Here is a 144,179-nt window from a genome sequence, read left to right as displayed (position 1 = left end):
CCCGAGGCATGGGATATGCATCAAACTTAGATATTTCGTTTAATTTCCGAAAATCGTTACAAAATCGTAACGTCCCGTCTGGCTTGGGAATTAAGACTATAGGACTGGCCCACTCACTTTTATACTCCTCAATGACGTCTAGCCGCAGCATGAGCTGCACTTCCTCCGAGATGGCTTTTCGCCGAGCCTCGGGCGCCCGGTATGGCTTTAACCGGACTTTTGCCTGAGGCTCAGTGACAATGTCATGTTGGATTACGGAAGTGCGTCCAGGGAGGTCTGAGAACACATCCGTGTTCCGACTAACGAACTCCCTGGTTTACTGAGCCTGTTTAGAGGAGAGGCTGTCAGCAATTTTTATTGTGGCAACCGCTTTCTTTGTATCAGACAGAGGAGCCGAAACCTCTTGTCCTAGAAAGCCCGGCCAAGGGCTGTCTTCTATACAGGTTTCCCTATCCTTCCAAGATTTTAGTAAATTAACATGGTAAACCTGCTCCGGTTTTTGCCTCCCTGGCTGATGTACTTTGCAATTTACCTCTCCAATTTTTTCATGTACCTCGTAGGGCCCCTGCCACCTGGCTAGGAACTTTCTGTCCACGGTCGGCACCAGAACCAAAACCCGATCACCTGGGTTAAAGATCCGGACACGGGCCTGCCGATTATAGAGCCGTCTCTGGGCTCGCTAAGCGGCCTCCATATGCTCCCCGACAAGAGGCAAAACGGTCTCTATCCGCTGTTGCATCTTGGTAACATATTCAAGGACGCTTTTATGCGGAGCTGGTTGTTGTTCCCATGCCTCTTTGGCTACATCCAACAAACCACGAGGATGTCTGCCATATAGCAATTCGAAGGGCGAGAACCCAGTAGAGGCCTGAGGCACCTCTCGCACTGCGAACATGATATAGGGCAGAAGAAGGTCCCAATCCTTTCCATCTTTGGATACCACCCTTTTTAACATGGTTTTTAGAGTTTTGTTAAACCTTTCAACCAGTCCGTCCATTTGTGGATGGTACACGGACATCCGTAACTGTTTAATACGTAGTAAATTACAGAGTTCCCTCATGACCTTGGACATAAAAGGGGTCACCTGGTCAGTCAGAACCTCTTTAGGTAACCCGACTCGGGAGAACATTTCCATTAGCTCTTTAGCTATAAGTCTCGCCGATGTATGTAGCAGTGGCACTGCCTCCGGGTACCAAGTGGCGTAATCAAGGACAACCAAGATGTGTTGATGTCCCCTAGCAGACTTCAGTACTGGGCCTACTAGGTCCGTAGCGATTCTCTCAAACGGTACCTCGATGATCAGGAGAGGCACCAAGGGACTGCGAAAAAGGTGCTGGGGGCTAGTTGCCTGGCAGGTCGGACAAGACTTACATAACTCGTCCACCTCCTTAAACACACTGGGCCAGTAAAACCGTAGCAGTATCCGGTCCTGTGTGTTCTGCATTCCCAGATGACCCCCAAGAACATGCTGGTGGGCTAACTCTAACATAAGTTTGCAATAAGCCTGGGGCACCACGAACTGTTCAATGGATTCACCTCACAGCTGATTTACCCGATACAACATATCCTGATGAACCACAAAACAGGGGAACAGCAACTCTGCCCCTGGTTGTTGTGGTTCACCATCTACTATTAATACATTTTCCCAGGCTCGGGATAGGGTTGGGTCCCGATGCTGGGTGGTACCAAAATTATCCCCGGAGACATTGAGGTCTGCCAGCTCAGGACCCGATGGCAAGTCCTCCATGTCTCCCACCATCACACTTAGCGGGGTTGTCTCCCCCTCTACCACCGAAGTGGCGGTCACCCCTACCGCTGGCCCTTCGGACTCAGGTTCCCAGGGTTCTGGTCTCCCCCCTGAGCCAGGCCATTCTGCTAAGGTTACCCCTGTCTCATGGGTATCAGTCACTCTCGTAACCGGCCACAGTGTCGGGAAGCCCGGCTAGTCTCTCCCTATTATAAGTTCATAGTGTAGGTTGGTTGTGACAGCCACCTCGTGGGTCCACCTGCCGGAAACCGTGGACAGAGACACCACAGCAGTAGGATAGTCTTTTAAGTCCCCATGAATACACATGACTCCGACCTTACGGCCGGTGTACTCAGCGGAGCGTACCAGGGAAGCCCTTACCAGGGTCACCAGACTCCCTGAGTCTAACAGAGCCTCCACTGGAGGGTCTTCCAGCTCCACCTGGCACAGGTGGTTCAGAGACTTCGGAGCACCCATGGCACACAGTTTCCTGGCATATAGTGATTGACAGAAGCTATAGTTCATGTCCATGGGTTCCCCCTGCTGTGGGCAGTCCGCTCGAACATGGCCAGGCTCCCGACACCGCCAGCAGACCATCAGAGTGGGGTCCACAGGGGCCACATCCCAGGCAGGTTTGGTGGGCACCAGTCGCTGGGTCTGGGGCGGAGGGACACGGGATGAGAGTGCCCCCCTCCAAAAAGAACCCCCCTGTAAGTTCCGGGTAGCCTCATAGCGCTCCACCAGGTCGACCATCTCCAACGCATTACCTGGAGAGACCAGGCCAATCCATTGCTGGAGAGGGGGTGGCAGAGCCCTCCAGAACCTGTCTGCTAGCAACCGGTCCAGCATAGCAGTGGGGCTCAGCACGTCAGGTTGTAGCCACTTTTGCAACAGGTTGAGCAGGTTATAATACTGGGGTAGAACAGAAATTATATGTGAACTGGGTATCTTAAAACGTAGCATTATTTAAAATAGGTATAACACCACTAGGTGAGAACAACAAAATAACAAACAACTCCACTGTTTATAGATCACAATCTTGTGGGTTACACATCCAGTGGAGATAGGTCCTTGTGGTTGGTTGCAGAGGGACCAAGGTGACCACGGTGCGTGTGTCTGGTTGCATGCAATAAACTCCTGGTATGCCCTAGTAGTAGGTTCCCTACCTAGAGGAGGGCTAGGAGCTATACTTTACACCTGCCTAACAGACACAGAGCACCCGCCCTGACAGGGGCGACCCCATACGGAACCTTTCCCTCAGTATGGGCCTAATACTGCACTTAACTCTGTTTACCAAGCCCTACATGCCATGTTTCATTCTTGTTAGTCAGAAATCATCAGGGGACTTCACAGTATATTCAGGGATAACTAGAAACAAAATTACAGAAATACATAAAGTATTGGTCACTTATAAATCTGAGTGTCAAATGTTAGATAGCACAACACTCAGATTAGTTACTTACTTACTGCTCCGTTCTAACGCTTCGTGATACAGACGTGTCTCTTCCATTTTTTATGTCACCCAAGTGTTCTCCTATCTTCCTCCTGAGTTCTCTTGTTGTTTTTCCCACATATTCTTTTCCACAGTCACATGTGATCTTGTAGACCACTCCTGTAGTTTTACAATTAATGAAGTCTCTGACTGTGTATATCTTTCCGGTATTGCTACTCCTGAACGTTTTTGCCTTGGTCATAAAGGAACACGCCACACATCCTCCACATTTAAAATTTCCATGGATACCTCTTTCGAGCCACGTTCTATTGGTAGCAACTGGTGTAAAGTGGCTATGTACCATGTGGTCGCGGACACTCATACCCCGCCTGTAAGTGATGCTGGGGTGTTCCTTTATGACCCTGCATATATCTGGATCCATCCGTAGTACGTGCCAATGCTTATAGATAATATCCCTAATTGCAGAGGAACTACCGTTGAACGTACTGATCAGGCGAATTTCTCTATTCGCCTGTGAATGACTTACACCTGGTGCTTCTTTTTTGGGGGTGAGGAGGGACCCTCGGTCGCAATTAAGGGCCGCCTGATAGGCCGGCGTCAATATGCCCGCCAGGTAACCTCGATCCAAAAATCTAGTTCGTAGGTCCTCGGCCTGTTGTACAAAGTCAGAGCGTCTGGAACAATTCCTCCTTAGTTGCAAGTATTGTCCTCGCGGGATCCCTCTCTTGAGGGGGTAAGGATGGCTACTCTCCCACCTCAAGAGAGAGTTAGTGGAGGTTGGTTTCCGATAAATGGATGATTCCAGGGTACCGCTCTGGTTCAGGGTAACACAAATGTCAAGGAAGGGGAGTTGTGTTGGGTGACACTCTGATGTAAAATGAAGGCAAAAGGCACTTCATAGTGCTGCGCCTGCCACAACGGATCCGTTTTCTATTGTGTCAGATTGTGTCAGAGAAAATAGATCTGTCCCCATTGACTTGCATTGGGGGTCATGCCGGATCCGTCTTGCTCCGCATCCAAGGACGGAAAGCAAACTACAACATGTTGAGGTTTGCTCTCCGGTATGGGAATGCAACTAAACGGAACTGAATGCGTTTTGGAGCATTACATTCTGTTCAGTTCAGTTTTGCCCCATTAACAATGAATGGGGACAAAACTGAAGCGTTTTTTTCTGGTATTGAGCCCCTATGACGGATCTCAATACCGGAAAGTAGCCTAATGTTTATGACAAAAGGAACTGGCAGGCTGGGGAGAGAGAGAGGAATGCTCATCTGCGTCTCCACACTCCCTTTCTTCTAATTGGCCAGTAGGGGTGACAAGCCCTTTAGGTGGGGGGAAGCTTTTGTCTTTTAAAAAAAGCCTACTTGGTGTGTATTCCGGCGTGCGTCCAGCGCAACTGCGCATGTCAGGATGACGTACATTCTTGCTTCCTGATGGAATTGCCCTCATTTCTGTGCAGTTGAGCACTGTGGCTTAGATGTATCGTCAGCCATTTTGGGTGAGGGAATAGCACATAAAAGGTCCGGCGCATGCGTATTTGTGCATAATGATAGCTAATTCACACAGATTGGGGATCCAAATGTACAACTCAGTACAACTCAGTGCTATACAATATATTTGTATGCATTTTTCCACATGAGATTATTTCATTATGCACTGTAATCACTTTAATATTTATGATGTAATCATATGATATATTAAGTATTTGTCACAGTCTATTTTTATCCATTTTTAACTATGATATTACATGATTGCTTGATATTTATAAATATGTTTGATATTTATGATGTAATCATATGATATATTAAGTATTGCTTGTGATTTTTGTAAATTGGCACAGTAGTTTGATTTGTTATATATACTGAGCACTTTGTCTGTATACACTGCTTGAGGAAGGCTCCAGCATAGAGCCGAAACGTTGCATGTCCTGCTTGGGTGAATAAACTTTTTTCTATTTTTATTTTATGGAGTGCTACCCGTTTTTCGACTTTTATATATTGGGTTTGCTTAATCCCAACTAGGCCAGCTGCACCCCCTTGTCTTCTCAATAGACGGTGCTGCCACATTTTTTTCTTTTCTCTCTCTCTCTCTATATCTATATCTATATCTATATCTATATCTATATATATATATATATATATATATATACACACTGCTCAAAAAAATAAAGGGAACACTTAAACAACACAATGTAACTCCAAGTCAATCACACTTCTGTGAAATCAAACTGTCCACTTAGGAAGCAACACTGAGTGACAATCAATTTCACATGCTGTTGTGCAAATGGGATAGACAACAAATGGAAATTATAGGCAATTAGCAACCTGACCACTTCTCAGTTCCTATGCTTCCTGGCTGATGTTTTGGTCACTTTTGAATGCTGCCGGTGCTTTCACTCTAGTGGTAGCATGAGACGGAGTCTACAACCCACACAAGTGGCTCAGGTAGTGCAGCTTATCCAGGATGGCACATCAATGCGAGCTGTGGCAAGAAGGTTTAATGTGTCTGTCAGCGTAGTGTCCAGAGCATGGAGGCGCTACCAGGAGACAAGGAGGAACAGGAGGAGCACTGCCAGAGCCCTGCAAAATGACCTCCAGCAGGCCACAAATGTGCATGTGTCTGCTAAAACGGTCAGAAACAGACTCCATGAGGGTGATATGAGGGCCCAACACCGTGCAGGACGTTTGGCATTTGCCAGAAAACACCAAGATTGGCAAATTCGCCACTGGCGCCCTGTGCTCTTCACAGATGAAAGCAGGTTCACACTGAGCACATGTGACAGACGTGACAGAGTCTGGAGACGCCGTGGAGAACGTTCTGCTGCCTGCAACATCCTCCAGCATGACCGGTTTGGCATTGGGTCAGTAATGGTGTGGGTGGCATTTCTTTGGAGGGCCGCACAGCCCTCCATGTGCTCGCCAGAGGTAGCCTGACTGCCATTAGGTACCGAGATGAGATCCTCAGACCCCTTGTGAGACCATATGCTGGTGCGGTTGGCCCTGGGTTCCTCCTAATGCAAGACAATGCTAGACCTCATGTGGCTGGAGTGTGTCAGCAGTTCCTGCAAGACGAAGGCATTGATGCTATGGACTGGCCCGCCCGTTCCCTAGACCTGAATCCAATTGAGCACATCTGGGACATCACGTCTCGCTCTATCCACCAACGTCACGTTGCACCACAGACTGTCCAGGAGTTGGCAGATGCTTTAGTCCAGGTCTGGGAGGAGATCCCTCAGGAGACCGTCCGCCACCTCATCAGGAGCATGCACAGGCGTTGTAGGGAGGTCATACAGGCACGTGGAGGCCACACACACTACTGAGCCTCATTTTGACTTGTTTTAAGGACATTACATCAAAGTTGGATCAGCCTGTAGTGTGTTTTTCCACTTTAATTTTGAGGGTGACTCCAAATCCAGACCTCCATGGGTTAAAAAATTTGATTTCCATTTTTTTTTTTTGTGTGATTTTGTTGTCAGCACATTCAACTATGTAAAGAACAAAGTATTTCAGAAGAATATTTAATTAATTCAGATCTAGGATGTGTTATTTTTGTGTTCCCTTTATTTTTTTGAGCAGTGTATATATATATATATATATATATATAAGAAGGAAGAACCCGCGCTGACCTTATTCCTACCTATGGGTATACTACTAATGTCATACTGGGTATAGTAGACACTGCCCTATAATTTCTAGTGGTTATTTGTAGTACCTCTATTATCGTTAGTTTACAATCAATTAAAACATCTGTCTGTTCCAAGTACATGTGGTGAATCTTGCACGTTGTTATAATACTAAGGTAGTCTGCTGTGGCAGTGGTTTTCACTTACTGTTAGTGCCCCGCTCAGTCCGCTCCTGAAGCGACCGCTGTTGTTGGTAAAGGCAGGCAGTGACAGTACCCCCCTTCTACGGGACGGACCTTATCCGGGTGTGCCCTGTAAAAAAAGCCTTCAGAAGGCGACTAGCACTGATAGCAGTCGCCAGAGCCCACATTCTTTCTTCTGGACCGTAACCGTTCCAATGTACAAGGTACTGAAAGGAACCACGAAGAACACGCAAGTTAATTATTCTGGAGATCTGAAACTCCAGATTACCATCTACCAAGACAGGATGAGGTGGCAAGGGAGATGGTTCAGCAGGTTCCACATAGTTTTTCAACAAAGACCTGTGAAACAAATTATGGATCTTCCAAGCCTGCTGAAGTTCGAGACGAAACTCAACCGGATGAACAATGGCAGAGATCTTGTAAGAACCAATAAATCTTGGGCCCAACTTCCAAGAGGGTACTTTCAACTTAATGTTCTTAGTGGACAACCACACCAAATCACCCAAACACAGGTCGGACCAGTCATATGTGTCTTGTCAGCCATACGTTTATATCTTTCGCCCATTTTTCCCAAATTGATTTGAATCTTCCACCAGATAGATGACAGTGAGGAAGAGAATCTTTCATCTTCAGGTATACCAGAGGACTCAATCCCAGAAAAGGTACCAAACTGAGAGTGAAACCCATATGCACCAAAAAATGGCGACCTATCAGTGGACTCCTGTCTACGATTATTCAAGGCAAACTCAGCCAAATACAAAAATGAAGACCACTCTTCCTGATTCTCAGAGACAAAACACCTCAAATAAGGTTCCAGACTCTGGTTAGTGTGCTCAGTTTGTCCGTTTGACTGTGGCTACTTTCACACTGGCGTTTTGAATTCCGTTTGTGAGATCCGTTTCAGGGATCTCACAAATGGTTCAAAACGGATCAGTTCAGCCCCAATGCATTCTGAATGGATAAGGATCCATTCAGAATGCATCAGTTTGGCTCCGTTCCGCCTCCATTCCGCTCTGGATGCAGACACCAAAACGCTGCTTGCAGCGTTTTGGTGTCCGCCTGGCGATGTGGAGCCAAACGGATCCGTCCTGACTTACAATGTAAGTCAATGGGGGCGGATCCGTTTTCACTGACACGATATGGTGCAATTGAAAATGGATCCGTCCCCATTGACTTTCAATGTAAGTCAGGACGGATCCGTTTTGCATTCTAGGTGCGGATGCGTCTGTGCTGATACCAGACGGATCCGCACCTAACGCAGGTGTGAAAGTAGCCTGAGGGTGGAAAGCCGAAGAGAAGGACGACTGAACTCCCAGATGAGTACAGAATGCCCTCCAGAACCTGGAAACAAATTGCGTGCCCCTATCAGACACCATATCAGAGGGAATGCCGTGTAATTTCACGATGTAATCAATAAACACTTGAGCGAGAGTTTTGGTATTGGGCAAACCTGATAATGGTATAAAGTGCGCCATCTTACTGAAGCGGTCCACCACTACCAAAATCAACGTCTTCCCAGAGGAAGTAGGCATATCAGTGTTGAAGTTCATGGACAAATGCGTCCAGGGACGGGATGGGATGGACAAAGTAAGAAGAGATCCTGAAGGCCGAGTTTGAGTCACCTTGGCACGTGCACAGATCTCACAGGCTGCCACATAATCCTCCACACCTTTATGTAAACCTGGCCACCAAAATCTCTGGTAAATAAGATCCACAGTGGATCTGTTCCCAGGGTGTCCCGCAAGGACAGTATCATGATGTTCCTTGAACACCTTGTGCCAAAGCCCAGAAGGAACAAACAACCTCCCTGGAGGACAGGGATCAGGTGCCTCACCTTGAGCTTCCAACACCACCGCCTCAAGTTCGGGATAAAAGGCGGAAACCACCACCCCATCAGCCAAAATCGGAGCAGGGTCCTCCGAATCTCCCCCCCCCCCAGGGAAAGCTACGCGACAAAGCATCCACCTTGACGTTTTTGACCCCAGGGCGATAAGTGACCACAAAATGAAATCTGGTAAAAAACAATGACCATCTGGCCTGCCTTGGGTTCAGACGCTTCGCCGATTGCAGGTAAGCCAGATTCTTATGATCAGTAATTACAGTCATGGGATGAATCACTCCTTCTAACCAATGACGCCATTCTTCAAAGGCCAATTTAATGGCCAGCAACTCTCTATTACCAACATCATAATTTCTTTCGGCAGAAGAGTTTTTTTAAAAAAAAAAAAAGCACAAGGGCGACATTTGCCAGAAGGACCTTGCGACAAAACTGCTCCGACTCCCACTTCTGATGCATCAACTTCTACAATGAAAGGTTGAGACACATCAGGTTGCACCAGAATGGGAGCAGAAGCGAAACATTTCTTTATTGCAGAAAAAGCATGTAATGCCTTTTCAGACCAGACTGAGAAATCCACACCTTTCTTGGTCATATCGGTCAAAGGCTTGACAACAGTAGAATAATTCAGGATACATTTTCTGTAGTAATTAGTAAACCCCAAAAACCGCATCAGCGCTTTCTGATTCTCAGGTCAATCCAGTCCAATACTGCACGGACCTTTTCGGGATCCATACGAAAACCTGAGGAAGAAAGCAGGTAACCCAGAAACTGCAGCGCCTGAACAGCAAACACACATTTTTCTAACTTAGCACATAACTTATTCTCCCGGAGGATCAGCAATTCTTGTCTTAAATGATCCTGATGAGTTTCCATATCGGGCGAGTAAATTAGTATGTCATCGAGGTAAATAACAACAAATCTCCCCACCAAATGATGAAAAATTACATTGATAAAGTGCTGAAAGACCGTTGGGGCATTAATCAACCAAAAGGGCATGACCAAGTTCTTGAAGTGGCCCTCAGGGGTATTAAAGACCGTCTTCCATTCGTCCCCTTCCCTGATTCTTATCAGATTATAAGCCCCTCTTAAATCCAACTTGGAAAACATCTTGGCTCCGACAATCTGATCGAATAAATCCTGGATCAAGGGAAGGGAATAAGGATCACGGACAGCAATACCATTTTGCTCCCGGAAATCTAAACACGGTCTAAGGGTCCCATCTTTTTTTTTTTTTACAAAAAAGAAGCCGGCAGCCATCGGTGACTTAGATGGTCTAATATGTCCGTTTGCCAAACTCTCGGTAATGTACTCTCGCATAGCTACTCTTTCGGGTTGGGAAAGATTATACAACCGAGACTTTGGCAATTTAGCTCCGGGAATAAAGTTGACCGGACAATCATACTCTTGGTAAGGGGGTAACCCCCGATCTCCACCCTCAGAGTATACGTCCAAAAAATCTGAATGAAACGGGGGTAACACCTTAGTGGATACCACAGAAAGTGACAAGCCGAGACAGTTGTCTATACAGAAATCACTACAATTACTGATCTGTCTTGCTTGACAATCTATGGTAGGATTATGTCTGGTCAACCATGGTAAATCTAGCACTAGAGGGGCAGGAAAACCCTTCAGTACAAAACAAGAAATGGACTCAACATGGGAATCACCCACCCTCAAATAAATATCATGCACCATATGAGTCAGCCACTTTTGCAAGAGAGGGGCGCAATCAATAGCAAACACAGATATCCCCTTGTTTAATGCGCTTGTTTTAAAACCATGACTCTGAACGAACTGATAGTCCACAAGGTTAACCCCTACCCCACTGTCAACAAATACTTCCAATTCAATATTTTCGGAGTCTAGCGCCACCATGGCAGGCAGGAGAAAGCGTGTACTACCGGTAAAAGACAAAAAGACCTTCTTCGACTCCCCACCCACGCTGCAAAGAGTAACAGAACTAGACCCATTAGTTACAATCTTTTTTTTTTTTTTTCCTTTTCACCTTGAGGTTTAATATAAGGACATACGTTAATAAAATGTCCTTCTTTACCACAGAAGAAACAAAGTCTTCTCTGAATCCTGAAGTTCCTATTACCAGGGCATGAAGAGACCTCAGATCTCTCACAGGGCAGGCAGTGACACTACCGTCAGTCGCTATATGCTAGGAGGCTGTGTGCAACAGGTACCCCAGAGTGTCTAGATCAATTGTGCCAGGTGGAAGTGGGAGACACTCCGGCTGAGGCTCTGCTGACCCAAGTAAGGGCTACCTTGGTGCGGTCCCCTGAGTATACTTGCCGGAAAGTCGGGGTGATGTGCATCCACGGAGACTTAAAAGACGACCCCACCGCGCTGGTGTCTCTAACTACGGTGGCTGGTAGATGGACCCACGAGGTGGCTGTTGCTACAAAGCTACATTATGAACTCATAATAGGGAGAGACTTCACGGCACTGTGGCCTGCTATGAGAGTGACTGATACCCATGAGACAGGCGTAACCCTAGCGGAGTGGCCCGGCTCAGGAAGGAGACCAGAACCATGAGAACCTGAGACCAAAGGGCCAGCGGTAGGGGTGACCGCCAGGGGGAGACAACCCCGCTAAGTGTGATGGTGGGAAACGTGGAGGACTTGCCGCCGGGTCCTGAATTTGCAGACCTCAATGTCGCCGGGGATAATTTTGGTACCGCCCAACCCTATACCGCGCCTGGGAAAATGTGTTAATAGTAGATGGTGAACCACAACAACCTGGGGCAGAGTCAGTGTTTCCCCGTTTTGTGGTTCATCAGGATATGTTGTATCGGGTAAACCGACTACGGGGTGACAGGGAATGAGAGAAAAGAATGCAACCGGCACTGCTACATGTGCCTATACAGTCACTGGAGCACATAAAACACTTGGATCCCGAACATTCACGGTGGTGCTCTGTCGGTGATATAGTAGTTATGATGATAGCAGAAGAAAAAAGCACTGCGGCACTCACCACTGGTCACAAAGTTGCTGTTTGCAGTTTATTTTTCAAATACACATCGTGGACGCGGACAGGACTGTTTCGCGCTGTGTTGCGCTTTGTCAAGCCTCCTGTGAAGTTAAGGAGGAGGGGGCTAGAAATACCCCCATCTCATGCACGTCACTGGTTACAATTAAAGTGGTATAAAAAACATGTGTGCTAAAACCAATCAAATGAAAACAGCTAAGTCATTCTTGTCATTTAACCCTAGAGGGCCCATGGCTTGTGTTTTGATTATCCATGCAGCTTCTCTCTGCAGGAGAATGCGTTTTCTGTCCCCCCCTCTCATGGGGGTGTGGACCACTTCAATACCTGCACATTTCAAAATTTCACTGTTCCCTTTAGTCAATACTAAACTACGTAAGATCTTATTATAATAAACCAACATGCTGCTTTCTTTATAAATTGGTCCGTACCTTGAAGTGTACAGCGCAGTTCACATGGAGCGATTTCTTGGCAAGATGGATGTGGATAGGGATGGGTGATGTACGTCAGGTGGAATGGCAGCCTGATCAGTGATCCTTGAATGCACCATAGTCACCACAATGTATTTGATCATTTTCTGTGTATGAATCTTGGCGCTTGTTCACACTCTGCGTTAATTTGCACAGAGTGACTGGACTAGTTTTGACCTATGTCTAATTTCAAAGAACATAATGCACTCGGGTCTCACTGACACAGAACTATAGAAAACCATCAGTCTCGACCTATGTGAACTCTGCTTGTATTTTTGTATTTTTGTATCTTTAGTTTTGCTATGTCTTTTCTTGTTTTAGTGTTCCTTTGTTTATTCCCAGTGAGCAATATTAGTGCATTTATGTCATGTCAGGTTGTCAAATCATGAATTATATATTATATATATTTTTCCAACTAATATATATTCTTTTCTGGAGGAGATGAACTACACAATTTTATATTTTGTATTATATACATATTGTATTATATTTTGTAGCACTGCGGGGTATGGAAACTTTTTCATGTCACAGGTGAACTTGTTTGCACAGGTGTCTTGCGTTGACCGGACTGATTTTTGGCTTGCCCTGGTTTTCTGAGATCCCTCCTTGTGGGTGGATACCTCAGAGGTGAGCCCTATTTCAGCCGGGTACATGCCAGACACCTCAGATCATGACTAAGAACAACATTGTTCGAAACGCGTAGATCGTGGGGATAAGTGGGCTCCAGTGTCACTGTTGCTGTATACACCTGTATTTTGGTGATTCAAATAAAGACCGGGATTTTTTCACTATGTCCGTCTGGTGCCGGAGCTTCTTTCTATTTTGTGCATCTACCTCCGGACTGGCTTGAGTCCGCCCCGTGCACTGTCACACAGGATCGGAAGGTGAGCTGGCTGTAACCTTTTACCATATATTGCAACAAGCGCTCGTGCTCACCTGATCCCAAGTTATAACTGTATATATATTACCTGGACGAATACTATATCCCGTAATCCAAACAGCACAGAGTGAACGCTGACCCATAATATCCTGAGTCAAACATGGCTTTTGCTGCATGCACTGACCGCAAATCTAAAGCGGACAAAGTTTTTTCAACATGTGAACTAATATTAAGTGATGAAAGTGGCATGAAATTCCAATTACAGGAACTAGAGAGACTTCTAACATATGAGATTAAATCTGGTGGGACCATACGACCTTGATAAAATATGTGGAAAAAGAAATGATACCATGAGGTCTGAGATTAAAAAAGGTCCCAACCACGATATTCTCGGACTCATTTGTTTCAAGCTGGAACAAAGTACTAAGTGATTGCTCATTACAACTGATGTCTTTAATCATAGAGCACGAGGCTGAGAGAATCACTCACATACATACAGGAATGGATACATGTAAGGGTGCTTTGGAAAAATATAAAACATGTGAAAATTTTGCAAAAAAAGAAGAAGAGATCATGATATCTATTAAGGAAATGGAAGATAACATAATGGAGATGAAACACCGTAAATTCCAAAGGGATCTTTACGATTACAATAATAATCAAGTATATGAATGGGGAAGGAGAGAAAACCCACACAGTACGCCTAAATCCATCTTAAAAAAGAAATATATCAACAAGAAATATATAAAAAATAAGAAAACCTCCATTAAACAGGACTTACCTCGCAGGGTTAGTTTCAGCAATTCGGAACTTGAAACTTCTGAATCCTGTGAATCATTGGGAGAAGAAATAGTGAACAACCCACGAACCCGTGAATCGCACCAATCAAAACCATCTTATTATCAAAAAAATTGAAATAACAGGGACAAATTGGAGCAACCAAAAAACGACACAGAAGGGGGGGCCGCAAACATAAAAAGACCCCACCAGATGTCGACTCGTTTGCAGAACAAATGAATGCTGGATCTCTTGAGAGTGCTATGATTCTAGATGTTATAAATCTGTCTAGTCAGGAATTAACCCCTGATCAAAAGAATGTACTCTCTTTAGGTTTGAATTTTGTGCCTGATACGAATTTTGACCCTTTTTCTACTATCATGCAAGTGAATAGATTCATTAGGAATCTTACATTGAGAAGATGTTTTTTTGAGTCTCCCCCTCCACATGAAGATACAGTGACAAATGAGGATAAATTAGTAGACTACAATATTTATACTGATTTGTCTTTCAAAGAACAACAATCCTTACTTTGTCTCATGGATCTTCATAGGGAGGGAGAGGAAGTATATGATCAGAATAGACAACATGGTTTTGCGACTCCAAATAAAAACTACTACCCTCTGAGATTCCGTACCACTAGTATGGACACATTTCAGGAGGTTGTAGAAAGAGAATTACTCAAGGTACAGGATTCGATCCCTAGTGTTAAAAAACATAACCTGAATATATCACAGAAAACTGCTTTAAAACAGCTGGAAGACAACAAAGATCTTGTAATAAAGATGGCGGACAAAGGAGGGTCTGTGGTGGTGCTTGACAGGACATGTTATCACTCACTGATGTTGGGAGTTCTGTCTGACACCACCACCTACCATATCCTTAAACAGAACCCCCTTTTAATATATAAAAAAGAACTGGCCCTCATCTTAAACAAGGGTTTAGAGAAGGGACATATAACCCAGAAACAATATGATTTCTTAAATGTGGAATACCCTGTTACTCCCATAATCCATGCTCTTCCTAAGATGCATAAAGGGGTTAATCCCCCACCATTACGTCCCATAGTGTCCGGCATTGGATCCTTAACGGAGAAGCTGGGGGAGTGGTTGGATTCAGTGCTACAGCCCCTAGTGAAAAGATCACCAGGATACATTAGAGATACAACTAATGTACTCAAATATATGTATAATTGCACATGGTCCAAAGAATATACTTGGATCACACTGGACGTAGTGGCACTTTACCCTTCCATTCCCCATTCATATGCCATTCTACTTTGGAATATAACCTGCACAAATACAGTGGTTATTCTGACATGTTTATCGATTATGTGTTGGAGGTTACTTTGTACCTCCTAACACATAATTATTTTGTATTTGATGAGGTCTTTTATGTTCAGATATCAGGTGTTTCTATGGGAGCTAAATTCTCCCCGTCTCTAGCTAACATAGCCATGGCCTTTTGGGAGGAAAAGTATGTTTTCTCAGTTGAGAATGCTTTTTCTGAGTGTCTCGTCTGGTATGGCAGATACATCGATGATTTGCTCCTCATCTGGGGAGGCGATGTATCTGCCATACCGGACTTCACTCATTATTTAAATCAGAATGAATATAATTTGAGATTCACTTGTGTGCAGCATCCTACAACCATCCATTTCCAGGATTTAACACTGACTGGAATTGCGGATCAGGTGGTGTTGACAGAGACCTACCGTAAGGAGGTATCTGGTAACACTATCCTTAAAGCGAATTCTCATCATCCATTTCACACTATAAAAAGTATCCCTGTTGGTGAATTCATAAGAGCTAGAAGAAATTGTAGTACGGATTGAGCATTCAACAGGGAATGTACAAAAATATGGAGACGTCTTAAAATGCGAGGTTATCCCCAATGGATGCTCCATAGGGGTTTTAAAATTGCCAAAAATAAATCTAGAGCCAAATTACTAAACCTCAAAACTAATATAAAGAGAGAATTAGTAAACCCCGCTATTAATGAGTGAAGGGATGAATACAATAACAAAAGCTGTATTAAATCTGATACTATCCGAAAAAATAATAATACCATACCAACAATAGTACTCACATACAGCAGACAATTTGCGGAAATTAAGAATATCATTTATAGATGTCTCCCTATCTTATATGAAGATGACATCTTGAGGGAAACCTTGAGTCATGGTTGCCGGGTGGTATCTAAAAGACCTGACACTCTGGGCAAAACACTCTCTCCCTCTATGTACATTCCAACGCTTTCCAAAAATCCATCTACATGGTTAAAATATACTGTTTTTTCAAAATGCGGACATATCAGATGTAAAACATGTAAAGTCGCCAAAAATACCAAAGAATTCCATAATTCAATGCATACTGAAATTTTCCCCGTTAAGAGCTTCATAAATTGCAACACAACGGGAGTTATATATATCATCACTTGCACATCATGTGATCTGATGTACGTAGGTTGCACTAGTAGGAAATTTAAAGACCGTCTACGTGAACATCTCAACTACATTTCGAACCCAACAGCTACAGGAGTTTCTAATGCGGCACACCATTTTATAGATGCCCATAACCGTAATACAAACACATTTAGTACTTTTGCTTTCGAACGTGTCACTTTGTCCCAAAGAGGTGGTAATATCAAACAAAAAATCCTCCTTAGAGAAGCATTTTGGATTTGGAGACTTAACACAAGATTTCCATATGGTCTCAATCTTAAAAGAGAATTAATGTATCTGTATTAACACTTACATGCAGCATAGCCAAGGTTTTGCCTTGTTTTTAATACCCGTATATAGTTTTTTATGGCTATTTTTAATTTAATCACTTGTGTATACTCTCTCCGAAAACTCATAATTAGATCACCCAATGACTACTGTATGGGTCGGCATACATATAATCATGTGAACTTTGTCATGATGGTTATACATGACCTATCTAAGACACCGGTGTTGTGGTGGTGCATCTGTGCTGTTCCGCATCTCAATTGATTTATGCGCTCCAGCACATATGTGATTCTTCTACCACATGGTAGCCGGTAAATCCAAAAACAGGCATATTATATGTTGCTGCCCTCCTCATTTTCATCTTTATATTTTTCTTCTGATATTTCCAGAAATTATATCTGGATAGATATTCAGAACATTCAAATATAGATGAGCAAACATACAAGAATAGGGATGAAGAAATAGAGACAATGCGAAACAAATGGCAATAATGATAACAGAAAAACATGTAAAAATCTTCAATAAATTAAATCATAGCTGAAGACATAATATATCTAAATAATAATACAACTATATTAGGACAAAAATCATAGGCAACAGAATATATAGTATCTATCCGTTTTCTAAAATGTGCGCAAATATATAATATTTATAGATTCTGTTTTAGCCTATATATTATATAGTTTCTTTTTGTCAATACCAAACTACGTAAGATCTTATTATAATAAACCAACATGCTGCTTTCTTTATAAATTGGTCCGTACCTTGAAGTGTACAGCGCAGTTCACATGGAGCGATTTCTTGGCAAGATGGATGTGGATAGGGATAGGTGATGTACGTCAGGTGGAATGGCAGCCTGATCAGTGATCCTTGAATGCACCATAGTCACCACAATGTGTTTGTTCATTGTCTGTGTATGAATCTTGGCGCTTGTTCACACTCTGCGTTAATTTGCACAGAGTGACTGGACTAGTTTTGACCTATGTCTAATTTCAAAGAACATAATGCACTCGCGTCTCACTGACACAGAACTATAGAAAACCATCAGTCTCAACCTATGTGAACTCTGCTTGTATTTTTGTATTTTTGTATCTTTAGTTTTGCTATGTCTTTTCTTGTTTTAGTGTTCCTTTGTTTATTCCCAGTGAGCAATATTAGTGCATTTATGTCATGTCAGGTTGTCAAATCATGAATTATATATTATATATATTTTTCCAACTAATATATATTCTTTTCTGGAGGAGATGAACTACACAATTTTATATTTTGTATTATATACATATTGTATTATATTTTGTAGCACTGTGGGGTATGGAAACTTTTTCATGTCACAGGTGAACTTGTTTGCACAGGTGTCTTGCGTTGACCGGACTTATTTTTGGCTTGCCCTGGTTTTCTGAGATCCCTCCTTGTGGGTGGATACCTCAGAGGTGAGCCCTATTTCAGCCGGGTACATGCCAGACACCTCAGATCATGACTAAGAACAACATTGTTCGAAACGCGTAGATCGTGGGGATAAGTGGGCTCCAGTGTCACTGTTGCTGTATACACCTGTATTTTGGTGATTCAAATAAAGACCTGGATTTTTTCACTATGTCCGTCTGGTGGCGGAGCTTCTTTCTATTTTGTGCATCTACCTCCGGACTGGCTTGAGTCCGCCCCGTGCACCGTCACACAGGATCGGAAGGTGAGCTGGCTGTAACCTTTTATCATTATGTATATGCTCAATTAATCTAGTTGCTCCATTTCTGGTAATAATAGATTTTTTGTGTTCCCTAAAACGTACATATAGGCACCTGTGTGTCTTTCCAATGTAAAATCTCCCGCATGGGCACAAAATCGCATACACAACATATTGGGTCTTACAGTGTATAAATTGTTTAACAACATGTCCTACATGTCCCAGCTGCAGATACTTCTGTTTGTATACATATGCGCACATAGAGCAGTGTCCACATGCGAAGTTTCCTCTGGGAGCACTCCTGTCCAGCCAATTATCAACTGGACGGGGGAGGTTGCTCCTGACAACGGCATCTCCTATAGTTTTGCTTCTGCAAAAGCTGACAATGGGAGGATTACCTACCATGGCTGCCAGGGAGGGATCCCTCTTCAGCATCTGCCAGTTATTCAAGATCACTGTCTTGATAGTGGAAGCCATTGGGGAAAAGTCGAATGTGAACACCGCTCTACGCTCGCCATCATTATTTTGTGGTCTCCTCTTTTTCTTTTTTGTGTGGATGTCCCTACCCAGAACCTCCCTCTTGTGCAAGCACTTCAAATATGCGTTGTCTACTATCTTCTCCGGGTAACCCCTCTGTAAAAATCGTCTCTTCATTTCTCCACATTGCTCTTTAAACTCAGTGTCATCTTTCACAATTCTAGCAAGGCACATGAATTGGCCGTAAGGAATAGCGGTTTTTATGTGGGGTGGGTGATAACTTTTGTAATGTAGTAGTGCATTCGTGGATGTGACTTTTCTGTAAATAGTGGGGTTTAGCTGACCATCTTTAACCCTCACCTTGACATCAAGAAAATCCAGTTCCTCCGCACTGATTGTGCTGGTGAACCGCATATTCATATTGTTAGCTTGATTCAAATATTCCACGAATGCACTAAACATGTGCAGATCACCTGTCCAGACAATGAATATATCATCGATATATCGAAGGAAAACCTTGATATATCGAATGAATGGATTCTGGACAGTGTAGATATACCTCTCTTCAAAAATAGCTAAAAATAAATTAGCAAGGGTGCATGAGACAGGTGTCCCCATTGCTGTGCCTGACAATTGTTTGAACCATTCCTGATTAAAAGTAAAAGCATTATGCGTCAATATGAATAAGAGGGATTCTGTGATGAAATCAACATATTCGTCACTTTTATTAATTCTGCGCAGGATGTCCCTAATCGTCTCTATCCCCAGTTCCTGTGGAATCCTGGTGTATAGACTCTCCACATCTACCGCGGCTAAATGAAAGCCGTCCTGCCATTGTACATCCTTCAAAGCCTCCAAAAAAATCGGTGGTATCTTCCACTAACACTGGGCGCAACATCCAATCCAGATATTGGGACAGGGGTTCGATCAGAGAACCGTTCCCTGACACTATGGGGCACCCAGGTGGGTTTACCAGCGATTTATGGATCTTGGGTACTATATACCACACAGGTTTAATAGGGAACTGGGGATAGAGCTTTTCGGCCATGCGCTTAGTTAGAAAACCTCTGTCAACATACTTCCACAATAATGTTTTAAGTTGCTGTTGATACTTAGAAGTGGGGTCTGAGGTAAGGGGAACATAGGTATTGATATCCCTAAGTTGTTTATAGGCTTCTTGCATATAATATGTCTTATGCATAACTACCACATTGCCCCCCTTGTCGGCTGGTTTGACTATGATCTCTTTGCATTTCCCAACCAAGCCAGAGCCCGGTCTTTATTACGGACTGGTATCTGAATTTAATGTGGTGAATTTTGAAGTAGACATGTTCAAAGCTATAAGGAAATTTAATCTGCATAAACATTTCCAAATGTACAAGCATACTACAGAACATGTCCAGACAATACCACCTGCACCCATTGGTCCATTAGGCTTTCACTTGGCACATTGGGTAGAAGAGCAGGATAGACAGTTGGTTCTCACACTGTTAGACCTGGAGAATAGTGGGGACCCTGAGGTACAGACACATATGCAAAAATCAGAGCCCTTTAGACAAGGAATTAAATCCACATTTACCCCCCTTGTCGGCTGGAGGCAGTCTGGATCTCTTTTTCAAGCAAGTCTTGAAGGAAACCAAAGCATTGATATACCCACAGACTCAGTCTAATCTCAGTGTGGGTGAGCACAAGGCTCTGGCTTGGCTTGAGAAATGCAAAGAGATCATAGTCAAACCAGCCGACAAGGGGGACAATGTGGTAGTTATGCATAAGACATATTATATGCAAGAAGCCTATAAACAACTTAGGGATATCAATACCTACAGTATGTTCCCCTTACCTCAGACCCCACTTCTAAGTATCAACAGCAACTTAGTAACATAGTAACATAGTAACATAGTACATAAGGCCAAAAAAAGACATTTGTCCATCCAGTTCGGCCTGTTATCCTGCAAGTTGATCCAGAGGAAGTATTATTGTGGAAGTATGTTGTCAGAGGTTTTATAACTAAGTGCATGGCCGAAAAGCTCTATCCCCAGTTCCCTATTAAACCTGTGTGGTATATAGTACCCAAGATCCATAAATCGCTGGTAAACCCACCTGGGCGCCCCATAGTGTCAGAGAACGGTTCTCTGACCGAACCCCTGTCCCAATATCTGGATTGGATGTTGCGCCCAGTGTTAAAGGGGGTCCCTTCCTATTTGGAAGATACCACCTATTTTTTGAAGGCTTTGAAGCATGTGCAATGGCAGGCCGGCTTTCATTTAGCCGCGGTAGATGTGGAGAGTCTATATAACAGGATTCCACAGGAACTGGGGATAGAGACGATTAGGGACATCCTGCGCAGAATTAATAAAAGTGACGAATATGTTGATTTCATCACAGAATCCCTCCTATTCATATTGACGCATAATGCTTTTACTTTTAATCAGGAATGGTTCAAACAATTGTCAGGCACAGCAATGGGGACACCTGTCTCATGCACCCTTGCAAATTAATTTTTTGCTATTTTTAAAGAGAGGTATATCTACACTGTCCATAATCCATTCATTCGATATATCAAGGTTTTCCTTCGATATATCGATGATATATTCATTGTCTGGACAGGTGATCTGCACATGTTTAGTGCATTCGTGGAATATTTGAATCAAGCTAACAATATGAATATGCGGTTCACCAGCACAATCAGTGCGGAGGAACTGGATTTTCTTGATGTCAAGGTGAGGGTTAAAGATGGTCAGCTAAACCCCACTATTTACAGAAAAGTCACATCCATGAATGCACTACTACATTACAAAAGTTATCACCCACCCCACATAAAAACCGCCATTCCTTATGGCCAATTTATGCGCCTTGCTAGAATTGTGAAAGATGACACTGAGTTTAAAGAGCAATGTGGAGAAATGAAGAGACGATTTTTACAGAGGGGTTACCCGGAGAAGATAGTAGACAACGCATATTTGAAGTGCTTGCACAAGAGGGAGGTTCTGGGTAGGGACATCCACACAAAAAAGAAAAAGAGGAGACAACAAAATAATGATGGCGAGTGTAGAGCGGTGTTCACATTCGACTTTTCCCCAATGGCTTCCACTATCAAAACAGTGATCTTGAATAACTGGCAGATGCTGCAGAGGGATCCCTCCCTGGCAGCCATGGTAGGTAATCCTCCCATTGTCAGCTTTCGCAGAAGCAAAACTATAGGAGATGCCGTTGTCAGGAGCAACCTCCCCCGTCCAGTTGATAATTGGCTGGACAGGAGTGCTCCCAGAGGAAACTTTGCATGTGGACACTGCTCTATCTGCGCATATGTATACAAACAGAAGTATCTGCAGCTGGGACATGTAGGACATGTAGTTAAACAATTTATACACTGTAAGACCCAATATGTTGTGTATGCAATTTTGTGCCCATGCGGGAGAGTTTACATTGGAAAGACACACAGGTGCCTATATGTACGTTTTAGGGAACACAAAAAATCTATTATTACCAGAAATGGAGCAACTAGATTAATTGAGCATATACATAATGAACATGCAGGGAACAGTGAAATTTTGAAATGTGCAGGTATTGAAGTGGTCCACACCCCCATGAGAGGGGGGGACAGAAAACGCATTCGCCTGCAGAGAGAAGCTGCATGGATAATCAAAACACAAGCCATGGGCCCTCTAGGGTTAAATGACAAGAATGACTTAGCTGTTTTCATTTGATTGGTTTTAGCACACATGTTTTTTATACCACTTTAATTGTAACCAGTGACGTGCATGAGACGGAGGTATTTCTAGCCCCCTCCTCCTTCACGTTACAGGAGGCTTGACAAAGCGCAACACAGCGCGAAACAGCTGTAGCCTGTTCATTCACCCGTGTCCTGTCCGCGTCCACGATGTGTATTTGAAAAATAAACTGCAAACAGCAACTTCGTGTCCAGTGGTGAGTGCCGCGGTGCTTTTTTCTTCTGCTATCAACTACGGGGTGAGCCTATTGAACAGTTGGTGGTCCCCAAGGCTTATCGCAAGCTTGTGTTAGATCTAGCCCACCAACACGTTCTCGGGGGTCACCTGGGGCTGCAGAAAACTCAGGATCATATTGTACAGCGGTTTTACTGGCCCAGCATATTCAAAGGAGTGAAAGAGTTTTGTAAGTCTTGCCCGACCTGCCAGATAACTAGCTCCCAGCCACATTTCCGTAGTCCCCTAGTACCTCTCCCGATTATCGAAGTACTGTTTGACGGAATAGCTATGGACCTCATAGGCCCAGTACCGAAGTCTGCCAGAGGGCATCAACACATCTTAGTCATTCTAGACTATGCCATTTGGTACCTGGAGGCGGTATCACTGCGACATACCTCGGCCAAAATCATAGCTAAGGAATTAATGGAGATGTTTTCCCGAGCAGGACTACCTAAAGAGGTTCTGACCGACCAAGGGACCCCTTTTATGTCCAAGGTGATGAGGGAACTCTGTAAGTTGCTGCACATAAAACAGCTACGGACATCCGTTTACCATCTGCAAACGGACGGTCTGGTAGAAAGGTTTAACCAAACATTAAAAAATATGTTGAAAAGGGTGGTGGCTAAAGATGGGAAGGACTGGGACCTCCTTCTGCCCTATCTCATGTTCGCAGTGCGAGAGGTACCCCAGGCCTCTACTGGGTTCTCGCCCTTCGAACTGCTATATGGAAGACACCCCCGCGGTCTCTTGGATGTTGCCAAAGAGGCGTGGGAACAACAACCCACTCCACATAAAAGTGTCATTGAGTATGTTACCCAGATGCAAGATCGGATAGAGACAGTGTTGCCTCTTGTTAGGGAGCATATAGAGGCAGCTCAGCAGGCCCAGAGTCAGGTATATAATCGGCAAGCTCAGGTCCGGATCTTTAACCTGGGTGATCGGGTTTTGGTTCTGGTGCCGACTGTGGATAGTAAGTTCCTGGCCAGGTGGCAGGGGCCCTACGAGGTACTTGAGAAAATTGGAGATGAAAAACTACAAGGTACACCAGCTAGGGCGATGAAAGCCGGAGCCCGCGGCTGGGTTTTCTAGGAGAAGAGGTACCGGCCCCTATGTCTGATGCAAGAGAGGCAGCTGCTACAGTAAAAATTGCTGACAGCCTCTCCTCTAAACAGACTCAGGAGGCCAGGGAGTTCATTAGTCGGAACAGGGATGTGTTCTCGGACTTCCCTGGATGCAGTTCCATAATTCAGCAAGACATTGTCACTGAGCCTCAGGCAAAAGTCAGATTAAAACAATACCGGGTACCTGAGGCTCAGTGACAAGCCATATCGGAGGAGGTGCAGCTAATGTTGCAGCTAGACGTCATTGAGGAGTCAAAAAGTGAGTGGGCCAGTCCTTTATTATTGATACCCAAGCCAGACGGGACGTTGCAGTTTTGTACCGACTTTCGAAAACTAAGGTCTTATACTTTGGTCTGCATGGCGCCCTCGCCACTTTTGAGCGACTAATGGACATTGTGCTTCGTCCACATTGTTGATACACTTCGGCTTACCCGGATGATATTAGTATCCACAGTACCACTTTGCTACTCTAGCCACGCCCTTGACAGGACTCTTGAAGGGACACAAGTCAATGATGCTTCGCTGGGATGATCGGGCGGAAGAGGCTTTCTCCGATTTGAAGTCGGCCCTGTGCGGGTCCCCGGTTTTGTTGACGCCCGACTTCAAAAGGGAGTTTATAGTACATAAAGATGCCTCCGAAGTAGTTCTCGGTGCTGTACTGTCTCACGAAGTCAACGGGGAGGAGCATCCCGTTGTCTTCCTCAGCCGTAAGCTCACTCCGCCGAGACCCGGTATAGTATAGTGGAGAGAGAGTGCCTGGCTATCAAGTGGGCACTAGAATCTCTCCGCTATTATTTATTGGGGAGACTGACCACTCCCGTCTCAAGTGGATGAGCCAGGCCAAGGACAGAAATACCCGGATCACCCGATGGTTTCTCTCCCTACAAAACTTTACGTTTTCGGTGGAACACAGGGCAGGCCAGTTACAGGGAAACACGGATGCCCTGTCCCGGATACACTGTCTGATGTGTGATAACCCCCTCAGTGTTGAACAAAGGGGGGGTATGTGACACAGTGAGAGGTTTTGTCTGGGAAAATAGGTATTTTCCTCCCAGCATGTGCTGCTAGGCTGATTTACAGCCAGATGAGGTCAAATACCGGACCGGATTTTAAGTGCCGATCCGGGTTTTGGCAGCACCTGGCTGTCCTTAAATAGGCAGCTGGGCTCAGAAGCGAGGTCTCTGTGTTGGGATCTGGGAGCCTTGTGTCTGGATGAAGGCTTGCTACCTGTTTGGCGTGAAAACAGGTTGGTGCTGCTATGATCAAGGACTCTTTGAGGCAGAATTGCCGCAAGTGTGCTACTACTTGTAGTTCTGCGATATATATTGCGTCAAATCAGCATGCAAAATCAATGATAACAACACACATCCTTTTTTCTAATTAGTTTTTTCTGATTGCAGATTTTTTAATTTTATTTTCTGATCATGATTATGGGGGGAGGGGGGGTGGACATCTTGTCTGAGCTGTTCTTAACACCTTAAGGACCTTGGAAACTTGACATATGTCACTTTATGTGGTGATAACTTCGGAATGCTTTTACTTATTCAAGCCATTCTGAGATAGTTTTTTCGCGACACATTGTACTTCATGACAGTGAAAAATTTTAGTCGATATAACCTTTATTTATTAAAAAATCTTTGAATAATTTGCAATTTTCTAAATTTTTATTTCTCTGCTTTTAAGACAGATAGTGATACATCATAAGAGAGTTATGACTTTACATTCCCCATATGTCCACTTTTATGTTTGCATCATTTTGTAAATGTAATTTTATTTTTTTATCTTATAAGGCTTCGAATTTTAGAAGCAAATTTTTTAATTTAAGAAAATTTCCGAAACCCACTTTTTTAAGGACCACTTCAATTCTAAAGTCATTTTGTGGGGCTTACATAGTGGAAACCACCCATAAATGCCAGGTAATTAGAATCAGTGTGAGGGGCTTGGGTGTATGAGGGGCCATTTCCACCCTCGGATAGCCCCTTTAAAGGGAACCTGTGATCAATTTTATGCTGCCCATACTAAGGCACGGCATGTGATGACATAGACTACATACTCTGTATTGCAATTGATATATTGCCGCATTTTGTGTATGCTGTTGTTCGATGTAGATGCAATATCTTTACTCACTGATATGTACGTGCAACATATACATTTTTTACTTCCACATTTGAAGTTTCCTTTAGTGTTCAGCCAGACCGGTTCACACCTTGCGTTTTCCATATACAGACTAGGACTGACTTTTTTCCTATAGTTGGTGCTTTTTTCGCGATACATCTAATGCCTGCCTCCGCAATGTCCCCCCAACCTTCATCAAAACCTATAACCGGAAAATGTCTACGTAAAATGTTGCAGATAAGGGGGTATTCTACACTAAAATTTGTGACAAAAGTCGCAAGGTTGCTCGAATTTCGACTGCGGACCTGAACATTCTTATTTCAATTTTTTTCTCTTCTTTTTGTTTGCATTCTTAATATGCAAATATAAGCGACTCGCTATCCACCGAAATTGCATATTCCTTGGCTTTTCGAATATTTTCTCTCGAATATCCCCTGATCTGCAACCTGGTCGAAATATCAGATGCCTCTTTCACAAATAGATCAAAAGATGAGCAATTTCGACGTGCCCTCAGCATCTCCCCTTTGGGTATATTTTTGGCCACATGTGGGGGATGGCAGGATGATGCATGAAGCAATGTATTCCCAGCTGTAACCTTACAATGTGTACAGGTACTAACTTTTTTGGTCATATGATCAGCCGATAATACTAGGTCCAAAAAGAATTGAGGTAGGATCGCTGATCATAGTCAGTTTGATCGATGGAATATAACCATTCAGAAAGTCCACAAATTATATCAAATCTTCTGCATCACCCCGCCAAACCCACAACATGTCGTCAATGAAACGCCCATACCATTTCAGAGATGTTAAATGTGGGTTATGGTCTGAAAATAAAAAAATCATCTCCCACCATGACATGAACACATTTGCCACTGAAGGCGAAAATTTGGCACCCATTGAAACTCCGGATATCTGTAGGTAATATAAACCATTAAACATAAAATAGTTGTGTTTAAGTAAAAAATCGGTACATATACAGATATAATCACGGAGTTCCAAGCAGGGGCGGACTGAGAACCCTCAGGGCCCCCGGGCAAAATAAATCAAGGGCCCCCTTACAGGCCCCACCCATGTTCTGCTGCAAGCCCCACCCTTGTCCCGCCTCCATGCCCCGCCTCCAGCCACACCCTACACAATCTTTAATAAGATTTCAAAGTTAAAGTGACACAAAAGGCACCCAGACCACTTCAGCTCATTGATGTGGTCTGGGTACAGTGTCCCTTTTGCAAATCGAACTGCAATGTTATAGAGAAACTGCATTGTTTACGTTCCAGCAATAAGTCAGCCTCTAGTCGCTGGCAGCCACCTGAGGGCTTCCTGGAGTAAAGCAGACCTTTGGTCCGGTATCGGACGCTGGACGTCCTCACACCCTGCATGATGACCTCCAGGGTCAGATTTTTCCCCATAGGAAAGCATTGATTCAATGCTCTCATATGGGGTGATCTAATCTCAGCGTCCATTAGTGAGCCTCTGTTAGAAGCAGTGTGGGCATAACTACTGTGAAGGGGGCACATATCTGGGCATAACTACTGTGAAGGGGGCACATATCTGGGCGTCACTACTGTGAAAGGGGGGGAGGCCCTTCACAGTAGTTATTAATCCCTTTCAGCAGTCCCCCCTTCAGTAAATGGGGGACTGCTGAAAGGGGTTAATAACTACTGTGAAGGGCCTAGCCGTCTGGGCAACCCCACAGATCATCCCCCCACCCACCTTGTACTTGTTCCACTGATCCCTACTTGCGGGCTACATGGGCATGAGTTCAGTCACTTCAGTGCGCAATCCCATCCTGAGGCGCGTGATCCCGCGAGACCCGTGACCTACAGTGGCAGGTCTTGCGGGATCACACGCTGCAGGACGGGATTGGCCACCGAAGTGACTCAACTCATTTCCGCGCAGCCCACAAGTAGCGGAACAATTACAAGAGGGGTGGGGAATAGCCAAATAAAAAAATATTTTGAACCAAAAGGTGTTATGGGAGATCTGTGGATGGCACTGTTGTGGGGGGATCTGTGGATGGCACTGTTATGGGGGGATCTGTGGATGGCACTGTTGTGGGGGGATCTTTGGATGGCATTGTTATGGAGGCTCTGTGGATGGCATTGTTATGGGGGCTCTGTGGATGGCACTGTTATGGGGGCTCTGTGGATGGCACCGTTATGGGGCTCTGTGGATGGCACTGTTGTGGGGGGATCTGTGGATGGCACACTGTTGTGGGGGGGGGCTCTGTGAATGACACACTGTTGTGGGGGGGGGGCTCTGTGGATGACACACTGTTGTAGGGGGGGCTCTGTGGATGACACACTGTTGTGGGGGGGGGGCTCTGTGGATGACACACTGTTGTGGGGGGGGGGGCTCTGTGGATGACACACTGTTGTGGGGGGGGGGCTCTGTGGATGACACACTGTTGTGGGGGGGGGGGCTCTGTGGATGACACACTGTTGTGGGGGGATCTGTGGATGACACACTGTTATGGGGGCTCTGTGGATGACACACTGTTATGGGGGCTCTGTGGATGACACACTGTTATGGGGCTCTGTGGATGACACACTGTTATGGGGGCTCTGTGGATGACACACTGTTGTGGGGGGGGCTCTGTGGATGACACACTATTGTGGGGGGGGGGGGGGGCTCTGTGGATGACACACTGTTATGGGGGCTCTGTGGATGACACACTGTTGTGGGGGGCTCTGTGGATGACACACTGTTGTGGGGGGGCTCTGTGGATGACACACTGTTGTGGGGGGGCTCTGTGGATGACACACTGTTGTGGGGGGGCTCTGTGGATGACACACTGTTGTTGGGGGGGGGCTGGTGGATGACACACTGTTGTGGGGGGGGCTCTGTGCATGACACACTGTTGTGGGGGGGGGGCTCTGTGGATGACACACTGTTGTGGGGGGATCTGTGGATGACACATATATAGCAGCATATACAGTGTCATCCACAGATCCCCCATAACAGTGTCCCTGTGAGTGAATGATCCCCAATACACTGCGCATGCGCGAAAAAGACGACTTGGCGCAGGCGCAGTAGAGGTTAACAAAATGCAAACAAAAATAAAGGTTAACAAAATGCAAATATCTAGACCTCTTCAGCACCTCTGTGACGTTTAATTGACAGTATTATGTCTATATCGTGGAAAATAGTTTTAAGGAAATGAAATAAAGATTTAAAATGTTATATTAGTCAGCAGTTCAAGCTAGACGTAATGCAAAACTATCTCCCACGATATAGACATAATACTGTCAAGTAAACGGAACACTGGCATCTGGTGTTGTAATGGCAGCGGGGCCCGGTGCTGTCACTGTATTCTATTACACAGGGCCCCGCTCACTGTAATACTAATATTCCGATGTGAACAACTTGAAATCCTCTGCGATCCTCTCCCTCTGAGCTCTCTGTACTCACAAACTCAGTAGCAGGCCGGGCGGCAGCGCAACTCACTGACGTCACGCGCCTGCTCCTCCCACTTTATGAATGAAGTAGGAGGAGCAGGCGCGTGACGTCAGTGAGTTGCGCTGCCGCCCGGCCTGCTACTGAGTTTTAGAGATGGGAAGTTCGGATCTTTTTCATGAATCGGATCTTCGGTTCACTTCCTGATCCGGCAGAAGCAAGTGAACTGAAGATCAATGCGCATGCTCAGCTCATCGGATCTTCGGTTCACTTGCTGAGTCGGCTCTCAGGTGAACCGAAGGTCTGGAGGGACTCACTCCTGGCAAACACAGCTCTGCTGCAGTGGAGCAGACTGATATAATTACACTGTATAGTTATTGCAGGGATTTAGATAATGGTCTAAGAGTTTATTAGTTAAAAGAATCAAATGAGTCAGAGACTCATTTGATTCTTTGAGTTAAAATAATCCTGTCACCGAGTCCCTGCCAGGCTTCCTGCTCTGCTACATTGCTGCAAGCACCCTGTACACACACAGCTCTGCTACATTGCTGCAAGCACCCTGTACACACACAGCTCTGCTACATTGCTGCAAGCACCCTGTACACACACAGCTCTGCTACATTGCTGCAAGCACCCTGTACACACACAGCTCTGCTACATTGCTGCAAGCACCCTGTACACACACAGCTCTGCTACATTGCTGCAAGCACACTGTACACACACAGCTCTGCTACATGCAATACTATACCACCCCCCCCCCCCCCCCCGACGGACTTGTCAGGAGACAGGGAGCCGCAGAGCAGGAAGTCTGGCGGCAGGGACTCAGCGACACGTCTCTAACTCATTCGATTCTTTTAACTAATAAACTTCTTAACTCAGACGATTCTCTGAGTCCCTGCGACTCCCCCTGTGCTGTGAGTCAGTGCTGGACTGCTGGTTGCCTCTGATTGGTTGTAGGGCGGGGAGGGGCAGGGCTAGCTTCCACTGTCGGCTCCTATTACACTGCCTGCTGCTGCCTCTATGCTACTGAGGTTGTGAGTACAGAGAGGGAGAGGATCGCAGGGGATTTCAAGTTGTTCACATAGGAATATTACTATTACAGTGAGCGGGGCCCGGTGTTATGTTATTCTGGGGCGGGCCCCCATCCCGGCCGGGCCCTCGGACCATGTCCGAAGTGCCCGACCGGTCAGTCCGCCCCTGGTTCCAAGGTGTAATTGCTGAATACATCTAAAAACCATATCAAGGCTGAGATCGCCAGGTGGTGGGGGATATTGGTATACAAAGAGTTTATGTCTGCAGTGACCCACACAAACTCCTCCTCCCATACGAATTGATGGAAATTCTGAAGTACACTACATGTATCTCTCAGATAGCCAGGTATGTGAGGTACAAGGGGTTGCAACAAGGAATCAACCCATTCTGACAGTCGTTCCGAGTACGACCCAATTTTAGGAGAGGAGGAGACCATATCGCCAGGATGTCAAGGCAGGAATCTAGACGAATCTTTGATTTTGAAACACTCCTCCCACGAGGGCTTAACTTGGACTTTGAGTTATTTGGTTTCTTGTAGACATTGGAGATGGGTGCCTTCCTCTGACGGGACATCCTGAGTCTGGCTGTTATGCAGCACCAGGATCTCCCCTCGGGGGTTGGCTCCCTCCCCTCACACAGCTATCAAATACTGAAAAAGTCCAAGGAATCCAGGAGAGAGAAGGGGTACTAACAGATATGGGGAACCAGATAGATTCCATTAAAACCATTCAACAATATTTTCTAACAAATTCTCAGTTCTTTGTCCCCAAATAGGGATGAAAATTATTAATTGATATGGGACAATAGAGATCAACATGAGAAAGAGGAATCCGTAGAAAACGCACCAAAAACGCATGGAAAACGCATATGCGTTTTTTTGAGTTTGATGCGTTTTTTTGAGTTTGATGCGTTTTTGGATTTTTCGATGCGGTTTTTGGATTTCTGTAGATATTGGAATACCTACATCTCTATAACATATATTAGAAAGATGTAGAGATCCAAATATTGAGAGTTGGAGGATTCAAAGAAAAAGCTAAAGAAAATGCTAACCAAAACATACTATTAATCTAATATAGAGAGATCGAAAAGAAGGAAAGAGAATCCAAAGGATGACGTTTTTTGAGTTTTAAAGGGCTTCTGTCAGCCCACTAAACAGTTTTTTTTTTTTTGTTTAATAATAATCCCTACACTGCGATCTCTGCATACATAAGTAAAATAATAATTTTCGTTCAGTAGAATTTGATAAAACGCTATTTTTATAATATGTAAATTACCTTGCTACCAGCAAGTAGGGCGGCTACTTGCTGGTAGCAGCCGCATCCTCCGACCCTAATGACGCCCCCTCCGCAATGTGATTGACAGGGCCAGCGGATGGGATCTCTCTCTGCTGGCCCTGCCTGTTTTCATTCAATATCTGGCGCCTGCGCCGCGGCCGTACCTATCTTCAATCTGCGCAGGCGCACTGAGAGGCGGCCACTCACTCGGCCGCTCCATCCTCAATGCGCGTGCGCCGATGACGTCACATCTACACCCGGCGCAGGCGCATTGAGGAGCGAGCGGCCGAGTGAGTGGCCGCCTCTCAGTGCGCCTGCGTAGATTGAAGATAGGTACGGCCACGGCGCAGGCGCCAGATATTTAATGAAAACAGGCAGGGCCAGCAGAGAGAGATCCCGTCCGCTGGCCCTGTCAATCACAATGCGGAGGGGGCGTCATTAGGGTCGGAGGATGCGGCTGCTACCAGCAAGTAGCCGCCCTACTTGTTGGTAGCAAGGTAATTTACATATTATAAAAATAGCATTTTATCAAATTCTACTGAACGAAAATTATTATTTTACTTATGTATGCAGAGATCGCAGTGTAGGGATTATTATTAAACAAAAAAAAAAAAAAAACGGTTTAGTGGGCTGACAGAAGCCCTTTAAGTATGTGTTTTAAAATGTAAGTTTTTACAAATACCAATTTTTTTAAATAAAATAAAAAGTATAAGTTGTATAAATAAAGGTAAATGAGTTTATAGAGATATATATATATATATATATATATATATATATATATATATTAACATGATGCATTGAGGATATAGTAAAGAGTCAAATGTGAATATCACAAATCCATGCCGGGTTTTGGTGGGGTTTTTGAAAGCCGGAGTATATAAAGAAGAGGGTAGTAGTGCTCGCATTATAGCCACTGAGGAAGAGGGAGAACCCTCGAAACACGTCTGGCTGGTCCTGCGAGCGACAAACTACCCACCTGAACCCGAGCAAAGACCTATCCATTATTGGTCTATATAGGATCTTCATGCAGATCTGGATGCCAGTGAAAAAGAAGCTGGTTTAACTTATCGCGAGATTACGCGAATCCTGCAGAGTGCTTCCTGGACGGTGACACGCAAGGAGACCACGTGGAACCCCGAGACCTGAGAGCAACAAGCAGGAAACTAAAAATACCGGATCCTATTTTGGGAGATACAAAGGACCCAGCGATCATTGGAGTGTCAACTATACAAGCGACAGGCATTCTAAAGGGCAAGGTAAGAGGGTTTATAAATAGGGGGACGCCCCATTTACAAAACCTGATCACCTCTTATACTTTATCATATGCCTTACCTAACCCTGAGTGCGGACTCTGTATGCTGTTGAAACCCACAATACTAACAGAACTAATCTGTTGATCTATATTGCTACAGTAGTGCTACATTGCATTGGATACAGCTTCTACATAAGAAAATTTGTTGATCTATATTGCTACATCATCGTCACATTGTATGGACACAGCTCTCACATAAGGAGTCATCACTAGGTATCTACAAAATTTTCTTCACAGGATATTTTTCACAGGATATTGATCCAAATTTTTATAGGACACTATTTTTCTTATATTTTTCACAGGACATTTTCTTTTTACAGGACTTTGATTTATAGGATATTGATTTCACTTATAATGCACAGCTTTAGTTTATCTTATCAATCTAACTGATTGAAGCAATTATTTTTTGAAGCATAGTGTTACATAGCAATGTATCCATCTTGCTAGCTATATATAGAGTGAATAAGATCTAATTACATGTGCCAAGACCACTGATCCCAGTGCATATTGATTTTATTTTATTTTGTATTTTATTTTCTATTTTATGTGTGATTTTAATACATAAATATTATCTACTATAGACATACCAGCTGGTGAGTGCCTGTTTTTATTCTTTTCATTTGGATCACATTTGTTACATCGGATGAATAGGTGAATCATCCAAAAACAGAGCACCTTAACCATATTAACAGATACGGGTGAGCCACGATATAAATATATCCTCAATCAGTTGTTAGTTGAAGCTGGTATATCACCCTCAAGCAGTAATTTTGTGGATGCAGGTATATGGAAAACCTCTACCACTATTTTGTGGAAGCTGATAGATCGCAGCCCTCAATCAGTATTTTCTGGAAGCGTACAAATGCATCTATAATTTAATTTCTATGTTAGAAAGTATATTATAAGTATATCACACCCCTCTGTGTATCATACCTATCGATAACACAACGCTACCAGTCCTTAAAAGGACTTTTGTGGCCCTATTAGCTAGTGTTTCGTGTCCCTAAGTTGCTAACAGCCTGTCCCTGCTTCAAAATGCAACCTCTCCCTACACTGGCAAAACACATAATGTAAATTGGCTGCCAGATCAAGTTCTGTTATAGGGTTTGGTGTGTGTCCATGTGCTGAAAGGTCTCAATTGGCTCTCCTGTCCCACCTGATGGATGTGTCATGGGTCAAAGTTCAGCGCAATGCAAAAGAATATGGCGGTTTCGAATATTGCCATATGTTTGCATGTTCGGCGAATCACAAACGCGCAAAGTTCGCTGCGAAATGACCGCCGGGTGACCTGCAAGGCCATCTTTAATAATATGTATTATTTATGGTAAAATGTTACCCCACTGATATTCTTATTTGATATTTTCCCACCTAATATGTTCAGGATGTCATATTTCATATTTGCACTAGTCTGTGTACACCAAACTACTTTAAAATACATATTAAAGATCTATTAAAAATGTTCTAGAAAGTGACTTGCAGTATGTTTAATGTAACCCATAATTGATTAGGTTAAGGGTCCATTCACACGTCAGTATTTTGTAATCTGCATCTGTTCCACAAATTTGCGGAACGGAATGCGGACCCATTAATTTCAATAGCCCCGCAAAAACTGCGGACAGCACTCAGTTTGCTGTCCGCATCTGTTGTTCCATTCTGTTCCGTTATGTGGATCCGCAAAAAAAAAAATTTAGCTTCTCCTACTATTGTCCACAAAATGCGGTCCTTGGTCCCATTGTAGTCAATGGGTCCGCAAAAATGCAGATGAAATGCGGAATGCATCAATATGTCATCCTCATGTCATCCGCTATTGCTGATCCATTTCCAGGAAATAGAAGAAAACACTTTTTTAGTACCCTAGCAACATCTATTCCTCCTTCCGTTTTTTTGCTGAAAAACGGAACAGATGCAGATGTACAATTGGTAAAAACGAAAGGTTTTTGCGGAAACACGAATCCGCAAAAAACAGAATGGAAATCTAGAAAAGAATAATACTGACGTGTGAATGGACACTTAATCTGCCTCATTTTCATAGGTATATTATTAACATGAATTTCCTTAACCAGGGGGTTAGCTGTAGGGGAAGGAAGGGAGGAGGCTGCTGGGGCCCGAACTCAGAAGGGGCCCACCCAGGATAGGGACTAAAAAAATATATATTGTCAGGGCTCTTCAACAGTACTGGCATTCAAAAATTTGCATGGATGCCTAGTCATTTCTAGTTACGCCACTGTCCTTAAAGGGAACCTGTCATGTGGATATTTGATTATAATCTAACTAATTCTATACAATCATTAACTACTAAAAAGTACCTTAGATGTATTCACTTACTGGTGTGACAGATGGTTACCTCATAATATACACACAAAGATGCCGCATGCCGCATGCTAATGAGCTGATTTGAGTCCAGTGTGATGTCATTGAGTCCAGCGTATATTTAATTCAGAGCTATAGCCACTCCCCTGCCCACCTGCTGCTGATTCATATGGAAAAAAACTGTCATTCAGCAGCAGGTAGGCGGGGAGAGTGAGGAGCTCATGAATATTCATGACTCATCATTATCAGCTGGAGCTTTTCAATACAAGATGTTGGCAGATTGACTGGTTCAATTAAAGAAAGTGACCCAGCATTTTGCTAGGAGAATCAGTCACTTATTTATGTTGCCCTTAGTTAGGACACCATAAAACTGGTGACAGGTTACCTTTAACTTCTCACCTACTAGTTAAACTTTACATGTATTACGTACAACTCAAAAGTTCAAGCTGTTTGTGAAACTCTAACATTCCATTTCTTAGGGTGAGATCCACGTGAGCCTGCCATGCCCTATGCTGAATTTGTTGCTGGTTGGATTTCAGGTAATGTACTACTATGTATTTTTACATTGTACCTATTAAAAGTTTATGTGCTATGAGCTTCATTTGAAGGATACGACTTGCAACTTTGTGCATTGCCCAATAACAATACAAAAAAAACCTTTGTACTTGTTTTAGACGTCATTGTATTTATTCAGATAAGAGGTTTTCCGACACTGTTTAACCCCTTCAGGACTTTTTTTCACCTTAACCCCTTAAGGACTCAGCCCTATTTCACCTTAGGAACTTGGCTATTTTTTGCAAATCTGACCAGTGTTACTTTATGTGCTGATAACTTTAAAACGCTTTTACTTACCCAGGCCGTTCTGAGATTGTTTTTTCGTTACAAATTCTACTTCATGACACTGCTAAAATTTGGTCAAAAAAGTTAATTTTTTTGCATAACAAAATACCAAATTTTCCAAAAATTTTGAAAAATTTGCAAATTTCCAAGTTTCAATTTCTCTACTTCTATAATACATAGTAATACCTCCAAAAATAGTTATTACTTTACATTCCCCATATGTCTACTTCATGTTTGGATCATTTTGGGAATATTTTATTTTTTGGGGATGTTACAAGGCTTAGAAGTTTAGAAGCAAATCTTGAAATTTTTCAGAAATTTTCAAAAACCCAATTTTTAGGGACCAGTTCAGGTCTGAAGTCACTTTGCGAGGCTTACATAATAGAAAAAACCCAATAATGACCCCATTCTATAAACTACACCCCTCAAGGTATTCAAAACTGATTTTACAAACTTTGTTAACCCTTTAGGTGTTCCACAATAATTAATGGGAAATAGAGATACAATTTCAAAATTTCACTTTTTTGGCAGATTTTCCATTTTAATAATTTTTTTCCAGTTACAAAGCAAGGGTTAACAGCCAAACCAAACTCAATATTTATGGCCCTGATTCTGTAGTTTACAGAAACACCCCATATGTGGTTGTAAACCGCTGTACGGGCACACGGCAGGGCGCAGAAGGAAAGGAATGCCATACGGTTTTTGAAAGGCAGATTTTGCTGGACTGTTTTTTTTGACACCATGTCCTATTTGAAACCCCCCTGATGCACCCCTAGAGTAGAAACTCCATAAAAGTGACCCCATCTAAGAAACTACACCCCTCAAGGTATTCAAAACTGATTTTTACAAATGTCGTTAACCCTTTAGGTGTTCCACAAGAATTAATGGAAAATAGAGATCCAATTTCAAAATTTCACTTTTTTGGCAGATTTTCCATTTTAATAATTTTTTTCCAGTTACAAAGCAAGGGTTAACAGCCAAACCAAACTCAATATTTATGGCCCTGATTCTGTAGTTTACAGAAACACCCCATATGTGGTCGTAAACTACTGTACGGGCACACGGCAGGGCGCAGAAGAAAAGGAATGCCATACGGTTTTTGGAAGGCAGATTTTGCTGGACTGTTTTTTTTGACACCATGTCCCATTTGAAGCCCCCTTGATGCACCCCTAGAGTAGAAACTCCCAAAAAATGGCCCCATTTTAGAAACTACGGGATAGGGTGGCAGTATTGTTGGTACTAGTTTAGGGAACATATGATTTTTGGTTGCTCTATATTACACTTTTTGTGAGGCAAGATAACAAGAAATAGCTGTTTTGGCACCTTTTTTATTTTTTTTTATTTACAACATTCATCTGACAGGTTTGATCATGTGATATTTTTATAGACCAGGTTGTCAGGATGCGGTGATACCTAATATGTATACTTTTTTTTATTTATGTAAGATTTACACAATGATTTCTTTTTTGAAGCAAAAAAAATCCTGTTTTAGTGTTTCCATAGTCTGAGAGCCTTATTTTTTTCAGTTTTTCGGCGATTACCTTGGGTAGGGTACGATTTTTGCGGGATGAGATGCCGGTTAGATTGGCACTATTTTGGTGGGCTTGCTTGATCGCTTGCTTTTACACTTTTTGTGATGTAAGTGACAAAAAATGGTTTATTTAGCACAGTTTTTATTTTAAATTTTTTACAGTGTTCATCTGAGGGGCTAGGTCATGTGATATTTTTATAGAGCCGGTCGATACGGACGCGGCGATACCTAATATGTATACTTTTTTTTTATTTATGTAAGCTTTACACAATAATATCATTTTTGAAACAAAAAAAAAAAATCATGTTTTAGTGTCTCCATATTCGGAGAGCCATAGTTTTTTTCAGTTTTTGGGTGATTGTCTCAGGTAGGGGCTCATTTTTTGCGGGATGAGGTGCCGGTTAGATTGGCACTATTTTGGTGGGCAAACGCCTTTTTTATCGCTTGCTGTTGTACTTTTTGTGATGTAAGGTGACAAAAAATGGTTTATTTAGCACAGTTTTTATTTTTTATTTTTTACGGTGTTCATATGAGGGGTTAGGTCATGTGATATGTTTATAGAGCCAGCCGATACGGACGCGGCGATACCTAATATGTATACTCCCCCCCCCCTATTTTTTACCAATTTTTTTTAACTTTATTTGGGGAAAATGACTATCACGACCGGCGTGCCGATCACATACGTGACGCAAAGGGAGGGAAAAGGAAGGCCCTGTCCAAGGGAGAGGGAAAGATGGTGACCCCTAACTCACCTTGAGGCTGGCACCTGATTGTCCTGACGTTCCTAGACGGGTTTCTCACTTGTACGACTATCACGTGCCTAAACCCTGGCTTTCCCTAAGATGAGCCCTACGTAGTGAATAGGGCGGTGGGAACACTAGTCCGCACCACTAACACTAAAGGGAAACACTAGGGAGAGGACAGACAATACTGACAAAACAAATAGTCCCAGGTGGGCGACAACAAACAACCAACAGGGATCCGGAGGGTAATGCTCTGGTACGACAACCAGGGATAACAGCAACTCAGCTCCAGTGGGTCAGTATAGAAGTCCAGGCAGGAAGCTCTATATCTGGCAACCAGAGAAGTGGGAGAGGGTAATATAAGGAGGCTGGGAGTGCCAGACAAGAAACAGCTGAGGAGAAGAAGCTACGGATCCCTGAGTGAGATAAAAAGGATTGCAAGGCAAACACAGAAAGCTATTATTAAGTAACAGCGCTATATTTAGACATAGAGCGCGCAGCCACCCGCTGCAACTTCCTGACCCCGGGTATAACGGAGTCAGACATGGCTCTTGACACCCTCGTGACAATGATGTTTTTGTTTATTTTTACTTGAAACTTTAAATTTTTTGGGGGGAAAACCTTATTTTTTCAACTTTTTCTTTCACTTTATTTTTTGTCCCACTTTGGGACTTGAACTTTTGGGGGTCTAATCCTTTACAATGCATTCCAATACTTCTGTATTGGAATGCATTGGCTGTATGAGTAATACTGTGTGTATTACTCATACAGCTTCCGGCCTATGAGATCCATTTTATACAGCAGGTTCTCACGGATGCGGTGATACCTAATTTGTATACTTTTTTATTTATTTAAAGGGGTTGATTTGGGACCTTTGTCTTATAGTACTGCAGTGTCACACACATCAACCAGTGCAGTTTCTAGGTAAAATTTCTCTCAGGGCGAGTGTCAAAAAAACTCCCCCCCCCATCAAAACTGCTCGATGAAATCATATCAGAAGAGTACTTGCAACTGTCTCACCATATATATATATATTTTTTTAAATGACTGCTTAAACTGCTAAAAGTGGCAGGCAGAGTGGTACAGGAGAACTGCAGTATAAAGGAAGGCAATACCCTTAAAAGAGTAGTCATGAAATACAATCATCAATAATGTTCAAAACCAAAAAAACTGTCATGTTAGTGTAGTGTCCCACTAGGTAAAGGTGGGCACTCCACAAGGGTTGACAAGTCTTTTTGCATTAATGTGATGTTTAACCACTTCAGCCCCCCTAGCTTAAACACCCTTAATGACCAGGCCACTTTTTACACTTCTGCACTACATTACTTTCACCGTTTATTGCTCGGTCATGCAACTTACCACCCAAATGAATTTTACCTCCTTTTCTTCTCACTAATAGAGCTTTCATTTGGTGGTATTTCATTGCTGCTGACATTTTTACTTTTTTGTTATTAATCGAAATTTAATTATTTTTTTGCAAAAAAATGACATTTTTCACTTTCAGTTGTAAAATTTTGCAAAAAAAAACGACATCCATATATAAATTTTTCTCTAAATTTATTGTTCTACATGTCTTTGATAAAAAAAAATGTTTGGGTAAAAAAAAAATGGTTTGGGTAAAAGTTATAGCGTTTACAAACTATGGTACAAAAATGTGAATTTCCGCTTTTTGAAGCAGCTCTGACTTTCTGAGCACCTGTCATGTTTCCTGAGGTTCTACAATGCCCAGACAGTACAAACACCCCACAAATGACCCCATTTCGGAAAGTAGACACCCTAAGGTATTCACTGATGGGCATAGTGAGTTCATAGAACTTTTTATTTTTTGTCACAAGTTAGCGGAAAATGATGATTTTTTTTTTTTTCTTACAAAGTCTCATATTCCACTAACTTGTGACAAAAAATAAAAACTTCTATGAACTCACTATGCCCATCAGCGAATACCTTGGGGGGTCTTCTTTCCAAAATGGGGTCACTTGTGGGGTAGTTATACTGCCCTGGCATTCTAGGTGCCCTAATGTGTGGTAAGTAGTTTGAAATCAAAATCTGTAAAAAATGGCCGGTGAAATCCGAAAGGTGCTCTTTGGAATGTGGGCCCCTTTGCCCACCTAGGCTGCAAAAAAGTGTCACACATGTGGTATCTCCGTACTCAGGAGAAGTTGGGCAATGTGTTTTGGGGTGTCATTTTACATATACCCATGCTGGGTGAGATAAATATCTTGGTCAAATGCCAACTTTGTATAAAAAATGGGAAAAGTTGTCTTTTGCCAAGATATTTCTCTCACCCAGCATGGGTATATGTAAAAAGACACCCCAAAACACATTGCCCAACTTCTCCTGAGTACGGAGATACCACATGTTCATGGAAGTTTTTATTTTTGTCACAAGTTAGTGGAATATGAGACTTTGTAAGAAAAAAGAAATAAAATAAAAAAATCATCATTTTCCGCTAACTTGTGACAAAAAATTAAAAATTCTAGGAACTCGCCATGCCCCTCACGGAATACCTTGGGGTGTCTTCTTTCCAAAATGGGGTCACTTGTGGGGTAGTTATACTGCCCTGGCATTCTAGGGGCCCTAATGTGTGGTAAGTAGGTAAATGACCTGTGAAATCCGAAAGGTGCTCTTTGGAATGTGGGCCCCTTTGCCCACCTAGGCTGCAAAAAAGTGTCACACATGTGGTATCGCCGTATTCAGGAGAAGTTGGGCAATGTGTTTTGGGGTGTCTTTTTACATATACCCATGCTGGGTGAGATAAATATCTCGGCAAACGACAACTTTTCCCATTTTTTATACAAAGTTGGAATTTGACCAAGATATTTCTCACCCAGCATGGGTATATGTAAAATGACAACACAAAACACATTGCCCAACTTCTCCTGAGTACGGCGATACCAGATGTGTGACACTTTTTTGCAGCCTAGATGCGCAAAGGGGCCCACATTCCTTTTATGAGGGCATTTTTAGACATTTGGATCCCAGACTTCTTCTCACGCTTTAGGGCCCCTAAAATGCCAGGGCAGTATAAATACCCCACATGTGACCCCATTTTGGAAAGAAGACACCCCAAGGTATTCAATGAGGGGCATGGCGAGTTCATAGAAAAAAAAAATTTGGGCACAAGTTAGCGGAAATTGATTTTTTATTTTTTTTCTCACAAAGTCTCCCTTTCCGCTAACTTGGGACAAAAATTTAAATCTTTCATGGACTCAATATGCCCCTCAGCGAATACCTTGGGGTGTCTTCTTTCCGAAATGGGGTCACATGTGGGGTATTTATACTGCCCTGGCATTCTAGAGGCCCTAAAGCGTGAGAAGAAGTCTCGAATATAAATGTCTAAAAACTTTTACGCATTTGGATTCCGTGAGGAGTATGGGGAGTTCATGTGAGATTTTATTTTTTGACACAAGTTAGTGGAATATGAGACTTTGTAAGAAAAAAATAAAAATTTCCGCTAACTTGGGCCAAAAAAATGTCTGAATGGAGCCTTACAGGGGGGTGATCAATGACAGGGGGGTGATCAATGACAGGGGGGGGGTTATCAGGGAGTCTATATGGGGTTATCACCCCCCTGTCATTGTTCACCCCCCTATAAGGCTCCATTCAGATGTCCGTATGTGTTTTGCGGATCCGATCCATGTATCCGTGGATCCGTAAAAAACATACGGACATCTGAATGTAGCCTTACAGGGGGGTGATCAATGACAGGGGGGGTGATCAATGACAGGGGGGTGATCAGGGAGTCTATATGGGGTGATCACCCCCCTGTCATTGATCACCCCCCTATAAGGCTCCATTCAGATGTCCGTATGTGTTTTGCAGATCCGATCCATGTATCCGTGGATCCGTAAAAAACATACGGACATCTGAATGCAGCCTTACAGGGGGGTGATCAATGACAGGGGGGTGATCAGGGAGTCTATATGGGGTGATCACCCCCTGTCATTGATCACCCCCCTGTAAGGCCCCATTCAGACGTCCGTATGTGTTTTACGGATCCGATCCATGTATCAGTGGATCCGTAAAAATCATACGGACGTCTGAATGGAGCCTTACAAGGGGGTGATCAATGACAGGGGGGTGATCAGGGAGTCTATATGGGGTGATCACCCCCCTGTAAGGCTCCATTCAGACGTCTGTATGTGTTTTGCGGATCCGATCCATGTATCCGTGGATCCGTAAAAAACATACGGACATCTGAATGCAGCCTTACAGGGGGGTGATCAATGACAGGGGGGTGATCAATGACAGGGGGGTGATCAGGGAGTCTATATGGGGTGATCACCCCCGTCATTGATCACCCCCCTGTAAGGCTCCATTCAGACGTCCGTATGTGTTTTGCGGATCCGATCCATGTATCAGTGGATCCGTAAAAATCATACGGACGTCTGAATGGAGCCTTACAGGAGGGTGATCAATGACAGGGGGGTGATCAATGACAGGGGGGTGATCAGGGAGTCTATATGGGGTGATCAGGGGTTGATAAGGGGTTATTAAGTGACAGGGGGGTGTAGTGTAGTGTGGTGCTTGGTGCTACTTATTACTGAGCTACCTGTGTCCTCTGGTGGTCGATCCAAACAAAAGGGACCACCAGAGGACCAGGTAGCAGGTATATTAGACGCTGTTATCAAAACAGCGTCTAATATACCTGTTAGGGGTTAAAAAAATCGCATCTCCAGCCTGCCAGCGAACGATCGCCGCTGGCAGGCTGGAGATCCACTCGCTTACCTTCCGATCCTGTGAACGCGCGTGCCTGTGTGCGCGCGTTCACAGGAAATCTCGCGTCTCGTGAGATGACGCATATATGCGTGACTGTGCGCAGGGCTGCCGCCTCCGGAACGCGATCCTGCGTTAGGCGGTCCGGAGGCGGTTAATGTTCATTTCCCTGTGTTTTCTGGGTGTCAGGCCTGTTAGGGTGTAGTTTAGCCTCCTAGACATTAGAGGGAGCTAGAGAGCCCTAAGTATATATAGGTAGGCCCAGACAGGGGAGAGTTAGTTCAGTCCAGGTGGCTAGAAGTGTAACCTAGTCAGCCTGAAGTTCCTGAGACTAAGTTTAGCTCAGAAGAAACACCCCAGTAGAAGAACTGACCTTCTGGGAGAAACCTGCAGCAACCTATGTACCAAGCAAGGACAGTACAATCAGCTCAGATAAGTAACCTGATGGGCAGAGGTACGATAAAATAGAAGCAAGGGTCAATACGGGAGGAAGATTATTTTACCAAGGATTAAAGCCAGCATTTAGGCATCCGGGCCTTGGGATACAGCCAGACAGAATAGCTGTGGAGATAGTGCAGCCTGGACTGTGAAGCATTAATTGTTTACCCTCCAAGTATCTTGCAAGATTATACCTGCCATTATTGAACGTGAGCCTGCTTGTGGAACATATGCTAAAAGGGACTGCATCATTACCAACTGTATGTACAAAGTTTGGACTGTTTTAAGTAAAGCAACGTTTGGTTCATCATACCATCTGTGTACCTCAATTACTGCTCCTATAAATCGGTGTGCCACCATTACAGGCACTGGCGTCACGATCCTTAAAGGGACCTTGCCCCAGGCACTCAAAATACCTGCAACATCCAGGGCACCTCATCCACCATCAGGCCTGGTCCCTACATACAGAGTGTGCCCCAGAGGAACTTGTGTCTACCTCTCCTTCACTGCCGCATGCCTGCCCAGGGTTCTCCAATACAGTGAGTAACCCTCGATTGCCCATAACCGTGACCTCACTTCGCAATACCCTGCAGGTCTGGCGTGCTGCATTAGCATTTAATAACTAACTAAAACCCAATCACAGCAGGTCTCAACTAGCACACGCAAGTAAGGCTACTTTCACACTAGCGTTCGGGTGTCCGCCTGTGAGCTCCGTTTGAAGGGGCTCACAAGCGGCCCCGAACGCATCCGTACTGCCCTAATGCATTCTGAGTGGATGCGGATCCGCTCAGAATGCATCAGTCTGGCAGCGTTCAGCCTCCGCTCCGCTCAGCGAGCGGACACCTGAACGCTGCTTGCAGCGTTCGGGTGTCCGCCTGGCCGTGCAGAGGCAAGCGGATCCGTCCAGACTTAAAATGTAAGTCAATGGGGACGGATCCGTTTGAAGATGACACAATATGGCTCAATCTTCAAACGGATCCGTCCCCCATTGACTTTCAATGTAAAGTCTGGACGAATCCGTCTGAAGCTACTTTTACACTTAGAAATTTTTCTACAATATAATGCAGACGGATCCGTTCTGAATGGATCCCAAGTCTGCATTATATGAGCGGATCCGTCTGAGCAGACATCAGACGGACCCGCTCTGAACGGTAGTGTGAAAGTAGCCTAAATGTACAAAAACCGAGTAACATTTAAAACCAGATTCAAAGCATAGATGGCAAGGTGGATTACTGTATACTGTACATAAAATGTATGGAGGTTACACCATGCCGGACAATATAACCTCTGTGCCATGCTGTACAATAAACAGTGTAGAGGTATACTGTATATTGTGTGGCACAGTGTAGAGGTATACTGTATATTGTGTGGCACAGTGTAGAGGTATATTGTGTGGCACAGTGTAGCGGTATACTGTATATTGTGTGGCACAGTGTAGAGGTATACTGTATATTGTGTGGCACAGTGTAGAGGTATACTGTATATTGTGTGGCACAGTGTAGAGGTATACTGTATATTGTGTGGCACAGTGTAGAGGTATACTGTATATTGTGTGGCACAGTGTAGAGGTATACTGTATATTGTGTGGCACAGTGTAGAGGTATACTGTATATTGTGTGGCACAGTGTAGAGTATATTGTGTGGCACAGTGTAGCGGTAGTCTGTATATTGTGTGGCACAGTGTAGAGGTATACTGTGTATTGTGTGGCACAGTGTAGAGGTATACTGTGTATTGTGTGGCACAGTGTAGACGTATACTGTGTATTGTGTGGCACAGTGTAGACGTATACTGTGTATTGTGTGGCACAGTGTAGACGTATACTGTGTATTGTGTGGCACAGTGTAGACGTATACTGTGTATTGTGTGGCACAGTGTAGAGGTATACTGTATATTGTGGGGCACAGTGTATGCTATATGTGTATAACATAAACATACTCCACATAACAACTTACAATTACTTGGCTTGGCCCTTAGGGATCTCGAACGCCACTTCAACACTTTGGCCGGGGGCTCGGCGGAGCTGATGTTGTGCTTTATCCTAATGAGAAAGATTTTATAATAAGGATTTGGAGAAAGGGCAGAGGGATAGCAGAGCAGGGAGAGGCTGGTGCTGCTACTAGGGCTCATACCATGGGGGAGTAATAAAGCCCACCATAATGCCCCCCCAGTAGAAATAATTCTCCTTATAATGTGCAAAACATAACCCCTTGTAATGCCCCCAGTTGAGCTAATGTTCCCATAATGTGCCAATATAAAATACCCCTTTTTAGTGCCCCCGTAGAGGACCCCATAGTGCTCCACTCCCCCCTTCCCCATAGTACCCACCATAATGTGTCCCAGTATAAAATGCCCCTATACAGAGCCCCCCATATAAAATACCCCTTCTTTTTAGCCTCAGTAGATGCCCCTATAGTGCCACCCAATAATAATGTGCCAGTAAGATGTGCCCCTATAGATGCCCCCTAATCATGTGCCAGTAAGATGTGCCCCCATAGATGCCCCCCAATCATGTGCCAGTAATAAGAGCCCCCCACCATCATGTGCTAGTAGCCAAAGTGCCCCCCTTATGTGCCAGTAGCCCCCCTTATGTGCCAGTTGCCCCCCCTATCAAGTGCCAGTAGCCCCCCTTAGTAGCCAAAGTGCCCCCCTATCATGTGCCAGTAGCCTCCTATCATGTGCCAGTAGCCTCCTATCATGTGCCAGTAGCCTCCTATCATGTGCCAGTAGCCCCCCTTATGTGCCAGTAGTCCTCCTTATGTACTAGTAGTCCCCCCTATTATGTGCCAGTAGCCCCCATTATGTGCCAGTAGTCCCCCTTATGTGCCAGTAGTTACCCCTATCATGTTCCAGTAGCCCCCGTTATGTGCCAGTAGCCCCCCTTATGTGCCAATAGCCCCCTATTATGTGCCAGTAGCCCCCCTTATGTGCCAGTAGCCCCCCTTATGTGCCAGTAGCCCCCCTTATGTGCCAGTAGTCCCCCTTATGTCTGCGCCAGCCCAGTTGCCCCCCTTATGTGCCGTTATTATAATTTGTACATATATATATATATATATATATATATAAAAAAAAAAAATTATACTTACCTCCTCCAGGATGCGATGCAGGCCAGCCTAGTGCTGGCAGCCTATCAGAGGAACAGGGAGGGGACACACCTCTCCCTCCCCTGCCGGCTGCCGCAGCACAGACATTTGTATATCGCCGTCCTGAGGACGGCGATACAGATGACTATAGAGATGAGTGAGCGCTCATCTCCTGCTGTGCCCTGCCGGCGACCCCCTTCTGACAGCGCCCCAGGCGGCCACCCGGCCCCGTCCGGTCCAAGAAACAGCCCTGACATCAACAACACCCATGTCCTACCTGATGAACTTAGTTCTAATGCCCCCTTTTGCTCCAATAAATTCTCTGCCAGAAATGAAGGTTTTCTTTCACTCAGTGACGTACCTGGTCCCTTGCAGAGGAGGAAAGCTCTCTCTTCCGCTGCTCAGGGAGCCCTGTGACGTCACTGCCAGCCTAGCTAATTATGCAAAAGTGTTGGAGGGGCGGTAACTAGCCTGGCCGAGATCCCGCTAAGCTCCGCCCCCTCCAGTCCGGTGATGTCACCGGGTGCCGACAAGGGACCAATCAGAGTGGTCCCTTGCCCACGCTCACTCCAATTGGTAATGATGAATGTAAACATAAAAGGAATGCAGTATAAATGATGTACCATTCTGGAAAGCTGTGCTTTCTAGATGTGGATTCACTGTCTGCCTCTCTGCTCTGCAAACACTGAGCACATGACATTTGCAAGGAGGAGTTTATGGGGGAGGAATATGAGGCTGGAGGATGAATATGTAAGAGGGGGCGGATCTATGGAGGAGTGAATAATGTGCAGGAGGCTGAATATGTAAGAGGGGGCGGATCTATGGAGGAGTGAATAATGTGCAGGAGGCTGAATATGTAAGAGGGGGCGGATCTATGGAGGAGTGAATAATGTGCAGGAGGCTGAATATGTATGAGAGGGGCGGATGCAGGGAGGTGATCTTACACTGTAGAAACCACCTGCTGCTGAGCTGCACTGGGACACACAATGCTTTGCAGCAGGAAGTGATGGCATACATAAACAGATATGTAAACAGTCTGTTGGGGACTGTAGGAGCAATGCAGCAGTGTCAAAGCTACTTAAAAACATCTTGGGAACATAAACTTGGCTACTAATGGTGAGTAAGCTACTTTTAAAAAAAATGAGTTTGATCCCGGACAACCCCTTTAAGTTTTACACAATAACAGCATTTTTGAAACAAAAAAAAATCATGTTTTAGTGTCTCCATATTCTGAGAGCCATAGGTTTTTTTTTTAAAGTGATTGTCTTAGGTAGAGTCTCATTTTTTGCGGGATTAGATGACGGTTTGATTAGTACAATTTTAGGGTGCATATGACTTTTTGATCACTTGCTATTACACTTTTTGTGATATAAGGTGACAAAAAATGGCTTTTTGACCTATTTTTATAAAATAAAAATTACGGTGTTCATCTTAAGAGTTAGGTCATAATAATAAAGCAGGTCCTGCACTCCAAAATTGCTGTGAGCTTTTCTTTTATTGTCACTTTGTGATGCGTTTCGGCACCAGCAGTGCCTTTGTCAAACAGTGAAACCCCACTATAGCAAACAAACTTAAATACCCCGCCAAAATCCTAAAGCCCTGACGTCACGTTGTCAGGGTAACTAAATAAACAATGAAATCAGAGCTGAAGGTGTGCGTGGAATGAAGATCAGCAGTCCACTGCATTGGTAAGTTCCGGAAGACAAATGAATCATCTCACATTCAATTGTGCTGTAGAAATATCATATAAGAATACATAAATAAATGATTAGAAAATAAAGGTAATAAGTGCAATTTACAGAAAACTGTTAAGCGCATATTCCTGATTCAAACCCTTTGGTTCAAGGGTCTGAAGACTGTGGATCCAGTATGCCTCACGCTTCATCAGAGTCTCAATCCTGTTCCCTTCACGTCGGGGTAATGGTATCTCCTCCACAATCTGGAAGCGCAACTGCGCGATATTATGCTTATGTGTGTGGAAATTATGTGGGATCGGAAGTAATAGGTTTCCTTTCCTGATAGTGTATTTGTCTTTCCTTCATCCGTGTGGATGTCTCCTCCACATAAACTAATCCACAAGGGCATTTTAAAATGTAAATGATAAGTCCGCAGGGGTAGAACATGTGAGGTTCACGGTGGGCCGGAATGTACATACAGTTCATCGGTTACTCACGGTTCAGCAGTCGCCTCCCTGGGCCAGCAGTACAGTGAAGGGGAGAACAGCACCAAATTCTCCGGGGCAAGCTTTATTACAGGGGACACCGGACAGGTGGTGATTGAGGTGCCTTTGATGGTGAATGGTTGCTGAGTGCTTGTGCGGCTGGGCCCCTGACAGGTATTGTCGTGACGCCAGCACCTTGGTGGTGCAAAATGTTGAGGATGGTAGTGATATGGAGTTAGAAGAATGAGGCAGGTTTAAATCCAACGGCAAACTTTACTATAACCAGGTTCTGGATAACGGTTTACATCGAGCAATAAAACAATCTCTGGTATACATGCAGGTTAGATGTGATTAATCCCAGTAACAGGCTGTGCTGGTAATATTTTGTCAGGCTAGGGTAGTTAGTTATGTACTCACTGATAAACAGCTCTTTAATCTGGTTCTGTTGCTCCACCTCTTTAATGGTGAGGCTGCCAGAAGCTAATAAGTCCTTCACCTGGTATCCAAAGGTCCTTAAAGCCTGAATGAACGACTCTTGTCCTTTGTGTCTTTATCCTCTCTGTTTCTCTTGAATTGCCTTGCACTTAACACAGCTACAGCTGCACTCTCACTCCTTCACTTCCCACTTCTCCTCTCAACTGACTTAACCCCCTAACTAGGCCTGAACTGCACTATTTATACTGTGGTGCTACCCCATCTAGTAGTGGATGTATGTAATGCACCTGACAGCCTGGTAACAAGGGATTTCACACAGTAGTACAATTCTTCCACTGATGGGTGGGATCTGGTTACAACACTCCAGTGTTTATTGATGACAGATCTCAATTTATTAACCCCTTCCCGACCCATGACATACTACTACGTCATGGGAACTACTGCGTTCCCGCAATTTGACGTAATAGTACGTCATGGTGATCGCGCGGGCATTGGAGCGGTGCGCGCACGATCACTGCAGGGGCCCGGCAGTCCCTGGTAGCCAGGCCCCTGCTGTAATAGCTGATGTCGGCGTATTAACCCCTTCTATGCCGCGGTCCGCCCTGGGTTTGGTTTGGGTGAGTGAGCGCGTCGAGTACCCGCGCTGCTGTGGCGGGGACCCAATGCGTGACAAGGCAGCCCGATGCCATGCAGAGGCTGCCCAATGCCTTGCACGGCATCGGGACCTGCCTTCTACGGGTTCTGAGGAGATCCAACCTCAGGCTGGGTCTCCTTGGCAACCTGTTAGTGTATGACTCAGTGTCATACACTAACAGGCAATGCATTACAATACAGATCTATTGTAATGCATTGCAAAGGGGATCAGACCCCCAAAAGTGAACATCAGAAATAAAGTAAAGAAAAAAAGTTTAAAAAAAGTGTTTTTAATTAAATTAATAAAGTAATAAAATTAATAAAGTAAAAAAAGTAAAAAAAATTAAAAAAAACGCTCCTTTCCCCTTATTTTATAATAAAAATCAGAAAATAAAAATAAAAACACACATATTAGGTATCGTCGCATCCACAATGACTGGCTCTATAAATATATCACATGATCCACCCTGTCCAATAAACACCATAAAAAAATAAATTAAAACGGTGTAAAAAAAAGCCATTTTTGGCACCTTACATCACAAAAAGTGCAACACCAAGCGATCAAAAAGGCGTATGTCCCACAAAATGGTATCAAATAAACCGTCACCTCATCCCGCAAAAAATGAGCCCCTACCTAAGACAATTGGCCAAAAAATTAAAAAACTATAGCTCTCAGAACATGGAGACACTAAGGCTGGGTTCACACGAGCGTGTCCGGATAAGGTCCGGATGAGTTGCGGCAAACCCGCGCGAGTAGGTACCTAATTGCAGTCAGTTCTGACTGCGATTACGTTTCGTTGTTCAGTTTCTATCGCGCGGGTGCAATGCGTTTTGCACGCGCGTGATAAAAAACTGACTGTGGTACCCAGACCCGAACTTCTTCACAGAAGTTCAGGTTTGGGTTCGGTGTTGTGTAGATGTTATTATTTTCCCTTATAACATGGTTATAAGGGAAAATAATAGCGTTCTTTAACCCCTTAAGGACTTAGGACGTACCGGTATGCCCTGCTTCCCGAGTCCTTAAGGACCCAGGACTTACCGGTACATCCTGTGTAGTTTTGATCACTGCCGCACGGCCGACAGTGATCGGAACAGGGGTGCCTGTTGAAATCATTCAGCAGGCACCCTGTGACAATGCCTAGGGGGTCCTGTGACCCCCCCCCCCCCCCCCCCCCCCCCCGCATTGCCGATCGCTACAAACCGCAGGTCAATTCAGACCTGCGGTTTTTAACGCTTAAGCAAGTTTCTGATCCCTGCGGTCCGTGACCGCAGGGATCAGAAACCTCAAAGTGCCTATATTTTTGAAAGTTAACCCCCCCCCCCCGCAGCCCTCTGCGTTTTTGTGCCTGTGGGCGCAGCGGGGGGGAGGATTGCGGGCGGTGCGGGAGGCGAGCAGGAGGCGTGGGGCAGTGTGGGGGGCGGGTGCACGATCTTCCGCCCGCCCCCCGTTTATTTTCAGGATGGCCGAGCGTTGAATCAGAGTGTCAGCTCATTGCTGACACTCTGATTCAAACGGCAGACATCTGTGCAGATGTCCGCCGTTTTAACCTCTTCCATGCCGCGGTCCGTTGGGACCGCTGTATGGAAGAGGTGAAGAGGGAGCTCCCTCCCTCCCTCTCCCATCGGGGGCTGCTGTGCCTTTGCAGCCCCCGGACAGGATGGGGTGACAGAGGGAGGGAGCCCTCCTCCCTCCCCTTCCCCGTCTGCTCAGTTGTGGCAGACAGGGAAGGTTCCCATGGCAACAGGACGCCTTCTCAGGCATCCTGCTGTCTATGGGGCTGAACAGATCTGTGCTAAAGGCAGAGATCTGTTCAGACAAAGTGTGAGTGAAATACAGTGCAGTACACTATATAGTGTACTGTACTGTATTATACAGGCATCAGACCCACTGGATCTTCAAGAACCAAGTGGGTCTGGGTAAAAAAAAATGTTAAAGTGAAAAAAATGTTTAAAAAAAAAAAAAACATTTATCCCTGATTAAAAATGAAAAAAATAAAATTCCCTACACATGTTATATATCACCGCGTCCGTAACGACCCGATCTATAAAACGGTCATGTTACATTTCCCGCATGGTGAATGCCATAAAAAATAAAAAAATAAAAACTATGATGAAATTGAAATTTTGCTCACCTTACTTCCAAAAAAAGGTATGTACGCCAAAATAGTAACATTCAAACCGTCGTCTCATCCCGCAAAAAATGAGACCCTACCTAAGATAATCGCCCAAAAACTGAAAAAACTATGGCTCTCAGAATATGGAGACACTAAAACATGATTTTTTTTTTTCAAAAATGATATTATTGTGTAAAACTTACATAAATAAAAAAAAGTATACATATTAGGTATCGCCGCGTCCGTATCGACCGGCTCTATAAAAATATCACATGACCTAACCCGTCAGATGAACACCGTAAAAAATAAAAACTGTGCTAAATAAACCATTTTTTGTCACCTTACATCACAATAAGTGTAATAGCAAGCGATCAAAAAGTCACACGCACCCCAAAATAGTGCCAATAAAACCGTCATCTCATCCCACAAAAATCATACCCTACCCAAGGTAATCACCCAAAAAACTGAAAAAATTATGGCTCTCAGACTATGGAAACACTAAAACATGATTTTTTTTGCTTTAAAAAAGAAATCATTGTGTAAAACTTACATAAATAAAAAAAAGTATACATATTAGGTATCGCCGCATCCGTGACAACCTGGTCTATAAAAATATCACATGATCTAACCTGTCAGATGAATGTTGTAGATAACAAAAAATAAAAACGGTGCCAAAACAGCTATTTCTTGTTATCTTGCCTCACAAAAAGTGTAATATAGAGCAACCAAAAATCATATGTACCCTAAACTAGTACCAACAATACTGCCACCCTATCCCGTAGTTTCTAAAATTGGGCCACTTTTTTGGAGTTTCTACTCTAGGGGTGCATCAGGGGGGCTTCAAATGGGACATGGTGTCAAAAAAATCAGTCCAGCAAAATCTGCCTTCCAAAAACCGTATGGCATTCCTTTCCTTCTGCGCCCTGCCGTGTGCCAGTACAGCTGTTTACGACCACATATGGGGTGTTTCTGTAAACTACAGAATCAGGGCCATAAATATTGAGTTTTGTTTGGCTGTTAACCCTTGCTTTGTTACTGGGAAAAATGTATTAAAATGGAAAATTTGCCAAAAAATTTAAATTCTGAAATTTCCTCTACATTTGCCAATAACTCTTGTGGAACACCTAAAGGGTTAATGATGTTTGTAAAAATCTGTTTTGAATACCTTGAGGGGTGTAGTTTCTTAGATGGGGTCACTTTTATGGAATTTCTACTCTAGGGTTGCATCAGGGGGGCTTCAAATGGGACATGGTGTAAAAAAAAAACAGTCCAGCAAAATCTGCCTTCCAAAAACCGTATGGCATTCCTTTCCTTCTGCTCCCTGCCGTGTGCCCATACAGTAGTTTATGACCACATATAGGGTGTTTCTGTAAACTACAGAATCAGGGCCATAAATATTGAGTTTGGTTTGGCTGTTAACCCTTGCTTTGTAACTGGAAAAAAAATATTAAAATGGAAAATCTGCCAAAAAAGTGAAATTTTGAAATTGTATCTCTATTTTCCTTTAATTCTTGTGGAACACCTAAAGGGTTAACGACGTTTGTAAAATCAGTTTTGAATACCTTGAGGGGTGTAGTTTCTTAGATGGGGTCACTTTTATGGAGTTTCTACTCTAGGGGTGCATCAGGGGGGCTTCAAATGGGACATGGTGTAAAAAAAAACAGTGTGTAGTTTCTAGAATGGGGTAATTTTTGGGTGGTTTCTATTATGTAAGCCTCGCAAAGTGACTTCAGACCTGAACTGGTCCCTAAAAATTGGGTTTTTAGATTTGCTTCTAAACTTCTAAGCCTTGTAACATCCACAAAAAATAAAATATCATTCCCAAAATGATCCAAACATGAAGTAGACATATGGGGAATGTAAAGTAATAACTATTTTTGGAGGTATTACTATGTATTATAGAAATAGAGAAATTGAAACTTGGAAATTTGCAATTTTTTACAAATTTTTGGTATATTTGGTATTTTTTTATAAATAAATAAAAAAAATTGACCCAATTTTAGCAGTGTCATGAAGTACAATATGTGACGAAAAAACAATCTCAGAACGGCCTGGGTAAGTCAAAGCGTTTTAAAGTTATCAGCACTTAGTGATACTGGTCAGATTTGCAAAAAATGGCCAAGTCCTTAAGGTGAAATAGGCCTGAGTCCTTAAGGGGTTAATACAGAATGCTTAGTAGGTGGTCAATTGAGGGTTAAAAAATAAAGAAAGAAGTAAGAAGAGACCGGCAGCTACGCGATCAAGAGGAGAAGGTGAGTTAATTATTTTTTATTTTTTAACCCTTAATTGACCACCTACTAAGCATTCTGTATTAAAGAATGCTATTATTTTCCCTTATAACTATGTTATATGCGATTTTCACTCAGCCCCATTCACTTCTATGGGGCCTGCGTTGCGTGATAAACGCACAATATAGAGCATGCTGCGATTTTCACGCAACGCATAAGTGATGTGTGAAAATCACAGCTCATGTGCACAGCCCCATAGAAATGAATGGGTCCAGATTCAGTGCAGGTGCAATGCATTCACCTCCCGCATTGCACCCGCGCGGAAATCTCGCCCGTGTGAACTCAGCCTAAAACATCATTTTTTTTTGTTTCAAAACTGCTATTATTGTGCTGAAGTGAAATACATAAAAAAAATACATATTAGGTATCGCCACGTCCGTAACAACCAGCTCTATAAAAATATAACATAACCTAACCCCTCAGATGAACACCGTAAAAAAAAAAGTGTAAAAAAATGCCATTTTTGTCACATTACATCACAAAAATTGCAACAGCAAGTGATCAAAAAGGCGTATGCCCCACAAAATACTACCAATCAGACCATCACCTCATCCCGCAAAAAATTAGCCCCTACCTAAGACAATTGCCCAAAAAATAAAAAACTATAGCTCTCAGAACATGGAGACACTAAAACATCATTTTTTTTGTTTCAAAACTGCTATTATTGTGCTGAAGTGAAATACATAAAAAAAATACAGGTATCGCCACGTCCGTAAAAACCAGCTCTATAAACTAGGTAAAAAAAAAAGCCATTTTTGTCACATTACATCACAAAAATTGCAACAGCAAGTGATCAAAAAATCGTATGCCTCCCAAAATAGTACCAATCAGACCGTCACCTCATCCCGCAAAAAATGAGACCCTGCCTAAGAGAATTGGTCAAAAAATAAAAAAGCTATGGCTCTCAGGCTATGGATACACTAAAATATCATTATTTCAGTTTCAAAAATGCTATTATTGTGTAAAATTTAAATAAATAAGAAAAAGTAGATATATTATAGTAGATATAGTTTTCTGAGAGATGCTATGTTAGAGCATCTTAACGGAAATAAGCAAATAACGCCATATCAGCATGGCTTCGTGAGGGATCGGTCATGTCAAACTAATTTAATCAGTTTTCTATGAGGAGGTAAGTTCTAGACTTGACAGCGGCGAATCAATGGATGTCGTGTATCTGGACTTCTCCAAAGCATTTGACACTGTACCACATAAAAGGTTAGTATATAAAATGAGAATGCTCGGACTGGGAGAAAACGTCTGTAAGTGGGTAAGTAACTGGCTCAATGATAGAAAACAGAGGGTGGTTATTAACGGTACCTCTTCTCTTCAATATATTTATTAATGATCTCGTAGAAGGCTTGCATAGTAAAATATCAATTTTCGGAGATGACACTAAACTGTGTAAAGTAATTAACACTAAAGAGGACAGTATAACTACTACAGAGGGATCTGGATAGATTGGAGGCTTGGGCAGATAAGTGGAAGATGAGGTTTAACACTGACAAATGTAAAGTTATGCACATGGGAAGGAATAATGCAAGTCACCCGTACATACTTAATGGTAAAACACTCGGTAACACTGACATGGAAAAGGATCTAGGAATTTTAATAAACAGCAAACTAAGCTGCAAAAAACTGTGTCAGGCAGCTGCCAAGGCCAATAAGATAAAGGGTTGCATCAAAAGGGGCATAGATGCCCGTGATGAGAACATATTCCTACTACTTTACAAATCATTAGTCAGACCACACATGGAGTACTGTGTACAGTTCTGGGCTCCAGTGAACAAGGCAGACATAGCAGAGCTGGAGAGGGTCCAGAGGAGGGCAACTAAAGTAATAACTGGAATGGGGCAACTACAGTACCCTGAAAGATTATCAAAATTAGGGTTATTCACGTTAGAAAAAAGACAACTGAGGGGAGATCTATGTATAATCTATGTATAAATATATCAGTGGTCAGTACAGAGATCTATCCCATCATCTATTTATCCCCAGGACTGTGACTATGACGAGGGGACATCCTCTGCGTCTGGAGGAAAGAAGGTTTGTACACAAACATAGAAAAGGATTCTTTACGGTAAGAGCAGTGAGACTATGGAACTCTCTGCCTGAGGAGTTGGTGATGGTGAGTACAATAAAGGAATTCAAGAGGGGCCTGGATGTATTTCTGGAGTGTAATAATATTACAGGATATAGCTACTAGAGAGGGGTCGTTGATCCAGGGAGTTATTCTGATTGCCTGATTGGAGTCGGGAAGGAATTTTTTATTCCCCTAAAGTGAGGAAAATTGGCTTCTATCTCACAGGTTTTTTTTGCCTTCCTCTGGATCACCTTGCAGGATGACAGGCCGAACTGGATGGACAAATGTCTTTTTTCGGCCTTATGTACTATGTTACTATGTATTAGGTATTGCCACGTCCGTAACGATCTGCTCTGTAAAAAAGTCACATGAACTAATTCCTCAGGTAAACGCTGTAAAAATAAATAAATAAAAACTGTACCAAAACAACCAATTTTTTGGTCACCTTGCCCCATAAAGTGTAATGATGAATGATCAAAAAATCATATGTACCCAAAAATAGTACTAATAAAAATGTCAACTCTTCCTGCAAAAAACAAGCCTCTGAACAAGACGATCGGCAGAAATAAAAATAGGGCGTTCAGAAAATGGAGATACAAAAACCAAATTTTTGTTTTCAAAAATGCTTTTTATGTAAAACTGAAACAAACATCATAGAAAGTAGACATATTTGATATCATTGCGTCTGTAATAACCTGCTCTATAAAAATAGCGCATGATCTAACCTGTCAGATGAATGTTGTTAAAAATAGAAACGGTGCCAAAACATCCATTTTTTTGTTATCTTGCCTCACAAAAAACTTAATATAGAGCAATTAAAAATCATATGTAGCCCAAAATAGTACCAATAAAACTGGCACCTTATCCCGTAGTTTCCAAAATGTGGTCACTTTTTTGAGTTTCTACTAGTAGGGGTGCATCAGGGGGGCTTCAAATGGGACATGGCATCTAAAAACCAGTTCAGCTAAATCTGCCTTCCAAAAACCATATGGCGTTCCTTTCCTACGGTGCCCTGCTGTGTGCCCGTACAGTAGTTTACGATCACATGGGGGGTGTTTCTGTAAATGGCAGAATCAGGGTAATAAATATTGAGTTTTATTTGGCTGTTAACTCTTGCTTTGATACTGGAAAAAATGGATTAAAATGTAAAATCTGCCAAAAAAGTAAAATTCTGAAATTTCATCTCCATTTTCCATTAATTCTTGTGGAACACCTAAAGGGTTAACAAAGTTTGTAAAATCAGTTTTGTATACCTTGAGGGGTGTAGTTTCTATAATGGGGTCATTTTTGGGTGGTTTATATTATGTAAGCCTCACAAAGGGACTTCAGACCTGAACTGGTCCTTAAAAAGTGGGTTTTGGAAAATTTGCTTCCAAACTTCTAAGCCTTCTAACGTCCCCAAAAAATAAAATGTCATTTTCAAAATGATCCAAACATGAAGTAGACATATGGGAAATGTAAAGTAATAACTATTATATGAGGTATCACTATCTATTATAAAAGTAGAGAATTGAAATTCAAAAATTTGGGAATTTTTCAAAATTTTGGGTAAATTTGGCATTTTTTCACAAAAAAAGGTGAAATATATTGATTCAAGTTTATGACTATCATGAAGTACAATGTGTCACGAGAAAACAATCTCAGAATGGCTTAGAATTGGAGCTCAGGTCTGATCGAGTTAATGTATGATGTAAACTCCTGTAGGGTTCGAGTGTCGCAGCGCCACACGCAAAAGATATGGTCAATAAATCGTTTCCAAATTATACAGTGCCGCTTATAAAGCTGATTGGAATAAACATATTCCTGTTCAAATTGTGACACATAACAATTTGCGTAAGGCGGTGCGACATTCGAACCTATCGCGGTCCCGCACCTCTGTTGGTAAAAGGTGTCCTGAAACATAAAGTAATTTTGTTCCAAAACCAGTGTCAAAAAGGAAAGGAAATTTTTTTGTTCCATTTCTCTATATGTACTACATTCAAGGAGATGTCTCACAGCACTAAGTCCCTCTCTATGTGTGATAGAAATATATAGACTGTACACATCATACGTAACCAAGAGGTAGTCATCATCAACCTGTAGTGTCGCTATCTCACCCAGAAACTGTTGTGTATCTCTGTGTATCTCTCAGATAAGAGGGAGCTTGTGTGTCAAGAGTCAAAACTTTCTCTAAGAAGATCGCCTCAAGAAGATATATTCATTTGCGCATCCATTTGCGGTTTTATTCATTTATTTATTCATCAATTTTTTATACAACTCGAACAGTTGGAATACAGCTATCATATGGAGTATTGTACTGTGACCAACACGGATCATTTCTACATCTATATGTAAACAAGACATTCCACGTTTTGATTTCTATTATCTTGTATATATGCTAAAGAGAAGCTGGGTATAACAATTTGTGCGGTGGTGTCATTTAGATCTTTGACATCCGACCACATAACCTTTTATTATTTTTTTATTTTTCACTGTTATTTCTATTTTTATACCTTTGTATATCTATGATATTATCTTAGTGCCTATGTATCACACATTTTAATTCATGTTTTATATAATTGATCCACATTAAATACAGTTTTTATAAGAGATTTTTCTCCTGTGATCCCATATGTAAGAGTGCCTGTCCATCCATAACTACAGTACATTTACAACTTTGAAGAGGGTGATTCAAATAGGACAAGAGCACCTGACCAGTGTGACAGAGGGTGAGCCAACTCACAAATTATCCAATATTTGTCACCTTAAAATAGTGCCAATCAAACCGTCATCTCATCCTGCAAAAATGATACCCTACCTTAGACAATCGCCCAAAAAAAAAATAATTATATATGGAGACACTAAAACATGATTTTTTTTTTGTTTCAAAAATGATATTGTATAAAACTTAAATAAATAAAAAAAAGTACACATATTATTTAAAGCCATGTCCGTAACAACCTGCTCTATAAAAATATCACATGACCTAACTTTTATATCACGTAGATCAGTCGGCACTGTGTGTTGGCCCATGGTTGCACGGTCCTAGGGTTGGTATCCCCAATAGTAATAATAATAAAGCAGGTCCGGCACTCCAAAATTGCTGTGAGTTTTTCTTTTATTGTCACTCTGTGACGCGTTTCGTCGGGGGGAGAGAATGGAGTCAGTTGCTGCCACAATCAGTCGACCTGGTGGCTGGCTCATGGACTTATGCACTTTAGGTAGTGTGTAATGGGGTGACTGAAACCAAGCTAGCTGAATTTTTGATTAAACAGCACCCCATTACCCCTGTATTTTACACACACAGGTTGTTACGGACATGGCATTCAATAATATGTGTACTTTTTTTATTTATTTAAGTTTTATACAATATCATTTTTGAAACAAAAAAAAAATTCTCCATATATAATTTTTTTTTTTTTGGGCGATTGTCTAAGGTAGGGTATCATTTTTGCAGGATGAGATGACGGTTTGATTGGCACTATTTTAAGGTGACAAATATTGGATAATTTGTGAGTTGGCTCACCCTCTGTCACACTGGTCAGGTGCTCTTGTCCTATTTGAATCACCCTCTTCAAAGTTGTAAATGTACTGTAGTTATGGATGGACAGGCACTCTTACATATGGGATCACAGGAGAAAAATCTCTTATAAAAACTGTATTTAATGTGGATCAATTATATAAAACATGAATTAAAATGTGTGATACATAGGCACTAAGATAATATCATAGATATACAAAGGTATAAAAATAGAAATAACAGTAAAAAAAATAATAATAATAAAAGGTAATGTGGTCGGATGTCAAAGATCTAAATGACACCACCGCACAAATTGTTATACCCAGCTTCTCTTTAGCATATATACAAGATAATAGAAATCAAAACGTGGAATGTCTTGTTTACATATAGATGTAGAAATGATCCGTGTTGGTCACAGTACAATACTCCATATGATAGCTGTATTCCAACTGTTCGAGTTGTATAAAAAATTGATGAATAAATAAATGAATAAAACCGCAAATGGATGCGCAAATGAATATATCTTCTTGAGGCGATCTTCTTAGAGAAAGTTTTGACTCTTGACACACAAGCTCCCTCATATCTGAGAGATACACAACAGTTTCTGGGTGAGATAGCGACACTACAGGTTGATGACTACCTCTTGGTTACGTATGATGTGTACAGTCTATATATTTCTATCACACAAGGAGAGGGACTTAGTGCTGTAAGACATCTCCTTGAATGCAGTACATATAGAGAAATGGAACAAAAAAATTTCCTTTCCCTTTTGACAGTGGTTTTGGAGCAAAATTACTTTATGTTTCAGGACACCTTTTACCAACAGAGGTGTGGGACCGCGATAGGTTCGAATGTCGCACCGCCTTACGCAAAATGTTATGTGTTACAATTTGAACAGGAATATGTTTATTCCAATCAGCTTTATAAGCGGCACTGTATAATTTGGAAACAATTTATTGACCATATCTTTTGCGTGTGGCGCTGCGACACTCGAACCCTACAGGAGTTTACATCATACATTAACTCGATCAGACCTGAGCTCCAATTCCAAGCCATTCTGAGATTGTTTTCTCGTGACACATTGTACTTCATGATAGTCATAAACTTGAATCAATATATTTCACCTTTTTTTGTGAAAAAATCCCAAATTTACCCAAAATTTTGAAAAATTCCCAAATTTTTGAATTTCAATTTCTCTACTTTTATAATAGATAGTGATACCTCATATAATAGTTATTACTTTACATTTCCCATATGTCTACTTCATGTTTGGATCATTTTGAAAATGACATTTTATTTTTTGGGGACACCCACTTTTTAAGGACCAGTTCAGGTCTGAAGTCCCTTTGTGAGGCTTACATAATATAAACCACCCAAAAATGACCCCATTATAGAAACTACACCCCTCAAGGTATACAAAACTGATTTTACAAACTTTGTTAACCCTTTAGGTGTTCCACAAGAATTTATGGAAAATGGAGATGAAATTTCAGAATTTTACTTTTTTGGCAGATTTTACATTTTAATCAATTTTTTCCAGTATCAAAGCAAACTCAATATTTATTACCCTAATTCTGCCATTTACAGAAACACCCCACATGTGATCGTAAACTGCTGTACGGGCACACAGCAGGGCACTGTAGGAAAGGGACGCCATATGGTTTTTGGAAGGCAGATTTAGCTGAACTGGCTTTTAGATGCCATGTCCCATTTGAAGCCCCCCTGATGCACCCCTACTAGTAGAAACTCAAAAAAGTGACCACATTTTGGAAACTATGGGATAAGGTGCCAGTTTTATTGGTACTATTTTGAGCTACATATAATTTTTAATTGCTCTATATTACGTTTTTTGTGAGGCAAGATAACAAAAAAATGGATGTTTTGGCACCGTTTCTATTTTTAACAACATTCATCTGACAGGTTAGATCATGCGCTATTTTTATAGAGCAGGTTATTACAGATGCAATGGTATCAAATATGTCTACTTTCTATGATGTTTGTTTTAGTTTTACATAAAAAGCATTTTTGAAAACAAAAATTTGTTTTTTGTATCTCCATTTTCTGAACGCCCTATTTTTTTTTCCTGCCGATCGTCTTGTTCAGAGGCTTGTTTTTTGCAGGAAGAGTTGACATTTTTATTAGTACTATTTTTGGGTACATATGATTTTTTGATCATTCATTATTACACTTTATGGGGCAAGGTGACCAAAAAATTGGTTGTTTTGGTACAGTTTTTATTTATTTAATTTTACAGCGTTTACCTGAGGAATTAGTTCATGTGACTTTTTTACAGAGCAGATCGTTACGGACGTGGCAATACCTAATACATAGTAACATAGTACATAAGGCCGAAAAAAGACATTTGTCCATCCAGTTCGGCCTGTCATCCTGCAAGGTGATCCAGAGGAAGGCAAAAAAAACCTGTGAGATAGAAGCCAATTTTCCTCACTTTAGGGGAATAAAAAATTCCTTCCCGACTCCAATCAGGCAATCAGAATAACTCCCTGGATCAACGACCCCTCTCTAGTAGCTATATCCTGTAATATTATTACACTCCAGAAATACATCCAGGCCCCTCTTGAATTCCTTTATTGTACTCACCATCACCACCTCCTCAGGCAGAGAGTTCCATAGTCTCACTGCTCTTACCGTAAAGAATCCTTTTCTATGTTTGTGTACAAACCTTCTTTCCTCCAGACGCAGAGGATGTCCCCTCGTCATAGTCACAGTCCTGGGGATAAATAGATGATGGGATAGATCTCTGTACTGACCCCTGATATATTTATACATAGATTATACATAGATCTCCCCTCAGTCGTCTTTTTTCTAACGTGAATAACCCTAATTTTGATAATCTTTCAGGGTACTGTAGTTGCCCCATTCCAGTTAATGCAACCCATTATCTTATTGGCCTTGGCAGCAGCTGCCTGACACTGTTTTTTGCAGCTTAGTTTGCTGTTTATTAAAATTCCTAGATCCATTTCCATGTCATTGTTACCGAGTGTTTTACCATTTAGTATGTACGGGTGACTTGCATTATTCCTTCCCCTGTGCATAACTTTACATTTGTCAGTGTTAAACCTCATCTGCCACTTATCTGCCCAAGGCTGCAATCTATCCAGATCCCTCTGTAGTAGTATACTGTCCTCTTTAGTGTTAATTACTTTACACAGTTTAGTGTCATCTGCGAAAATTGATATTTTACTGTGTAAGCCTTCTACGAGATCATTAATAAATATATTGAAGAGAATAGGGCCCAATACTAACCCCTGAGGTACTCCACTAGTGACAGTGACCCAATCTGAGTACGTACCGTTAATAACCACCCTCTGTTTTCTATCATTGAGCCAGTTACTTACCCACATACAGACGTTTTCTCCCAGTCCGAGCATTTTCATTTTATATACTAACCTTTTATGTGGTACAGTGTCAAATGCTTTGGAGAAGTCCAGATACACGACATCCATTGATTCGCCGCTGTCAAGTCTAGAACTTACCTCCTCATAGAAACTGATTAAATTAGTTTGACATGACCGATCCCTCACGAAGCCATGCTGATATGGCGTTATTTGCTTATTTCCGTTAAGATGCTCTAACACAGCATCTCTCAGAAAACCTTCAACAGTTTACCCACAACAGATGTTAAACTTACCGGCCTATAGTTTCCAGGCTCTGTTTTTGGACACTTTTTGAATATAGGCACCACATTTGCCATGCGCCAATCCTGTGGGACATTCCCTGTCAGTATAGAGTCCGCAAATATCAGAAATAAGGGTCTAGCTATGACATTACTTAATTCCCTTAGGATATGGGGGTGTATGCCATCCGATCCTGGCGATTTGTCTATTTTAATCTTTTTAAGTCGCTGTTGTACTTCTTCCTGGGTCAGACAGGACACTTTTAATGGGGAATTTATTTCAACATTCAGCATTTCATCTGACCGTTTATTTTCCTCAGTGAATACATTGGAGAAAAAAATATTTAACAGCTTTGCTTTCTCCTCGTCGCTCTCTGCGACTCCCCCCTCATTACTCTTTAAAGGGCCGACACCTTCAGATTTATACTTTTTAACATTTATATAATTGAAGAACATTTTAGGGTTAGTTTTACTCTCTTTGGCAATTAATCTCTCGGTCTCTAGTTTGGCCGCTTTTATTTGTTTTTTACATGTTCTATTTTTTTCCTTATAGTTTTTCAGTGGTTGCCATGGTTACTTAGCAATTTTTAGAAGCATTATACTTACCTGCAATGTCTGTGACCGGCCGGGCGCTCCTCCTACTGGTAAGTGACAGGTCTGTGCTATAGGCAATGCGCCGCACAGACCTTTCACTTACCAGTAGGAGGAGCGCCCGGCCGGTCACAGACAGCGAAGGTAAGTATAATGCTTCTAAAAATTGCTAAGTAACCATGGCAACCAGGACTGCAGTAGCGTCCTGGTTGCCATGGTTACCGATCGGAGTCCCAGCGATTAAACTGGGACTCCGATCGGAACTCTCCGCTGCCACCAATGAAGGGGGAATATACCGTCGGATATGAGTTTCACGATCTAACTCAAATCCGATGGTATATTCTAACATAGAGGCGTTCCCATGGTGATGGGGACGCTTCAAGTTAAAATATACCATCGGATTGGAGAAAACTCTGATCTGATGGTATAATAGGGACTCCTGACTTTACATTGAAAGTCAATGGGGGACGGATCCGTTTGCAATTGCACATATTGTGTCAACGTCAAACGGATCCGTCCCCATTGACTTGCATTGTAAGTCAGGACGGATCCGTTTGGCTCCGCACGGCCAGGCGGACACCAAAACGACTTTTTTTTCTTGTCTGTGGATCCTCCAAAAATCAAGGAAGATCCACGGATGAAAAAACGGTCAGGGATCACGGAAAAAAGGAACCCATTTTTGCGGACCACAAAAAAACGGTCGTGTGCATGAGGCCTTATCCATATGTCTACATTAAATTGTTGCAGATGCTCAAAATGTCACCAACATTTTTTATCTGCCAGTTAAACCAAGATAGTAACACATATCTTTTTTTTCTAATCTCTTTATTTTCTGATTGCAGATTTTTTATTGAACTGTTTCCTGAACATGATTATGGGGGAAGCCATCTTGCCTAAACTTCTCTTAACAGCATTTAGAATGCATTAAAGGGTTTCTGTCAGCAGGAAAATGGGTATTAACCCGTCTGACATTAGTGATGTACTAATGTCAGCTGAACATAACTATATTGGTGCCATCTCACTGCGTGCCGCCGTTATTGAGAAAAAAATAACTTTTATAATATGCAAATGATACTCTAGGAACGGGGGGGGGGGTGTTGTTGCTCCTGCTTCTCCCACCTCTGTCCACGCCCTGCCAATCAAGTGTAGCAGGGCGTGGCCAGAGGTGGGAGAACAGAGCCTCTAGGACCTGGAGCAACACCCCCCCTGCTCCTAGAGGCTCATTTGCATATTATAAAAGTTTTTTTTTCTCAATAACGGCAGCACGCAGTGAGATGGCACTAATATAGTTATGTTTAGCTGACATTAGTACATCACTAATGTCAGCCATGTTAATAACCATTTTCCTGCTGACAGAAACCCTTTAACTCCTTAAGGACACAGCCTTATTTCACCTTAAGCACCAGGCCATTTTTTGCAAATCTGACCAGTGTCACTTTAAGTGGTGATAACTTTAAAACGCTTTGACTTATCCAGGCCATTCTGAGATTTTTTTTTTTGTCACATATTGTACTTCATGACACTGGTAAAATGAAGTAAAATAAATTTTTTTTTTTTATAAAAAAAATACCAAATTTACAAAAAATTTGTAAAAAAAATTGCTAATTTCCAAGTTTCTATTTCTCTACTTCTATAATACATAGTAATACCTCCAAAAATAGTTATTACTTTACATTCCCCATATGTCTACTTCATGTTTGGATCATTTTGGGAATGATATTTTATATTTTGGGAATGTTACAAGGCTTAGAAGTTTGGAAGCAAATCTTGAAATTTTTCAGAAATTTTCAAAAACCCAATTTTTAGGGACCAGTTCAGGTCTGAAGTCACTTTGTGAGGCGTATATAATAGAAACCACCCAAAAATGACCCCTCAAGCTATTCAAAACTGATTTTACAAACGTCGTTAACCCTTTAGGTGTTCCATAAGAGTTAATGGCAAATGGAGATAAAATTTCAGAATTTAGATTTTTGGGAAAATTTTCCAATTTAATCAATTTTTTCCAGTAACAAAGCAAGGATTAACAGCCAAACAAAACTCAATATTTATTGCCCCGATTCTGTAGTTTGCAAAAACACCCCATATGTGGCCGTAAACTACTGTACGGGCACACAGTAGGGCGTAGAGGGAAAGGTGCGCCATATGGTTTTTGGAAGGCAGATTTTGCTGGACTGGTTTATTTACACCATGTCCCATTTGAAGCCCCCCTGATGCACCCCTAGTGTAGAAACTCCATAAAAGTGACATCATCTAAGAAACTACACCCCTCAAGGTATTTAAAACTGATTTTATGAACTTTATTAACCCTTCAGGTGTTGCACAAGACTTATTGGCAAATGGGGATGAAATTTGAGAATTACATTTTTTTGCCAAATTTTCCATTTTAACCAATTTTTTCCACTAACAAAGCAAGGGTTAACAGCCAAACAAGACTGTATCTTTTTTGCCCTGACTCTGCCGTTTACATAAACACCCCATATGTGGTACTGTACGGGCACACAGTAGGGCGTAGAGGGAAAGGTGCGCCATATGGTTTTTGGAAGGCAGATTTTGCTGGTCTGGTTTATTTACACCATGTCCCATTTGAAGCCCCCTGATGCACCCCTAGAGTAGAAACTCCATAAAAGTGACCCCATCTAAGAAACTAAACCCCTCAAGGTATTCAAAACTGATTTTACAAACTTTGTTAACCTTTCAGGTGTTGCACAAGAGTTATTGGCAAATGGGGATGAAATTTGAGAATTGAATTTTTTTGCCAAATTTTTCATTTTAACCCATTTTTTCCTCTAACAAAGCAAGGGTTAACAGCCAAACAAGACTGTATCTTTATTGCCCTGGCTCTGCCGTTTACAGAAACACCCCATATGTGGCCGTAAACTACTGTACGGGCACACAGTAGGGCGTAGAGGGAAAGGTGCGCCATATGGTTTTTGTCAGGCAGATTTTGCTGGACTGGTTTATTTACACCATGTCCCATTTGAAGCCCCCCTGATGCACCCCTAGAGTAGAAACTCCATAAAAGTGACCCCATCTAAGAAACTACACCCCTCAAGGTATTTTAAACTGATTTTACTAACTTTGTTAACCCTTCAGGTGTTGCACAAGATTTATTGGCAAATGGGGATGAAATTTGAGAATTTCATTTTTTTTTACAAATTTTCAATTTTAACCCATTTTTTCCACAAACAAAGCAAGGGTTAACAGCCAAACAAGACTGTATCTTTATTGCCCTGACTCTGCTGTTTACAGAAACACCCCATATGTGGCCGTACACTACTGTACGGCCACACGGCGGGGCATAGAGGGAAAGAAGCGCCGTGTGGTTTTTGGAGGGCTGATTTTTATGGACCGGTTTATTTACACCGTGTCCTGTTTCAACCCCCCTGATGCACCCCTAGAGTAGAAACTCCCTAAAAGTGACCCAATTTTGGAAACTACGGGATAAGGTGGCAGTTTTGTTGGGACTATTTTTAGGGTACATATGATTTTTGCTTGCTCTATATTACATTTTTTTGAGGTAAGGTTACCAAAAATTGGAACACCTAAAGGGTTAATAAAGTTTGTAAAATTAGTTTTGAATACCTTAAGGGGTGCAGTTTCTTAGATGGGGTCACTTTTAGGGAGTTTTTACTCTAGGGGTGCATCAGGGGGGCTTCAAAGGGGACATGGTGTCAATAAAAAAGGCCATCAAAATCGGCCTTCCAGAAACCATGTCGGTTCTTTCCTTTTGCGCCCTGCCTTTTAGTGATACAGCAGTTTACGACCACAAATGTGGCGTTTCTGTAAACTGCAGTATCAGGGTAATAAATATAAAGTTTTGTTTGGTTGTTAACCCTTGCTTTGTTACCGGAAAAAACGGATTGAAATGGAAAAGTACCAAAAATAGCTGTATTGGCACAGTTTTTTTTTTTTTTTGACCGTGTTAATCTGGGGGTTAGTTCATGGGGTATTTTTATAGAATAGATTTTAATGGACGCGGCGATACCTAATAAGTCTACTTTTTTAAAATTATTTAGGTTTTAGACTATATTATCCTTTTTGATCCCCAAAATTTTTTTTGTATCTCTAAAGTCTAAGAGTCATTTTTTGGTTTGTCTTTTAGCCGATTATCTTATGTAGGGGCTCATTTTTTGCAGGATGAGAGGACGGTTTTATTGGCACTATTTTGGGGGCTATATGACTTTTTAATCGCTTGCTATTAAACTTGTTGTTATGTAAGGTGACAAAAAAAGTTCTTTTTTTGCACTGTTTTTTATTTTATTTTTGGACCGTGTTAATCTGGGGGGTTAGGTCATGGAGTATTTTTATAGAGGAGATTCTTATGGACGCGGTAATACCTAATAAGTCTACTTTTTTACAATTATTTAGGTTTTAGACTATATTATCCTTTTTGATACAAAAATTTTTTTTTTGTATCTCTAAAGTCTGAGTCATTATTAGTTTTTTAGACGATTATCTTATGTAGGGGCTAATTTTTTGCGGGATAAGAGGACGGTTTTATTGGCACTATTTTGGGGGCTATATGACTTTTTGATCGCTTGCTATTAAACTTTTTGTTATGTAAGGTGACAAAAAAGTTATTTTTTTGCACCTTTTTTTTGGCATTGTTAATCTGGGAGGTTAGGTCATGGGGTATTTTTATAGAGGAGATTCTTACGGACGCGGCAATACCTAATTTGTATACTTTTTTAAAATTATTTTAGTTTAGCTTTTTTTGGTGTCAAGTCTGAGAACCAGTTTTTTTTATCCGATAGTCAGTGGCTAAATTGGGATATAAATTTAGTACTCCATGGAAGTGTGGTACTCCCTGAAGCAGCCGTCAATGCAGAGGCCCGGATGATCGGGGCACGTGTCGCACTGAGTAGTGGTGTCCTTCCGTATCCCCCTCCTGCGACACACTCTGCACTTTTTTTGGGTTCGTCCCTCCTTTCCACTATGGGGGACCACACCTGGAAAGTGTTGACCAGGGACGATCCGGGTGCCTACAGTTCCCGAGTGAGGACTGCCTCATAGAACTGAAGGAATGTCCCTGTGTTGCCAGCGCTCCGGGACAGCACAAAAGAGTTGTACAAGGCAACCTGCACCAAGTAGACCGCAACTTTTTTGTACCATGCCCGGGTTTTGCGCATGGCGTTATATGGCTTGAGGACTTGATCAGAGAGATCAACTCCTCCCATATAACGATTGTAGTCGACGATACAATCGAGCTTGAGGACCGTTGCCGCGGTACCTCGCACAGGGACAGGGGTGATGCCGTTACCATGAATTGTGGACAGTACAAGGACATACCTCTTGTCCTTATATCTGACCAGCAACAGGTTTTCACTGGTAAGGGCACGGGTCTCACCCCTGGGGATAGGTACCTGGAGGGGGTGGGCAGGGAGGCCACGTTGATTTTTACGCACGGTCCCACAAGCGGACATGGATCTGGCGGCGAGGGACTGGAACAAGGGGATACTAGTATAAAATTTATCCACGTACAGGTGATAACCTTTATCCAGCAGTGGGTGCATAAGGTCCCACACAAGTTTCCCGCTAACACCCAGAGTGGGGGGACATTCTGGGGGTTGAATACGGGAATATCGCCCCTCGTACACACAAAACTTGTAAGTGTACCCTGAGGTACTCTCACTAAGTTTGTACAGCTTCACGCCATACCTCGCCCACTTTGAGGGAACATACTGGCGAAAAATGAGTCTCCCCATGAACGCAATGAGCGACTCATCAACCGCGACCTCCCTTCCAGGTACATAGGCCTGTACAAATTTGGCCCCAAAGTGATCGATGACCGGCCGTATCTTATACAGACGGTTATAGGCAGGATCACCTTGGGGGGGACATGCTGCATTATCTGAATAATGCAGGCATTTCCGGATGGCCTCAAACTGGGTACGTGTCATGGACGTACTGTAAAGTGGGGTCTGGTAGAGGACGTCCCCCCTCCAGTAATGCCTGACACTAGGTTTCTTGACTAGGCCCATGCGCAGCACGAGGCCCCAAAATGTCCTCATCTCGGCTGCACTGACCGGGGTCCAGCCACCGGGCCTAGCCAAAAAGGAGCCCGGGTGTTGAGCAACGAACTGTTGGGTGTACAGGTTCGTCTGCTCCACCATTAGATTTACCAGTTGGTCACAGAAAAAAAGACAAAAAAAGTAATATTCAGTGAAGCCCACTGTGGAAATCTGGATTCCTAATTGGCCTACAAACTCAGGAATCACAGGCTCTAATCGCTCTGGGGTAAACCAGACAAGTTCACCAGCAGGGGGCTCCGGTGGATTTAACTGGTGGGCCGGAAAACTAGTACGAGCCCCAGAACTGCTCGTACTAGGGTGGGCCACAGGGTCCCTAGCATGGCGGTCCCCTTGCTCCGCCTGGCGGCGTCCCCGCCGCCTTGGGGGCTCATCATCATCGCTAGATGATGAGGAGGACGCGGATGACAATAGGAAAGTGGGGTCATCCTCGTCCTCACTAGGACTCTCGGACTCAGAGGCAAGCTGGGCATATGCCTACTGTCACGGCTGAGAGTGGGGGAAACCCTCAGCCGTGCAGTGTCAAAGATAAGGGTAGCTGCTAGGCCAGGATGACAGGATCAGGGAGCAGGTCACCTCCTAACGCGTCCCAAATTCTGACCCTGACTCATAACTGTATGAGCCGACCCTGATGATAGGAGGGCTCATACTCCGGAACCTAGGGTCCCTACTAGCACTCAGGATAGCCCTGCGCTAGGAGCAGGGTAAGACGACCTGTTCCTCCTAGGCACGGACGAACAGGAGTCTCATTGGCCAAGCTGCACAGGAAAGGAGAAACATAAACAGCATATGGCAATGGCAGGTAGTCAAACTAGTACCACACCTACCTGCCACAGACACACAGCCTGGAACCCATGCATAAGTGCTGCAGTCCACAACAACATAAACGGACACAGCACACACCACACATCACACAGGAACCCAGGGCCATAAGCTGCAATAAACATAAAGACACCACAAGACATAGCATAGCGCTCCTCTCTCCTTGGGCTCCGGACACAAAAGGAGAAGGAGAGGAGCGCTGCTATGATTTGAATCTCCCGCCGGCCCGCCCTCCTACCAATCAGAGGCGATCCTGAGAGGTGATGTCACCATCACCACTCAGGATCTAAGGATGGTGATTGGTGGGGTAGAAACACACCACCGATCACCATCCTGTTCCGGGTTATCGGGTCCTCAGAGACCCGAATAACCCGGAAACGCAGCAAACCGCAGGTCTGAATTGACCTGCGGTTTGCTGCGATCGCCTACACGGGGAAGTCACAGGACCCCCCGGCGCATTTGCCCCAGGTGCCTGCTCAATGATTTGAGCAGGCACCGGGTTCCGATCACCGCCCGCCGTGCGGCGGTGATCGAAAATACACAGGGCGTACAGGTGTGCCCTTAAGTACCAGGACATAAGGGCGTACCTGTACGCCCTGTGTCCGGAAGATGTTAAAGGGTTTTTTTCACTTCAAGAAATGGCATTGATCATGTAGAGAAAGTTACTACAAGACACTTACTAATGTTTTGTGATTGTCCATAATGCCTCCTTTGCTGGCTGGATTCATTTTTCTATCACATTATACACTGCTCGTTTCCATAGTTCTGCCCACTCTGCAATCCATCAGTGACGTCCTGTAATCCCTGCGTCATGCTACTGAGTCTTGTAACGTGGACAAATCTAGATTCCCCTCCAAGAATGAGGGGAATAGAATAAGGAAAAAAAAAGGGGCGCACAATAGGGTAGTATGTGCAAACAATAGAATAATGTAGTGAGAAATATCCAGGCTCACCTTGTGGGGTTGTGCTAATATAGGCACAACTCTACTGTAGACTTAGTAAAGATAAGACCTTCGTAGCGGGACTGCAGCTGCAGACTGTGTATTCTTTTGGATGGGATGTCCACTCCCCGAAAAAAGTATTTGCATTGGAAAAAGAGGGGTTCTGCTTTGGCGCAAAATCACAGGTGGAGACGGTCTTAATAGATGAATTCTTCTTATTTAATAGAAACAACGCGTTTCGGGGATTAAAATTTCCCCTTCATCAGGTTTCACAATAATACAATAAATATAGTCCATAAGTCGATATTTATAGATAAAACATACCAAAAAACCGCCAAAAGGGATGCGCCTGGGCGACCCCCCTTGGGGGAGGGGCCGCCCTCAGGTGTCATCCAGGTTACAAACTAAATTCTTCAAATCGAACAATATTATAAATGTGGGACTATTCCTATTACTTGGACACATGATCGCTTATGGATTTATTAAAAAACTAGCATTATTAGTGATAATATCGCTCTGAATCTTCCTATGTATGTGTAAACCTCTCGGTCATGTGATCGCAAGGGTAATCGGTCACATGACCCGGGAGGCCGGAAGCAAAGGCGTCCTCTAGTTATCGCCTCCCTCCCCATGTGGAAAAAACAGGGGGAGAGGCCAGTCACCACAGGACCTTATTTGTAAGTGGGCGCATGCTCAGTCGTCTACTGCGCACTGGCGGCTGCAGTTTGTGGGTGTGCCCACAGGTGACTTAGGGTGTCACGTGATCGCATCTGTGCGGTCACATGATCCCTTGTCCTGGGAACGGAGATGCTAGTGATCGGGAGGCGCAGCTCATAGGATCGGTTTCAAGATTGTCCTCATATGGTTTGTCCAGGAGTTCGCTAATACATATATACATACAATTACATATATGTACATTGTTGGCATAAAATGACATAAAAGATAAAGGAAATGAGAGTAAGATGTGTATCAAAAATGGGGGATAATAAAAATTCATATAAAAAACCCATATAAAACGTATTATGTAGAATATACTGTGTGTATATATATATATACATATACAGAATATGTACATTACATGTTATATAGAATAATATGAAACGTATTCTTCTTGACTAATCCAAGTCTGAAAAAATAGCAAGGGATTATTAAATACCAGATTCATAAATTATGGGTAAAGCTTGTGTGAATGGGAGCATATGAAGAGGGAGGGGGGGGGGGGGGGGGTTGGCAGAGGGGAGTTTGTCCCATAGCTGATATGTGTTTGTATCTTTTTACAAATAGAATCGATTTTACAGATTGATTTCAAAGGCCTCATTTAGACCATAGGGATTGAGGCTATTAAGTTTAAAGATCCAATACATCTCACGGTGTCTGATGTATTGGACGTCTTTTTGGAGATGTATTGGAATTTGTTCAATGGGTGTTACAGAAAACCCGACAACATTGCCTTCATGGTGTTCGGCCGCGTGTCTGGACACGCTATGCTTCATGTATTTCTTTTTGATATTGGAACGATGTTTGTTAAATCTGTTGCGCAGAGTCTGGATGGTACGCCCTACGTATTGCAGATGGCATGGGCACTCAAGCAAATATATTACATGATTCGAATTACAGGTTAAATGATGTTGGATTAAAAAGGAATCTCCAGTGGTTCGGTTGTGTGAAAAGATGATCTTTGATAAATACTGTGTCCTGGTCCTGGTCATTAATAGGATATGTAGCTGATCTTAATTTGCTGGGCGCCAGAATATTTTTCAGAGTTTTTGCTCTTCTATAGGTGAAACGGGGGATCTCTGGAATGATTTGGCTGAGTATAGGATCCCTTTTTAGGATGTGCCAGCGTTTCCGCAGTGTAGCTTTTATAGCATTATGGTTCTGGCTGTATGTTGTTACGAAATTATAGCAATAGGAACTGATATCAGTGTTCCCCCCTATTTTCTGTACTGGGGTTAGACATTCTGATTGTGTGAGTTTGGCTGCTCTTTCTCTGGCGCCCATAATGATATTACTTGGGTAACCCTTCTAATTAAACCTAGATGCAAGGGTTTCACATTGTGAAGTGAAGTCCGTATCCAGTGTACAGTTACGCCGGAGTCGTTTGAACTGGCTACTGAGTGGCAGAGATCCCCGCTTGTGCAGCTCACCGCTGGTCCCAGCGCCAGCTGCCATTAGCAGAATGCTATTAGCTGGTGCATGTGCACTGCTGTGAGCGAGGCCGATGCCCACAGTGGTCAGAACAGTGTGCATGCCCGGACCCCGCGGTGAACTGCACAAGCACGGCATCTACAGGGATTACAGGGCAGGACAGACGAGGGGTTAGGGAGGAGTTATGCGAGGAGAAGGCAGAGCGGCCTGGGCACTTACTGCCCGAACGCCGCCCCTGGGCACTTGCGAGCCCTCATTTACATATCATAATAACCACATTATTGCTGTTTATGAACAACAGAAGAAAAGAACTAAGGCACCATTTAAATCATGTTTATTTGTGCTACACCGCTATGTAAGCAGCGCAGAAGGTGACATTTTGGTGACAGACTCCCTTTAACACTGGAGTGGAAAATGCCGGTCTTAATAAATGAGCCCCTATGTGCCTTATTATAGGCATAAGCACATACCTGTCACCTACTTGTGGAGAAATCTCGACCTAAAAACTGGGGAAAACTTCTCCTGCAGCAAGACTCCTCCTGGTTGCTGTAGGATAAAGGACCTGTGATAACATCTCCGCTATGTGACTAGTAATTTAAGGCTGACATGTCAGCCTGCATTTGTGGGAGGGGCGTAGGCGCGCTTAAAAGGAGGCACGCCCTCTCCTCATTTGCGTACGTTTTCAGTGCCTTTCCCGCCATTAACGTCACGCCCTTTGCTGCCGTGCTGCTCATCAGGTAAGTTTTCTGCGAGTTCTCCACCGATGCTCGTCGCTCGTTCCGGCTGCCAGGGTAAGTTAAGTGCTATCTTCCCGAACCCCCTCCCCGGCGTGCTTCTCCTCCTCTGCCCGGTGCAAATCACTACCCACCTTCTACTCCAGGTGATGCGGCCGGCGCGGTCCACGCTTCCGGCGCCGGCATGCGAAAGTCACGTGGGATGCCGGGCAGCGTCTCCGTTGCCTCGGCAACGGAGCCGGCGTCCCGGCCTGCGGCACGTGATGGGCTCCTCCGCTCGGCTCCGGGCGCCGCAGCGGCTTGCTCCCATTCCGGGTCCGGCCCTGTCACCCAGGGGGTGGGTTCGTCCTGAGCGGGTGTGCCGCTTCCACTCCACCGCAGCTGCTGGCCGGCGGCCGGCGGTTGTTAGTTCAATAAAGTAAAAAAAAAAAAAAAGTGAAACATATTTAAATCATGAACTGCACCCTGGTCTCAGGCTCCGCTGAGGTCATGCGCAAACACCAGGAATGACAGACAGTGTCTGTCATCCTAGTCCCAGTACCATTCTCCTCCCTGGACAACAAATCAAATTATTAAGTCGGGTACATATATGTCAGTTATTGGTGGGCGCGTTCTGGTCTGCATATTCTCCCCCTCACGTCAACAATTGTTTTGCAGACCCCGGGTGCAGCGTCACTCTAGCGGCGCTCGTCAGCCAGGTTGCTCTCATTGGTGCCGTCTGATCCAACCATCGCTCTTCCACTTCGCCCCGTCCATGGATATTTCTGGTAACTGCTTCTCTTCCCACACACTCGCCGTGTCTCAGTCCACGCTGCAATGCAACTTCCAAACCTTCTTGTTACCCGCGCCAGGGTCACTTCGTAGTCACTGGGTGGTCTCCAGTCACGGCTCAGGTCACATCCTGTCCATGTCACCATGTTTGCTTCACTATCATGTCGGTCAATAGCACGCTGTTGCTGTTACGTGTCAGGCCTATGTATCGATGGTCGATTCGGCCAGGCTTCTGCTCTTGCCATCCATGGCCTGTTCCGCCCAGGCGTTCGCTCCTTCTTCCTCATTGGCCTGACACTTTCAGATTCACGTGTTGTTGACTTTTCAGCCTGTCACGCTCCAGGCTTACGTTCACGTCCCACCATGTCGGGTGCCTGCCACGGTTCAGGCTCACGTTTTTGTTCAAATGTATCATCTGTCGCCTGTCACGTTCAAGCTCACGTCATCTCTCATCTGTTGCCAGTCACGCTTCAAGCGGCTCACATATTGCAATGTATCATCTGTTGCCTGTTACGTTTCAGGTTTACGTTTTTACTTAGCATCTGTTACCTGTTACATTTCAGGCTTACGTTTTTACTTATCTGTTGCCTGTTACGTTCAGGCTTACGTTTCTAACATGCCATGATTGTTGCCTGTTGCGCTTCAGGCTTACGTTTCTAATATATCATGACTGTTGCCTGTTACGTTTCAGGCTTACGTTTCTAATGTACCATGACTGTTGCCTGTTACGTTTCAGGCTTACGTTTCTAATGTACCATGACTGTTGCCTGTTACGTTTCAGGCTTACGTTTCTAATTTATCATATGTTGCCCGTTACGCTTCGGGCTTACGTTCATAGCATTTCATCTGTTACCTGTTACGTATCAGGTTCACGCTGATAATTACTATTTCTGTCGCCTGTCACGTTTTTCAGACTCGAATCCATATTCTTTTTCTACGGTACGATTCCAGGTTTGATGTTCAATTGTGATGTTTTTTAAACTCCCTGTCGGAAGCCACGTCCTTGTAGCTCTTACGTCATTTCACGCCTTAGTCTGGCAAGGTCCTCCACAGTAGCGCCCGTTTTACAGCACTAGGCACTCGCCCACCCTAGTTTTTTCTTTTACTACCATTCACGGCTCGGGTGTCGCCTTCGTAAAAGCGGGGCCTCCAGCTCAGCTATTAATTTTTGTTTGTCACCTCACAGCTGCAGTATGTCGCATATTTCGAACATCGAGGAAGCCCTATCAATTCACTAAGGAGTTGGACAATCGCAAAATTAATTGCGGAACTCAACAGGAGAGGGATCCAACACCCTGCTTCCACCCGGAAAGCAGAATTATATAGACTGCTCATGGCTGAACCAGCGGCCCCGGACTTGGAGCAAGTTTCCATGTCCTTTTTGCAAGTGTCTCTGACACAGTTACATGCCATGATGAACACCATTGCCTCCTCAGTCTCGGACGTGCAGTCCAGACTCCTGGCCGTCGAGTCCCACCAGGGTCTGGCATCCGAACATTCCGCTTCACCTTTGCCTGTAGCCTCCACTGCAGGGCTCGTTCCCCCAGGTAGGGTCCTTTGCGCACCTGAGGTAGCTCCAGCGCACTTCATCCCCAGCAACATCAAAAAGGATATTTTAGAGGGCAAGGACGTCAATCTGGCGTCCATCCTGATAGCTACCCACGACACGGTAGAGAGCAAAACCATAGCTTGCGGCGACATGTCCATCGTCATCAAAGCTAGGGATCCCCGTCTAAACAAAAAATTAACCATCACGGAGTTCGTCCTCGCGTTTAGTTTATTCAGGGATGTCATCTGCTCTGTCCATCCTGAGAGGCGGGAGGAGTTAGACACGTACCTTTACAGGGTCACGGACTTGGGCCACAAGTACGGTGGGCAGGCATTCTACTATTAGCATCGCTCTTTTTCAGCCAAAGCCGCTGCCGCACTGGTCCAATTCCAGCATATCACAAACTGGGCTGCAATGGACATGGAGCTATTTTGCCGGCACTTTGCAGGGCTCAAGGCCCCGGCATGTGCCTCTTGCCAATCAATTGCCCACTCCGCAGATTGGTGCCCCAATGCAGGTCCCTCCACGTCCCAGGGTAGATCCCTTCCCAGCAGCTCCGGGTCTCTTCAGCGGTCTGGCCCAGCCACGGACAAACTGGGGTGGGCGATAGTTTTCCTGGGCAACAGCCAGGTTTGTAATAATTTCAATCAAAATGTTTGTTATTACAACAAATGTAGGGCCCTTCACGTTTGTGCAGTCTGTTTCAGGGCTCACCCCCAGATGGCATGTCCTCAAAGGTCCAGGCCATCCTGACTAAGCGGGGTAAATGTGGTTCTGCTAGCATCCCTGCTGCAAAATCATTATAACCCACGGTTTGTGCAGTTCCTGGTCTCCGGGTTCACCACAGGTTTCCACACAGGCCTGGTAGCTCTCCCACAAGCTTCTTGGGAGGGGCCCAATCTGCTGTCGGCAACCAGGGATCCCGAGCCGGTGGGGACTCTGATCAGGTCAGAATTAGAGAAGGGGTTCCTCATCGGCCCCTTTTCCTTCGTGCCATTTGATCTTTGGAGGATAAACCCCATTGGTATTGTGTCCAAGCAGTTTACCAATAAAAAACGTCTCATTTATGACTTGTCTGCGCCTCATGGCTCCAGCACACCCAGTCTGAACTCCTTAGTGCCCTCCGAGGAGTTTTCCATGAGTTACGCCACCATAGACGAGGCCATCCAGCTGATTCTTCAGGTAGGTCGGGGGGCATGGTTGGCCAAGGCGGACATCGCCGATGCCTTTAAATTGCTGCCCATTCATCCACAGCTTTGGAGGTTCTATGGCATCAGGTGGCAAGACCAGTATTTCTTTGCCAATCGCCTAACGTTCGGGTCCAAGAGCAGCCCCTGGCTGTTCGACCAGTTCGCCCAGGCGTTGCATTGGATCCTGGTCAACCACTGCGGTTGCCCTTTGGTCATCCATTACTTGGATGACTTTCTTCTAATCGAAAGCCCAGACTGCCAGCCGAGCAAGCTTCAGGCTCTGCTTCAGCTGTTTGCCCAACTCAATGTTCCGGTGGCACCCTCAAAAACAGAAGGCCCCGCGATGGTAATCACCTTCCTGGGCATAATCCTGGACACAGGGAAGATGGAGGCCAGGTTGCCAGCTGAGAAGTTAGCAAAAATCAAGGAGGCCATCTCAAAGGCAGCAGGTAGCAGGATGTGTGCCAAGGTTGAGTTGCAGTCCCTGCTAGGCATGCTCAATTTTGCCACCAGAGTCATGCCCCAGGGCAGGGCTTTCATGTCCAGACTCCTTCAGCTACTCCCCTCAGCCCCCAAGCAAGACAGCCTCATCACTTTGGACGCCCAAGCTATGGCCGATCTGGCCATGTGGAAGGACTTCATGGCCTCTTGGAATGGAGTCTCTTTGTTCGTACCTCAGCTGGGACCAGCATCCACCTTGGTTTTTTCGGACGCCGCCGCCTCCGGAGGTTTCGCGGCGATCTGTGGAAACCAATGGTTTGCGGGCCCCTGGCCAGCGGAGGTGTCATCAGCCAGAGCCGCGTTAAAATCGTCCCCCTTGTTGGAATTCTATCCAATTGTAGCGGCGGCCCAGGTGTGGGGCAGCCTGTGGGCCAACACTTCCGTGGCATTTGTCACTGACAATCAGACAGTGGTGGACATAATCACCAAGGGCAGATCACAGTCACCTCAGATCATGTCTTTTGTCCGCAGGCTGGTCTGGCTCTCGCTGGAATACAACTTCCATGTGGCAAGCAGGCACATTCAAGGAGTTCATAATGTGGCCGCAGACGCTTTGTCCCGCTTTAATTTTAAAACTTTCTTTCAGGTCATGCCAGAGGCAGACCGTGTGGGGCTACCTCCTCCGATGTACCAAAATCTGGTGATGGATTAAACCTTTTCATTGATTCAGCAAAGTCTTTGATGCAGAAGTCTTTATCTTATAACACTGCCAGGAACTACAGGACCGCCTGGAACACCTTCAACAGGTTCATGGGCCTACATCCGAGACAAGACACTGATAAGACCACTTACATCACAGCTTTCATAGCCTACTGTCATATTGATCTCAAGCTATCCTTCAATACCATTAAATTGTATTTGGCCGGAGTCCAACATTTCTCCATGTTGGAAGACCCTGAAAGTAGGTTGGTTTTCCTATCCCAAGCAGTCATGGCAACACTCAAGGGTGTTCAGAAAAGTGGTCACGCAGCCATCCCGAGCAGGCAGCCTGTGTCAGGGGAATTATTTAGAAAGCTTTCAACCTCCCTAGATGGTCTTCCTTTTGGGCTCCTTTCCAGCACGGTCATCAAGGCGGCAATGTACCTTAGTTTCTACGGGTTCTTAAGACCCGGCAAATTCACCCGCAGTTCAGCCAGGGCCAAGGGTTTAACCAGGGGTCAGCTGTTATGGCACGACGACCATTTCTCCTTACACCTCCTCACTTCCAAAACCACGCAGGTGGGTCCACCAGTGGAGGTGAAGTTCTACCAGTCTGCCAACGCTTGGTGCCCAGTCCAGGTACTCAGGAGTTTGCTGGCAGCTCTGGGGGACGCCGACCCGGACAGCCCGTTGCTCCCGTTCCAGGCCTTGGCCCTCACGACCACGCAGTTCATCTCGCACGTTCGCACCCTGGCATCGGGCTTGGGTTTCGACCCCAAGGCCATTTCGGGACACTCCTTCCGTATTGGAGCAGCATCCGCGGCTTCAAAGCATAACGTCCCCGGCCACGTCATCCGTAAAATGGGTCGCTGGTGCTCCTCTTGCTTCACACGCTACATACCGAACCCTCAAGCCGAAATATCCCAGGCGTTTCACAGTTTGGTACTGTAATTGGCCGCTGCAATAAAGGTTTTTTCTCTCCCTACCCGTGTGTGTTTTTTGCCCCCTTTTAGGCCTACCCACGGCATGGCTAAGGGCACCCCTCCAGCCATATTAGTTAGGCAGGTAGTCTCTCTCTGTTAGGTCCCGGCACTTCGTGGCGCCAGCTCTCTGCCGTAGCCATGACCACAAGTAACTTATGGATGTTACCTGTCATATAGTGATGATGTCATTAAAGGTCCTTTTCCTACCAGCATCCAGTACCGCGAGTGTGGACCCCTCCTGTATATATCGGTAAGGGTCTATTCATACGTCTGTATGAATGGTCCGGATCCGGCTGCAATTATGCGGAACGGGTGTGGACCCATTCATTTTCAATGGGGACCGAAAAGATGCAGACAGCACACAGTATGCTGTCTGCATCCGCATTTCTGGTCCACGGGCACGAACTTCCAGTCCGCGGCTCTGCAAAAAAACAGAACATGTCCTATTCTTGTCCACAGCGGACAAGAATAGGCATTTCTATTGGGGTGCCGGCCCGGTGTTTTGCGGATCCGCAAAACACTGCGGACGTGTGAATGGACCCTAAGTGTATATGACCCCTGCTCTCCTATTCTCCCTCCTCACTACCTCCCTGACACTCCACCATCAGGCCACTCAGCACTTTCATTGGTAGCAGTGGCCAGCGGCATGACACCCTCCCTCCTTCTCTAATGTGCGGCTGCTAATGAGAAAACGGCGTGCGCTGCTCTGTGCGTTATAGGAACTGACGAGAAGGGGTAATCCCAGTATCGAACCAAACTGGGTATCAAAGTATCGAAAAAGGATCGAGACTTTAATACCTGGTGCAACCCTAATTCTTATCAGTAAGAGATAAGCTTCACATGAGCCGTCAGCTGAGTTCCCTGACGGGACACAGTGTAACCATAGAACCTGCTAACAGAGATTCTCATCACTGTACAGAGAGAGGGACTGAAATTTTTTAATAAAGTCCAACAAGAAAATTCTTTTTTAACTCAAAATTAGTACAATGTAATAAAAAATGCCCCTCAAGTTGTCCATAGTCTTTAAAGGGGTTATCCAACCCTTATAATGACCCCCCCCCCCCCAATGCCCGGGCACCTCATATAGGTTATACTTACCCCCACTCCTGGGCACCTGCTTCGCTCCTGATCCCCACACAGCTGCCGCTGTATCTCTCCTGTACCAAGGGGCAGGGCCGAGCCCCACGGAGTACTAGAGCTCCTCTGCTCTGCACTTAGAGCCACTCCCCTACCTTTTTGATTGACCTGTAATCTCACACCTGCACCGTAGGTTACTTTTACTTGCGTTAATTGAGCCAGGTGAGGGACAAAAATGAGACATTGTTTTACTCAGCAGGATAGAACATAGAAACATAGAAACATAGAATGTGGCGGCAGATAAGAACCATTTGGCCCATCTAGTCTGCCCAATATACTGAATACTATGAATAGCCCCTGGCCCTATCTTATATGAAGGATGGCCTTATGCCTATCCCATGCATGCTTAAACTCCTTCACTGTATTTGCAGCTACCACTTCTGCAGGAAGGCTATTCCATGCATCCACTACTCTCTCAGTAAAGTAATACTTCCTGATATTACTTTTAAACCTTTGCCACTCTAATTTAAAACTATGTCCTCTAGTAGCAGTTTTTCTTCTTTTAAATATTCTCTCCTCTTTTACCTTGTTGATTCCCTTTATGTATTTAGCAGTTTCTCTCATATCCCCTCTGTCTCGTCTTTCTTCCAAGCTATACATGTTAAGGTCCTTTAATCTTTCCTGGTAAGTTTTATCCTGCAATCCATGTACCAGTTTAGTAGCTCTTCTCTGAACTCTCTCCAAAGTATCAATATCCTTCTGCAGATATGGTCTCCAGTACTGAGCACAATACTCCAAATGAGGTCTCACTAGTGCTCTGTAGAGCGGCATGAGCACCTCCCTCTTTCTACTGTTAATCCCTCTCCCTATACACCCAAGCATTCTGCTAGCATTTCCTGCTGCTCTATGACATTATTCCCCTACCTTTAAGTCTTCTGAAATAATGACCCCTAAATCCCTTTCTTCAGATACTGAGGTTAGGACTGTATCACTGATTTTATATTCTGCTCTTGGGTTTTTACGCCCCAGGTGCATTATCTTGCACTTATCAACATTAAATTTTAGTTGCCAGATTTTTGACCATTCCTCTAGTTTTCCTAAATCCTTTTCCATTTAGTGTATCCCTCCAGGAACATCAACCCTGTTACAAATCTTTGTGTCATCAGCAAAAAGAGACACCTTACCATCGAGGCCTTCTGCAATTTCGCTGATAAAGATATTAAACAATATGGGTCCCAGAACAGATCCCTGAGGTACCCCACTGGTAACAAGACCATGGTCTGAATATACTCCATTGACTACAACCCTCTGTTGTCTGTCCCTCAGCCACTGCCTAATCCATTCAACAATATGGGAGTCCAAGCACAAAGACTGCAATTTATTGATAAGCCTTCTATGTGCGACAGTATCAAAAGCCTTATTAAAGTCTAGATAAGCGATGTCTACTGCACCTCCGCCATCTATTATTTTAGTCACCCAATCAAAAAAATCAATAAGATTAGTTTGACATGATCTCCCTGAAGTAAACCCATGCGTTTTTTCATCTTTCAATCCATGGGATTTTAGATGTTCCACAATCCTCTACTTAAGTATGGTTTCCATTAATTTCCCCACTATTGATGTCTGGCTTACTGGTCTATAGTTGCCCGATTCCTCCCTACTACCTTTCTTGTGAATGGGCACAACATTTGCTAATTTCCAATCTTCTGGGATGACACCTGTTACCAGTGATTGGTCAAATAAATCTGTTAATGGTTTTGCTAGTTCACTGCTAAGCTCTTTTAATAGCTTTGGGTGTATCTCATCAGGCCCCTGTGACTTATTTGTAATAATTTTAGACAGCTGACTTAGAACTTCTTCCTCTGTAAAGACACATGGATCAAAAGATGCATTAGTCTTCCTTCCTAACTGAGGTTCTTTTCCTTCATTTTCCTTTGTAAAAACTTAACAGAAGTATACATTGAGGCAGTCAGCTAGTTCTTTATCTTCTTCCATATACCTTCCTTCTTTTGTTTTTTATTTGATAATTCCTTGTTTTAGTTTCCTTTTTTCATTTATGTATCTGAAGAATGTCTTATCGCCTGTAGGATGAACGCTACAAAGCATTCTGCCAGTTTTTTTTTTTAATCATCTTTCTATTTTTCAGGAGCTCTTGGGCTTGTTGTTGGACATCCTATAGACACAGTTAAGGTAATTAACCTATATCTTACTGATAATTAAAGCATAATTATAAGAGTTTGTGTTATCTACAACTTTCTGTCATTGACATCCTCTGCTTTGCTGAAGGTACGACTGCAGACACAATCTAAGTACCGTGGAATTCTTGACTGCATAGTGAAGACCCATAAGAAAGAAACAGTGAGTACTAATTGTCATAAATTGCCTCAACTAATGAAGCTATGAGATACTTGTTAACCCTATTTTAAAAAATGTAAAGACGTTTTTTACTGATGACCTCTCCTCTGTATAGATCATCCGTATATGATTGGTGGAGGTCTGACACCCAGGAACCCTGCTGATCAGCTGTTTGAGAAGGCAGTAGCACTCGCAGTAGCGCCGGGGCCTTCTCCAGCTTTGCCTAGGCCATATGACGTCACATTCATCTGTCACGTGGCCTAGACGCAGCTCAGCCCCATTAAAGTGAATGAAGCTGAGCATGATACCAAGCACAACCGCAAAACAATATACAGTGCTGTGCCTGGTAAGCTGAGAGAAGGCTGTGGCGCTCCTGTCTTCCCAATCAGATGATCGTCGGTGGGTCCCGGGTGTCGGAACCCCACCGATCAGATAATGTCGGAAAACCCCTTTAAATATAAAAATGTCTGTACATTAATATATTTTAAAAAATTTCTCAAAAACTGATACTGCATTTATGAAAAATAAATTGCATGAAAGCAACAGCATTATTAGTCCTCAGTTTTCCTATTTTGACTATTTTAGATTTTGGGATTTTTTAAAGGAATGAGCTTTCCCGTTGGCATCGTGGCTGTCAGTAATTCCCTAATGTTTGGATCATATAGTAATGCATTACTCTATATCACTGGCACAGAGTGTAAAGACTGGAAAAATCCACCACAAAACCATCAGGTTTTTTTAGCTGGTTGCTTTTCTGGAATGGTACAGGTAAGTGTTGCATGTCTACTCTGAAGTTTTCTAGCTTTTAGAATCATTTAAAATACTTAAGATTCTTAGCTCTCCCTTAGATTTTAATGGGGTTGTCCCACGAAAACTATTCTGCAGTTTTCAAACCAGCACCTGGATCTGAATACTCTTATAACTGCATGTCATTAAAATTGAGTACAGTAATTGAGTTATTCAATAAAATCTATCTATATAGTACCACTTGCTTGTTTTGTTTTAATTTCTCTGTCCACCTCCCTGAGGTGGACACACTTGTTCAGCTCCTTCCTTCAACTAAGTCCTAAGCTGTAATAGGGAGAGAGCTGCAGCAGAAAGGACACTCCCCCTGAGCTGCCAGCTTGAATTAAATCTAGCAGAGCAATTGGAGCAATGAATAGGGGGAGCTCTGTATCCATGTGAGGTACAGGGCTGGTTCAAGTCATGTAGTATATGGTGTCTAATTGAAATTTTACAATAATCACGGAATAACCCAGCTGATTTATATGGAGGAGGTCACATACACCATGATTTTGTTCTCAGGGGAAATAAAACTCCACCAGAAGTTCTGGCAGTAGCTTTTTCCCCTCTCTCCTTTCTGAACTGACCAAGTATGCATGTGGTTGGGTGGGGGATGAAGGGAGAGACAGTAAACGTTTCCTGCAGCAATGGCCTGAAATTCCTATACAAAAACTGTTTTTTGTTATCTGGAACCATAACCAAATAAAGCTATATACAGTCTTTTGTCTGCAGGTATATATTACAGCTCCAGTTGACTTGATAAAAGTGAGGTTGCAGAACCAGACTGAATTATTCCAAAAAAAAGCTAAGTCAGACAATCTACAGGCTCGGTATCGTGGGCCTGTTCATTGTGTTTTGAGCATATACAAAGCAGAAGGCATTACAGGTCTCTATAGGGGGTCAACTGCACTGATTCTACGGGATGTGCCCACTTTAGGATTATATTTCTTAACTTATGAAGTGCTTTGCAAATGGATGACTGGTGATGGAGAAATACCAGGTAAGACTATCAGAGTTTTAGCATATCTGACTGAGGGCAAAGTTTTTTCTTCATTCTTGTTTTTGCACATAACTGACACAACTGAAGGCCCTATTACACAGCCCGATGATAACACATTCATCGGGGGCTCGTTCTTAATAGCCGATGCAAACTGAATGAGGGAGGAGCTAATGCTACCATAGTCGTTCCTCCCTCATTTTCTTCTATTTATTATCGACAGCAGATCCCTGATTACACAGGGAGATGTGCTGCTAATAATTGAGCATCTTTCATCCTGAAGAATGATAGTAATGAGCCAACAAGAGATCAGCTTCTGGATTATACTGGCCAATTTTCAGAAAAGAGCATTCATATGAACATTCTTTCCAGATAATTGGCCCGAAAAACGTGCAGTCTAATAGGGCCTTAAGCAAGCTGATATTTAAAAGAACGTTTATTCAAAGAAACAGGGTATGAAAGACATACAGTATACAGGACATGCACAAAGCACAGCCATGTCAAATATAAAATCACAAATAGTATGACATTTGACTACCAAAAGTATAAACACTATGGCGGTCATTTTTTATCTGATTAACACCAGTTTTTTGTGTAATTAGCTCACAGATTTGCCTCAAAGGTGTTTTGTGACAAAATCTGTGACTTTTCCCCGCTCAGGCCACTTTTGCAAAGTGGCAAAAAAAGGGGGCATGCCGTGGGTGTGGAAGAGGGTGGGCAGGTCGGTCTCATTCATTATTTTCCACGCCCTTTTATGGCATGGAAAATGGCCTTAAACCACGCCAGCACGAGAGCTTGTATAATTTAAAGCATGTCGCGCATCCACCGGCAGCACAGAGGGATTAAGAACGAACGGCCTGTAATTTGCCAGTCTTAATAAATGCCCCCCTATTTCTTTAATCTGTTTCTCAGCCCAAACATAAAAAAAATTAACCAAACATTGCGTGCGTGGACATCAAAGTAATGTCATATGTAACAGGTTACTTGTGTATGGTCTACATCAACAGACAGCCCAGCTACCACCAACAGTAACATAGGAGGAATATCCTAACATCAACGAAAGTAAAATAAAAGGGGGGGGGACTAGGGAATGGACCGTCTAAGAGAAAAGAAGTCAGGGAGTCAAAGGTCCCAGACCAATGGAATAAATCCTTCACCAAGGTCCCCAGACCTTGTCAAATTTATCAGTAGTGCCCTTTCTCGGGTACTGCGGCTCAGGTAGAGTGTTCCAGTTCCATAAACTGTACTTCTAAAACCTGTGGCTCCGAAAAGATGCACACAGTGTGCTCTCTGCATCTTTTGCGGCCTCATTGAAATGAAGGGGTCCGCATCCAATCCACCAATAATGGGGATTGGATGTGGAACAAAAATACAATGGTGTGAATGGATGCTCATCTTTATTTCACCATTAGGCTAATTTCACACTAGCGTTTTTGCTGGATCCGGCAGGGTTCAGCAAAAACGCTTCCATTACTGATGATACAACCATCTGCATCCATTATGAACGGATCCGGTTGTATTGTCTTTAACATAGGAATGACGGATCCGTCATGAACTACCTTGAAAGTCAATAGGGGACGGATCCGTTTTGTATTGTGTCAGACAAAACAGATCCATCACCATTGACTTGCATTTTGGGCCATGCTGGATCCATTTTGCTCCGCAACCCACGTCGGAAAGAAAACCGCTTTCTGCGGTTTGCTCTCCAGTATGGGAACGCAAACCAAACGGAACAGAATGCTTTTTGGAGCACTCTGTTCTGTTCAGTTACGTTCTGTCCCTATTGACAATGAATGGAGACAAAACGGAAGCGTTTTTCTCTGGTATTGAGATCCTATGACTGATCTCAATACCGGAAAATGTAGACGCTAGTGCGAAAGTAGCCTTACAGAGAGAGTCACAGGCAAGAAAGGAACACGCCACTGACACTGTCGAGTCCTTTCCTGCAGTCAATGATGCATTCCTGCCCTGTCTGTACCCCTCAGTCCCCCCCACCCCCAGTCAGGAAATAGATTTTACCTTGATTTTTTTTAAATCCGTCGGCTGCGGAGTGGTAGGGAGCGTGGCTTAGCAGAGCCGGCGGCAGGGTTTTAAAGTCCATCTTTTGAGGCTGGCCTGAGTGGCTACCCTATTCATTGGTGGCAGTGGTGATGTCTATCCCTCTTCTCCAGCAGCAGGTAAGTGTTCTTTGGAGCTTGAAGCTCCCTTACGTGTCGCTGCTGCCGGAGAGAAGGGACTGAGTGCGCTCAGAGAGACAGCTTCCTCCACGTGCAGGCACTGGATGAAAGCGCTGAGAGAGACAAATCCCGGTCCTTGCATGTGGAGGAGCCTGTCTTTCCGTGCGCTCTTCCCCTTCCATCCAGTGCCTGCATGGGAGGGGAGCTTGTGCCCCAGCTCTTTTCGGCACACTGGCAGATTAGAAAGCAGCCTAAAGTGCTGCTTCCTATGGAAGGGATGGCAGGGGTCCGGACAGCTGGCGTCTGCGGTCCGTATTTGGACAGCGGTCCGCCAGTTGAGTACCCCTGTTATATACTGTAAATTCACTTCCACCCTGTCTCCCTGACATCTGTACACTGTCAGAGGTCAGTGCTCAACACTGAAGACAGATTGGGGACAACTTTAGATCCAGTTTTGTACTGGAAAAGTACAAAATCACCTAATAAAATATCTTGCAAAAATAATCAAAATCACTACCCTTTGACAGAAAAAATTAAATGACAGTTACACTTTAATCCTGGTACTCCCCTTAAAAAAGGGGTTGTCCAGAAATACACAAGATAAATACAATCCTTTCAGCAGAAGAGACAGGCTGCCGACACCTGAAATTATGTATTTTCGGACAACCCCTTTAAAGTCTATGGGCACCTTTGCATCAATGTATTTTCGAATGGAATTGCATCTATTATGTGATCCAACACATTTTTTTTAATGGTTTCAGTGAAAAATTTTCAACATTTTTCCTCCTGCAACTTGCACATATTTCTAGAGTCGATAAACAGAATTTGGCATAGATGATCATACAGAGGAAAACAAGAGGGGCTGGAGATTTGATCTGTCAGATGGGTTGGCTGACAATTTTGGCAGTGAATGGCAGAGAGTGGCTTGCAACATATAGAAATGCATGCAAGCTGCAGTGGAACTTATAATAAAATCCAAATACAAAAGGCTTTTTCTGTACATTGTGTTCATTAAAAAGAGTCACAATGTTTTGCTAAATTCAGAAATAAATTTTTATTAACTGCTTCTCTTTTAATGTTCAGACCCGTGGACTATGCTCTTTGCTGGTGGTTGTGCCGGAACACTGTCATGGGCAGCTGCGAATCCAATGGATGTTATAAAGAGCCGTTTACAGATGGATGGGATGCAAGGAGTTAGATATCGTGGAATACTTGACTGTATTTCTAAGAGCATTGAACAGGAAGGATTCCGTGTTCTCTGTAAAGGACTCACAGTAAACAGTCTTCGTGCCTTTCCAGTTAACGCAGTGACTTTTCTAAGCTATGAAAAGCTTCTACAGACCTTATGATCATTCTTTTTACCAACTATGGTTAAGTTAGTGTCAACAATTTATTTTTCTGACATCAATTAGTACAAACACAACCTAATATAAAATTCCCCAGAACTCAGCCAAAGATCTTTAGGTTACATTCACACGACCGGCTTTTAACGGCCGCCACACATCTGTTTTAAGAACCGTGGTAGTCCATGGGGTTATTCACATGGCAGGTTTTGACGGCCAGTAAACAACGGATGTCGAAAAATAGAACATGTAGTATTTTGACAGACTGACAGCCACCGTTTTTAACATCTGTTTCTCAGAAAGTCATCAGTGAAAAAAAAGTCAATTATATATGGACCGTTTTGCCATTTTTAACAGAAGGGATTCTGTCAGCTAGTTTGAGCCTATAAAGCTGGGGACATGTGCTGCTAGATCGCCACTAGCACGTCCACAATATACATTTTCCATAGCTGCGAGTGCTTTTATTCAGTCAGAAAAAATATTTTATATACCGTATATGCTAATGAGGCCAGTAAGGAGCCCAAAGGGCTGTTACCAACATTTCAGGAGCCCAGCACCGCCCACTGTGAAGGAGCCCAGCACCGCCCGCATCCTCTGAATCTCCTCCTTGCTCCCCTGATGTCACATAGTTGAAGCGCCGTAATCTTGCGCATGCGCAGTTTGTTTCCTGAGACTGATGCTAGCACAGGGAAGCAACACCATGCCGGCACTCACATGCAGCATACTCACGCATGAGCAAGATTACAGCGCTTCACCTCTGTGACGTCAGGGGAGCAAGGAGGAGATTCAGAGGATGCGGGGCGGTGATGGGCTCCTGAAATGTTAGAAACAGCCCCTTGGGCTCCTTACTAGCCTCATTTGCATATATATACAATCTTTTTTTTTTTATTGAATAAAAGCACTCACAGCTATGGAAAATATGTGGGCGTGATAGTGGTGATCTAGCAGCACAAGTCCACAGCTCTATAGGCTCAAACTAGCTGACAGAATCCCTTTAACAAAAAGCAAAAAGAAATTTGCAAATGCAGACACGTTGTATAGTCTTTGGCCCAGATTTATCATTACACTTACATCTTACTCCACTTTTACATATGTCCAAAGTCACTTTTGGCTAAGTCAGATTTATTAATGGTCCTTTAAAACTGTGATAAATGTGGTCGCATAAGATAATCATGGTCCTCACTGGAGTGAAATTGCGCAATTTTTTGCTTTTTTGCGACTTTTTTAAATTGTCGCAATAGTAAAACAGTCTAGAGATTAATTTACATAAGAAAATACGCCCACTTTTAAAAAACTGGCGAGCATAGTGCAAAGCCAATAAAAGTCGCAAACGTTTGTGCAGTTTTAGCAATTGCGCAAAAATTTGCAACTTTTTCACTCCATTATTTTGACTTGAGCTAATGATAAATATGGCCCAAGATTTGAATATTAATAAAAAGCTTGGAAATGGTGGTGGCTGGGATCAAGGAACCCTTACATCACATCCAACTTCTTTGGTTTACAGTTTTATATGTTTCAGTGAATGGCTGCTAGGGAAGCCTTATGGCAGGGATGGCCAACCTGTGGCTCTCCAGCTGTTGTAAAATTACAACTCCCACCATGCCCTGCTGTAGGCTGATAGCTCTAGGCACTCTGGGCATGCTGGAAGTTGTAGTTTTGCAACAGCTGGAGAGCCTCATGCCAAGGATGGCGATGAACAGACTCATCAGTATTCCTTCTTTTTCAATTATACGAAGTGTAAAATCAGATTTATACAGATAAATCAGAAAATATTGTAGGCAGGATAACATGCTCTACTGTTATGTCTGTGCAACAAAACAGATCAAATTTTAATCCAATTCTCATCAATAGCCAACATCAGGGACATTAAATGCACTAGAAAGTGGTCAGATTTAGGGCTCATTCACACGACTGTATGAATGAGTCCGCATCTGTTCCGCAATTTTGCGGAACGGGTGTGGACTCATTTATTTCAATGGGGCCGCAGAAGATGCGGACAGCACACCATGTGCTGTCCACATCCGCACTTCCGTTCTGCGGCCTCGCAAAAAAATATAACATGTCCAATTCTTGTTTGCAATTGCAAAAGAATAGGCATTTTCTATGATAGCGGCGGCCATGTGCATCTGTGTTTTGTGGATCCGCAAAGCACTACGGTTGTGTTAATGTAGTCTTAGTCACAGTTGACAGTTTCTAATATATGGCCTTTTCCACTATATTAATCCATATAAATCATTAGAGACGCTTCGTTTGGTGGTAAAAGCAGAATTGCGTTATGGATTCCCTTACCACGGACCATAACGGAATTCTATGACGGTAAGCATAACGGAATGCCTTTAGAGGCATTACATTATTAATTACATCATAATAGAAGTCTATGGGCTGCAAAACGGATCCGTCCCGTTTTCGTTATGCCTCGTAAGAAAGTGGTGGCATGTGGAGATACAGTAAGGACTCATATGTCTCTGTGACAGCCTTTTTATGGCATTGTACAAAACTGAACCATAATTAGGAGGCACGTGTAAGGCTAAAGGCCCCCATATACATTAGTGGCCGACCCAGACAAAAATGGCAGTTTTTTGTCAAGGACAGATCTAGATTTCCCTCCGAAAAGAGGGAAAAAAAAGAGTGGAGAGAAGCGCACAATAGGGTAATATTGTTTATACAAACAAATAAAAACAGTGGAATTTATCCACACTCACCTTGTAGTGTTGTGCTTAGATAGGCACAACTCTACTGTGAACTTTGTAGTAGTAAGGTCTTTTATCCAGGGATGCAGCCGCAGATGGTTTATTCTTTTCGGTGGGGTGACCATTGTGAAACCTGATGAAGGGGAGTCTGTAATCCCCGAAACGCGTTGTTTCTATTAAAACCAAGAATTACTCTTGCAAACAAGATTGTCTTCTCCAGTGACTTTGCGCCGAGGCAGAAACCTTTCTTCTTCTTCTTTTATATTAAAAATGGCAGTTTAGCACTCCCAGGAGATAAGCCTACGGGTTTCTCCTTTGTCTCTATAGAATACTAAATGTGTATGGGAAAGTTGGAAGGGAGTTCGGGAGACATAGTTCTCACAGCCAGCTTTATTAGGCCTCTTTCACACAAGCGGGTTTTCTGTCCGGATCCTCAGGATAGGTCATCCATATCAGATTGGTGGGGGTGTGACTTCACATACAGTACAGACCAAAAGTTTGGACACACCTTCTCATTCAAAGAGTTTTCTTTATTTTCATGACTATAAAGGCATCAAAACTATGAATTAACACATGTGGAATTATATACATAACAAACAAGTGTGAAACAACTGAAAATATGTCATATTCTAGGTTCTTCAAAGTAGCCACCTTTTGCTTTGATTACTGCTTTGCACACTCTTGGCATTCTCTTGATGAGCTTCAAGAGGTAGTCCCCTGAAACAGTCTTCCAACAGTCTTGTAGGAGTTCCCAGAGATGCTTAGCACTTGTTGGCCCTTTTGCCTTCACTCTGGGGTCCAGCTCACCCCAAACCATCTCGATTGGGTTCAGGTCCGGTGACTGTGGAGGCCAGGTCATCTGGCGCAGCACCCCATCACTCTCCTTCATGGTCAAATAGCCCTTACTTTCAAAGTTTTCCCAATTTTTCGGCTGAATGACTGACCTTTATTTCTTAAAGTAATGATGGCCACTTGTTTTTCTTTACTTAGCTGCTTTTTTCTTGCCATAATACAAATTCTAACAGTCTATTCAGTAGGACTATCAGCTGTGTATCCACCTGACTTCTCCTCAACGCCACTGATTGTCCCAACCCCATTTATAAGGCAAGAAATCCCACTTATTAAACCTGACAGGGCACACCTGTGAAGTGAAAACCATTTCAGGGGACTACCTCTTGAAGCTCATCAAGAGAATGCCAAGAGTGTGCAAAGCAGTAATCAAAGCAAAAGGTGGCTACTTTGAAGAACCTAGAATATGACATATTTTCAGTTGTTTCACACTTGTTTGTTATGTATATAATTCCACATGTGTTAATTCATAGTTTTGATGCCTTTAGTGTGAATCTACAATTTTCATAGTCATGAAAATAAAGAAAACTCTTTGAATGAGAAGGTGTGTCCAAACTTTTGGTCTGTACTGTACATCCGCAGATAAGCTGTTTGAAGAGGTTGCAGTAATCGCGTGAGTGCTACTTTCTCTTCAAAGTGTATCTGGTCGCTGTCTCTGTTGTAGCAGCGGTGCAGTGGGATGAAGCAGTTGTAATTTTACAAGGATTCTTGTCATGTTGACCTCAAAGCAGCTTGCTATGGGTCCATACTGTACCTTCAATAGCACAGCAGGTAAATGTGGAGATTTTTTAATGGAGAATGGTAAGAAACTGATAATTACACTTACCGGTAATTGGATTTTCCAGAACCCATGACAGCACCATAGAGCGGGATGGATCTGCCCCCACAATTGGACAGGAAGCCCCAGAGCAATCAAAAAGGGAACACCCACTTCCTTCCTCAGTGTTGATTCCAGAGTAGATCAGTAGGAGCCCTACAAAATAGAATTCCTATAACTTAATTCTTCCTTCCTTCTTTTTTTTTTTCTTGAAAGACAGAAACAATTGTCATCAACCATAAGCACCAGGGAGGGAATTAGAGGGGTGCTGTCATTGGTTCTGGAAAATCCAATTACCGGTAAGTGTAATTATCAGTGCTTGAAAAGTAATCTAAGCTAAGAATACCCAGAAGGAAGCATAGGGAACCCAAAGACTAACAAGAGCTAAAAAAGTTGGAACAATACACATTCTAAAACCTAGGAAATTTCAATATTAGACATTATACTTTAAACCCAGCATAAGCTTATAAAATAAATTTCATTTGGGTTTCTCAAGTATTAAAAATAATCATAACAGATTTAACAAAACATTTTTAGAGAAGTACTTATCTTGACACAGAATGATCCAAACTGAAGGTGATTGCTGAACACCAATTCTTTTGGTGCAGATTATATTGTGAGACAGATGTTTTGATCTGCTCACAATCTGGCATCCAGATGGAACCCTACCATGGAATCTATCCCTTTTCTGGAGGAGCTCATGGATCTGCCGCAAGAGGTCCAAAGAGCCCCCTGGACCCTTCAGACCTTGGGACCAGGGTTCCCACCGCCAGAAACTACTGCATGAAGAACCCCAGCAGACAACCGCCGACCCTCCAAGTTCTAGATTGGTTGCAAGTATTTATAGGGTTTTGCTGGTGAGCCATATCTCCTGTAGGCCATCCAGACTAAATGGACCAGCCCATATCTTCACTCCCAACCAGGAGACTTATAGGGCTCTGCAGGTACACCCTTCTTCCTGTAGGCCATCCAAACCATCTGGTCCAGCCCATCTTCTCACTCCCCACTAGGAGTATTATGGGGCTTTGTTAGTGAGTAATAAGAATGTCACAGTCGTTACCTCTGGCTGTGACCTTCTGTCTATGCTCTCGCTGCAGCTCAGTTTCTGTGTTTCATTTGTGGTTCTTTATGGGTTAACTCCCCTGTGTGCCTATTAGGAGTTAATCCCCTGTCTGCTCCATGGGTGTGGCTTCTCTGCTGCACCCATGGAACCTGTATATAAGGCTGAGGTTTCCTCAGTTCTGTGTCAGCTCTCCTGGTGTGTGTTGTCTTGTCCTGCTCCTGTTTGTACTCACTCTCCCATGCTGCTGACCCATGGGATCCGTGTCTGTCTGTGCTCTGTGGGTTTCTTACTTGTTCATTCCCGTCCTCTTTCCTGTGTTTCTGTTATCTGTTCTGCCAGTCTTGTTTTAGTTACCTTGTGTGTATTCATGTCTCTGTTCAGCAAGCCCTTACTGCACCTTTCTTTGCAGCAGAGTGCCATGGGTAAGGCCATGCAGTTTACTACTGGTGGAGCAAGTCCTTCTCTGCTCATTGTCACTCCTGTTTCCTTGCTATGTACTCCTGCTTGTGTTATTAGTTGCCCTGTTTGTATTTGCCTGTCTATGTTATGTATGCCTATGTGCCGTCGGTACCTTCTGGTACCTGTTGTCCATTCGTTCCTGCTGTCACTGTCTAGTTCACGCTCCAGAGTGGACCCTGGCAACTTCCTGCTGCAAAGCCTAACCCTACCATCTGGGGCCCTAGTGAATACCAGGAGTTGCTTAGTCACGCCCCTCTGGAGTATTACTAGACAGTTGCGCAGTGGGGGTTTTCTCCCACTGTGCTGACGGTACATAGAGCTCATGTTTTGTCTGTGCTGCCTTCCCTGGTTTTTGTTTGTGCAATAAACTCTTGTGTGTCTGTACCTGATTTCCGTTTGTTTATTGCTTAACGACGCGGTGGTCTCTCCTGGGACCTCCAACTCGTGACAGAATGAACAAGTGAACTTTCACAGAGTTTTTTTTGTTCTGTTTTCTGCTTATCTGTGGTGTGTGTGCATTCTGTATTTCCCTCTTTCTGGTGCCTTTAGATATCGGATTTGGTTGCCTTGGTTTACTGGCTGCGGTGTTCTCCGTGTATGCTGGTTGCCAGGGGTGACGTCCGGTGTAGCCTTTTTAGCTTGCAGTTCTGCCTACGGCCGTGTTTTCTCTTATCGGTGCAGGTATCTGCTTCTGTACTCACTCCTCCGGAAGGGGGTGTCAGCATGTTTGACCAATCAGTTTTTGGCAGACATGCCATTCTCCGGAGGGAGAGTGGAGGGGGAGGTGTTAGCACACTGCAGTTCACCGTGACTTTTGTGGCCGTGTAGGCTGGCGGCATTCCCCTTGGCGTACTGGCTGCGTTTTTAGTGTAGGCTGGTTGCTAGGGGCTGCGTGCTGGCTGCGGTCGTCTTATGTGTTCTGCTTGTGTACCTCTGTACCCCTTTGATTCCGATTTTTCTTTGTATTCCAGTCTGGTTCCCGTTCCTGGTCCCACTCCTCCGGAAGAGGTGTCAGCATGTCTGACCAATTAGTCCTTGGCAGACATGTCATTCTCCGGAGGGAGAGTGGAGGGGGAGGTAACTTCTTGGTGCGGTTCACTTGACGTGTATGCCGTGTTGGCTGGCTATCTTGCCCTGGCGCACTGGCTGCGGACCCTCCGTGTAGGCTGGTTTTCATGGGTTGGGCTGGTTGCGGTCGTCGTGTGTGTTCCTGCCCATGTACCTCGTCACCCCTTTGATTTCTGTCCCCTTGCCTGGTTCTGTTTGGTTTGTTGCCCCACTTCCTCCCGTTTTCTGTTTGGGGGGTAGAGGGGGGCTTTGAGGGGTAGGAGTGTCACAGTCGTTACCTCTGGCTGTGACCTTCTGTCTATGCTCTCGCTGCAGCTCCGTTCCTGTGTGTCATTTGTGGTTCTTTATGGGTTAACTCCCCTGTGTGCCTATTAGGAGTTAATTCCCTGTCTGCTCCATGGGTGTGGCTTCTCTGCTGCACCCATGGAACCTGTATATAAGGCTGAGGTTTCCTCAGTTCTGTGTCAGCTCTCCTGGTGTGTGTTGTCTTGTCCTGCTCCTGTTTGTACTCACTCTCCCATGCTGCTGACCCATGGGATCCGTGTCTGTCTGTCTGTGCTCTGTGGGTTTCCTACTTGTTCATTCCCGTCCTCTTTGATGTCCTCTTTCCTGTGTTTCTGTTATCTGTTCTGCCAGTTATGTTTTAGTTACCTTGTGTGTATTCATGTCTCTGTTCAGCAAGCCCTTGCTGCACCTTTCTTTGCAGCAGAGTGCCATGGGTAAGGCCATGCAGTTTACTACTGGTGGAGCAAGTCCTTCTCTGCTCATTGTCACTCCTGTTTCCTTGCTATGTACTCCTGCTTGTGTTATTAGTTGCCCTGTTTGTATTTGCCTGTCTATGTTATGTATGCCTATGTGCCGTCGGTACCTTCTGGTACCTGTTGTCCATTCGTTCCTGCTGTCACTGTCTAGTTCACGCTCCAGAGTGGACCCTGGCAACTTCCTGCTGCAAAGCCTAACCCTACCATCTGGGGCCCTAGTGAATACCAGGAGTTGCTTAGTCACGCCCCTCTGGAGTATTACTAGACAGTTGCACAGTGGGGGTTTTCTCCCACTGTGCTGACGGTACATAGAGCTCATGTTTTGTCTGTGCTGCCTTCCCTGGTTTTTGTTTGTGCAATAAACTCTTGTGTGTCTGTACCTGATTTCCGTTTGTTTATTGCTTGACGACGTGGTGGTCTCTCCTGGGACCTCCAACTCGTGACAAAGAATATGTAGACTATTAAACTACAAATTGTCAACCAGGCATAGCCACAGAACTAGTCCACTGTGCAGGCATAGCCATCAAGGTAGACTGCCATCAAGACATGGTGGCACCTCAGGCACAGACGGTCACATAGACACCCACTCAGAGCCAAGTACAGTCATCCAGATACTGATGCAAAAGCCGTCAGCCATGCAGACATGGTGACCGATGCCACCAACCATGCAGACCCGGCCGCAGTGTAAAGTAAGCAGGGGATCAAACACAACTGCACTAGATAAGCCCAGCAGCAGAAGAAGACAGCTACAATGCAAAGCTGCAGGAGCAGACATCCCAGCAAGCATGAACCCAAACCAATCATGTCCATATGTTTATGAGGCCATGCTTTTTTATATCACAGGCTCAAGGCAGTCAGTCATAAAGGCCCCGGCTCATAGGCAGCCATCCTTTTTAAAGAGGACCTTTTACTACTGTACAAACTAGAAACTAACTATATCAGTGGGCAGAGCGGCGCCCAGGGGTCCCCCTGCACTTACTAGTATGTCTGGGCGCCGCTCCGTTCGCCCGGTATAGGCTCCGGTGTCTGCGCTCCCTCTGTTGTACTGGACTGATTTTTTGTATGAGGCGTGTCCCTTGCTGCAGCGTTGGCCAATCGCAGCGCACAGCTCATAGCCTACTTTTGTCCGTTTTGTGGACAAGAATACGCATTTTTTCAGTGGGCTCAGACTGGAAAACGGATAAAGTCTTGTGAATCACCCCTGAAGGGGTTTTCTGAGATTCTGACGCTGATGATCTATCCCTCAGGATATGGGGGTCTAACACCTGGGACCCCTGCCAATCAGCTGTTTCCAGTGAGTGCCGCAACCTCCTCACAGGTTATCGAGAACGCGATTGCGCTGCGCCTAGGCCACAGGACCAAGGTCACTGACCTAGAAAGAGGTCGCAAAGCCAGTTGTCGGACCCCCACTGATCTGATAATGATGACCCATCCTGAGGATACCTCATCAATATTAAAATCTCAGATAAATAATCAGATAAAATTATTATAATTACCATATTTTTTGCCCTATAATACGCACTAGGGATCGACCGATTATCGGTTTTACCGATATTATCTGCCGATATTCAGGATTTTGAACGCTATCGGTATCGGCATCTATTTTGCCGATATTCCGATAACATATGGGGAACAAGGATCGCGCTGCTGACAGCGCTCTCCGTGTTCCCTCAGTAGCACAGGGGAGAAGGAGGCAGTGCCTCCCTCCCCCCTGTGCCGCTGCTGCCGCTGCCACCAATGAGAGGAGGGAGGACAAGAGGAGGGGAGGGGCTGTGGCCACTGCGCCACCAATGAAGATACCTCTCTCATGAATTCATATACAGGAGGCGGGAGCTGGCTGCAGAATCACATAGCCGGCTCCCGACCTCTATGACAAGTAGCTGCGATCTGCGGTAGTTAACCCCTCAGGTGCCGCACCTGAGGTGTTAACTGCCGCGGATCGCAGCTACCGCTCATAGAGGTCTGGAGCCGGCTATGTGATTCTGCAGCCAGCTCCCGCCTCCTGTATATGAATTAATGAGTTATCTTCATTGGTGGCGCAGTACGCCCCCCCCCCCCCCCCCGCGCAAACCCCAGTATTAATCATTTGTGGCGCAGTGCGCCCCCCCAACCCCAGTATGAATCATTGGTGGCGCAGTGCGCCCCCCCCCACCCAAGCCCCCCCAGTATTAATCATTGATGGCAGTGGCCACAGGGTCCCCTCTCCCCTCCTCCTCACTGGCAGTTCTGATCGGAGCCCCAGCAGTGTAATGCTGGGGCTGCGATCTGTTACCATGGCAGCCAGGACGCTATTGAAGCCCTGGCTGCCATGGTCAGCTCCCTTGCTGCTGTGTGCACAATGCACAGAGCAGCAGGGACAGTGTGAGGTCCTATTCACCCTGATAGAGATCAGGGTGAATAGGACAAGGGTTCTAGTCCCTAAGGGGGCTAATAGTTAGTTAAAAAAAAAAAAAACTTAAAAAAAAAACCACACAAAAATATTAATTATAAATGAAAAATAAAGTTTTACAAAAAAAACTACACGTTAACAATAAACATTAATTTTCAGCAGATTTGTGTAGGAATTTTTTTTTTTTTCAAAATGAAAATTCACAGAATATCGGTATAAATTATCGGCTATCGGCCTGAAAGTTCACAGATTATGGGTATCGGCCCTAAAAAATCTATATCGGTCGATCCCTAATATGCACCTACCCATAAGACGCAACTAGGTTTTAGAGAAGAAGAATAATAAAAAATATTTTTCATTAGACCTCAGATCAGACCACCAATGTTAATCAGACCTCAGCTCACAGCCCCAATCAGACCCCCAATGTTAATAAGTAGTGATGGACGAACATCTGCCGGGACGGTTCGCGAACGCGATCAAATGTTCGCGAACCGCAAGTTCGCGGCGGGTCCCATTCATTTTAATGGCAGGCGAACCTGAAAAACCTTCAGCTCATATTTGCAGCCAAGAAATAATTACTAGAAGTGCACAAATAGTCCAGCAACATGGACAGTGACATACCAGATGTATTATTCGAATTTGCGATCTCCATTTATTATTTTTTTCAATGCGAAATATCGGCAATATAATTTTTGCGTACACGCACTATACAGTACCCAAATGCACTATAACGAAAGTATGTTGGTATATAACACCCCGCTTCAATCAGTTTTTTTAGGGGGCGACTGGTATATCACACCAGTAGAAATTATTTGTTCCAATAACGCTTGTCTCTCTATATACCTGCAGTATCGCCGCAGAACCGCACACAACTGCCGCACAATACAAATGCACTATAATATACTTTCTAACATTGTATATTATAACATTGTACAAGGAAGGCAATCCATTAGAATATACATAAAGATAAAACGTAACCTTTAATAATGTCCGTAAATGTCCGCAAAACACTTACGTCCGTTAGTGTTTTGCAGATCCGCAAAACACGGACACCGGCAATGTGCATTCCGCAATTTGTGGACCGCACATCGCCGGCACTATAATAGAAAATGTCTAATCTTGTCTGCAATTGCGGACAAGAATAGGACATGCTCTATTTTTTTGTGGAAACTGAAGCACAGATGCGGAAGTGCGGATCCGGTGCGGATGCGGACAGCACATTCCGGCCCCATTGAACATCAATGGGTCTGCACCCATTCCGCAAAATTACAGAACGGATGCGGACCCATTTTGCGGACGTGTGAATGGAAGAGATATCCCTCAAAATGAAAATAAATTTAATTATTAAAGTTAAAGGGGTTCTGCACTTTGTTTTAACTGATGATCTATCCTCTGGATAGATCATCAGCATCTGATCGGTGGGGGTCCGACACCCAGGACCCCCGCCGATCAGCTGTTTGAGAAGGCAGCGGCGCTCCAGCAGCGGCGCAGCCTTCTCACTGTTTACAACTGGCCCAGTGACGTCACGACTAGTATCAACTAGCGTGGGCGGGGCTTAGCTCCATTCAAGTGAACAGAGCTTAGCCCCGCCCACGGTAGTTGATACTAGTCGTGACGTCACTGGGCCAGCGGTAAACAGTGAGAAGGCCGCGACGCTGCTGAAGTGAAGCGCCGCTGCCTTCCCAAACAGCTGATCGGGGGGGGGGGGGTTCCGGGTGTCGGACCCCAGCCGATCAGATGCTGATGATCTATCCAGAGGATAGATCATCAGTTAAAACAAAGGGCAGAACCCCTTTAAGCAAAAAGCATAGATGTGGTAGGCAATAACAAGTGCTCGGCGGCTCAAAATCAGGTGCTCGGCGGCACCAAATCAGAAACCATATGTCCTACCACAATCCGGGGGGTTCCAGTGCACATCCATGAATCCCGGAGGGAAAGCAAAAACCATCTATCACTGGGCTAGATGATGATGTGATATTGAAGGACAGGGTGGGCAAAGAACTGTCCCTGATATTGCCCTACAGGGGGGTGCTATTCTGGCCCTGATAGCCTAACCACAGACCACCCGCCCTGATAAGAGCGACCCCGTCCAGAACCTTACCCTATATAAAATGTTCGCATGTTCGGCGAATCGCGAACACGCAAAGTTCGCTGCGAAACGACCGCCGGGCGAACCGCAAGGCCATCTCTATTAATAAAACCCTCAATTAAACCTCAGCTCAGACCCAATGTTAATACGACCTCCAGCGAGACCTCAGATCAGACCCCCGATGTTAATAAGACCTCAGATCAGACGCCAATGTGAATGACCCCCAATCAAACCTCAGATCAGACCCCCAATTTTAATAAGACCTCAGATCAGACCCCCATTCAGACCTCAGATCAGACCCCCAATGTGAATGACCCCCAGACTTCAGATCAGAACCCCATGTTCAGAGCAAATAAAATAAAATAAATCAACTTACCTCTCCTGCTCGGGATGCTGCCGCTCCTAGGATCTAGCTCTCTTCTTCTTCTTCCTGCTGCGCGCTGTGCTCTGACCCGAAGCGCACAGTCAGAGCACAGCTGACTGCAGAGGACCAGGAAGTGGTGAGTACAGAGCATGGTGAGTGTAATGCCCCAGAGTGACATTACCACTTCTGCACCTCACTACTATCTCTAATGGTCTAATATCATGTCATCTGTGTATTTATTCCAAGTCCTTTATAGTGTGCATTTTGTAATGGTTATGTTCAATTGTAACATGCCTGGTTCACCAGCAGGTGGCAGCATAAATGTCAGAGCTACAGGTACAAAGAATGGAGCTTTCCTACCATTCTAACATCCCCCTCTGTGGTGTGGTGGGCGTGTCCCACTGCCTGCAGGAAGGGTGGGGACCAGTTAGCATCAGTTCTAGTTTACCCCCTGCCAAGGGAGGGTGTGCAACAGGTGCACCTCCCTGTTGGACGTGCCTTGTCCGGGCCAGCTGCAGCACCTTCAGTTCAGCTGGATATGGAGGCAGAAACTGGAGTAAAGTTCCTTGAACCAGTTTAGAGACAGACTACAAGAAAGAAGTTGCAGCCTACAGCTAAAGCTAAATTATGCAGCTAGCCTGTCAGCACAGCAGAGCCAGAGAGTAACAGATGTAGCAGAGAGGAGTTTGCCTGCCACACTTAATGCCAAAGCCTGCTGGGAAGCAAGATAAAGTCTGCAAACTGTTGGAGAAACGTTTATGCCAAGTAAAGCGGTTATTCAACTTCATCACAAAGTCTGGATTCAATTTATTTCTTCAAATCCTTCAATTATTCACCCTATTTTTTTCTGCTTCAGACAACAATGCCTGGGATCCAGCGTATCCAGGTAGGAGCACCATGACATGAGCACAAAACTTTAAGGGACATTATAGGCTGCCCTATACCACTCTGGCATTCCTACACATGGGTACCATCCACAGTATCACTAAAAAGGGGACCTGTGCCCTTGTCGCTTCACTGCCACTGGCTTCACAAAAAACATTTACTTTAAAGGACCCATTGCCGTTGCCCGTGTGTCGCATGAGCACTGGATTCACTGCTTCCAGAACCTCCTGTAGTAATTAGCGCTTCCATAATGGAAGCGCTCATTAGTATTCGCCCCATAAGACGCACTGGGAGGGGGAGTGCATCTTATAGGGTAAAAAATATGGTATATACAGTCAGGTCCATAAATATTAGGAGAATAAGATAATAGGTGGATCTTACCCCGTCCTGTAGACATACGATTCACTAGATGGTGGGTGGCATGGTACTCCTGTGTGGTGTAGGCATTGATGGCCAAAGTGCTTCAGATGATGTAACAATCTGGCCGAATTGCTTCAGATAATATGGCAATCTGTACTCTCCTATAATGCCCTGGTCTAGAGCCCTCCCTATATGGATGATTAGGGGCTATTCTCATAGACCTGCCTCAACGACACGGAGCTCCCGCCCCCGACAGGGGCGACCCCATACGGAACCTGTCCCTAAATGGGGCCTATTCCCTGTGATTTCCCTCACTGTGTTGCCCTACATGCCATGTTTCGTTCCAATAACGATGAAACTCATCAGGGGCTTACTGAAGTCAGAGGGTTTTGCTTCAGCAGAGAGTTTCTTTCTTTGTAAATACAAAGCGGTGTGGACGGTCAGTGGTACACGCCCTTCGGGGTATAGGGAAGTGTCCCCAATAGTACCCTCGCCTTACCTCACCACAAGATGCCAGCAGTGTGGCATATTGTGGTGAGGCAACACTGCTGGCATCTTGCGGTGAGGCAAGGAATTACAACAGTTTGCGTATGTGCCTCCCACTTGTTAAGGGACCAAAAGTAATGGGACATAATAATAATCATAAATCAAACTTTCACTTTTTAATACTTGGTTGCAAATCCTTTGCAGTCAATTACAGCCTGAAGTCTGGAACGCATAGACATCACCAGATGCTGGGTTTCATCCCTGGTGAAGCTCTGTCAGGTCTCTACTGCAACTGTCTTCAGTTCCTGCTTGTTCTTGGGGCATTTTCCCTTCAGTTTTATCTTCAGCAAGTGAAATGCATGCTCAATCGGATTCAGGTCAGGTGATTGACTTGGCCATTGCATAACATTCCACTTCTTTCCCTTAAAAAACTCTTTGGTTGCTTTTGCAGTATGCTTTGGGTCATTGTCCATCTGCACTGTGAAGCGCTGTCCAATGAGTTCTGAAGCATTGGCTGAATATGAGCAGATAATATTGCCCGAAATACTTCAGAATTCATCCTGCTGCTTTTGTCAGCAGTCACATCATCAATGAATACAAGAGAACCAGTTCCATTGGCAGCCATACATGCCCACGCCATGACACTACCACCACCATGCTTCACTGATGAGGTGGTATGCTTAGGATCCTGAGCAGTTCCTCTCCTTCTCCATACTCTTCTCTTCCCATCACTCTGGTACAAGTTGATCTTGGTCTCATCTGTCCATAGGATGTTGTTCCAGAACTGTGGAGGCTTTTTTAGATGTCGTTTGGCAAACTCTAATCTGGCCTTCCTGTTTTTGAGGCTCACCAATGGTTTACATCTTGTGGTGAACCCTCTCTATTTACTCTGGTGAAGTCTTCTCTTGATTGTTGACTTTGACACACATACACCTACCTCCTGGAGAGTGTTCTTGATCTGGCCAACTGTTGTGAAGGGTGTTTTCTTCACCAGGGAAATAATTCTTTGGTCATTCACCACAGTTGTTTTCCATGGTCTTCCGGGTCTTTTGGTGTTGCTGAGCTCACCGGCACATTCCTTCTTTTTAAGAATGTTCCAAACAGTTGTTTTGGCCACGCCTAATGTTTTTGCTATCTCTTTGATGGGTTTGTTTTGTTTTTTCAGCCTAATGATGGCTTGCTTCACTGATAGTGACAGCTCTTTGGATCTCAGCTTGAGAGTTGACAGCAACAGATTCCAAATACAAATAGCACACTTGAAATGAACTCTAGAACTTTTATCTGCTCATTGTAATTGGGATAATGAGGAAATAACACATTCCTGGCCAGGGAACAGATGAGAAGCCAATTGTCCCATTACTTTTGGTCCCTTAACAAGTGGGAGGCACATATGCAAACTGTTGTAATTCCTACACCGTTCACCTGATTTGGATGTAAATGCCCTCAAATTAAAGCTAAAGAAATTGAGTTGCAAGAAAGGATTTTTTTAATTGATATTGCGGCTGTGTACAATGTGACGTTTTGGCCACACATTGGCCTTCATCAGACTACAGCAAAAGAAAAAAAGAAAATAAATAGTGTAATCAAATATTACATACAGATATTTTTATAATATACCATGGCAAATGAAAAGAATGAAGAAATGAAAAAAATTGGGAAAAAGGGGAAAAACAACAGATAAAAAAACACAGAAGCATGATACGTAATTAATGGGATCCAGGAGGTTTTGTTATCACATCCACATGTCAGTCAATAAGCAGACATAAATCATATCCACATGTCAGTCAATATTCAGACATAAATCCAAGATCCAAATGTGGCAAAACCAACCTCGCCACTGGGTGCTGGAGAAGCCTGGTTGCCAGCCTCTTGCCCCAGGATTATGGGCCCTCTCATCAGCCCATGCTAAACTTAAACCCCATGGCGATTTGACTGTGTTTGTGGCATCTGAGCGCTGTTTGGATATATTGAGCGCTCAGATCCAAGCCATCTGGGGATATGTTAAATGTCTATATTTACTGTAATGGTTGGGACATTGTATATTTGAATAGGGATGTCTGTCCTATTGTCCCCACGTGTGTATTGGCGATTTCCCTTTGTCCTGAGAGATAATTGAATTACTCCTCGGTTGTCTCCAGGACAGAAGACATTGTTTAAAAACTATGTATTCTCCTGCCTGTGATAATTACATCAACCCATTGTGTAAGGTAATTGAATCACAGGCAGAGGGGAGGATTTTGTATGGGAGTGTTTAAACTGTAAAGCTGTAAAGGATTGGCTGCTAGATCATGTCCTAAGTTCACAACCAGCTCCACGGGGGTGGTAACCTTGTTGGAAAATGTGTATAAGTCAATGCTTGTGTGTTCAATAAAGAGTTCCTGTTTTACATTCAACATAGAGCCTCGTCTCATGTGTATGGGGATTGCTATACGCTGTATACTCCCCTGGCTATAACTCCTAGCTCTTGTAAGAGCTGTTCCTGCTCTCTGGATTTAGGAGAGGTTCACCCACTGGAGCCTGGAGCCTTGTCGTAGGTCCAGGGTGGGTAGGAGACGGTGAGACCTCAACCAAGCTTCGGCGGTTCGTGGAGTCTGCAGCGCTTACGGTGTCAAGTGGAGTGCTTGGAGTCCTCGGGAAGCACTAGGACCATGAACATTTTAGTAGGTATACCACGAAATTGGTGTCACACGTAAAAAAGCCGCGAATTGGGAAGCTTTTACCTGACTGGGGATGATAGAATTGGGGTCCTTTTAATACATTCGAGCACTGAAGGCAATGTACACAGGGAAATGTTCCTGTCTTTTGTTTGTGTATAAAGGTCTGTCTCAGGATAGTCTTGGAGGGGCCTATGTCAGCCTTCACAATTAGGTCTCGTAGATTCTTAGGGCGGCGGGTACAAGACAGTATAGGATTTTTAAACTCGGCAATGTCTGGGTAGGCCTTTTGTAGAATGGGCCAATGGTTCCTAATACTTTTGATTATCTTATTGGCACTCGGGTGGAAGGTATGAACAAAGGGTATCCTATTGGTTAATCTGGATTTAACTGTTTCATGGAGAAAGTGTTGTGGATAGCCTCGCGCTAGGAATCGCTGTTTCATTTCTATTATTCTAGTTTGTTGAAGAGGGACTATGCGGCGTATACGTTCAAATTGGGAATGCGGAAGTGACTTTTTAGTGTTTGAGGAGTGAAAACTAGAGAAGTGCAACAAGTTATTGCGTTCTGTTGATTTTCTGTACAGATCCGTAGTAAGTAGGGATGAGCGAACCCGAACTGTATAGTTAGGGTTCGTACCGAATTTTGGGGTGTCCGTGACACGGACCCGAACCCGAACATTTTCGTAAAAGTCCGGGTTCGGGTTCGGTGTTCGGCGCTTTCTTGGCGCTTTTTGAAAGGCTGCAAAGCAGCCAATCAACAAGTGTCATACTACTTGCCCCAAGAGGCCATCACAGCCTTGCCTACTATTGGCATGGCTGTGATTGGCCAGTGCACCATGTGACCCAGCCTCTATTTAAGCTGGAGTCACGTAGCGCCGCACGTCACTCTGCTATGATCAGTATAGGGAGAGGTTGCAGCTGCGACGTTAGGGCGAGATTAGGCAGATTAACTCCTCCAAAAGACTTCATTCTGTGATCGATCTGCAGCTGTGGATCATTGAAGTGCTATTATTGACTTGCTCACTTTTTTGAGGCTGCCCAGAGCGTTTTTAGATCACTTTTTTTCTGGGGTGATCGGCGGCCATTTTGTGACTTGTGGTGCGCCAGCACGAGCTATCACCAAGTGTATTTAACCATCGATAGTGTGGTTATTTTGTGCTATATCCTACATCAGCTGCAGGCTGAGCCTGTGTCACCGAAGTGCATTTAACCATCAACAGTCTGGTTATTTTTTGGCCATATACTACATCAGCTGCAGGCTGAGCCTGTTTCACCCAAGTGCATTTAACCATCAACAGTCTGATTATTTTTTGGCCATATACTACATCAGCTGCAGGCTGAGCCTGTGTCACCGAAGTGCATTTAACCATCAACAGTCTGGTTATTTTTTGGCCATATATTACATCAGGGGCAAGTTGAGCCTGTCACCCAGCGCCTAAAAAATAGACCTGACATTTCTATTCAACCAAATCTGCACAGTTTTAGCTGGTCAAGTTATTTGTAGTGACCGTCAAAGCAGACTTTTTGTTCTGGGTTGAAAAAGCATTCCCAAATTTTCCATTCTGAAAATAACTAGTTTGTGGTATTTCAGGCCTACTTGAAATCTATCCCAAAAAGAAAATCTTCCATTAAAGTTATTGATAGTATCATTCAGAAAAACCTAAGACACACGCTAGCGTGCTGATAGAAGTGTCATTCTGTGATTAAACCTATAACTGTCACACAGCGCAAAAAAAAACAGGTCTCACATCTCTATTCAACCAAATCTGCACAGTTTTAGCTGGTCAAGTTATTTGTAGTGACCGTCAAAGCAGACTTTTTGTTCTGGGTTGAAAAAGCATTCCCAATTTTGCCATTCTTAAAATAACTAGTTTGTGGTATTTCAGGCCTACTTGAAATCTATCCCAAAAAGAAAATCTTCCATTAAAGTTATTGATAGTATCATTCAGAAAAACCTAAGACACACGCTAGCGTGCTGATAGAAGTGTCATTCTGTGATTAAACCTATAACTGTCACACAGCGCAAAAAAAAACAGGTCTCACATCTCTATTCAACCAAATCTGCACAGTTTTAGCTGGTCAAGTTATTTGTAGTGACCGTCAAAGCAGACTTTTTGTTCTGGGTTGAAAAAGCATTCCCAAATTTGCCATTCTGAAAATAACTAGTTTGTGGTATTTCAGGCCTACTTGAAATCTATCCCAAAAAGAAAATCTTCCATTGAAGTTATTGATAGTATCATTCAGAAAAACCTAAGACACACGCTAGCGTGCTGATAGAAGTGTCATTCTGTGATTAAACCTATAACTGTCACACAGCGCAAAAAAAAAACAGGTTTCACATCTCTATTCAACCAAATCTGCACAGTTTTAGCTGGTCAAGTTATTTGTAGTGACCGTCAAAGCAGACTTTTTGTTCTGGGTTGAAAAAGCATTCCCAAATTTGCCATTCTCAAAATTGTGGTGAACGGGAACAATGAGGAAAACATCTAATAAGGGACGCGGACGTGGACATGGTCGTGGTGGTGTTAGTGGACCCTCTGGTGCTGGGAGAGGACGTGGCCGTTCTGCCACAGCCACACGTCCTAGTGAACCAACTACCTCAGGTCCCAGTAGCCGCCAGAATTTACAGGGATATTTGGTGGGGCCCAATGCCGTTCTAAGGATGGTAAGGCCTGAGCAGGTACAGGCATTAGTCAATTGGGTGGCCGACAGTGCATCCAGCACGTTCACATTATCTCCCACCCAGTCTTCTGCAGAAAGCGCACAGATGGCGCATGAAAACCAAGCCCATCAGTCTGTCACATCACCCCCATGCATATCAGGGAAACTGTCTGAGCCTCAAGTTATGCAGCAGTCTCTTATGCTGTTTGAAGACTCTGCTGCCAGGGTTTTCCAAGGGCATCCACCTAGCCCTTCACCAGGGGTGGAAGAGATAGAATGCACTAACGCACAACCACTTATGTTTCCTGATGATGAGGACATGGGAATACCACCTCAGCACGTCTCTGATGATGACGAAACACAGGTGCCAACTGCTGCGTCTTTCTGCAGTGTGCAGACTGAACAGGAGGTCAGGGGTCAAGACTGGGTGGAAGACGATGCAGGGGACGATGAGGTCCTAGACCCCACATGGAATGAAGGTCGTGCCACTGACTTTCACAGTTCGGAGGAAGAGGCAGTGGTGAGACTGAGCCAACAGCGTAGCAAAAGAGGGAGCAGTGGGCAAAATCAGAACACCCGCCACCAAGAGACTCCGCCTGCTACTGACCGCCGCCATCTGGGACCGAGCACCCCAAAGGCAGCTTCAAGGAGTTCCCTGGCATGGCACTTCTTCAAACAATGTGCTGACGACAAGACCCGAATGGTTTGCACGCTGTGCCATCAGAGCCTGAAGCGAGGCATTAGCGTTCTGAACCTTAGCACAACCTGCATGACCAGGCACCTGCATGCAAAGCATGAACTGCAGTGGAGTAAACACCTTAAAAACAAATAAGTCACTCAGGCTCCCCCTGCTACCTCTTCTGCTGCTGCCGCCTCGGCCTCTTCTGCTGCTGCTGCTGCCGCCTCGGCCTCTTCCTCCGCCTCTGAAGGAACGTTGGCACCTGCCGCCCAGCAAACATGGGATGTACCACCAACACCACCACCTGCGTCACCAAGCATCTCAACCATGTCACACGGCAGCGTTGAGCTCTCCATCTCACAAACATTTGAGAGAAAGCGTAAATTCTCACCTAGCCACCCTCGATCCCTGGCCCTGAATGCCAGCATTTCTAAACTACTGGCCTATGAAATGCTGTCATTTAGGCTGGTGGACACACACAACTTCAAACAGCTCATGTCACTTGCTGTCCCACAGTATGTTGTTACCAGCCGCCACTACTTCTCCAAGAGAGCCGTGCCTTCCCTGCACAAACAAGTGTCCGATAAAATCAAGTGTGCACTGCGCAACGCCATCTGTGGCAAGGTCCACCTAACCACAGATACGTGGACCAGTAAGCACGGCCAGGGACGCTATATCTCCCTAACTGCACACTGGGTAAATGTAGTGGCGGCTGGGCCCCAGGCGGAGAGCTATTTGGCGCACGTCCTTCCGCCGCCAAGGATCGCAGGGCAACATTCTTTGCCTCCTGTCTCCTCCTCCTCCTACTCAGCTTCCTCCTCCTCTTCTTCCACCTGCTCATCCAGTCAGCCACACACCTTCACCACCAACTTCAGCACAGCACGGGGTAAACGTCAGCAGGCCATTCTGAAACTCATATGTTTGGGGGACAGGCCCCACACCGCACAGGAGTTGTGGCGGGGTATAGAACAACAGACCGACGAGTGGTTGCTGCCGGTGAGCCTCAAGCCCGGCCTGGTGGTGTGCGATAATGGGCGAAATCTCGTTGCAGCTCTGGGACTAGCCGGTTTGACGCACATCCCTTGCCTGGCGCATGTGCTGAATTTGGTGGTGCAGAAGTTCATTCGCAACTACCCCGACATGTCAGAGCTGCTGCATAAAGTGCGGGCCGTCTGTTCGCGCTTCCGGCGTTCACACCCTGCCGCTGCTCGCCTGTCTGCGCTACAGCGTAACTTCGGCCTTCCCGCTCACCGCCTCATATGCGACGTGCCCACCAGGTGGAACTCCACCTTGCATATGCTGGACAGACTGTGCGAGCAGCAGCAGGCCATAGTGGAGTTTCAGCTGCAGCACGCACGGGTCAGTCGCACTGCGGATCAGACCCACTTCACCACCAATGACTGGGCCTCCATGCGAGACCTGTGTGCCCTGTTGCGCTGTTTCGAGTACTCCACCAACATGGCCAGTGGCGATGACGCCGTTATCAGCGTTACAATACCACTTCTATGTCTCCTTGAGAAAACACTTAGGGCGATGATGGAAGAGGAGGTGGCCCAGGAGGAAGAGGAGGAAGAGGGGTCATTTTTAGCACTTTCAGGCCAGTCTCTTCAAAGTGACTCAGAGGGAGGTTTTTTGCAACACCAGAGGCCAGGTACAAATGTGGCCAGATAGGGCCCACTACTGGAGGACGAGGAGGACGAGGATGAGGAGGAGGTGGAGGAGGATGAGGATGAAGCATGTTCACAGCGGGGTGGCACCCAAAGCAGCTCGGGCCCATCACTGGTGCGTGGCTGGGGGGAAACACAGGACGATGACGATACGCCTCCCACAGAGGACAGCTTGTCCTTACCTCTGGGCAGCCTGGCACACATGAGCGACTACATGCTGCAGTGCCTGCGCAACGACAGCAGAGTTGCCCACATTTTAACGTGTGCAGACTACTGGGTTGCCACCCTGCTGGATCCCCGGTACAAAGACAATGTGCCCACCTTACTTCCTACACTGGAGCGTGATAGGAAGATGCGCGAGTACAAGCGCACGTTGGTAGACGCGCTACTGAGAGCATTCCCAAATGTCACAGGGGAACCAGTGGAAGCCCAAGGCGAAGGCAGAGGAGGAGCAAGAGGTCGCCAACGCAGCTGTGTCACGGCCAGCTCCTCTGAGGGCAGGGTTAGCATGGCAGAGATGTGGAAAAGTTTTGTCACCACGCCACAGCTAACTGCACCACCTCCTGATACGGAACGTGTTAGCAGGAGGCAACATTTCACTAACATGGTGGAACAGTACCTGTGCACACCCCTCCACGTACTGACTGATGGTTCGGCCCCATTCAACTTCTGGGTCTCCAAATTGTCCACGTGGCCAGAGCTAGCCTTTTATGCCTTGGAGGTGCTGGCCTGCCCGGCGGCCAGCGTTTTGTCTGAACGTGTATTCAGCACGGCAGGGGGCGTCATTACAGACAAACGCAGCCGCCTGTCTACAGCCAATGTGGACAAGCTGACGTTCATAAAAATGAACCAGGCATGGATCCCACAGGACCTGTCCATCCCTTGTGCAGATTAGATATTAACTACCTCCCCTTAACAATATATTATTCTACTCCAGGGCACTTCCTCATTCAATACTATTTTTAATTTCATTTTACCATTATATTGTGGGGCAACCCAAAGTTGAATGAACCTCTCCTCTGTCTGGGTGCCGGGGCCTAAATGTGTGACAGTGGCCTGTTCCAGTGGTGGGTGACGTGAAGCCTGATTCTCTGCAATGACATTAAGACAGATTCTGTGCTGACATAAGGCCAGATTCTCTGTTACGGGACCTCTCTCCTCTGCCTGGGTGCCTGGGCCTAAATGTGTGACAGTGGCCTCTTCCAGTGGTGGGTGACGTGAAGCCTGATTCTCTGCTATGACATGAATACAGATTCTGCGCTGACATAAGGCCAGATTCTCTGTTACGGGACCTCTCTCCTCTGCCTGGGTGCCTGGGCCTAAATGTGTGACAGTGGCCTGTTCCAGTGGTGGGTGACGTGAAGCCTGATTCTCTGCTATGACATGAAGACAGATTCTGCGCTGACATAAGGCCAGATTCTCTGTTACGGGACCTCTCTCCTCTGCCTGGGTGCCGGGGCCTAAATGTGTGACAGTGGCCTGTTCCAGTGGTGGGTGACGTGAAGCCTGATTCTCTGCTATGACATGAATACAGATTCTGCGCTGACATAAGGCCAGATTCTCTGTTACGGGACCTCTCTCCTCTGCCTGGGTGCCTGGGCCTAAATGTGTGACAGTGGCCTGTTCCAGTGGTGGGTGACGTGAAGCCTGATTCTCTGCTATGACATGAATACAGATTCTGCGCTGACATAAGGCCAGATTCTCTGTTACGGGACCTCTCTCCTCTGCCTGGGTGCCTGGGCCTAAATGTGTGACAGTGGTCTGTTCCAGTGGTGGGTGACGTGAAGCCTGATTCTCTGCTATGACATTAAGACAGATTCTGTGCTGACATAAGGCCAGATTCTCTGTTACGGGACCTCTCTCCTCTGCCTGGGTGCCTGGGCCTAAATGTGTGACAGTGGCCTCTTCCAGTGGTGGGTGACGTGATGCCTGATTCTCTGCTATGACATGAAGACAGATTCTGTGCTGACATAAGGCCAGATTCTCTGTTACAGGACCTCTCTCCTCTGTCTGGGTGCCGGGGCCTAAATGTGTGACAGTGGCCTGTTCCAGTGGTGGGTGACGTGAAACCTGATTCTCTGCTATGACATGAATACAGATTCTGCGCTGACATAAGGCCAGATTCTCTGTTACGGGACCTCTCTCCTCTGCCTGGGTGCCTGGGCCTAAATGTGTGACAGTGGCCTGTTCCAGTGGTGGGTGACGTGATGCCTGATTCTCTGCTATGACATGAAGACAGATTCTGTGCTGACAAAAGGCCAGATTCTCTGTTACAGGACCTCTCTCCTCTGTCTGGGTGCCGGGGCCTAAATGTGTGACAGTGGCCTGTTCCAGTGGTGGGTGACGTGAAGCTTGATTCTCTGCTATGACATGAAGACAGATTCTGTGCTGACAAAAGGCCAGATTCTCTGTTACAGGACCTCTCTCCTCTGTCTGGGTGCCGGGGCCTAAATGTGTGACAGTGGCCTGTTCCAGTGGTGGGTGACGTGAAGCCTGATTCTCTGCTATGACATGAAGACAGATTCTGCGCTGACATGAAGCCAGATTCTCTGCTATGGCATGAAGAGACTGATTCTCTGCTGACATGAAGCCAGATTCTTTGCTATGGCATGAAGAGACTGATTCTCTGCTGACGTGAAGCCAGATTCTCTGCTATGGGACCTCTGTCCAATTGATATTGGTTCATTTTTATTTTTTTAATTTTTATTTTAATTCATTTCCCTATCCACATTTGTTTGCAGGGGATTTACCTACATGTTGCTGCCTTTTGCAGCCCTCTAGCTCTTTCCTGGGCTGTTTTACAGCCTTTTTAGTGCCCAAAAGTTCGGGTCCCCATTGACTTCAATGGGGTTCGGGTTCGGGACGAAGTTCGGATCGGGTTCGGATCCCGAACCCGAACATTTCCGGGAAGTTCGGCCGAACTTCTCGAACCCGAACATCCAGGTGTTCGCTCAACTCTAGTAGTAAGGGCACCTGTAGATAGTTTAGTGAATCTACGAGACCTAATTGTGAAGGCTGACATAGGCCCCTCCAAGACTATCCTGAGACAGACCTTTATACACAAACAAAAGACAGGAACATTTCCCTGTGTACATTGCCTTCAGTGCTCGAATGGATTAAAAGGACCCCAATTCTATCATCCCCAGTCAGGTAAAAGCTTCCCAATTCACGGCTTTTTTACGTGTGGCACCAATTTTGTGGTATATCTACTAAAATGTCCATGTGGTAAGGTATATGTAGGAGAGACAACTCAAAAGATACGTGATCGTGTATGTCAACACAAATCGAATATCAGACGGAAAAATCTACTACTCCCAGTACCAGCACACTTCGAGTCAGCAGGCCATAATCTATCACAATTAAAATATCAAGTTATTGAACAGGTGACACTGAGTAGGAGAGGAGGCGATAGAGTAAAATTGTTAAAGACTAGGGAAGCGTACTGGATTCACACTCTTGATAGCCTGGAACCCAAGGGACTAAATAGGGAATATGAAATTCACAGCCTCATTTAATTCCTCAATGTCACGGCTGAGGATGGGAAAAACCCTCAGCCGTGCGATGACAGAAGATGGTGGTCGCTGCTAGGCCAGGACAGGAATCAGGCAGCAGGTCACCTCCTAATACGTCCCTAATTCTGACCCTGTCTCCTAGCCGTATGAGCCGACCCTGATGGTGGGAGGGCTCATACTCTGGAACCTATAATCCCTACTAGCCCTCAGGGTGGCTCTGGACTAGGAGCAGGGTAAGACGACCTGTTCCTCCAAGACACGGACAAACAGGAGTCTCACTGGCCAGACTGCAAAGGAAGGGGAACATAAACAGCTTATGGCAATGGCAGGTAAATGCAACTAGTACAATACCTACCTGCCACAGACACACAGCCTGGAACCCATGTACAAGTGCTGCTGTCCACAACAATACAAACGGACACAGCACACAACACACATCACACAGGAACCCAGGAAACCATAGCTGCAATAAACCAAGAGACCAAAGAAACATCTTCAATACATCATACATAACATAAACTTATGACCACAAGGGTGGCCCTCACTGGCAGATGGTATATAAACAGGAGGATGACTCCAGCTAACCATGGCTGAAGTACCCCTCAGAGTCTGGCATCCAGCAGGAGCTAAATAGCCCCAAGTGGCCACACCCACACACACACCCAGTGTTCACACACTAAGAAGGGAGTTAACCCTTCCTACACCAGGCAAGGGAAAAAGCCACTTAAAGGGGAAGTGAACAATCAAACATCACACTGCAGCTGTTACCGCAGGCAACGACATGCGTGGCAACCATGTCCTGGGGAACAGCCAGAAGGCAGAGACACTGCCACCACATGTACACTACACCACACGTTGCCACGGGAAGCCACAAGTGAAGGGAAGTGTCACAGTGCACACATACATAAACCTCGTGTACACCAGACATAGAAAGTGCATACAAATAAACACACCAAGCCAGGTGCGACCGCATGCACTTGACAGCAAGCTGCCTAGCAACAGCTCAGGCTGCTATACTGCCAAGTACAAACATGTTGCCAGCGGCAACCGCATGTGAGGCAACATACCAGCAGCCCTCACCATGTGGTTGACAACAAGACCAGACTGCGGGCAACTGCATGCGGGTCCATGAGTCGCGACCATGACCATGGTCGTGACACTCAATTACAGATAATACACTCACCTAAAGAATTATTAGGAACACCTGTTCTATTTCTCACTAATGCAATTATCTAGTCAACCAATCACACGGCAGTTGCTTCAATGCATTTAGGGGTGTGGTCCTGGTCAAGACAATCTCCTGAACTCCAAACTGAATGTCAGAATTGGAAAGAGAGGTGATTTAAGCAATTTTGAGCGTGGCATGGTTGTTGGTGCCAGACGGGCCGGTCTGAGTATTTCACAATCTGCTCAGTTACTGGGATTTTCACGCACAACCATTTCTAGGGTTTACAAAGAATGGTGTGAAAAGGGAAAAACATCCAGTATGCGGCAGTCCTGTGGGCGAAAATGCCTTGTGGATGCTAGAGGTCAGAGGAGAATGGGCCGACTGATTCAAGCTGATAGAAGAGTAATGTTGACTGAAATAACCACTCGTTACAACCGAGGTATGCAGCAAAGCATTTGTGAAGCCACAACACGCACAAACTTGAGGCGGATGGGCTACAACAGCAGAAGACCCCACCGGGTACCACTCATCTCCACTACAAATAGGAAAAAGAGGCTACAATTTGCACGAGCTCACCAAAATTGGACTGTTGAAGACTGGAAAAATGTTGCCTGGTCTGACGAGTCTCGATTTCTGTTGAGACATTCAAATGGTAGAGTCCGAATTTGGCGTAAACCGAATGAGAACATGTATCCATCCTCTGATGGCTACTTCCAGCAGGATAATGCACCATGTCACAAAGCTCGAATCATTTCAAATTGGTTTCTTGAACATGACAATGAGTTCACTGTACTACAATGGCCCCCACAGTCACCAGATCTCAACCCAATAGAGCATCTTTGGGATGTGGTGGAACGGGAGCTTCGTGCCCTGGATGTGCATCGCAGTCTGGGGTATTGAGTCGAGCGCTGCAACCAGCCTCCAACGCACCTGACATGGACACAGCCCAGGACTTAGGTTAGAGGACATGTGGGCAGAGCCTTGCTTTGACTTCCAACTTAGGGAGTAGTGAAAATAGCCTGCTGCTTAGCCTTGCTAAGCTATTTGCTTAATGGGCTACAGCTTCTGTGCCCTCACAGGTTAATCATCCTGCAGCAGTGTGGTGTGATTCACCAGCTGCTGCAGTAGCTGATAATGCACAGACTAAATTACCAGATGATATGAGAATTGGGGTATCTGAAACTTGCTTGAAGGATGCCATGACATGAGATGGTTTACCTTTGGGGATTCATTTATCACAATCATTTAAGTAAAAAATTTGGAGAAGGGAGTGTGTAGATATTTTATCGCTGCTCCTTTCTGCTAAAGAATCCTTCAAAAATGATAAAAAGGCGGATGGCAAAGAGGAGGATAGGAGGAGGTCTGCACCACAGTCTTTTAATAACTGGTTGCAGGCCTTCTGTATCTACTCCTTAGTTTTATGTGCAAAACATCCGCAGCTTTGCATTGGTTTGTTTCAGCATATGGATACCATTTTGGAGGCATATCGTAATTTGGAAGGCCTCGCATGGTTTTCATATGATGAAACTTTCTGCCAAAAGTTGGCGGTACATTCTAATATGAAATGGGGATCTAAAAATGTTGGCCTTTGGCTTAGCCTGATGTTGCCACAACAAATGGCTCAGGCTAAGTAAAAATTTTCACCAGCTTCTGGCGCAATCATTAAGAAAGGGATTTGCTTTGCATACAACTCCATTATTAGGGGAACAGATAGGGAAATCTGTCACAAAGACCGTGATCGCCGAACAGTGTGCTGTCTTCCTGGCGCTAGAGTTTGCCACATCGCGGATCGGGTTGACAGATTACTGTGAGGGGCTGGAGAAGATCCAGCGGTCATGGTCCATATCGGAACCAATGACAAAGTTAGAGGTAGGTGGAGAGTCCTTAAAAATTATTTCAGGGATTTAGGTCAAAAGCTTGGGGCAAGGACCTCAAAGGTAGTATTTTCCGAAATACTGCCTGTACCACGAGCCACACAAAAAAGGCAGCGGGAGATTAGGGAGATTAACAAGTGGCTCAAGAACTGGTGTAGGAAGGAGGGGTTTGGGTTCCTGGAGAACTGGGCCGACTTTTCTATCGGCTACAGGCTCTATCGTAGGGACGGGCTGCACCTCAATGGGGAAGGGGCAGCTGTGCTGGGGAGAAAGTTGGCTAGAAGGTTGGAGGAGTGTTTAAACTAGCGACTGGGGGGGAGGGAAATTACATTATAGGAGGGGAAGATAGGGCAGATAGAGACCGGGGGCAAGGTAGTGGGACTGGGGAAGGAATGGAAGGAGGGACTAGAACAGTTCAGAAGGAAAGGTGTAGGGTAAAAAATATACATAAACCTCTCAAATGTATGTATACTAATGCCAGAAGCCTGACTAATAAAACTGGGGAGCTGGAATTAGTGATGTGTGAGGAGAACTATCAGAGGCGTAACTAGAACTGACTGGGCCCCACAGCAAATTTTTGTACGGGGCCCCCTACACACTCTTACACGCTTCTTCACAAACCGCCTCCTCCTGTGCAAACCACTCTTATATGGCTATTTTGTGACTTTTTATTTACTGTATTTACTGTCATTTTTAGCACGACTTTGAATTTTAACATTTCCAGTTGCTGACGGAGTTTATATTCAACTCAACCCCTTTAAAACCTACGCTGCAATTGTAATAGACCCGTCTGATTTACCTCTACATATCCACAAGTATTTTAGCCTCTGTACCTTTCATACTGCAGCCATGGATGCAGTCATACACGCACTCTCCACATACATGGACGCAGTCATACACGCACTCTCCATATACATGGACGCAGTCATACACGCACTCTCCACATACATGGACGCAGTCATACACGCACTCTCCACATACATGGACGCAGTCATACACGCACTCTCCACATACATGGACGCAGTCATACACGCACTCTCCACATACATGGACGCAGTCATACACGCACTCTCCACATACATGGACGCAGTCATACACGCACTCTCCACATACGTGGACGCAGTCATACACGCACTCTCCACATACGTGGACGCAGTCATACATGCACTCTCCACATACATGGATGCAGTCATACACGCACTCTCCACATACATGGACGCAGTCATACACGCACTCTCCACATACATGGACGCAGTCATACATGCACTCTCCACATACGTGGACGCAGTCATATACGCACTCTCCACATACATGGACGCAGTCATACACGCACTCTCCACATACATGGACGCAGTCATACACGCACTCTCCAGATACATGGACGCAGTCATACACGCACTCTCCACATACATGGACGCAGTCATACACGCACTCTCCACGTACATGGACGCAGTCATACACACACACTCCACATACATGGACTCACTCTTCACATACATGGACGCAGTCATACACGCACTCTCCACATACATGGATGCAGTCATACACGCACTCTCCACATACATGGACGCAGTCATACACACACACTCCACATACATGGACGCAGTCATACACGCACTCTCCACATACATGGACGCAGTCATACACGCACTCTCTACATACATGGACGCGGTCATACACGCACTCTCCACATACATGGACGCAGTCATACACGCACTCTCCAGATACATGGACGCAGTCATACACGCACTCTCCACATACATGGACGCAGTCATACACGCACTCTCCACATACATGGACACAGTCATACACGCACTCTCCACATACATGGACGCAGTCAGACACGCACTCTCCACATACATGGACGCAGTCAGACACGCACTCTCCACATACATGGACGCAGTCATACACGCACTCTCCACATACATGGATGCAGTCATACACGCACTCTCCACATACATGGACGCAGTCATACACGCACTCTCCACATACATGGACGCAGTCATACACGCACTCTCCACATACATGGACGCAGTCATACACGCACTCTCCACATACATGGATACAGTCATACACGCACTCTCCACATACATGGACGCAGTCATACACGCACTCTCCATATACATGGACGCAGTCATACACGAACTCTCCACATACATGGACGCAGTCATACACGCACTCTCCACGTACATGGACGCAGTCATACACACACTCTCCACATACATGGACGCAGTCATACACGCACTCTCCAGATACATGGACGCAGTCATACACGCACTCTCCACATACATGAATGCACTCATACACGCACTCTCCACATACATGGACGCAGTCATACACGCACTCTCCACGTACATGGACGCAGTCATACACACACTCTAGTCTCCACACATACATGGACGCAGTCATACACATACTCTTCACATACAGGGGCGCACTCATACACACAGTCACCACATACATGGACGCACACATATACAATACACATATATAGACACCCAGCTTTCCTGCTGTGCCTCTCCCCCATACTCTAATGCCTCTGCACTTGTGCCATGCAGGATAGCAGGGAAGCTGGATGACATTTTATGATATAATTCACCCAGCTTTCCTACTGTACTGCAGGTCACATATTCACAGTCTGGGAAAGCTGAATATAACCCCCAGTTCCCCTGACACTCACATCACTGGTGCAGTTGTGGCAATGCAAATGATGTTCAGCTTGCCGGGCATGGAAGGTTCAACTTCAAGCTGCAGGAATCGCGGGTAGAAAAGGGGGCGGGGCTATTGTAGCTCCGCCCACATCAGGCTGTTGCTGGTCAGTGTCCATCATAAGAACTGAGGAGGGGGCGAGGCGGAGCGATGTCACTGACGTCAGGTCAGAGGTGCAAGTGCAGGAGAAGTCAGCTGCTCTGACAGGGGCCCGGGGTGACGAAGTACAGTGACTGCTCCCGGGCCCCTTCTGAGCTCGGGCCCCGAAGCAGCTGCTTCCCCTGCTTCCCTGATAGTTACGCCACTGAGAACTATGATATAGTGGGAATAACTGAGACATGGCTGGATGATAGCTATGACTGAGCAGTTAATGTACAAGGTTACAGTCTGTTTAGAAAGGATCGTCAAAATCGGAGATGGGGAGGGGTTTGCCCTTATGTAAAGTCTTGTCTAAAGCCCACACTCCGTGAAGATATAAGTGAGGGACATGAACATGTGGAGTCACTGTGGGTAGAGATACATGGAGCTAAAAACAACAATAAATTACTAATAGGAGTTTACTATAAACCACCTAATATACCAGAGTCCACAGAAAATCTACTACTCAACGAGATAGACGAGGCGGCAAATCATAATAAGGTTGTTATTATGGGGGACTTCAACTACCCAGATATAGACTGGGAAACTTAAACTTGTATATCTCATAAGGGAAACAGGTTCTTGGCAATGACCAAAGACAATTACCTCTCCCAACTGGTTCAGGACCCGACTAGAGGGACGGCCATACTGGACTTAGTATTAACCAATAGGCCTGACAGAACAACAGACGTGCAGGTTGGGGGACACCTGGGAAATAGTGACCATAAAGTAATAACCTTCCAATTATCATTCAAAAGAGCGTTTCTACAGGGAGGAACAAAAATACCAAACTTCAAAAAAGCTAAATTTAGCCAACTAAGAGAGGCCATAGGCCTAACTAACTGGGACAAAGTCCTCAAAAATAAAAATACAGCCACAAAATGGGATATCTTTTAAAACATTCTAAAATCTCATTGTGAGAGGTACATACCATATGGGAATAAAAGGTTAAGGAACAAAAAGAAACCAATGTGGATAAATAGAACTGTAAAGAAAGCAATAAATGACAAAAAGAAAGCATATAAATCACAAAAACAGGAGTGTAGCACGGAAGCACTGAAAAACTATAAGGAAAAAAATAGAACATGTAAAAAACAAATAAAAGCGGCCAAACTAGAGACCGAGAGATTAATTGCCAAAGAGAGTAAAACTAACCCTAAAATGTTCTTCCATTATATAAATGTTAAAAAGTATAAATCTGAAGGTGTCGGCCCTTTAAAGAGTAATGAGGGGGGAGTCGCAGAGAGCGACGAGGAGAAAGCAAAGCTGTTGAATATTTTTTTCTCCAATGTATTCACTGAGGAAGATAAACTGTCAGATGACATGCAGACTGTAAAAATAAATTCCCCATTGAAAGTGTCCTGTCTGACCCAGGAAGAAGTACATCAGCGACTTAAAAAGATTAAAATGGACAAATCGCCAGGACCGGATGGCATACACCCCCGTATCCTAAGGGAATTAAGTAATGTCATAGCCAGACCCTTATTTCTGATATTTGCGGACTCTATACTGACAGGGAATGTCCCACAGGATTAACGCATGGCAAATGTGGTGCCAATATTCAAAAAGGGTCCAAAAACAGAGCCTGGAAACTATAGGACGGTAAGTTTAACATCTGTTGTGGGTAAACTGTTTGAAGGTTTTCTGAGAGATACTATCTTAGAGCATCTCAACGGAAATAAGCAAATAACGCCATATCAGCATGGCTTCGTGAGGGATCGGTCATGCCAAACTAATTTAATCAGTTTCTATGAGGAGGTAAGTTCTAGACTTGACACCGGCGAATCAATGGATGTCGTATATCTGGACTTCTCCAAAGCATTTTACACTGTACCACATAATTGGTTAGTATATAAAATGAGAATGCTCAGACTGGGAGAAAACGTCTGTATGTGGGTAAGTAACTGGCTCAATGATAGAAAACAGAGGGTGGTTATTAACGGTACACACTCAGATTGGGTCACTGTCACTAGTGGGGTACCTCAGGGGTCAGTATTGGGCCCTATTCTCTTCAATATATTTATTAATGTTCTTGTAGAAGGCTTGCATAGTAAAGTATAAATTTTCGCAGATGACACTAAACTGTGTAAAGTAATTTACACTGAAGAGGACAGTATACTACTACAGAGCGATCTGGATAGACTGGAGGCTTGGGCAGATAAGTGGCAGATGAGGTTTAACACTGACAAATGTAAAGTTATGCACATGGGAAGGAATAATGCAAGTCACCCGTACATACTAAATGATAAAACACTCGGTAACACTGACATGGAAAAGGATCTAGGAATTTTAATAAACAGCAAACTAAGCTGCAAAAACCAGTGTCAGGCAGCTGCTGCCAAGGCCAATAAGATAATGGGTTGCATCAGAAGGGGCATAGATGCCCGTGATAAGAACATAGTCCTACCACTTTACAAATCGCTAGTCAGACCACACATGGAGTACTGTGTACAGTTCTGGGCTCCTGTAAACAAGGCAGACATAGCAGAGCTGGAGAAGGTCCAGAGGAGCAACTAAAGTAATAACTGGAATGGGGCAACTACAGTACCCTGAAAGATTATCAAAATTAGGGTTATTCACTTTAGAAAAAAGACGACTGAGGGGAGATCTAATTAATATGTATAAATACAGTCCTGATCAAAAGTTTAAGACCACTTGAAAAATGGCAAAAAATCTTATTTTGCATGGCTGGATCTTAACAAGGTTCCAAGTAGAGCTTCAACATGCAACAAGAAGAAATGTGTGTGAGACAAAACATTTTTTGAGCATTCACTTTAATGTAAACAACGAATAAACTGAAATAGGCTGTTTTTCAGCTGATCAAAAGTTTAGGGCCACACCTCCAAAAAAAATAAACCCCCCCCAAAACAGAAATCCAACTTCCAAACATGAACTCAGTAATGAGTAGCTCCGCCGTTATTGTTTATCACTTCAAAAATTCGTTTCGGCATGCTTGATGCAAGCGTTTCTATGAAGTGAGTGGGAACATATCTCCAAGTGGTGAAGACGGCCGCACGAAGGCCATCTACTGTCTGGAACTGTTGGCCATTTTTGTAAACTTCCCTTGCCATCCATCCCCAAAGGTTCTCAATTGGATTTAGATCAGGGGAACATGCAGGATGGGCCAAAAGAGTGATGTTATTCTCCTGGAAGAAGTCCCTTGTCCTGCGGGCATTGTGTACTGTAGCGTTGTCCTGTTGAAAAACCCAGTCGTTACCACACAGGCGAGGGCTCTCAGTCATGAGGAATGCTCTCTGCAACATCTGGACATAGCCAGCGGCCGTTTGACGCCCCTGCACTTCCTGAAACTCCATTGTTTCACTGAAGGAAAAAGCACCCCAGACTATTATGGCGCCCCCTCCACTGTGGAGCGTAGAAAACATCTCAGGTGGGATCTGCTTGTCATGCCAGTAACATTGGAAACCATCAGGACCATCAAGGTTAAATTTTTTCTCATCAGAGAATAAAACTTTCTTCCACCTTTGAATGTTTGGTGCTCTCTTGCAAAGTCCAAGCGAGCAGTTCTGTGGCGTTCAAGGAGACGAGGTCTTTGAAGACGTTTTTTGTTTTTGAAGCCCTTCAGTCTCAGATGCTGTCTGATGGTTATGGGGCTGCAGTCAGCACCAGTAAGGGCCTTAATTTGGGTTGAGGATCGTCCAGTGTCTTGACGGACAGCCAATTGGATCCTCTGGCTCAGTGCTGATGAAATTTTTTTGGGTCTTCCACTTGACTTTTTTGTTCCATAACCCTCAGGATCATTTAAGAAATTCCAAATGACTGTCTTGCTGCGTCTCACCTCAGCAGCGATGGCGCGCTGTGAGAGACCCTGCTTATGCAGTTCAACAACCCGACCACGTTCAAAAAGGGAGAGTTTTTTTGCCTTTGCCATCACAACGTGTGACTACCTAACAGAAAATGACAATGAATCCACATCTTTGCACAGATTTGGCCTTTTAAAGGCATGTGGTCCTAAAATTTTGATCAGCTGAAAAACAACCTGTTTCAGTTTAATCGTTATTTTCAATTAATTGAATGCTCAAAAAATGTTTTGTCTCACTCTCATTTCTTGTTGTTGCATGTCGAAGCTCTACTTGGAACCTTGTAAAGATCCAACAATGTAAAATATGATTTTTTGCCATTTTTCAAGTGGTCTTAAACTTTTGATCAGGACTGTATATCAGGGGTCAGTACAGAGATCTATCCCATCATATATTTATCCCCAGGACTGTGATGAGGGGACATCCTCTGCGTCTGGAGGAAAGAAGGTTTATACACAAACATAGAAGAGGATTCTTCACGGTAAGAGCAGTGAGACTATGGAACTCTCTGCCTGAGGAGGTGGTGATGGTGAGTACAATAAAGGAATTCAAGAGGGGCCTGGATGTATTTCTGGAGCGTAATAATATTACAGGCTATAGCTACTAGAGAGGGGTCGTTGATCCAGGGAGTTATTCTGATTGCCTGATTGGAGTCGGGAAGGAATTTTTTATTCCCCTAAAGTGGGGAAAATTGGCTTCTGCCTCACAGGTTTTTTTTTTTGCCTTCCTCTGGATCAACTTGCAGGATAGAACTGGATGGACAAATGTCTTTTTTTGGCCTTATGTACTATATTACTATGTTACAACAAATCAGCTTGTAAAGTAATAACCTTCCAATTATCATTCAAAAGAGCGTTTCTACAGGGAGGAACAAAAATACCAAACTTCAAAAAAGCTAAATTTAGCCAACTAAGAGAAGCCATAGGCCTAACTAAATGGGATAAAGTCCTCACAAATAAAAATACAGCCACAAAATGGGATATCTTTAAAAGCATCCTAAAAGCTCATTGTGAGAGGTACATACCTGTGGCCTTTTTGAGTTCCCCCTCCGTGGATATCCTAAAATGCAAAGTGGAGCAAGACTTCAAAAGATTGAACACTATGGAACTTCACCTTATTACTCTAAGAGAATATTATAAGCAACAAAGGATACCAAGGGGGCTTAGATCCAATCTTCGCCCAAATTTATTTCCAACTAATGGTGACTTTTGTAAAGCCTTTGAAGCAATTAATAACCAATATTCCTTTGAGTTAATGTTATTAAACATAGACTTTTTACAGAAAGAGGTTGATAACCTGAAGAAAACTACAGCCGAGTTGGAAATCCAGATCCAGGACCTTATGAGTGTCGAGGATTTTACGGTATACAAAGAAAAGATCACTCAACATATTTCGCGACATAAGATGGAAGTGGAACACATCAAGAGAGATAAGTGGCATAGGGATTTAGATGATTACCAGTCTGGTAAAATATACAACTGGCAGTCATCTCAACCGGAAAGGTTCAACAGACGCAGGCGTGGCAAACGATTTGACCAAGGCAAATTTGGTTTTAGCACCGGTGAATCTGATTCCGCTGATGAGTCAGGTGCGTCCAATTTTTTAGGCCCAAGCAGAAAAAGAGGGGAGGGCGATATAGAAGGGGTGGTAGGAAACACCACCGATCCAACAAAAACCCTCCCTCCAATACCTGTAGAGGCCTCTACCCATACACAGGTGAGAATAACGAGACGCGGACAGCGGAAATGATGAACCTTGTAGTGAATATCTCCTCCTCCCAGCTTGACACTGCACAGATTAATGTGCTGAGCCGGGGCTTGACTTTCTGCCCCACAACATCACGGGACTGGTTCGAATTTGAGCTTGACCTTGAGAGGTTCTTTAGGCGCCTGAGATTGAAAGCCTTTTTTTCAGTTAGAAATAATGATGTATCAGTCACACAACCTGGTGTGCCCACCAATATCTTGTCTTGCAAAAACTTGGAATTACGTAACAAAAGTCATTTTGTGCCGCCGCAGAATAATCATGTGGTTGAAACATATATCGGTTTTGTCAGGAAACGCATTGATCAATTGAGAGCCGAGGGAACCCACAAGTTCAAACACAACCTGTCTCAAGATGAAAGACGGGCTGTCCTTGAGCTGGAACATAATAAGCTATTGACGATCAAGCCAGCTGATAAGGGGGGTGCCGTGGTCGTGATGGATACCTGCAAATATGTTGATGAGATCAAAAGACAGGTAGGAGATGGTAATGTCTATGAGATGCTGACCAAGGATCCCAAATGGGACATAGCGGATATCATAGGGGTGTTATTGGATGAGGCTCTGAGCCAAGGTATCATTGATGATGAGCTAAATAGCTTTTTGCGTGTGAGCCATCCGATCACCCCTGTGATATACGTATTACCAGAGATCCACAAGAGTCTTGTGGATCCCCCTGGCCGACCCATTATGTCGGGCAGGGGATCCATCTTTAATCCTGTATCCATCTTTCTAGATAAGGTGTTGCGGATCCACGCGACCACGGCTCCCTCCTATGTTAGGGATACTGGCCATTTCCTGACAAAGTTGAGATCACTTGATTTACCGGCAGAGTTTTTGCTCGTTAGTTTTGATGTTGTATCCCTGTATACATCCATTGATCACTCCTACGGTCTCAATGTCGTCGATGTGGCCCTGGCCAGCACGGAACTCTCTCTTGGGGCTTGCCGGCTGGTCTTCGCCCTCCTGGAGGTGGTCCTGAGGAGGAATTATTTCCTCTTCGGGGACACCTTCTACCAGCAAAAGCGTGGTGTGGCGATGGGGTCCAATGTGGCCCCCACCTACGCAAACATCTTCATGGCGGAGGTCGAGGATCGGCTTGTGTTTCGCTCCATATTTTTTGAGAGAGTTCTGTGCTGGTGGCGCTACATCGACGACATTTTCTTAATCTGGACGGGCACTGTATCCGATCTGGATGAATTTCATGCACACCTGAATTCTGGGGTCCGGGACCTGCGGTTCACCGTGATGCATTCTGCCCGTTAGCTGCAGTTCCTGGACGTCCGGATTCAGGTGCGTGATGGAAAGATCTTGTCACGACTGTATGTGAGCAACAATAGTATACACAGTAAAAGAGCTACTGACCGGACCCAAACTAGGGAGGATAAAGGGTGACCCCTGTCAGACCCTCAAAGCTCTCCCTATGCTGCTAAAGCACATGCCCGGATCCAAATGGCGGAACGAGGCATGCCCACGTGCCTAAGACTGATGACCACTGTAACCCCTACAATAGTGGAAGGGGCACGGCCACCGGTGCCCTACTCAGTATATGGAGGGAACCGTGGCCACCTCAGATCCAGTCAGAAAATAATCAGGTACACAACAATGTCTGTACACTTAGCTGAAGGTGTTGCAGCCGCAGAGAAGACGGATCCAAGGACAGCTGGCAATATCCGGAGTGCTTGCTGCAGCAGAACACAGGTCCAGTGAACTGATAGCTACAAGTGAAGATACTAAAGCAAGAGCTACAACTGAAATGAGAACTATAATCCACGCCCTACAATAGGAGGAGGGGTGATATAAAGAGAGGGAAATCAAACGCATGAGGAACAGCTGGGAGGAAGGAAACCAAAAGTAAACAGAGCAGTGAGAACTCCTCCCAGCTCTAGTAGTGACATCATCACAGGGGTGGAGAAACAGAGCTGTGAGAACGTCCCAAAGCTCTGGTAGTGACAGTACCCCCCCCCCCCTCTACGGGTGGACTCCGGACACCCAGGACCCACCTTCTCAGGATGAGCCCTATGAAATGCCCTGATGAGGCGAGTGGCTTTAATGTCCGACACCGGAACCCACATCCTCTCCTCAGGACCATAACCCTTCCAATGAACGAGGTACTGAAGAGAACAGCGGACAATGCGAGAGTCCACAATTCTGGAAACCTCAAACTCCAGATTGCCATCAACCAAAATCGGAGGAGGAGGCAAAGAGGAGGGTACCGTGGGCTGGACATATGGTTTTAAGAGAGATCTGTGAAATACATTATGTATCTTCCAAACCCGTGGAAGATCAAGACGGAAGGCAACAGGATTGATGACTGACAAGATTTTATAAGGCCCAATAAACTTGGGACCCAATTTCCAGGAGGGAACCTTCAGTTTAATATTTCTTGTAGACAACCACACCAGATCACCCACATTCAGGTCCGGACCAGGCACACGTCTCTTATCAGCCACATGCCTATACCTCTCACTCATCTTTTTAAGATTACTCTGAATCTTTTGCCAAATGGTAGACAAAGACGAGGAAAATCTCTCCTCCTCAGGTAAACCAGAAAGAGCCCCTCCCGAGAATGTCCAAAAACTGCGGATGGAACCCATATGCACCAAAGAATGGTGACTTATCAGAAGATTCCTGACGACGGTTGTTCAGAGCAAACTCAGCAAGAGGGAGAAATGAACACCAATCCTCCTGGTTCTCTGCCACAAAACAGCGCAAATATGTCTCCAGATTCTGATTGAGGCGCTCAGTCTGACCATTCGACTGCGGGTGAAAAGCAGAAGAGAAGGACAGCCGAACCCCCAGGCGAGAACAGAAAGCCTTCCAGAACCTGGACACAAACTGCGTGCCTCTATCGGAAACAATATCAGAGGGAATGCCGTGCAATTTAACAATATGGTCGACAAAAGCTTGCGCCAACGTTTTAGCATTGGGTAAACCAGGGAAAGGTACGAAATGAGCCATCTTGCTAAAACGGTCCACCACCACCAGGATCACCGACTTCCCCGAGGAACGAGGAAGATCCGTGATAAAGTCCATGGACAGGTGTGTCCAAGGACGGGAAGGTATGGGTAATGGGAGAAGGGAACCTGAAGGCCGTGAACGAGGGACCTTAGCGCGAGTGCACGTCTCACAAGCAGCCACAAAACCCTCCACCGACTTACGAAGAGCCGGCCACCAAAATCTCCGAGCAATGAGATCTACCGTGGCTCTACTCCCGGGGTGACCAGCAAGAACCGTATCATGATGCTCCTTAAAGAGTTTGTGACGTAGCTCAGGATGCACGAACAACTTCCCAGAAGGACAACGGGCAGGTGCCTCAGTCTGGGCAGCCTGGACCTCGGCCTCCAAATCGGAATATAGAGCAGAAACAACTACCCCCTCCGCCAAAATGGGACCCGGGTCCTCAGAGTTTCCTCCTCCCGGAAAACAGCGAGAGAGAGCATCAGCCTTCACATTTTTGATCCCAGGTCGGAATGTAACAACAAAATTGAATCTGGAGAAGAACAGAGACCATCTGGCCTGTCTCGGATTCATACGCCTGGCCAACTCCAAGTATGCCAGATTCTTATGGTCGGTAAAAACGGTGATAGGGTGCCTGGCCCCCTCCAACCAATGGCGCCATTCCTCGAAAGCCAACTTGATGGCCAACAACTCCCTATCTCCCACATCATAGTTTCTCTCTGCCGGGGAGAGTTTTTTAGAGAAAAAGGCACAGGGTCGCCATTTGGCAGGAGGAGGGCCCTGGGACAAAACCGCACCCACACCCACCTCGGAAGCATCCACCTCAACAATAAAAGGTAAGGAAACATTGGGATGCACCAAGACGGGAGCAGACACAAAACTCTCTTTAATCTTAGAAAAGGCTGCAAGCGCCTCCTCCGACCAAGAGGAAAAATCCGCCCCCTTTTTTGTCATGTCAGTAAGGGGTTTGACAACAGAGGAATAATTCAAAATGAACTTTCTGTAATAGTTCGCAAAACCCAGAAAGCGCATCAATGCCTTCTGATTCTCAATTCTGATTCGGAATATAGAGCAGAAACAACTACCCCCTCCGCCAAAATGGGACCCGGGTCCTCAAAGTTTCCTCCTCCCGGAAAACAGCGAGAGAGAGCATCAGCCTTCACATTTTTGATCCCAGGTCGGAATGTAACAACAAAATTGAATCTGGAGAAGAACAGAGACCATCTGGCCTGTCTCGGATTCATACGCCTGGCCAACTCCAAGTATGCCAGATTCTTATGGTCGGTAAAAACGGTGATAGGGTGCCTGGCCCCCTCCAACCAATGGCGCCATTCCTCGAAAGCCAACTTGATGGCCAACAACTCCCTATCTCCCACATCATAGTTTCTCTCTGCCGGGGAGAGTTTTTTAGAGAAAAAGGCACAGGGTCGCCATTTGGCAGGAGAAGGGCCCTGGGACAAAACCGCACCCACACCCACCTCGGAAGCATCCACCTCAACAATAAAAGGTAAGGAAACATTGGGATGCACCAAGACGGGAGCAGACGCAAAACTCTCTTTAATCTTAGAAAAGGCTGCAAGCGCCTCCTCCGACCAAGAGGAAAAATCCGCCCCCTTTTTTGTCATGTCAGTAAGGGGTTTGACAACAGAGGAATAATTCAAAATGAACTTTCTGTAATAGTTCGCAAAACCCAGAAAGCGCATCAATGCCTTCTGATTCTCAGGAAGCTCCCACTCAAGTACAGCACGGACCTTCTCCGGATCCATGCGAAAACCAGAAGCAGAGAGGAGAAAACCCAGAAATTGAATCTCCGATACCATAAAAAGACATTTCTCCAGCTTGGCGTACAATTTATTTTCCCGCAGAATCTGCAGAACCTGAAAAAGATGATCCTGATGGGTCTGAACATCAGGGGAAAAAATCAAAATATCATCAAGATACACCAATACAAATTTCCCCATTAAATGGTAGAAAATACTATTAACAAAATGCTGAAAGACGGCCGGAGCATTCATCAGGCCGAAAGGCATAACGAGATTCTCGAAATGCCCGTTAGGGGTATTAAAGGCTGTTTTCCATTCATCCCCCTCTCTGACCCTGACCAGGTTGTATGCGCCTCTCAAATCCAATTTGGAAAACACCTTGTCCCCAACAATTTGGTTGAAGAGGTCCGGGATCAGAGGAAGGGGATAGGGATAGCGAATCGTGATACGGTTCAGCTCCCTAAAATCTAGGCAAGGTTTTAGAGAGCCATCTTTTTTTTTAACAAAAAAAAAACCCGCGGCCACAGGTGACTTTGAGGGACGAATATGCCCCTTCTCGAGACTCTCGGCGATATAAGTTCGCATTGCGATTCTTTCCGGTTGTGAGAGATTGTAGAGGCGTGCTTTTGGCAGCTTGGCGCCGGGAATGAGGTTAATGGGACAGTCAAACTCCCGGTGAGGAGGTAGCTCCTGAACACTGCTCTCGGAAAACACGTCCGAGAAATCAGAAAGAAATGATGGCACAGTTTTAGTAGACACCTCTGCAAAAGTCGCTGTGAGACAATTCTCTCTACAAAAGTCACTCCACTCATTTATTTGCCTTCCTTGCCAATCAATAGTGGGGTTATGTCTAGTGAGCCAGGGTAACCCCAAAACTAGAGGAGAAGGCAATACGTTAAGGAAAAAACAAGATATATCCTCCACATGAGTGTCACCTACAGCTAGCCGGATATTGTGAACAATGCCCTTCAGAGATCTCTGTGAGAGTGGAGCAGAGTCAATAGCAAAAACAGGTATATCCTTTTCTAATGTGCAAACCTGAAAACCATGCATGGCTACAAATTGAGTGTCAATAAGATTGACGGCCGCTCCACTATCGACAAAAATCTCACAAGAAATGACTTTGCTCTCTAGCGCCACCCTGGCAGACAGGAGAAAACGGGAACTGCAGGTCAGAGGAAAAGCATCAATTCCTACATCAACTTTGCCCAAAGTAGCAGATGAAGCAGAATTTGATGATTTACCTTTTGAGGTTTTTCTCTTATTATCGCTCTTAGTACAGTTCAAGAATCTCCTAGACGGACAAACATTTGCCAAATGACCTATGCCCCCACAACAAAAACACACCATACTCTGAGGACTAAATCCTCTTTTATCAGGGGCAAGTCGACCTAGCTGCATGGGCTCCTCCTCAGAGGGGAGCGAGACAGGATGAGGCCCCTGCACACTGAATGAGTCCGCACCACTGCCCCTAGACTGACAATGGCTGGACAGAGAGGTCTCGTTTCTTTCTCTTAGACGCCTGTCAAGGCGTACCGCCAATGACATGGCAGACTCTAAGGACGTTGGTCTCTCATGGAAAGCAAACGCATCTTTCAATCTCTCTGTCACGGCTGTGTGTGAGCAACAAGAGCATGCACAGAAAATAGAGCTACTGACCGGACCCAAACTAGGGAGGATAAAGGGTGACCCCTGTATGACCCTGAAAAGCTCTCCCTATGCTGCTAAGCCCATGCCCGGATCCAAATGGTGGAAGGAGGCATGCCCGCGTACCTAAGACTGATGGCCACTATAACCCCTACAATAGTGGAAGGGGCACGGCCACCGGTGCCCTGCTCAGTATATGGAGGGAACCGTGGTCGCCTCGGATCCAGTCAGAAAACACACAGATACACAGCAATGTCTGCACACTTAGCTGAAGGGCTGCAGCCGCAGTGAAGACGGATCCAAAGACAGGCTGGTAATATCCGGAGTACTTGCTGCAGCAGAACACAGGTCCAGTGAAAGGATAGCATACAAGGGAACATACTCAAGCAAGAGCTACAACCCAAATGAGAAATATAATCCACACCTACAATAGGAGGAGGGGGAATATAAAGGCAGGGAAATCAAACGGAGGAGAAACAGCTGGGAGGAAGGAAACAGAAAACTCCTCCCAGCTCTAGTAGTGACATCATCACAGGGGTGGAGAAACAGAGCTGTGAGAACGTCCCAAAGCTCTGGTAGTGACACTCTCTGAGAGACCATGACAGAACTGACTCCGGAGTGCAGCATCATTCCAACCCGAATCAGCTGCCCATCTCCGAAATTCAGAACAATAAAGCTCCGCAGACAGTTTGTTCTGGCATAAAACACGTAAGTTAGATTCGGCCAGAGCAACACGATCCGGGTCATCATAAATCTGCCCCAGGGCCACAAAAAATCTTTCCACGGATCGAAGGGAGGGATCCCCTGATGGCAGCGAAAAAGCCCAAGTCTGAGCATTACCCCTGAGCAGGGAGATGACAATCCTCACCTTCTGCTCCTCCTTACCAGAGGAGTGGGGACACAAGCAAAAATGGAGTTTGCATGCCTCTCTGAAGCGAACAAAATTCTCACTGCCCCCGGAGAACGTTTCCGGAAGTGAGACCTTTGGCTCGCAACAGACTCCATGAGCCGGAGCAGAGCCCAATGCTTGAAGCTGAGTCATAGATTGACGGAGATCCGCTACTTCCAAAGAAAGACCCTGCATGCGGTCAACGAGGCCAGATAGCGGATCCATGTAAAAAAAGGACGGTTTTGGTGGATTATAATGTCACGACTGTATGTGAGCAACAATAGTATACACAGTAAAAGAGCTACTGACCGGACCCAAACTAGGGAGGATAAAGGGTGACCCCTGTCAGACCCTCAAAGCTCTCCCTATGCTGCTAAAGCACATGCCCGGATCCAAATGGCGGAACGAGGCATGCCCACGTGCCTAAGACTGATGACCACTGTAACTCCTACAATAGTGGAAGGGGCACGGCCACCGGTGCCCTACTCAGTATATGGAGGGAACCGTGGCCACCTCAGATCCAGTCAGAAAATAATCAGGTACACAACAATGTCTGTACACTTAGCTGAAGGTGTTGCAGCCGCAGAGAAGACGGATCCAAGGACAGCTGGCAATATCTGGAGTGCTTGCTGCAGCAGAACACAGGTCCAGTGAACTGATAGCTACAAGTGAAGATACTAAAGCAAGAGCTACAACTGAAATGAGAACTATAATCCACGCCCTACATTAGGAGGAGGGGTGATATAAAGAGAGGGAAATCAAACGCATGAGGAACAGCTGGGAGGAAGGAAACCAAAAGTAAACAGAGCAGTGAGAACTCCTCCCAGCTCTAGTAGTGACATCATCACAGGGGTGGAGAAACAGAGCTGTGAGAACGTCCCAAAGCTCTGGTAGTGACAGATCTGTACTGATCTTTTCCAAAAACCCACGGATAGGAATACCTTGTTAATGTATGACAGCAGCCATCCTCAGAATATGGTAAACTCCCTACCATGGAGTCAATTACTTAGGGTACGGCGTATTGTATCCGATGACACCCTCTTTGGATTTAGAGTGGATGAAATGTGCAATAAGTTCAGTAAGAGAGGATACCCCACCAAACTGATTAATCGGACCAAACAAAAGATTATATCTATGGAACGCAGTTCCACCTTTTCAAGGAGACCACAGAAGCAGGAGACCCCTCAGATTCCTTTTGTCTTCATCTTTGGGAGTGATAGCGGCAACATTGCCACCATCCTAAGACAGAAATGGCAGATCCTGCAGAAAGGATTGCCTGCAGTCACCGAATTTTCAGTTCCCCCAATGATGGCATACAAACGGAGTCCTAATCTACGTGACAGAATAGTGAAGGCTGACATAGGGGGTAAGGATAGTGAGAGACAGAAAAGGTTGGCACCACTGAGGAATGGTAATTTCCCTTGCCTTTCTTGTTGCAACTGTGGTGGCATCATGAAAGGTGACGGTTTTACACATCCATACAGTGGCAAACGGTTTAAGATAAAAGGTCATTATACATGTAAATACACCGATGTGGTGTACATGATACAGTGCCCATGTAGTTTGATTTACGTGGGCGAGACCACGATGGAATTGAGGGAAAGAATAAATAAACATAAAAGCACAATAAGAACAGGTGCACTCGACAAACCGGTTGCAAAACATTTTATTGAATGTAAACATTCCATAAATCAATTGAGATTTCGGGCGATCGATAGCGTAGGATACTTGAGAAGGGGGGGCGACAGGAAGGGAATCCTGAGGAAAAAGGAGCTTAAATGGATCCATACCCTTAGGTCCCTACAACCCTTTGGCCTTAATATAGAATTCAATGTCTCATCCATTGATTGATATTGGTAACTGTTTTGCCCTCTAGGTATAGGGACATCATGTTTTTAACATATATGTAGCACACCCCCGGGGGATTTATCCCCAATCCATATGACAATGGTTCAGTATGTTGATCTATGTATATATAGGAAATGTATGTATGATACACCACCCACATATTTTCTATGTGTGGTTGATGTTTACCATACCTGTTTTGATATACGAGATTTCCATCACGGTCATGTGTGGTGGTATGTGCAATCTATAATGCTGTTCTTTGCTAATCATGTGATCGCGCTGATGGACATGTGTAACATAGTAACATAGTAACATAGTACATAAGGCCGAAAAAAGACATTTGTCCATCCAGTTCGGCCTGTTATCCTGCAAGTTGATCCAGAGGAAGGCAAAAAACCCTGTGAGGTAGAAGCCAATTTTCTCCACTTTAGGGGAATAAAAAATTTCTTCCCGACTCCAATCAGAATAACTCCCTGGATCAACGACCCATCTCTAGTAGCTATAGCCTGTAATATTATTAAGCTCTAGAAACACATCCAGGCCCCTCTTGAATTCCTTTATTGCACTCACCATCACCACCTCCTCAGGCAGAGAGTTCCATAGTCTCACTGCTCTTACCGTAAAGAATCCTCTTCTATGTTTGTGTACAAACCTTCTTTCCTCCAGACGCAGAGGATGTCCCCTCGTCACAGTCACAGTCCTGGGGATAAATAGCTGATGGGATAGATCTCTGTACTGACCCCTGATATATTTATACATATTAATTAGATCTCCCCTCAGTCGTCTTTTTTCTAAAGTGAATAACCCTAATTTTGATAATCTTTCAGGGTACTGTAGTTGCCCCATTCCAGTTATTACTTTAGTTGCCCTCCTCTGAACCCTCTCCAGCTCTGCTATGTCTGCCTTGTTTACAGGAGCCCAGAACTGTACACAGTACTCCATGTGTGGTCTGACTAGCGATTTGTAAAGTGGTAGGACTATGTTCATATCACGGGAATCTATGCCCCTTTTGATGCAACCCATTATCTTGTTGGACTTGGCAGCAGCTGCCTGACACTGGTTTTTGCTGTTTAGTTTGCTGTTTATTAAAATTCCTAGATCCTTTTCCATGTCAGTGTTACCGAGTGTTTTACCATTTAGTATGTACGAGTGACTTGCATTTTTCCTTCCCATGTGCATAACCTTACATTTATCAGTGTTAAACCTCATCTGCCACTTATCTGCCCAAGCCTCCAATCTATCCAGATCCCTCTGTAGTAGTATACTGTCCTCTTCAGTGTAAATTACTTTACACAGTTTAGTGTCATCTGCGAAAATTGATACTTTACTATGCAAGCCTTCTACAAGATCATTAATAAATATATTGAAGAGAATAGAGCCCAATACTGACCCCTGAGGTACCCCACTAGTGACAGTGACCCAATCTGAATGTGTACCGTTAATAACCACCCTCTGTTTTCTATCACTCAGCCAGTTACTTACCCACATACAGATGTTTTCTCCCAGTCCGAGCATTCTCATTTTATATACTAACCTTTTATGCGGTACAGTGTCAAATGCTTTGGAGAAGTCCAGATATACGACATCCATTGATTCGCCGCTGTCAAGTCTAGAACTTACCTCCTCATAGAAACTGATTAAATTAGTTTGACATGACCGATCCCTCACGAAGCCATGCTGATATGGCGTTATTTGCTTATTTCCGTTGAGATGCTCTAATATAGCATCTCTCAGAAAACCTTCAAACAGTTTACCCACAACAGATGTTAAACTTACCGGCCTATAGTTTCCAGGCTCTGTTTTTGGCCCCTTTTTGAATATTGGCACCACAAATGCCACGCGCCAATCCTGTGGGACATTCCCTGTCAGTATAGAGTCTGCAAATATCAGAAATAAGGGTCTGGCTATGACATTACTTAATTCCTTTAGGATACGGGGTGTATGCCATCCGGTCCTGGCGATTTGTCTATTTTAATCTTTTTAAGCCGCTGATGTACTTCTTCCTGGGTCAGACAGGACACTTTTAATGGGGAATTTATTTTTGCATTCTGCATGTCATCTGACAATTTATTTTCCTCAGTGAATACATTGGAGAAAAAAATATTTAACAGCTTTGCTTTCTCCTCGTCGCTCTCTGCGACTCCCCCCTCATTACTCTTTAAAGGGCCAACACCTTCAGCTTTATACTTTTTAACATTTATATAATTGAAGAACATTTTAGGGTTGGTTTTACTCTCTTTGGCAATTAATCTCTCGGTCTCTAGTTTGGCCGCTTTTATTTGTTTTTTACATGTTCTATTTTTTTCCTTATAGTTTTTCAGTGCTTCCGTGCAACCCTCCTGTTTTAGTGTTTTATATGCTTTCTTTTTGTCATTTATTGCTTTCTTTACAGTTCTATTTATCCACATTGGTTTCTTTTTGTTCCTTAACCTTTTATTACCATACGGTATGTACCTCTGACAATGAGTTTTTAGGATGTTTTTAAAGATATCCCATTTTGTGTCTGTATTTGTGAGGACTTTGTCCCAGTTAGTTTGGCCTATGGCCTCTCTTAGTTGGCTAAATTTAGCTTTTTTGAAGTTTGGTATTTTTGTTCCTCTCTGTAGAAACGCTCTTTTGAATGATAATTGGAAGGTTATTACTTTATGGTCACTATTTCCCAGGTGTCCCCCGACCTGCACGTCTGTTGTTCTGTCAGGTCTATTGGTTAATACTAAGTCCAGTATGGCCGTCCCTCTAGTCGGGTCCTGAACCAGTTGGGAGAGGTAATTGTCTTTGGTTATAGCCACGAACCTGTTTCCCTTATGAGATATACAAGTTTCAGTTTCCCAGTCTATATCTGGGTAGTTGAAGTCCCCCATAATAACCACCTCATTATGATTTGCCGCCTCGTCTATCTCGTTTAGTAGTAGATTTTCTGTGGACTCTGGTATATTAGGTGGTTTATAGTAAACTCCTATTAGTAATTTATTGTTGTTTTTAGCTCCATGTATCTCTACCCATAGTGACTCCACATGTTCATGTCCCTCACTTATATCTTCTCGGACTGTGGGCTTTAGACAGGACTTTATATAAAGGCAGACCCCTCCCCCTCTCCGGTTTTGACGATCCTTTCTAAACAGACTGTAACCTTGTACATTAACTGCCCAGTCATAGCTATCATCCAGCCATGTCTCAGTTATTCCCACTATGTCATAGTCCTCCTCACACATCACTAATTCCAGTTCACCAGTTTTATTAGTCAGGCTTCTGGCATTAGTATACATACATTTGAGAGGTTTATGTATATTTTTTACCCTACACCTTTCCTTCTGAATTGTTCTAGTCCCTCCTTCCATTCCTCCCCCATTCTTATTACCTTGCCCCCGGTCTCTATCTGCACTATCTTCCCCTCCTATAACGTAATTACCCTCCCCCCCAGTCCCTAGTTTAAACACTCCTCCAACCTTCTAGCCATCTTTCTCCCCAGCACAGCTGCCCCTTCCCCATTGAGGTGCAGCCCGTCCCTACGATAGAGCCTGTTGCCGATAGAAAAATCGGCCCAGTTCTCCAGGAACCCAAACCCCTCCATCCTACACCAGTTCTTGAGCCACTTGTTAATCTCCCTAATCTCCCATTGCCTTTCTTGTGTGGCTCGTGGTACAGGCAGTATTTCGGAAAATACTACCTTAGAGGTCCTTGCCCTCAGCTTTTGACCTAAATCCCTGAAATCATTTTTAAGGACTCTCCACCTACCTCTAACTTTGTCATTGGTTCCGATATGGACCATGACCGCTGGATCGTCTCCAGCCCCTCCCAGTAATCTGTCAACCCGATCCGCGATGTGTCGAACTCTAGCGCCAGGAAGACAGCACACTGTTCGGCGATCACGGTCTTTGTGACAGATTTCCCTATCTGTTCCCCTAATAATGGAGTCTCCCACTACCAGCACCTGTCTGGCCTGCCCTGCTCTCCTGGTTCCCTGCTTACTGGAGCTGACATTCCCCTGACTGGCAGAGGAAGTGTCTGGCTGCAGCAGTGCCGTCCCCGGACTGACATCCCCCTCATCTGCCAAACGTGCAAACTTGTTGGGGTGTGTCAGATCAGGGCTAGCCTCCCTGGCACTCTTCCCTCTACCCCGCTTTCTAACTTTTACCCAGCCAATCACAGTATGATTGGTCGTAAGCATCGTATATATATCTGCTTGATGTAAATATAAATTGCATTACCTATTAGCATAGGAAGTTGCATTGCCGAGGCGTCATCGTTACCATGACACCGGCACTTGCACTGTGCTGTTATTGGCTGTGGGTCCCATGTGATCCATGAAGCTGACGCACAGACGTGCGCATTTGAAAGAAGTTCACAGGGTGGACGCACAGCCAGTGACGTCAGCGGTTACCTGTGGTAGCTGATTGGCCAGAGACACGTGCGCCGCCGGTTACCATGGTGACGGATGACACATCCGGTTATGCAAATGGATTGAGGCACGGCTGCGCACTACACATGTGAGAACGCCGAGGCGAACAACACGACTGTGACGGATGTATCACCAGATGTAAGTTAGTATGTGTACATATGTATTTTATTATGCATTGATTCGTATTGATGATGTAATGGGGCGTGTGTTTTTATGTGGGGGGGTATATATATGCCTATCATTACTGATGTTATTAGGCTTGACAAAGACTGTGCTTCAGTCGAAACGTTGCTGTTTGTGTCTTGAGGTGACTATTAAAGAACTTTTGATATTGCGGAATGCTGCCGGAACCATCTTCTTTTATCTATGCATACTACATGGCCTGATGGATCAAGGGCCTATGGTGAGGCTGTTGCATTGAAACATACGCATTATCGTGAGACCACATAGTGCTGCTTCTACACTACTATTTGCATCTACTAATAGATAGAGTCCATAGACTTCCTAAACCCAAATCTATTCCAGCTTCCCTGCCTAGGGATACCATTGCAAGGATCCACTACTATCATATCAAAGATTCGATCCTTAAAGCTGCAGCTAAGAAGCCAGATCTCCCTGAACGGTTTCAGGAAATCTCACTTTACACAGATTTATCACCCGCTACCCTTGCCAGACGCAGGGAATTCATCAAAATCACACAAATACTAAGAGAGCAAAAAATCCTCTACAAGTGGGGCTTCCCAGTTAAGCTATTAGTGCACTACAACGGTCGCACTGTGGTGCTAATATCCCCCAAAGAAGCTTTGAACTTCCTTATTAAGAATGCTATCACCAAGGATCCAGAAGAACCGAGAAGTCCTCCAAAAAAGAAACACCATACACTTGCCCAGGAATGGACAGTAGTGGGTTCTCCTAAAGCTAATATCTCTCCCAGATAAGCAACTATTTTAGTATTGGCTAGTATCTTGATAGTTGTTTTATTCTCAGTCTCACCCAAACAGTATCAGACTGGTGTGATAATATTAGAAGTAGAGTACCTCTTTAAGTATTATCGCCACCTCCCAAGTTATGTTAGCGACCTGGGGTCGCATTGGTTCACATAGAACCGGACTTTTCTATCATAATTTTATGTTTCTCATGTTTTTTACCTTATGTTATCTTAATGTTTTCTCAAAAACTACTTGTTTGTGGTACACTGGTAGTGCTTGGAATATTACATTGCTGCAGGTATATTCTATAACATATCCCCTCTGCGTACTTCTTTCCTCTAATGTACTATGGTTCTACAGATTGCCTCCTTAAATGTGAAGGGCCTTAACAGCCCAGCTAAACGCGCTTTTTTATGGAAAGAAGCTCACAGACTGGGCTGTGATATAATGTGCGTTCAAGAAACGCATTTAAATGAAGCAGACAGTTCGAGAGTCAAACATAAGGACTTTCCTACTATCCTCTTCTCACATGCCATTGACAAGAAAAAGGGTGTTCTAATTGCGGTTAAAAAATCTATAGCCTTCCAAAATTTATCTTTGGATATAGATCCTATGGGAAGATTTATTATTGTTACATGCCTGGTTAATAACTCACCGTATACTATAGTGTCTTTGTATGCCCCTAACTCTAGAAGTTTTATTAGGTCTATCTTGGAGTCTATCTCAACCCAAAAGAAAGGTTCCACCATCATTTGTGGAGATTTTAATCTGGTAATGGATCCTCGTATTGACAAATCTTCTCCTGTAAGTAAAAAGGATAACTACAAACTTAAAGATTTATGTCACAAAGAAGAGCTGTTTGACGCATGGAGGTCACTTCAAGCCTCTGAAACAGACTACTCCTTTTTTTCTAATCCACACAACTCATATTCACGGATAGACTTCTTTTTGGTTGACAAATGGTTGCTTCAAAAAGTAGTGGACTCCAAGATAGGCCTGATTACTTGGTCCGATCATGCCCCTATCACAATATCCATTCAAGAAACTTTTAACCTCAAACACTCCTCTCCGTGGAGGTTAAATAACCTTCTACTATCGAATAAACATTATAAGGAATTAATATCAAATGCACTAACAGAGTATTTTCAACTCAACACTAGCACAGAGATTAATCCAACAACACTATGGTGCGCTCACAAAGCGGTAATAAGAGGTCTCTTTATTAAATATTCCTCAGAGGAAAAAAGGAAAAGAATGCTCAAGTTAGAAGAACTACACCAAAGACTTAGAACCTTGGAAATAGGTAATAAAAAATCTCCAACCACCCATATCTCTCAAAAAATTATCAGCACTAGACATGAAATTTACCTCCTGATGCAAAATAATTTTGAAAGACATCTTAGACAATCAAAGGCACAATTCTACAGACAAGGTAATAGAGCGTCTAAAATGTTAGCAAATAAACTTAAAAATAGAGCAGCAAACACTCGAATCCCCTTTTTGTGGTCCACAAATAAGAGTAAAATAATAAATCCCCTTAAAATAACTGAAGAATTCGCCAAATATTATCATTCCCTCTACAACTTAAAAAACGACCCAAACTCCCACCAACCAACCGCAGAAGACATTCATTCTTTTTTGAATAACTTATCACTTCCCCTCTTATCCCCAACTCAACTTTCTCTTTTAAACAAACCTATCTCTTCACAAGAAATTCAGGATACAATCTCCACCCTCAAAATAAATAAATCCCCAGGACCAGACGGGTTTATTAATGAATATTATAAATCCTTTTCCCATATTCTAACTCCCCACCTTTCATCTTGCTTTCAACATATGATGCTTGATAAAGGTATCCCCACAGAAATGCTTCAAGCAATAATAATCACCCTACCCAAACCTGGAAAGGCCCCCAATACACCAGCCAATTTTAGACCGATTTCCCTTTTAAACACCGATTTAAAACTATTTTCCAAAATTTTAGCCAACCGTCTGGCAGACATTCTACCAAGTCTGATAGACTCTGACCAAGTAGGATTTGTTAAACATCGACAAACCTCTGATGGGACAAGACGTTTTTTGGATCTAATCGAAATAGACCATACCCGTCGAACGCCTTCCATGCTCCTTTCATTGGATGCGGAGAAGGCGTTCGACAGGGTACATTGGGGATTTCTTAGTTCTGTTCTGAAGAAATTTGGGTTTATTGGCCCCTTATTAACTGGTATTTTAAACCTATACTCCTCCCCCCAAGCTTTTGTTTATTCTTCTGGCTTTAAATCCCACCTGTTCCCCATCTCAAATGGCACTAGGCAGGGCTGTCCCTTATCCCCTTTAATTTTTGCCCTTTTAATGGAACCATTCGCCTCCCATATTAGATCATCCGCTCACATTACTGGTATTTCAATCTCAGGGAAAGACCACTGCCTAGGTCTATTCGCGGACGACGTTCTTTTGCTATTATCTAACCCAGCCACTTCTCTTACTCATACTTGCGATATACTTTCGTCTTTCACGAAGGCATCTTATTATAAAATTAATACTACAAAATCTCAAATCCTAAACCTAGGAATTCCAGAAAAAAACGTCAAGTCCTTAAAACTAACTTTCCAGTTTAACTGGGTTAAAAAAATCAATCCCCTACCTAGGAATTAATCTAACAGCTACTCCGAGTGAAACATTCATCCTTAACTATATTCCCTTACTTCATGACATTAAGTCGAAATTGGCTAGCTTTAAAACACAAGGCATCTCCTGGTTAGGCAAAATCGCTGTTATTAAAATGAGTATTTTGCCCAAAATCTTATATTATTTCAAAAACCTACCTATTCCAATACCCATAAAATTTCTCAAGGATTTACAGAAATGTCTCCTACACTTTATATGGGGAGGCAAATATCATAGAATAAAAGCAGATATTTTATATCTCCCCAAAAAAGAAGGAGGTTTAAACTGTCCCTCAATAATACAATATTATAGAGCTACAATCCTAGACCAACTAAAACATTTATGGCATAACAATCAACAAAAAGAATGGTCTCGTATAGAAAAATTCTCTCTTGGGAAACATTCCTTAAAAGATCTCCTTACAGCCATGTCTCTTTTTAGATTTATGCCAAACAATAATTTGGCCACGATTAAAGCCATTTTCAACACTTGGGACGTTGTAGCCAACAAACGTCACTTATTTACTATACCCCCTCAAGACTATAGCATCTCAATTCTGGAAGCCTATATCCCAGACTTAGACATCTCAACTTGGAAAAGGAATGGCTTATGCCTTATTAATGATCTCTTCATAAATAATATTCTGAAACCCTTTTCGGAAATTTCACAGTCTCATGATCTCCCTACAAGAGATTTTTATAAATATCTCCAAATCAGACATGCCACTGCTAATACCCTCTTTACACAACCTCTTAGTCGCAATAATAACATTCCAGCCGCATTTCCTTTCACGAAATGGCTTTTAAACCATAACATTAACAGTAAAGGGATATCCAATTCATACAAAGTTCTTATCACTCCACTAGAAGACCCTCTACAAATGATTAAGTCCAAATGGTCTCATGATCTATCCATTGCTTTATCTCCAGAACAGTGGTCATCTGCAC

At 44.4% G+C, this 144,179-nt stretch overlaps 1 protein-coding gene across 2 annotated transcripts; it reads left to right on the top strand.

Annotated features, from left to right (window-relative positions):
• The first annotated feature begins 35,812 nt into the window (after positions 1-35,812).
• Positions 35,813-89,422, top strand: SLC25A45 (solute carrier family 25 member 45). Of its 2 annotated transcripts, none has more exons than XM_040409292.1 (6): positions 35,813-35,917; positions 83,696-83,739; positions 83,836-83,907; positions 84,490-84,672; positions 85,420-85,687; positions 88,945-89,422. In XM_040409292.1, the coding sequence occupies exons 1-6, from the start codon at positions 35,881-35,883 to the stop codon at positions 89,208-89,210; spliced, it is 870 nt and encodes a 289-aa protein (XP_040265226.1). In that variant the 5' UTR covers positions 35,813-35,880; the 3' UTR covers positions 89,211-89,422. The 2 variants fall into 2 exon arrangements, with proteins under 2 accessions (XP_040265226.1, XP_040265227.1); XM_040409293.1 differs by lacking the exon at positions 35,813-35,917 and adding an exon at positions 48,378-48,415.
• The last annotated feature ends 54,757 nt before the right edge of the window (positions 89,423-144,179 follow it).

The sequence above is a fragment of the Bufo bufo genome, chromosome 10, assembly GCF_905171765.1.
Source record: "Bufo bufo chromosome 10, aBufBuf1.1, whole genome shotgun sequence".
NCBI lineage: Eukaryota > Metazoa > Chordata > Amphibia > Anura > Bufonidae > Bufo > Bufo bufo.
This window is presented reverse-complemented; position numbering and strand designations above follow the sequence as displayed.

Bases quoted from the DNA above. Each gene is read 5' to 3' on its own strand.
- SLC25A45 (XM_040409292.1), top strand. From the start codon at position 35,881: ATGCCCTATGCTGAATTTGTTGCTGGTTGGATTTCAG. The intron at 83,908-84,489 runs GTGAGTACTAAT...TGACTATTTTAG, and splicing joins AGACCCATAAGAAAGAAACA to ATTTTGGGATTTTTTAAAGG. The intron at 84,673-85,419 runs GTAAGTGTTGCA...TTTTGTCTGCAG, and splicing joins GCTTTTCTGGAATGGTACAG to GTATATATTACAGCTCCAGT.